The 144,179-nt window shown below is 45.6% G+C and overlaps 5 protein-coding genes across 5 annotated transcripts; 2 read left to right on the top strand and 3 right to left on the bottom strand.

Moving 5' to 3' along the window:
• Positions 1–13,900: 13,900 nt before the first annotated feature.
• Positions 13,901–25,349, bottom strand: abhd5a (abhydrolase domain containing 5, lysophosphatidic acid acyltransferase a; the record flags this gene model as incomplete). The annotated part of the gene is made up of 8 exons (XM_080540346.1): positions 13,901–14,836; positions 15,319–15,505; positions 15,660–15,771; positions 17,311–17,465; positions 18,631–19,006; positions 19,193–19,278; positions 20,083–20,136; positions 25,318–25,349. The coding sequence occupies 8 exons, from the start codon at positions 25,347–25,349 to the stop codon at positions 14,747–14,749; spliced, it is 1,092 nt and encodes a 363-aa protein (XP_080396472.1). The 3' UTR covers positions 13,901–14,746.
• A 542-nt stretch (positions 25,350–25,891) lies between these two features.
• ano10a (anoctamin 10a) lies at positions 25,892–48,390 on the top strand. Its single transcript, XM_080540306.1, has 13 exons — positions 25,892–26,003; positions 27,025–27,183; positions 27,606–27,797; positions 28,049–28,183; positions 28,841–28,960; positions 29,095–29,664; positions 30,380–30,435; positions 30,552–30,626; positions 30,754–30,936; positions 31,417–31,608; positions 31,770–31,898; positions 41,705–41,821; positions 47,144–48,390. The coding sequence occupies exons 2-13, from the start codon at positions 27,045–27,047 to the stop codon at positions 47,183–47,185; spliced, it is 1,950 nt and encodes a 649-aa protein (XP_080396432.1). The 5' UTR covers positions 25,892–26,003; positions 27,025–27,044; the 3' UTR covers positions 47,186–48,390.
• A 5,319-nt stretch (positions 48,391–53,709) lies between these two features.
• snrka (SNF related kinase a) lies at positions 53,710–88,442 on the bottom strand (the record flags this gene model as incomplete). Its single annotated transcript, XM_080541263.1, has 5 exons — positions 53,710–55,198; positions 60,019–60,153; positions 65,430–65,642; positions 70,717–70,858; positions 87,854–88,442. The coding sequence occupies 5 exons, from the start codon at positions 88,440–88,442 to the stop codon at positions 53,710–53,712; spliced, it is 2,568 nt and encodes an 855-aa protein (XP_080397389.1).
• An 11,219-nt stretch (positions 88,443–99,661) lies between these two features.
• On the top strand, positions 99,662–101,428 carry pomgnt2 (protein O-linked mannose N-acetylglucosaminyltransferase 2 (beta 1,4-); the record flags this gene model as incomplete). The annotated part of the gene is made up of 1 exon (XM_080540173.1): positions 99,662–101,428. The coding sequence occupies one exon, from the start codon at positions 99,662–99,664 to the stop codon at positions 101,426–101,428; it is 1,767 nt and encodes a 588-aa protein (XP_080396299.1).
• A 9,067-nt stretch (positions 101,429–110,495) lies between these two features.
• Positions 110,496–121,110, bottom strand: gask1a (golgi associated kinase 1A; the record flags this gene model as incomplete). Its single annotated transcript, XM_080541065.1, has 6 exons — positions 110,496–110,700; positions 111,082–111,185; positions 111,482–111,604; positions 116,098–116,943; positions 117,277–117,444; positions 121,063–121,110. 6 exons carry the CDS (start codon positions 121,108–121,110, stop codon positions 110,496–110,498), a joined length of 1,494 nt encoding a protein of 497 aa, XP_080397191.1.
• Positions 121,111–144,179: the final 23,069 nt, after the last annotated feature.

Genomic DNA, 144,179 nt, shown 5'->3' with positions numbered 1-144,179 from the left:
AGAGACACAATACATGGCTCTTTGCCGGTCCTAAGTGGACCGAGCTTGCCTCTGTGTAGATGATTCGTCGCCATTTCGTGACAGCGAGCCGGCCAGCGCCGTTATTGGGGTGAAATTATGAGGCTATTGATTGCAGAAAAACAGTGGAGTTTTACTGGAAGCAGCCGAGCAAAACAGCAGCCCTCAAGATGCCTCCCACTTCATTAGCTTAGTGCGTTAGCTAGCCTCCCAGGTTCCCATCCCCCTCTCTCCTCTCCTCTCATCTCTCTCCGCTCTTCTCTTGGAGTAGTTTTTTATTTCCATCTTTATTCCCTACCGCTCTAATAAAATCTTTCTTTCTCTTGTCTTTTTCTGAAAAACCATTATGATTCACTTGGGCCTCGGGATATCGGTCTGCGCTCTCTCCATCTCTCTCTGTCTCTGTCTCTCTCTCACACACACATGCACAAACACACACACACACACACCCTCAGACATTACACCATTTAGTGCAGGTAATTACAGAAAATTCTAAATCCTCTCCACTCTAAGAAAGGTTCAATTATTTTCTCGATATGTATGGATATATATTCGAAACACAGGTAAATCCGGTCAGAGAGATTCCATTTTACAACTGAAGAATTAGAAAACATCTGACAACTGTAATAATCACCCGTGGTTTGGAACATATTAAAATGCTGCATATGCGCTGCTTTCCTCTATCAAGGAGTACTTAGGGCGCCGAGGGACCGTCGGATATTTTCCCTGAGTGTTCCATGTTCAAACTCAATTGTCTGCATCCACACAGAATTGCGTAACGTGCAACGAAAACAAAATAGGCAGCCGACATAATTACTCCATTAACCCTAATGTGTCTAAATCATCTGGGTATGAATTTCCCCCATGTTCAACTGCTCGGGCTGCATTACTCCGTTTCCCTGACACGTCCAGAACTGCGTCTCCTTCTGATATTGTATCCCACCGTTTCCTTTCCTCACTGTAGTAATGTACCCATTTCCCCTCTGAGCTTGGGTGCGGCTCCTGAGAGCGTGGGCCTCCCACTCAGAAGAGAAGCAGCCCCATCCTCTCTCCTCTCCTCTCCTCTCCTCTCCTCTCCTCTCCTCTCCTCTCCCCTCCCCTCCTCTCCACTCACTCCTCTCCCCTCCTCTCCTCTCCTCTCCCCTCTCCTCACCTCTCCCCTCCACCTCTCCTCTCCTCACCTCTCCTATCCTCTCCCCTCCCCTCCTCTCCCCTCCTCTCCTCTCCTCTCCCCTCCTTTCCTCTCCTCTCCCCTCCACTCCTCCTCTCCCCTCCACTCCTCTCCTCATCTCTCCTCTCCCCTCCACTCCTCTCCTCTCCACTCCTCTCCTCTCAACCTCCTCTCCTCTCCTCTCCTCTCCCCTCCCCTTCTCTCATCTCCTCTCCTCACCTCCACCCCTCCTCTCCTCACCTCTTCCCTCCCCTTCTCTCCTCACCTCCTCTCCTTACCTCCTCTCCTCACCTCCTCTTCCCTCCTCTCCCCTCCTCTCCTCTCCCTCTCCATCTCCTCTCATCTCCTCACCTCCACTCCTCTCCTCTCCTCTCCCCTCCTCTCCTCACCTCTCCCCTCCTCTCCTCTCCTCTCCTCTCCCCTCCACTCCACTCCTCTCCTCTCCCCTCCTCTCCTCTCCTCTCCTCTCCCCTCCACTCCACTCCACTCCTCTCCCCTCCCCTCCCCTCCCCTCCTCTCCTCTCCCCTCCTCTCCCTCATTACTCCTGTGTCTTCCTGAAAATGCACTTTTAAGCACCTTAATTGCATTTGGGAGATAACCCTGTGGGTTAGTGACAGGAAGCTTGCCCACATAGAAGCGGCCGGGGCCGGCAGGGCTCTTTGCTTTAAATCAATGGCCCATCCAGGGCTAATGCAGCTCCGGGCAGCTCCTCAGGAAGCATTAGGCCTATTAGTGCAGGGCTGGCAGGAACACACACTCGGATATTTATGGGTGGTAGCGGGGTAGCGGCAGGCAGGCAAGCAGGCAGCGCAGTGCCGGTGGTGGTGGTGGTGGTGGCGGGCGAGCGCAGCATGCGTTCCCTGCCAGCCCCCTGTGAGATAGAGACTGGAGCCAAGAGGCCTGCTCAGCAGTCCAGACAGCCCCCTCCCCTCCTGTGTGGTCAGCACTCACCACAGGGGGGAGGGGGGGCTAAGGGGTGGGCTAGGCGACGTTAAAAACGGCAGGCTGAGCACTGTCCGTCCTGCTATCACCTCGCAATTAACTCACAGCTGACGGGGGATGTTGTGTGTGTGTGTGTGTGTGCGAGAGAGAGAGAGAGAGAGAGAGAGAGAGAGAGAGAGAGAGAGAGAGCGCACGTGCGCCGAGTTAAAGGCAGGGTCAGACTGTGCATCTGCAGCACGTCTGAGCTAACACTGCTCTACATCCTCATATTGATATGAGCAGACTTGCCTCCGGTTTCCGTGGGGGTGATTCATCTCTGACTTGCGTCTGAGTCCCTTAGTTCAACGCTGCTTGATCTGCCGAAGGTTACGACACAGACAATGGAAGAGAACTATCAATAACGCCTAAAGGCCCCCCCCGAAAAAAGAGACAGGGATGCTTAAGGCAAACTGATGTCTACAGATATTTTTGGGAGTGAGTAAAAATAAAATAAAAAGAAATGCCTCTTTTTATCTGGTATGAGCTCTGGGTTTCAATTCAAAGGCAGCCCAATTGCACCTTTTTTGTGTTTCCCCCTCCGCAGATCTCGTGGCCTGTTTTGTCAGGCTGTCAAGCACCATCAGCTCTCGTCAAGGGAGGCTTTCCTTGTCACTATGACGACGGCAGCGCTGGCGCTGTTATACCTTACCTGAGCGGGTTCCAGAGAGAGAGTCAGCAGGTGCACTGAGCTCTGTCACCGCCGAGACCTGCTGTGTTGTAAAAGTGTCAATATCACCCTGCCGTCACATGACCAAAGTGTTCCCTTTTAGAAACCCTCTCAGAGACAGATCTCAAGCTACTGGGATGGCACCACGCAGACACACACACACACACCTCCTAGATCATGATGTTTTATGGATTTTTTTTTGCTTTTTCTGCTTTTCTTTTGTTTGACGCTCCACGTCTATCCATTCCAGTCGCAGGGGTATTTTTAGTCGTACATTTCCATGCAAGCTTCCGGAGAACCTGGCACAACGAGCTCTGCATGGCGGATTGATTTCACTCTCTCTCTCTCTCCCTCTCCCTCCCTCCCTCCCTGTGGCCTGTCACTCGAGCTGAGGCCTGCTGTGAGTCGTGATCCGTGTGGGAAGTGCACGGAGTCTCCTATGGTGGGAAGGCTGAGGCTGAGGTCTCATCGTGCAGGGATGGAAACAGTATTTTTCCACTGATAGAATGCCTCTCCGTGACTCCCTACGGTTAACAGTAGCGTTCCTTTTCAACAGGAGGCTCTGCTCTGCTCTATTTTCTACAACAGCCTTTTTTTAGCTCCTCTTCCCACCAAAGACACAGGCTCCTGGTCCCGACAGTCTCACTACGGCGTGATCGCCGTTCATCAATGCTATCGCAACGGAATTGCAAACGCTTTACTATCATCGGACAGCGCTAACTGCATCGGTCGATGTGGGCTATTGTTCGACGCCTACCTTAGATGAATGAATGAATGAATGAATGAATGGTCTTTATTGTCATTGCTATAGTACAGGTACCAAACAACGAAATTTAGGAGGGGTGGCTCCCCTGGTGCTAGGAAAGAGAAAAAAAACTAACTAAAAAAGACAAGAAGGGAAGGAGCTGGTTTACATAAATAAAGGCTATGTACACTATCCACTATACCAGGGGTGCTCACACTTTTTGGAACCAAGATCTACTTTTCAAGTAGCCAGTCTGCCAAGATCTACCAGTCTAGTTTCAACATCGCAAACGTACATGCACGTACTACAAACACACACACACACACACACACACACACACACACACACATTTGCCAGTCTGCATAGGGAGCCATAGCACAAACCCTCCCTCTCTCTCCCCCTCTCTCTCCCTCTCTCTCTTACACACACACACACACACACACACACACACACACACACACACACACACACACACACACACACACACACACACTCACTTTCTCTCACTCACACACTGACAGCCAGTCTGCAGTACCATAGCCAACTACTGATCCAACAAACAGAAAAGTAAACCAGATACAAAACAGGTAGTTCCCTAGTTTGAAAGGAGGAAATAAATGCATTTCTCTACCTTAGTGGGAGACCTGGCACTGGGAGGAGGCAGCTAGTTTCTAATAGTCAGGGCTGTAGGAGCTGGTTGCAAGGTGTCATCAGCCACTGTGGATCTGTCATCGAAAAGGCAATCTGCAGCCTCGAGAAACTTTTTTCACAATTTCGCCGTCTTTGAATGACTTCTTGTGTTTAACAAGAACGTGACTGACGAGATAAGAAGCTATCGTTGCAGCCGTACGTTTTCGCTCTTTTGCCACATTTCCCTTCTTCGAAATAGCCATCGTAGATTTGCTGATCAGACAGACGCATTTCCAATATCACATCGTGTAAAAAAGTCCTCCTCCCATTCTGGATGGAAGTTATACGTTATTGGTTTCTTACTTGGTCCAGCTTCCCCACTCATTTGTATAGCCTTTATTTAGTATTATATAGTAAATAGTAGAAATTGGAAGGCTAACTAGGTAATTAGTCTCGCCGGTATTTTGTAGTTGGTGCTGTTGACTGCGCATGCGTGGTGAACCGTGTGTTAGGTGTAGGTGAAAAGATCAGATCTCAGACTGGCTTACCTGTACGTCAATCAAGTGGCAAAAGCCATAGTGAGGATGGATGATAGGCGAACTTTTTTTTTCGTTTTCGTTTTTTATTTATTATTATTTTTTTGTTCAATGCCATGCGATCTACCCATACTACCTTTGCGATCGGTATTGGGCACCCCTGCACTATACTATACTGTACAGATAGACAACTAGGGTTGTCATATTGCACATAGTGTTATTGCACATTCATTTAAAGTTGAAACCTGGCTAAATGACACTATCCTGGACTCCGCGATTAGCCTGGAAGGGAGAACCCTTCACCGAGCAGATCGGACTTTGCTTAGCGGAAAGACCCGCGGAGGTGGGCTCATTATATCTACGAAGGATAGCTGGTGCTTAAACACGAAAACTGTAAGTATCCACTGTTCCCCAAACCTGGAATACTTGACTGTTAAATGCCGACCCACTTACCTCCCGAGGGAATTCAATGCAGTGTATAATTATTACAAGCGTTTACATTGCACCAAATGCAGATGGTAGCTTAGCATTGGCGCGGCTATATGACGTCATCAGTGGTCAACAGAGCGCGGACCCACAGGCAGTCCACATTATAGCCGGAGATTTTAATCATGCCGACCTGAAGGCAGTACTACCCAAGATGTATAATATAGCTACTGTCTAACATGACCATTTTTATGGAGGGTGTATCATGCCGTATTTAAATACAATACAAACATCGGAATGCAATACACACATCGGAATGGAATACACGTGTAACACCAAATACAATGCAAAAATACGGAATGTTTGTGCCAAAATAAAAGCAATGTGTATTACATTTGAGCGCAGCGTATTCCATTCTAGCATGTGTATTGTATTTGGTCACGAGTGTATTCCATTCTGCATGTGTATTACATTTGAGCGCAGCGTATTCCATTCGGTCATGAGTGTATTCCATTCTAGTGTCGGATACTAATTTGCATTGTATTTGCAAGTGCCATAATACCTACATCGGAATGGAATACAATGCAAATTACACCGGATATCGAAAAGCAATGCAAATGAGTATCCGCCCATATGCAAATTAGTATCCGCCCATAGGTTCTGCCCTTTCCGGCCATAGGATTCGCGATGCCAACGATGACGACAGTTTCTGTAATAGCTTATTAATAAAGATTCGAAAAATTATGCTGACCATCGTATTATCTTAGTTTAATGTCATTTCAATGAATCATATAACTTTTATTTACAACAAGCACAACACAAAAATCGCTATAATGCACCGTCTTTGTCCGCGAATAACACCGGCTGTGGAGGTGGTACACACTTTGCTAACTTCACCATCTGTCTACGGTCATTTTGAGCCCTTAACCACCGCGCTGACACCCCGAGAAGTTATGCTTTTAACCGTAAACTCGATGAACCGGGAGTTGTCCAGTTGACAGCAGGGGAAGAGAATAATTCTACCCCGGAATTCCATTCAAATGCCCGCGTCAGTCAGCCTTTTCCGTAGAAATACATCGCTCCGTTATATATCTAACGTTACATGTTTTAAGGCTGATCTGTGCATGATAGTGCTGCATTATGTTGATCTATTTATATCGATCTATAAACGCGGAGATTGGAGCCCCAGACAGCGCTGCACTCGTATCTATCTTGAATGCCGATGCTGTGGTACTGTGCTGAATGAACCATTCGCTGACTGTCTTAATAAATCAAGTACAGAGATTCCAACCCGTGTTGAACATTCTATTTCCTTGTCAAATCGTGTATGCTGTCATTGCTGTGCACCATGAGATGACAACGCATTTAAGATCACAATCCTCAATAGATTGATTCCATCGTTTTACCGACAAGAAGATTCTACAATCTATCAGCCTTTCCGTAGAAATACATCGCTCCCTGTATAACGATATATATCTAACGTTACATGTTTTAATAGTAAGGGCATTTTACCAGATATTTGACCAATCTGCGAAGTAAATCGTTACCAATAAATTTCTTCACCAATGTGTTTCTAAAGGTGTGTAATAACATGTCCTAAAAGGTTGAAATTCAACTCCTGTGGGAAACCTCATAAAAAACTGCTCAAAGTTGGGGTACCGATAACCGATTTTCGAAAATTCGAAAATGCTTAAATTGGACTTGAGTAACTTTTGAGGGGTCAAACTAGGCATTTTTCATGATTCTGAGTTGATTGCAAGCATTTATTTGTCACCAAGAGCACTTCCTGGTGCAACCCCCAAACCCCCCCCACCCCCATTGGTGGTTGGCATTCAAAGTGAGGAAGTTTGGAGGTAACAGGTAACATTAGACAACATTAGACAGCACCAGCAGAGAGGCACTATCATGGGCATGGACACTTAGTCATAGGCCTCACTACATGTGGAACAATAGAACCAGGCTGCTTGAGCTACTCACACAGCCCAGCAGAGAGGCACTATCATGGGCATGGACACTTAGTCATAGGCCTCACTACATGTGGAACAATAGAACCAGGCTGCTTCAGCTACTCACTCAGCCCAGCAGAGAGACACTCTGCTGGGCAGTAACTTACCTGTTATGGAGGCCTAAAAAAAGGGAGATGAAAGTGAAGCTGAATAGCTTCACTCTCACCTCCCATTGTGGAAGAGATGTACCAACATGAGATGTACCAAGGACTACCAGAGGTGTTCAGCTAGACACACAGCCCAGAGACAACACACCTTCCATCGGTGCTGTGACTAGGCCTGTGGCCCTATGCTGGAGGTCACATGAGCTCCAGGGCCTAACTGCTACTATGTCAGTCCGATTAGGAGTGCTCTCACTGGGCCTAGCTGTCTACCATTCACCCCTCCTCTGGAGCTCTGACCTCCAGGGCCTAACTGCTACTCTGTCAGTCCGATTAGGAGTGCTCTCACTGGGCCTAGCTGTCTACCAGTCACCCCTCTTCTGGAGCTCTGACCTCCAGGTACTATGTGATACACTGCCAGTCCGATTAGGAGAGCCCTCACTGGGCCTAGCTGTCTACCAGTCACCCCTCTTCTGGAGCTATGACCTCCATGATAGTGCCTCTCTGCTGGGCTGTGTGAGTAGCTCAAGCAGCCTGGTTCTATTGTTCCACATGTAGTGAGGCCTATGACTAAGTGTCCATGCCCATGATAGTGCCTCTCTGCTGGGCTGTGTGAGTAGCTCAAGCAGCCTGGTTCTATTGTTCCACATGTAGTGAGGCCTATGACTAAGTGTCCATGCCCATGATAGTGCCTCTCTGCTGGGCTGTGTGAGTAGCTGAAGCAGCCTGGTTCTATTGTTCCACATGTAGTGAGGCCTATGACTAAGTGTCCATGCCCATGATAGTGCCTCTCTGCTGGTGCTGTCTAATGTTGTCTAATGTTACCTGTTACCTCCAAACTTCCTCACTTTGAATGCCAACCACCAATGGGGGTGGGGGGGGTTTGGGGGTTGCACCAGGAAGTGCTCTTGGTGACAAATAAATGCTTGCAATCAACTCAGAATCATGAAAAATGCCTAGTTTGACCCCTTAAAAGTTACTCAAGTCCAATTTAAGCATTTTCGAATTTTCGAAAATCGGTTATCGGTACCCCAACTTTGAGCAGTTTTTTATGAGGTTTCCCACAGGAGTTGAATTTCAACCTTTTAGGACATGTTATTACACACCTTTAGAAACACATTGGTGAAGAAATTTATTGGTAACGATTTACTTCGCAGATTGGTCAAATATCTGGTAAAATGCCCTTACTATTAAAACATGTAACGTTAGATATATATCGTTATACAGGGAGCGATGTATTTCTACGGAAAGGCTGATAGATTGTAGAATCTTCTTGTCGGTAAAACGATGGAATCAATCTATTGAGGATTGTGATCTTAAATGCGTTGTCATCTCATGGTGCACAGCAATGACAGCATACACGATTTGACAAGGAAATAGAATGTTCAACACGGGTTGGAATCTCTGTACTTGATTTATTAAGACAGTCAGCGAATGGTTCATTCAGCACAGTACCACAGCATCGGCATTCAAGATAGATACGAGTGCAGCGCTGTCTGGGGCTCCAATCTCCGCGTTTATAGATCGATATAAATAGATCAACATAATGCAGCACTATCATGCACAGATCAGCCTTAAAACATGTAACGTTAGATATATAACGGAGCGATGTATTTCTACGGAAAAGGCTGACTGACGCGGGCATTTGAATGGAATTCCGGGGTAGAATTATTCTCTTCCCCTGCTGTCAACTGGACAACTCCCGGTTCATCGAGTTTACGGTTAAAAGCATAACTTCTCGGGGTGTCAGCGCGGTGGTTAAGGGCTCAAAATGACCGTAGACAGCAAAGTGTGTACCACCTCCACAGCCGGTGTTATTCGCGGACAAAGACGGTGCATTATAGCGATTTTTGTGTTGTGCTTGTTGTAAATAAAAGTTATATGATTCATTGAAATGACATTAAACTAAGATAATACGATGGTCAGCATAATTTTTCGAATCTTTATTAATAAGCTATTACAGAAACTGTCGTCATCGTTGGCATCGCGAATCCTATGGCCGGAAAGGGCAGAACCTATGGGCGGATACTAATTTGCATATGGGCGGATACTCATTTGCATTGCTTTTCGATATCCGGTGTAATTTGCATTGTATTCCATTCCGATGTAGGTATTATGGCACTTGCAAATACAATGCAAATTAGTATCCGACACTAGAATGGAATACACTCATGACCGAATGGAATACGCTGCGCTCAAATGTAATACACATGCAGAATGGAATACACTCGTGACCAAATACAATACACATGCTAGAATGGAATACGCTGCGCTCAAATGTAATACACATTGCTTTTATTTTGGCACAAACATTCCGTATTTTTGCATTGTATTTGGTGTTACACGTGTATTCCATTCCGATGTGTGTATTGCATTCCGATGTTTGTATTGTATTTAAATACGGCATGATACACCCTCCATACATTTTGCTCTCAACACACTATCTCAAAGTCAATGAGGAGGAGGAGCCATCTCCTTTAGCATGAAACGGATTGAAATCTTTCCGATTTCGCTTGAACCCGGAGTGCTAAATTTCACTCAACTTGTGGCCCTGAGTCATTTTTATTTTATTTTATTTTTTAACGTTTTTTAAAGTTGAAAGCAGCCTGACAGAAAGTCAAAGCTTAAGACACACGGACGGTGGGTGTGTGGCCGGTGAACTGATTCATTAATCAGGCTGACAGCTCTGTCTGAACTAGGCCGTCCCGCAGCAGCGGAGGAATGACAATGAGAGAGAAGACGTTGCTCAGTTGAGCAGTGATGTTCCCTTGACGTCTCCCATCACTTTCCTCCTCCTGACCATAAACTCCACTGGCTGCAACGTACCCTCCCCTCCCTCCTCCCCTGGCTCTCGCATCCTCCCTCTCATGAACCCCAGCTTGTTCAGCTCTATTCACTCCTCTTCTCTGTCTGTCTGTCTGTGTGTCTCTGTGTCTCTCTCTCTCTTTCCCTCAAGATACATTTAGCTGGGGCGCTTAGGTGGCGTAGCGGGTTAAGCGTCGACCATGTAACCGCAGGGTACCCAGTTCGAATCCGGCCGGGGACATATCCTGCATGTCATCCCTCCTCTCTCTCTCACCCATCCTTCCTGCCTAATTCTCCACTGTATCTATCAATACAAATGAAAAATATGAGTGGGACTGCCCCACTCAGAAAAAGAAAAAAAAAGATACATTTAGCTAATTCACTGTCCTCATGTGCTCTTCCATTATCTACAGTAAGAGACTTGGAAGTAGGAAACTAGATTCGAGATGCCAGTGAAGCACACACACAGACGTTTTCTATGCCTTAATCATAGATTTGCCCTTTTTTCAAGGCTATCGCTCTCCTTGGTTCTTCAATGAAACCTCACAAGCACAATCGGAAGACTGCCGTAGGAGTTGAACTGAACCCGAGAGAGGAGCCCTGAAAAAAGCAAACCTTCTATCTAGGTACTTCTCTGTTTGTAACGGCAGTGTTGACATCATGGTAAATGACAGATATAGGACAGTGACAATGAGCTCCTAGTGTTGTTGAGGTCATGGCTACTCCCTGGACGACACAATATAAGACTGTATTTCCCAGGAGTCGAGAGTCTTCTCAACAGTGGAACGCGATGTTTAGCGACGATGTACTCAGCCGCCTTTTATTCTTATTCAAAGGGCCAGATAAGATCCTCAGCCTCTCTGGGAGCCTTGAGTCTTGAATGCCTTGTGAGTCAAATGAACGTGTTCGGCTCCAAACTGTTATCGTTGTGGCTTTTATTGGCTCTGACCTCTCCCGACCTATGATGAGTGCTGCGGCGTGATCACCATTTTGAACAAGAGAATCAGAGAGGAATGTTTTAAGACGTCGCGTGTCGAGCATTCCTCATTCAGACATTTTTTCTCTTCGCTATTCTCTTTGGTGTGAGTGTGTGTGAGCTCTACAAGGGGGGTGATAGGAAGCTTTGAGAGGCATGAAGGTGAATGTTGTCACATTCCTGTAATACTATATGTCATCCTGACACTGACATTGCACTCATATTGCTGTCAGTCCATATTGAATGTGAGTACATACTGTGAGTACATACTGTTTGGCTAAAAGGCCACCCGAAGCTCCTCCGTAAATGGACGCTTTCTTATCGATTGAAAAACTAGTTAGTCAAATATTTATCCCTTAATAATGCAGGTAATACGGCTAATAGTGCAGATTTGGTAGTCAGGTAATGCCTTCTCTACCGTCTAGACATACTCTAAGCCTGGTTGTAGTCAGAGAGGGTCTTGCCTAAGGGTAGGACTCATGGCACGGTGGGTGAGATATGGAGGTGGAAAACCCTGCTGCAGAGCCTTCGTGTACACTCCCTGTCAGCCTTAGGAGACCTGTCTGAGAACGGAGAGGAAGAACAAGCAGGCAGGCAGAGAGAGAGAGAGAGAGAGAGAGAGAATAAGCAGTGTGAGAGAGAGATAGGGCGAATGAGAGAGAATGAAGCAGTGAAAGAGAGAGAGAATAAAGCATCGAAAGAGAGAGAGACTGAGAGAGAGAGAGAGAGAGAGAGAGAGAGAGAGAGAAGCAGCGAAAGAGAGCGAGCGAACGAGAGATAGCGAGGTGGGGGGGGGGGGGTGGAGAGAGGCAGAATTTAATAAATTAGATCTAATATAGGCGCCGCGCTGGTTTCCTAGCAACCCGGCAGAGCCCTGTCTGGCCTGGCGGCTCTGGGAGGGTCCTCCTCTGGCCTGGTGTCAGGAGGACGAGCACGCTCCACCCTGCTGCAGCCAGGGGATACCTTCCCCTCTCTAGAAGGATCAGATACCCACAAAGCCTCCACAACACAACGTTGCACATTTTCACATCGATTCCGCGTACCGATATAGGATGAATAATACAACAATAGGATGTCATTGAGTTTTTCAATATCACGGGTTTACATCGTAAGCCGTGGAAACGTCCGGATCTGTGGTAAATCGGTGAAGTTTTTGCGCCCACGTCCTAACGTAGCGATCGTCTCTCTCAGAGCAGTCTCTCTCTCTCTCTCTGCGTTTGTCCCACCGCGATGGAGGAGTTAAAAGCGAATATATGCTGTATATGGTAACCACATAGGCCTATGGGCATTTCAATGGCAATGAAATACAATTCCTCCATTCCACTTTTCCTGCACTGTGGTTTCATGAAGTGGTCATGGGGGGGGGGGGGTCACGGTGGTGTAACGTTGACCTTGGTGATTAACTGCATTTGAGTACGCCAGCCAGTACTCCACCTCCAAATCTGAGCGTGAGTGCTCTCTAGTGGATATGAGTTGAAACTACAAGAGCTATCCTGAGCTATCCTATACCATTATTCATACTTGCCGAGAGATGACAGTTCTGAAATGTCAAGGGGGGGCTTGGAACTATACTGACAAATGTTTCACCTTTGCTATACATACAAGAACAACAAACAACTAAACTAACAACTGATGCACATCATTTTGCTCACTGTTGTACTAACACCCATATATGACACATTCACATACAACTTGAATGATCAATAGTGTACTATAGGCTGCCTGTGCTCCACCACCTGAACTTCCACATTCCTCACAGGCAGGCTCATCTCTACTCAAAGGATATTTCAAATTAGTTGAGATCAGCTGCTCATTATTATGATAATAATAATCATAATCATAATCATGACAATAAACCTACAGCAAACTGAATGGACACCATGTTAATGTTAATGTTAATGTTAATGTTATTTATAATGCGCCCCCCATCCAACTTTTACATCGGCCCGGGGCGCAGGGACCATACATGTCAAAAGCATGGCGAAGAGATGGAAAAATGTCTTACAGAAAACAGATGGTGCCCCACCAAATAAAGCAACCGAAATCATAATATGAAACATCTTTATTATTTACATATCTTTTACAAATAGTTTTAGGGAGAGAAGACTGTTTTGCTTTTAAAACTCAGTGGTCGGTGATATACAATAAAGGGTCACAAAGGCAGCCATGTTTGCCAGTTAATCAAATCTTATCCTCGGGGTTCAGCATATAGGAGATTTAGAAAGTGCACGAGTTGAACTGGCTATGTGGGGGGGAAATGTCTATAATGCTAAGCAACCCAGCTAAACAGTAAACACAGAGGTAATGCAACATACTCTGACAAGAAATTAGCCCACAAGTAGACAGCTATGCTAATACTGCTGTTTTCTGAATGCAGATATTTAGTCTCTCAAAATGGTCTGAATAGTGGCCTTGAAGAATTACAAGAATATTGTTAAGAGTGAATAGCTTGGCAATAAATAGTAACATATGCTTCACTGACCCAGCCTAATGGAAAACACAGAGCTACTGTACGGCAGAACAGTTTCCACAATGGCAGCTGAAGAGAATGACAGACATCTTGAACAATTCAGCTCTGAAAGATGCTTTCATATCTAAAACATTTCCTCCATCTCCCTGCAAATGGTATTTTTATGAACTCGATCATTTCAACACTATCGTAGATAACAGTAGCCAATAGAACCACACGAGCCTACGGTACATGACTCCAAAACACTGGAATGAGAACAAAAGGAACATCTTGAGGTTTAGTTATAACTGCAGTCCAATAGTGAAACAACCAATGAAAAGGCACCAATGGGAATATACAGTGTGTGTGTGGGGGGGGGGGGGGGGGGGGGAACAGGACTAAAAAAAGCCACAGCATCAAGCTTCGCCCCAGGTCAGCCACCTGGTTATTGAAATTACACACAGGACTGTGTGAATATCATGGCACACAAGTACCGGTACTCAAGAAAGCAAACTGTGTTTAGATCAATATTGTGCAATAGAGGATGTATAATTGCTTCTTTGTGCTGACACATGGTCATATAACAATAATTATGTGGCAACAAAATAGAGGTCTGAAATGTATTTGGATGAATAATAATGAAACTGTATACTGCACATAATCATATACAGTATAATGTTCTTGGTACCAATACAATCTGTATTGCTTGAGGTCATATCATTATTGACTTGAAGTATAGTTCCCCCCCCCCCCGAAATATATATATTTAAATGGACTCAGATATAAATACAGAACAATTCATTGTGCTTTATTTAAAGCTGGCACCCACATAATACCCTCTGAACAATGGCCATCATTCAGGAGCAAGTAAAATATAATAATATAATTATTATAAATATAATCAATCCATAAAGATAAAATATTCTCTTTTATCGGCAGTTGCAGATATGTTTACAACAGAGCGTTACTAAAGCTCTCCAGTTTAATCATCGCTAATCTTCCAATGTTTAACATTGGGTCCTGAGTTGGTAGGCTCATACTGTGATGGTATGGTACTACTTTGGACTCAAAATGAGGTTGATAGTGTGTTTTCAAATGAAGGCACCATTGTGGTCAATGCCCAATGTCTTGTCCTCTGTGTTCCTATGGATGTGCTCCTGAAGAGGAACAATTTATGGGCATGACAGACATAAAGTGACGCTCGCTGCAGGTAAGAGAGACCCTGTGAACCCCCTCAGCCCACCTGGTGACATGCCTGAAGCACTCTGTGGTTGAAGTCCTCAGGCTGGTCAGCATACACATAGTGGCCTGCCCCTCGGATGGTCTGGGGAACAGGGGTGGAGGGGTTGGGGATGAGGGGATGGAGGGGTTGGGGATGGGGGATGGGAGTGCAAAGATGGGGAGGAATATGAGATTACAGTAATAATATTACTGTTTCCTGCTGGGACCATATACACTGAAATGTATGCACTCATTGCAATGTAAGCATAATGCCATTTAGCTGACGCTTTTATCCAAAGCGACTTACATGCAGTGAGTGGTGCATACATTTGAGTGGTCCCAGCAGGAATCAATCGCCATGCTCTACCAACTGAGCCACAGAGGACCACTCTCAGCAGATCAGTGGTCTGAGAACAGGGGGGTTGGGGGGGGGGTAAAGATTCTCAACACTGTCAAGGATTTATCTTATCAAGAGTAGTTTTCACTAAACACACCCAACACGTTATTCCAAGAACTAGCATTAGTAGAAAACCAAACAAAACACAGAAAGCGTCTTGAGCGAAATGTTGAGCAGAGAGAACTTACGATGATCTCCACATGTGAGTTTGGCCTCATTTCTCTGATTGCATTGCCAGAGTTCCAGTCGATGCTGGAGCGTGACCCATATATCACAGTAATGGGGATGTCAGGGTGAATCAGGCCAATTCTCTGCAGCATGGGCCTCCTGGCCCACCCATATGAAACGGTCATGTTTTTGAAGGCTGTCTCCCCGCTACAACACAAAAATACATTATCACCAGAGTGTATAAGTATTCTAAGTACATAACAGAGTATGAAAAAAATCCAATATTCACAAAATAATTCTCAAGAAGCAGCTTCTTGGAACTCGAAGGTCCCGTGGATAGAAAGGGGGAGGGGAGAGTCACCTGGGGGTCTGGACGTTCAGGTGGTAGACGTAATCTGACACAGTGTTGTCATTGAACAACGAGGAGAATTTCTTCTTGAAGTCCGGTCTGAGGGTCTGCACGAGGGTGGGACCTGGAGGCAGGAAGGAAGGTTGGAGGTTTGAGGGCTTTGCGATGTAACGGGGGAACACGCCGTGCAGACAGGACCTCAAGCAGTGCAGGGTTGAGGCCAGTTCGGTTCAATTGTGGATGTGCATAAATCTGCTGTTGCTACAGTTGGAAATCATTGAGCGAAACGACCACAGCCAGCATTAGTTCTTGTTGTTCTCCATTTCTCCCTTTATCGTTTCAGCCTAAGTAGCCTACGGTATGGAAACATTTTTTGATTAGATTAGATTCAACTTTATTGTCTTTGCAGAGTACAAGTACCAGACAACGAAATGCAGTTTAGCATCTAACCAGAAGTGCAAATAGTGATATAAAACATGATATAAAAACATGATAGGTACAGTATGACAAGTATGGTAGAGGTATATACAGTTATGTGCTATGTACTGTTAAGGTAGCTATGTACAGTTAAGGTAGCTATGTACTGTTAAGGTAGATATGTACAGTTAAGGTAGCTATGTACAGTTAAGGTAGCTATGTACTGTTAAGGTAGCTATGTACTGTTAAGGTAGATATGTACAGTTAAGGTAGCTATGTACGGTTAAGGTAGCTATGTACAGTTACGGTAGATATGTACAGTTAAGGTAGCTATGTACTGTTAAGGTAGCTATGTACAGTTAAGGTAGCTATGTACAGTTATGGTAGCTATGTACAGTTAAGGTAGCTTTGTACAGTTAAGGTAGCTTTGTACAGTTAAGGTAGCTATGTACAGTTAAGGTAGCTTTGTACAGTTAAGGTAGCTTTGTACAGTTAAGGTAGCTATGTACAGTTAAGGTAGCTTTGTACAGTTAAGGTAGCTATGTACAGTTAAGGTAGCTTTGTACAGTTAAGGTAGCTATGTACAGTAAGGTATGTACAGATGTATAAATAGAGGCTATATCAAAAAGAGGTATGTGGAATGTGCAAAAATAGCATTTGTAAACAGCAGTAGTGCCAAGGGTAATTGAATATTCACATTGATCTATTTTTTGCTCCTTCACGTTTTTCCAAAAGTAAAAAAAACACACACACACACACACACACACACACAAAACACACTGACAAAATGACTGCACTGCATTGTGGGTACCTGAGTGGAGGACTAATGACAGCAATGGTAAGTGATGAATGTCATGCCATCTTTATGCACACACACTATTAGTGTCAAATCGGACATGGAACATTTCTCCAAAGGACTACTATTCTATTCCTGACATGAATTTGGACAGAATTGAGCACCACTATGAAGCAGTGCAGTGATACAGTCAGACTGGGCTGCTGTGGCTCAGAGCCGGTGTCTAATGATTGCAAGGTCTGCAGCTCGGCGGTTCGAACCCCGACTGGCCACGTGTCGAGGCGTCCTTGAGCGAGGCACTGAACCCCTAAATTGCCCCAGGGTCGCCGTCTAAGGCCGACCCCTTGCCCTAGAGCCTAAAATACCAAATCCCAACAATTGATTGCATGGCAATAAAACAATGATGATGAGTATTCTATTGTGACAGGCAGCATGCCTTAGCAGCCTTACCCAGTGGTCCGACCAGCCGCAGCCCAGCCAGGGGGTTTAAGAGGCTCAGCACGGCCCCCAGGGCCTGGATCCACACTGGGTCGGTCCTGTCCTGGGGGGCTGGGTCTGGGAGCTCAGGTAAACCCCACGGCTCCACCAGCACCAAGTGCTTCACCCTACAGCACAGACAGAGAGAAGAGACCATGTAACTGAATGAACATCTAAAAGCCAAGCTAAAAGCTAAAAGGCTTGGCCACTTACTGAAATTCAATTAGGTGTAACTCATTGGAGCAGGACGCATAGAGTCTATCCGGAGAGGAGCCAAGACATTAAGACATACAGTACCAGTCAAAAGTTTGGACACACCTTCTCATTTAATGGTTTTCTTTATTTAAAAAATAAATATTTTCTACATTGTAGATTCATACTGGAGACATCGAAACATATGAAAGAACACATATGGAATTATGCAGTAAACAGAAAAGTGTTAAACGAACCAGAATGTGTTTTATATATTATATTCTTCAAAGTAGCCACCATTAGCTTTGATGACAGCTTTGCACACTCTTGGCATTCTCTCAATCAGCTTGGTGTGTGTGTGTGTGTGTGTGTGTGTGTGTGTGTGTGTGTGTGTGTGTGTGTGTGTGTGTGTGTGTGTGTGTGTGTGTGTGTGTGTGTCAGTGGAAAAGGAAGGTGGCTACTTTGAAGAATCCAAAATATAAAACATATTCTGGTTTGTTTAGCACTTTTTTTTAGTTTACTACATAATTCCATGTGTTCTTTCAGTAGTTTTGATGTCTTCAGCATTAATCTACAATGTATTAAATAATATACAAATAAAGAAAACCATTGAATGAGATTCGGTGCTTCCGAACTTTTGACTGGTACTGTAGGACATAAAAGACCCCCAGATCAAGAACATTGTGTTTGGAATTCAGAGCCGTTTGGGACACCCAGATAACAAGGACCACGGACTGGAAGTGGCTGTTGACTTCTGGAGGACTTCTGATCTAAGAGCGTGATAGGGGCTATAAGGGAATTGTTTTATTAAATGGCCGAGAGGAGCTAGGATTCTGGTGAAATCTTAGTTTAGCAACACGGTGAGAGAGGATGTTGAGATACTGTCGAGCACAGCGGTGGGGGACTTTTAAGGACATTGTTCTTATCAGAGGTTAGCGCCTGCATGCATAATCCTGTGAAGTCTTAGGTGTATTACTGTATACAGTCCAGTCAGCATTGAAAGGTGAACAGCAACAAAAAGCAGTTAACCTAAAAACAAAACATATCTTTGGAAACCCTGCGAGTGCGCGAAACACAAGCAGGAAACCGAAGAACACTTGCCTCGTCGGGTATTTCAGCGAATACGCGGCGGCTAGATAACCTCCGAGGTTATGGCCCAGCAGGATCATGTCCTCCAGGCCTATCTGGACCCTCCACTGTTCTATGGACTCTACGAACTGGGCCTCGGCCTCGCTGGCGTCGGCGCTGAGGCTGGGTCGGCTGCTCTGGCCGAAGCCCAGCAGGTCGAAGGCGTAGACGGGTCTCTGCTGGGCCAGGGCATCCAGGTTCAAGGCCCACAGACCCACGCCGCCACCGAAGCCATGCAGCAGCACCATGGGCGTTTTATCCTCCGCCGCGCTCCCCTTTAAAACCAGCGTCCAGAGCATGTTCCCACTGGATATGTGGACGTACTGCTTGGCGAGCTTGCTTGTTACACCTGCGGCAAGAGGGTTGAAAACGTGAGATAGCTTAATATGTAATGTGATCTATCGGCCTAATTCGTCCGAGTTCTAAAAATGTTTTAGCGTACGCACAGAGAACTAATCCATCTATGCTAGCTGCTTTCTGGTTATGGCTAGAAAGAGGCTATTGCTCACAGTAAAGGAGACTAAGGACACCCTACATTGCAGCATCTTGTCCTCTGCATTCTGCAGGTGTTTGGAGGAGGTGGGGCACCAAGAGGGTAGCCAGCTGGTTATCCACCAGGACCTACAGACAAAACAGCTCTCGTCAAACAAATGCAGGGATTGTATGCAGTACAGAAACATGTCAGTAACAAAACAAAACAAAAAAAACAGGCACAAAATGTTTCAGGGGACATTTTTGTGTAGAAGAGTAGCCAATACTTTTTTGTTTAACTAGGCCTAGGCTAAATGGAGCAGCTTCACAGAAGAATCATTCCTAAAATGAAGTTGGCCTTAATTTAAAAAACGGCCTACTAATTAAAAACACAGAAACAACCGAGCACCCAGGACAAGTTGATGAGTCTCATAAAAAGGCTCCAGAGGACTGGAAGTTTATTTATTTATTTATTGTTATAGCACTGTTAGCCTACCATCTTAGGACATGGTGCCTCTGTGACTCCATTTCAGGAACTTTTTTTTATAAATATGTTTTTAGGGCATTTCTGCTTTATTGGGATAGAGACAGTAGGGATTGGCAGGAAGGATAGATGAGAGAGGAGGGATGACATGCAGGACAGGTCGACGGCAGGAATCACTAATCTGCGATTACATGGCTGACGCCTTAGTGTGCTACACCCCCCCCCCCCCCCCCCCCCCCCCACCCCAGGAACTTCTTTTTAATCTCGGCCTGGTTGCCAAACGTTGTGATCAAGTTGCTTAAGACAACATAAGGGTGAAGAAAAAAACAACTTCTCTTTAAGGGAAGAATGTTAAGTGTTGCTTCATGCACTGAGACCAAGCAGCTGAGTGTTAAACATTGAGCAGATTAGCAAGAGCAGCATAAGCATGGGAAATGATAGTTAGCTGGACAATCAAGCTGGTAGGTTACCTCAAAGTTGTATCCAGGAATATACCAAGAAACGGCAGTATTCTCTGAGCCAGTCTGAATTCAAAAACAGATTAAAAACAAAACAACAACAATAAAAAGAAGAGAAAACGGGTTGAAAAAGGAACATTTAGGGAATAAATGCAGTAGCCTATCATGCTTGTTGTGAAATGAGACAAGGCAGAATTATTTGTGTTAATGCCATGTTTTAATTTGAAAAGCAATTATAGTAGTGTTTGGATTAATATTTATATTTCAAAGCACACATTTCATGGGTTTCGTCAACATTTGGACAGTCTGGCAAAGTGAAATGTACTGCTAAGACGTCAAGTGAAAGGACTTTGATACAATGATGCAATGTACATCTTGTATGAATGCTGGACCTGTTCGCCTATCAGCTTCAGGATGATGACATTACAGCCTCCCAGATGAGTCATGAGGTAAACCAGATAGTCTCAACATGGCTTGCTTACATACAGTGTCATATGTCAGATAATTCAACAATCAAGAAACATGTGGATCATTCCATGTCAAATCAACGGACAAAATAAGTAGTATTCCTGCGTCATTATTTTGTAGATAGTAGTTTCATCCCAGAGAAATAAGATAACCGTACCCAGAATGGCCCTTTTCATTTTGTGGGATTCATATAATATTCAATAGCTAGAATTCAAAGCCATAGTCAGATTTGGACCAAATCCTAACCTACTTGATAATGATTAAGATATGAGGAATCCAAAACAATGATAAAACGTAACCCATGAATCCTCCAAACCCCTCCTTTAGAAGAATGTATAGGCCAGTATGGAATATCAGTTATCTATGGTTGATAAGGTAATATGAAGCTGCGGTTTGGAATTTTGTTTCTTAATACTATGTAATGTACTTCTGATTAATCTGGTCATCTGGAGCTTGCCCTATCCAAAGGTATTAAGTCATTTTAGTTGTGTTTAATGTGCCATTATAGAGTGCGATAGTACCACATTACGTCCACTAGATGGCACTGTCTATGCCGTTAGGCGAATAAACTCTGAAGTTGTTTTATTGTTCTGAGTGTTAATTCACAACTTTACCTTCAAATGACAACGATGAATGATTTATCCATCAGTGAAGAATTAAAGTGAGAACAGTTTATTTATGCTACTATTCAGGGAGTGATCCTAAAAAAAAAGGGACACCACACCATATGAATGAATGTCATTGATATAGTGCAGGTACCAAACAACGACATTTGGGAGGGGGGGCTCCCCTGGTGCTAGGAAAGGAAAAAAACTAAAAAACAAGAAGGGAAAGGAGCTGGTTTACATAAATAAAGGCTATGTACACTATCCACTATACTATACTATACAAATAAAACACTGTGCTGTACTCTATGCTATGCTATACCTATTCTAACATTTCCTATTCTCTGCAACCTTATGTACCCTAGGGTTGTCATATTGCACATAGTGTTATAACTTATTGCACATTCATTTAAAGTGTCACAGTTTACAGGCTTGAAATGTACACATTTGTGCCTCAGCACTACACCTGATTTCAATCCAGCAGCTGCCATCAATCCGTCCAGACTGTCCAGATATGTCAGTAGGCTCTTTAATGGTGATAAATCTTCTATGAAAATATGTCCTATTTGTAGATGTGTGCAACATGTAGGCGTATTCAATTCTCAATGGAACATGCGCTCCATATTTGTGTGATTTGCTGGCTTTGAGTTCTCCACTCTTCTCAACAACAATGAAGTCTCCATTTATTGGAGAATGAGATGAGAATATTGACGCAGTGCTATCTGTCAATCTATCTATCTATGACCTACTATCTGTCAAACCTTCTATCTTTCCAACCTTAGCCCTCTTCACACGGGACTAGTATTACCTGGGGACCACTAGTCATTTGTAATAATTGCGGAGGTCGTCTGTGATCTTAATCCCGTGCCAATCTGCCATGTCCTGTGGCCGTGGTGCAGTAGGTAGAGCCGGTGTCTAATGATCGCAAGGTTGGCAGATCAGCGGTTCGAACCCCGGCTGGCCACATGTCGAGGTGTCCTTGGGCAAGACACTGAACCCCAAATTGCTCCCAATGAGCGGGCCGGCGCCTTGCATGGTAGCTTGCCGCCATTGGTGTGTGCATGTATGTGTGAACGAGAGGTTGTTATAAAGTGCTTTGGAATAAGGCGCTATATAAGTCAGTCCATTTACCATTTAATTTGAAAGTAAAGAATTCCACTGCAAATTAGGCTAATATTAGTTTCGTGCGAATCGCCATCTCTGTGATTTGCGGTCGTTTAGCTTTGATGAGAGCGTTGCACACTCTTGGCATTCTCTCGAATCAGTCTGGTGTGTGTCAGTAGAAAAGGAAACTGTGAACACCGCCCAGCATTCTCTTCTCTAGAATACGTGGGAGAAAACCACTAAAAAAGCAAGAAGAATCTAAAATATAAAACATTCTGGTTTGTTTAACACTTTTTGGTTTACTACATAATTCCATATGTGTTCTTTCATAGTTTTGTCTTCAGTATTAATCTACAATGTAGAAAAGAAAAGAAAAACCATTGAATGAGAAGCTGTGTCCAAATGTTTTGACTGGTACTGTATTTATTACCCAGACCATCTTTAAAACTTGTTCTACTACCAAAATAAGCCTTTGTAAGCCTTTGTAAGCCTGCAATGTTTCTGGAACTTATTTTTCTAGTTATCCTCGCTCCTCATGAGGCAGAGAAATTAGAAAATATCTTCCTAACACTTTTAGGGATTTTGGTTACAGAAGCAAACCACTTTCTAAAAACGAAAATCTACATGTTGATATTAGTTGGCCGGGGCCTATACATGAACATTCATGCAGTGTGAGGTTTTTCTAAACACCTTTAGAGACTTTTTCTGATAGATGCTTTCTTAGAGATAGTTATATGTTTGACCACAAGTCAAAGCCTTTTGGCTGAGCGCTAGATGGCTGAGAAATGCATTTCTAACTAGATTTCCCCCAAAATATTACTCTTAGTTTTCATCTGATACCCAGATTGATATGCTTTTGTTTTGATATTAACTTCACATTTTGCTTCTCATGTGGGTCCTTTTAAAAGGAACGATAGAAACCATTACAGAATCGTCTGAGATGGTGGGTGTCATGGCTTATTGATTTGACATGGAGTGACCCAAGCAAGTGGCACGTTAATCATTGTTAACATGATGCTCGTGCAGTGTCAACTGAAAAGTTATTGTAGCGCAGGTGACTGAAAAGTCATATGAACAGATTGGGAGACTTGTCATGTATAGAATAATTGAAATACAATGACCCCGACCACTGACTCTGAAAATGATTCATCGGGTGTTTGTCTCCTTTGCCGCACATGAGGTTTGCCAAACGTGCCTTGCAATACATAAACTTTAAGAGGAGCATACTAAAAAAGCCCTTCGCTTTTCTCTGTTTAATTACTTTCCAATGCAACATTTGGCAAGCTTGATGCCTGTCAGAGGTCAACCACCCGATGAACCATCAGACTGAGTGAAATAAGTCTCCCATCTGGAACAAGGCTCCGGTCTATCAAGACCAAAACCATGCGCTACCTGTCCTGAACAGTTTGTTCCCCATGGCCTCACAAACAAGCCCCCCCCCCCCTCCTGTCACACACACACACACACACACACACACACACACACACACACACACACACACACACAGTCACACACACACACATACAACTGACAATGTAATCTATATGGGTCAATCCTGTTAACCGGTGCCTTTTGGACCTGGTAACGTTTTGAAAAAAATAGTATAGATTTTAAATGTTTTTAACATTGAATCAGAAAAGGGATATGTTTAACTGTCTGGAAAACATATTGGCCAAGCTTAAGTTAAACATTAAACATTTTAAAATAAAGTAGCAATGTTTAGTATTTGGTTGCATATACTTTATAGAAAAGAGCCAAAAGAAGAAATGCTTCACTATACCAAATATTATGCACTCTATATTAAATTGTATAAACCAATGTTTGAAATTTTAAAATGTAATAAATTTTCTTGATAAAGTTGCCTAACAGGGTGGAACTTTAAGGTTGTGACAAACAAGTTGACATTATAGCTAAAACCTGGAAAAAAAGATAAAACTAACAGTCCATATGTTGGCTCCTTCCAAATGAAATGATGTAATTTCCTGAACATTATGTGATGGGAAGTGTAGGCTATTTTCTTAAAGGAGAAAAACTACAAACTAACAGGGTGGAAAATTATTTCGGGGGGGACACAGTAAATAAATAAAAAATATTATTCTCTTTTTTATTTTCTATGAAAAATATGTATGATTAGAAAGATTTGAACTTGGTCTATAAAATAATGAGCAAATAATTGTATCATTTTATTATTTAATGATTCATATTTATTGTAAAAGTTGATAATTTGTGCTGGGGACATGGTAAAACAAACATGTGTACCAAATGCAAAGTGGTTAAAATACCAAATAATATCTTTAAGACCCTTGTTTTGTCATTTGGATGATAAGGACGACCTAAACCTATAATTGAAGCCTTTTAGAATAATCATATTAAACATTTTACATGAAATATGAAGTAGGATTTCCGGGGGAGACTGATCGATTGACCCATATTACTAGTTTTAAATTACTTACTTTAATTTACAGCCTACATAATTATTGTCCTACTGCCCCTTTCTGCCATTGTCTTTTAAACCATTTTGCTTATATAGTGTTGTTTATTACATTGTTGTTGTTCTTTTTATTATATTGTTGTTTGTATCTTTATGTCTTATGCACCAACCACACCAAGTGTATTTCCTGTATATGCCAATACCAAGTCTCACGCAATCGCCGTGAGACTCACGCATTTCAACCAGTTCTCACGCTCTCACGCCGCATCTCTATTTCTCAAACTTTTGGTGAAACTTGGCAGCCCTGCACTTGGCAATACAAATAATTCAGATTTTCTGATTCTGATTCTGATCAGGACTTCTATTACAAGCGGTGTCTTGGTGCGGTCATGTTTATTCCGATACAAGACAACTCCGTGACTCTGCCTGTCAATAAGACTGGAGGATGCTTTGAGGGCTGTTGTTACACTTGAGTGTGTTATTGACGGAAAGCCATCAAGCACGAGCAAACCAACAACATCATGTCAGCTCATCAATGCTAGGTAGGATAAGGACGTATTGCATTATCGTGATCAACTTTTTTAAAGGGTACAGGACAGGAACTCATTTGGCTTATAAAGTAACAATGTCACGACTCACCCTGTCTCAGTGGTCACTGCCTGCTCAGCCATTCTCCTTCACACTCAGTCACATGAATCACGTCACGTGACGTCACTCCCGAGCGCCACCGACGGTGAACGTCAACACATTGCGGAAGTCAAACTACACTCCAACACTCCCCAAATGGGCTCGGGTAAATACAACGAATTATTCTTTTACAGCATGTTATGCAATTAATATCATATGGGCGTCAACGCGAGATTGCCGTTGTCTTTCTGACTACCTGTCCTGCACACTGTACAACCTCCCCAGCAGAGAACGTATTGCCCCAGGGGGTAACTGATACTAGTTCTGATTTCACTTATTGCCAATGTAGTGTTGTTATTTTAGGGTATGAAAAGGTTAATAAAATGCAACGCTTTCTACGTGTGAACTTGCTATGCCCTTATGTTGAGAAATGTCATGCATTTCAGAAAGTCTTGTAAGCCAATTATCCCATTACACAGGACTGGACATTTGTGGGTGTGAGAACTGTCTGCTGCGTCGGTGACGTGGAGAGAGTCTAGAACTACCGTATTCTACTGTCTGCTGCGCCTGCGAGAGTCTAGAACTACCGTATTCTACTGCTGATCAAGACTCCAAACATTTATTGTCACTCGGTACCAGTGTCAGGCTAACACTAACCTTGAGAGATCGAAACCTATCCTGCCAGAGAGGTAGACGTGGTGAGTATAGTCTCTAAAATGTATTTTACTTGATTTGAGTTTGTACAGTAGCCAGTCAGGAGTTCACTTGTAAGCCCCGCCCTCTGATAGCTTCAGATGTCAAATCAAGGACCCCAATTGAAATAAGCCAGTGGCTTTCTTGGGTTTTTATCCTGTTAGTTGACCTTGTATGTAATATGTACTGTCATGTACCTACTTCTGCAAATCTTCTAATAAAGTTTTCAATCAATCAATCAATGTGACTGACAGACGGTCTGTCCTGTCCTGGTGGGCCTACACTGTGAACCTCAAGCCAACAGCTGATCGGATTTATTTTTACCACACACTAGCAATCTGTAGGGCCAAGACATGAGTTGCTTGTAAGCGTACATACTTTTGTCCACAACTTCTTACTCTGTTGTATGTCACTTAGTTCATGTGGTAGCCTATTTTAAAATCGAACCCAGTATGAGCATTCTATACACTATGCACTTATATTTTCCAAATTGGATATTAATATTTAAAACTGTATTAAATTATATATTTATAACGTATTACATTTATATCATTTTTTTACATGACAAAAAAGGAGACGCAATTTTTCGTTCTTCTAGCAATGTAACTGTCAATGGTTCCTGTTCATATATTATGATATTATCATATATTATATATTTATCTCCTAAATTTCGTTGTTTGGTACCTGTACTGTAGCAATGACAATAAAGTCCATTCATTCATCCATATTACTTTTTCTTACGATGACTGATGGATAGATTATTCACTTAGGTGAATATGGTTCTAAATAATTTGATTATCTAGAGCAAAATTTGAATGGGCAGCAAATTGGGTTTTATGGAGTAAAATAGATCCATAACGGTGAGGCATACAACAGAAATAAAACCACGACTTGTCTTCTAGTTCCCCTGGGATCCTGAACTTTAAAGCTGACCAACAAATAAGATTCTTCTCTTTTACTGTTGTTTGGTCTCTGTAGGAGGAATAATGTTTAATTCATTGGTACCATATCTCTTCCCTCTCTAAGCTGCACAGGGAGAGAGGAAAATGCAAAAAGGCTTGTCAGTCTCTGACAGTGATGGCTCAACATTTGCCCCTCTGGTGGTCATCGAGTTGGTTTCGGACACCAAAGAGGAAGCCATCGCATGGTTACTAAGCAGGATCAGAGACACGCAGCAGAATGGAGGTACAGTAGCGTACACAATAGTACAGGCAGCTTCTTAGTGTTGGGAACAGAGTCAAGGTGCAGCCACTATCCATTTGTTTCAAGTTCCAAGTTGTATTGTTATTTGTTCCGTCACATTACACAAGTGTGAGAGAGTAACATTTTTAGGCTTCGGTTCCTGACATTGCAGCACAAGACAATACGGCAATAGGCATAATTCAAGATAAAAAAGTGACAATAGTGCAGGATGTAAGTGACAAATAAGACAGGATACAATTAGTAGTATCCAGACAATTAGCAGACAATAAGGCAGTAGGCATAGTTCAAGATAAAAAGTAACAATAGTGTCCACTGTCCACTGATGATAGTGTTGCTTTGTGTTTCCACCCAGTATGTTGATGTACTCCTATCTGACCTCGAACCTGTTGCCTTTGTGTTGGAAGGGGCTGGGTTTTTGGTGGACCAGAACACTCCAGGTGGTCAGGAGAAGGAGAACCCTAACGTGTTCATCGTAGGAGCCTCTTGGGAGAGGCTGCTGAGCGGAGCTGAGGATGTGGGCCTGTTCAAGGAGTTCAACGACGGGTCAATGCGAGGTTTCACGTGTGCCAACAAGCACAACTTCAAAGACTTCCAGGGTAATTATCACAGTAGTGATGATAAGTTCACAGTAGTACAGTACGTGTGAATGTAGGCACACTTAACATTGCTCTGGTTACGGCCAGGGTTCAGCTGATCTGCTTATAAGGTATACAGTACTATTTGAAATATATTTGATAGTGTAAAAAAATATATACTAATGTGCAGAACTGTCTTTTTTGTTGTTCCTGTGTTGTAACGCTGTCCTCTGACTGTCGTCTGTGTGCTCCTCGGCTGTCCGTGCACGTAGGTGACGGGGATGGCTTTCTTAGCATGGCAGAGTGTCAATACATCATAAAACACGAGCTTGACACACTGAGAGCCAAAGATGAGAGCCATGTGCCCGGATATCCTAAAATGAAACTGTATCCAGGAAAGTCAATCAGTAAGTAGCCAATGGGACTCATGATCTCAGCCACTCTGCACTACAGGGTACACCACCACTATCTCCTTTAAACATGCACAGTCATGCTGGACTGTATGTTTGCATATGCATTCGCACTGTCTCCTCATCAGTGTGTGCAATAAGAGCAATAAATATGCAAATGTAGGGGATTATTCAAATATGAGATAACGGCCCAAAGTACTTTCTGAGTTGATAGGACGCTATACAATATCTTTGTTAGCTTGTCAAAATTGTATAGGATTGTACTGTATGCAATGGTTTAGCAATAATGTATTCAGTAAACGGCAGATGAAGTGATAGCGTTTTTTCCATTGCAATGCATTTAAACAATACCACATTATATATCAGCGGGTCCCGGCCATTGTCTGTAAGTTATTGTATTCGAAAATGAAGCTTTTTGTATTGTCAGAGGAAAGTTGACTGTTAAAACTTGACGGAAAGACAACACTGCTGTTTTCATTGCTCTCAAGTAGCCAATGTTCTCAGACGTTTTTAGCACCCACGACCAAAAACAGACAATCTATAAATCACTAGCTCATGTTGCTTTATCTTGGCCAAATAGAGACATTATCATATTATAAGATAGGGGGCGAGGAGACTGAAAAATGAGAATTGTTTATTTTCGTTCCGTCTCAGTACGCAGAATGCAATCCAAGGGGATTCTTCTTCAAGTTTTCCCTCTCCACGAAAAGGAAGAACTCAAGAAGCTTTCCTTTTCTTGGTATAAAAAGGTCAAGTTGTCCTTCCAGCCTCTTGGTAAGCAGCATGAACTATACTTTGACATGTCTATCCCTAACATCATCTATATAAGAAGAGAAACAACCGTTCAAAGCACCCTTGAGACACCATTTAATCCTCCTTAATTCCCTCGCACCCCTGTGTTGGTCTAGATGACATCAGGCACTACTTTGGCGAAGGCCTGGCGCTCTACTTTGGCTTCTTGGAGTACTTCACCTTCGCCCTGGTCCCCATGGCCCTCGTAGGGATCCCCTACTACCTGTTTGACTGGGAGGACTACGACAAGTACACTGTGTTCGCCGGGTTCAACCTGGTGTGGTGCACGGTCATCCTGGAGGTGTGGAAGCGCAGCAGTGCCACGCTGGCCTACGGCTGGGGCACGCTGAGCAGGAAGAAGGCCTTCGAGGAGCCGCGGCCGGGCTTCCACGGCGTGCTGGGCTTCAACCCCGTCACGGGCAGAGAGGAGCCCCTCTACCCCAACGCCAAGCGGCAGCTCCGGATCTACCTGGTGTCGGTGCCCTTCGTGCTGCTCTGCCTGTACCTGTCCCTGTACATCATGATGATCTACTTCGCCTTCGAGGGCCTGGCGCTGATCACCCACGACCAGGAGCCCAGCTTCTGGACGGGCCTGCTGGTGTTCGTCCCCAGCATCATCTATGCCGTGGTCATAGAGGTCATGAACCTGCTGTACCGCTACGCCGCCGAGTTCCTCACAGAGTGGGGTGAGTGCTGTTCCCTGGTGGCGGTGGGGGGGGGGGGGGGGTGCTGGTGGGTGTGTGTGCTGTTCCCTGGGGGGGGGGGGGGGGGGGTGCTGGTGGGTGGGTGTGCTGTTCCCTGGGGGGGGTGCTGGTGGGTGGGTGTGCTGTTCCCTGGGGCGGGCAGGCGGGGGTGTGTGTGTGTGTGTGTGCTGTTCCCTGGGCCGGGCGGGTGTGTGTGTGTGTGTGTGTGTGTGTGTGTGTGTGCTGTTCCCTGGGCCGGGCGGGTGTGTGTGTGTGTGTGTGTGTGTGTGTGCTGTTCCCTGGGCCGGGCGGGTGTGTGTGTGTGTGTGTGTGTGTGTGTGTGTGTGCTGTTCCCTGGGCCGGGCGGGTGTGTGTGTGTGTGTGTGTGTGTGTGTGTGTGTGCTGTTCTCTGGGGCGAGCTGACGGGTGTGTGTGTGTGTGCTGTTCCCTGTGCCGGGAGGGCGGGTGTGTGTGTACTGTTCCCTGGGTGTGTGTGTGCTGTTCCCTGGGGCGGGCGTGTGTGTGTGTGTGTGTGTGTGTGTGTGTGTGTGTATGTGTGTGTGTGTGTGTGTGTGTGTGTGCGCTGTTCCCTGGGTGTGTGTGTGTGCGTAGGCCGGATGACTGGAGTTTGTCTTGCTGACTGGATTGATTGTAGTTGATTCACGTGACGAGGCCGTTACATATTGCCGCAAGTGAGACGTTTCTTTTTTTGCTTTAGAAAATCACAGACTTGAATCAACATATCAAAATCACCTGGTCCTGAAAGTATTGGTGGTGAGTCTGAAATCAAGTCGGTTCACGTTTTCCCCCATTATAAATTCAAGCGATGTAAAATGCCAGCAGTCCTTCTGGTAATTCTTTTTCTGGCATCTCTTCTTCTTTCCTCCTAGTTCAACTTCTTCAACTGCTTCGCCTCTCTGTTCTACATTGCCTTCGTGATGCAGGACATGGCTCTTCTGAGGCAGGTGGGTCAACACAGGCCCGTGTGCTGCTGGGAGCAGGCCATCCATCATCCCAGACAGGGACGAGCTGAAGGCACTTGTTCTTGTAATATCACCACCGACGCTTTTCTACTTGTTGTTGTTGTTTCAGAGTCTGGCCACCCTGTTGATCACCTCCCAGATCCTGAACCAAATCATGGAGGCCTTCCTCCCCTACTGGCTTCAGAGGAGACGCAACAAGAAGATGCATAAGAGGTTGAGGACGACCATGGGGGACAAGGAGCTTCCTCTCACCCAGCAGATCAAGCTGGAGGCTGATATGAGCACCTACCTGGTGAGCTGGAAGGCTCGGTACTTCTCACAATGGAGGACTTGGACCATGAAACGGTCTAAAGCTGTTTTTCGAAGGTGGTTTATTCAACCAGCAGAATAAGGGCGTTTAGAATTCACCCATGGGAAAGCAATGTAAAGCTACCGTGATGTGAATATATTAGGGCTGTCAGTCGTTCAAAAGAATGTGTTTCTCATTGGTCGATCGGGAGGGGGGTGGATTAAGTACATGTGGCTGTTGTTTCTGTGCATTTAGCGAATTCAACAACATCATGTATGTAACAGTAACCTTTCTACATCTTTTAACATCAAAGGAACACAATGGAAATAAGCCTCTTGTGCTTTCTTGTGTTATCCTTGACGTTTCTTTCTTCTCTTTTATACATGTATGCTTTTTAGCCTCCTTTGGAGCTGATAACTGTATACCCCGTTTTAAAAATAGTCAAATAAATGTTCATTCTACTGTCCCTCATGTGTCTGCTAGGGGACGTTTGACGACTACCTGGAGCTGTTCCTGCTGTTCGGGTACGTCAGCCTGTTCTCCTGCGTCTACCCCCTGGCAGCCGTGCTGGTGGTCCTCAACAACGTCACCGAGGTCTACTCTGACGCCTTCAAGATGTGCCACGTGTTCAAACGGCCGTTCTTAGACCCCGCGGCCAATATAGGAGTGTGGCAGGTAAGGACGCCAGGGATCCAGCTCTCTGATATATATCCTCTTACGCCGTTTAGACGAGTGTAGATCGTCTTTGTTTAGAGATCAGTTGTGTCAAGTAACTAATAATTCACTGTGTTTCAGTTTGTTTAATTTCAAGCAAAAAAAAACTTTGTTTTGCCCAGCTTGCCTTTGAGACCATGAGTATCATCGCCGTGGTGACCAACTGTGCCTTGATTGGCATGTCTCCTCAAGTGAAGGCGTATTTCCCCGAGTCGGAGGCTCAGCTCATCCTGTGGGTGGTGGCTGTTGAGGTAAATACCTTCCTCTCCACTGTTCACTTTCAATCACAACAACATATCCATATACTTCATGTAATATCTCACACACACACACACACACGCACACATATCTATATCTATTTATATCTATCTGTATCTACAGTATATGTACAGTATATCTATATCTATATATCTATCTCTCTCTCTCTCTCTCTCTATACGTATATACTGTATATATATATATAAACCCCTCAAAAAAAGTTCTGAAACGTTATTGTGTTTGATTATTCCTCCCCTTTAATAATACCAATTGATATTGTATTTTATATTGTTGGAAAGCCTGATTAGTCACCTTTACAATGAGGTACAACTTGTAAGGATCATGCATTCGTGGAATGAGCAACACAGCTAAACGTGTGGGTAGCGGCCCAAAAGTATTTGCCAAAATCCCCTATATTCTTCTGTTGGTATTCACTCTCGTTTTGAGTTGCTTGGTGGATTGGATGATTGCACTCTCCCACAGTAATAAGGAAAAAACAACACATATTGGCCATTTTTACACTTAATTAATTTTACACTGTCAGGGACCTCAGTAGCGTGTGGAAGATCCATACGCAGTCACAACAGCTTGGCACCTCCTCATGCAGGTCACCAGCCTGGTCACACACTGCTGTGGGACGGCATCCCATTTCTCAACTAGGATTTGCTGCAAGTCAGCCAACATGGTTGCGTTGGTCACTCTGGCACGTACAGCACCCAAGCTGATCTCACAAGTGTTCAATTGGGTTGAGGTCTGGACTCACGGCAGGCCATTCCACCCTCTCCGCTCCCAAATTCTGGAGGTGCTCTGTGATGATCCTGGCTCTGTGGGGGCGAGCGTTGTCCTCCTGGAGGATGGAGTTAGGTCCCAGATTCTGGAGATATGGGATCGCCACTGGCCCCAGAATATCATTCCTGTCAATTAGGTGCCATTCAGGTGCCAGTCACCTGTGACTGACATACACCTGCCAGCACTTGAAGCTCAAAACACGAGTGAATACCAACAGAAGAATATTGCAGGGGATTTTGGCAATTTTTGGGCCGCTACCCACACATTTAGCTGTGTTACTCATTCCACGATGCATGATCCTTACAAGTTGTACCTCGTTGTAAAGGTGACTAATCAGGCTTTCCAACGATATAAAATACAATACCAATTGGTATTATTAAAGGGGAGGAAGAATCGACTGAAATAACGTTTCCAAACTTTTTTTGAGGAGTTTATATATATATATATATATATAACATATTGCAATCATTTTGTTTTTGGTGTTGAGGTTACCTCGTCCTCACATTTAGGTGTAAGTTAACCAAGCTGCTCAGCAGATGGCGCCAGAGAGTCATAATGAGATCCCTGTAGACGTGCTAAGGAGTGTGTGATGCCAGTGTGTTAACGGCTCTGGCTGTGAGTCTCTCCTCTCGTCTCCTCCACTGTGTGGTTGTGCAGCAGAGACAGTGTAGAGAACAGGAGGGTCCAGCCTGCCTGTCAGGGGAGGTCTGTGTGGATGAACCAGAGTGTCTCCACTCCAGAATAAGCCCTTGTCCCTGTCTGTCAGCCATCAGCATTGGGAGCGCGTCTCACAACGGTCTCAGCATGCACCTTTTGTCTGGCCTTGAGAGAAATTCTCTAAATAACACTGAGAGAAGAAAGAAAAAAGGGAGGGGGGGGGAGGCGGGGGATTAAAGAAAGAGGAGAGGGGGTGTATTCAATAAAATATGTCTTTGAGTAAGTCTTTTATTTTTCCGCTGCGGTAACAGGGGTCCTTAGAGGACATTCTGTTGTGCATCTCTAGTTCCCTACACGCATACGTACCATATAGCTTTTACTGAGCTGAAACTAGGTCATATTTATTTGGTGCACGTTTGATTGAATACCTTTTTTTTGGGGGTACAGGCCGAACAGAGCTTGTTCCAAAATACTCTTTATTTAGGACCCAACAGTAGGCAGTTGGTCACAGGTTATTGATGGGGATTTAAGCAGCCTACATTGCACTGTGCACCATCAGGGATTTGACCTCATCACCTTGTGAGAGTCAGTTGCAGCTCCGATACTCGTGGGCTCGGTTAGGTGTTGTAATTCCGTGGCCTCTCATTTGAGCGGGTCAACGGTAGAGTTTCTGCACTGCTGAGCAGAGGAGAGCAGCACTGACCACTGACCTCTCTCTTTCTCTCTCTCTCACTCACTCACTCACTCACTCACTCACTCACTCTCTGTCTCACTCTCTGTCTGTCTGTCTGTCTGTCTCTCACTCTCACTCTCACTCTCACTCTCTGTCTGCCTGTTACCAACCTCACGGCGTATAACAGGTTACATCACACGACCTCAGTTACCCCTCTGGACTCTGGATTGTGTGTGCGTGTGTGCGTGTGAAAGACAGTCAAATAAATATAGCCAGGGAAAGAGGGAGAGGGAGGTAGACGAGAGAGATAAAGGGATAAAGAAAGAGAAACAGAGAACCAAAAAAAAGAGGTGGAGAAGGGAACAGGGAGGGGTTAGGAGACGAACCTGCCTCGCTGGCTGATTGTATACCCGAGCACGTTCCACACCGCCGACCATCCAGCCCCATTTCCTGTTAGTGCTCTCGGTGTGTCTGCCAGACTGCTCAGCATGCAGGAGCCTCGACACACACACACACACACACGGGCGCGCTCGACACGTCGTTCTCGCAAGACGACATCTGACACGATCACCACGGGACATCTGGGATGTAAAACGGTTGAGGAATAGTCATAAGACGCCGTGATCGCATGTGATAATCGGAGACGAAGGGCCGTGAATATAGATTTCTGGGGGGAAAAAATCGGCACATCGCACATTCACGTCACCCAGTATGTTACACGCGGCCTGTCACGCTCCTGATAAACTGCTTCCTGGAGTTCGAAAAAAAAACAGATGGCGACAGACACACTTGTACGGAACACAGCCGGCTTTAGAAAGCAAACAGGATATGGCCGTTAGAGCCTTCGATGGAGCTGGCGAATACAGAGAGGAATGGCAGAAGGAGGAGCACCACAGCTTCAAAACAACAACTTGGTTTCTCCTCAGAGGCCCAGACATCCGTGGCTGTTATGATATTAATATTATAAACTCCTGTGATGGTAGGACGCCCCTGGCAGAATGGGGTCAGGGACTCAACAAGTCTGTGAAACAAGTCCCCCCCCCCATACTGTTAATGGTAAACGGACTGACTTACATAGCGCCTTATTCCAAAGCGCTTTACAACGGCCTCTCATCGGCAAGCTACCATGCAAGGCACCGGCCCGCTCATCGGGAGCAATTTGGGGCTCAGTGTCTTCTTGACACCTCGCCACGTGGCCAGCTGGGGCTCGAACCGCCGATGTGCCGACCTTGCGATCATTAGACGCCGGCTCTACCTCCTGCGCCACAGCCGCCCGTAACTGTGATTTTTTCGTTTATTCAAAGTGCTCCTCAAAATGTTGTTTTCAACATTCGTATACCTGCATTTCAACATTATAGTGTTTGAAAAATACAACCCACATCCGGTTTTATTTTGTGCTACTTTACTACGAACTTTGACCGTAGAGCTGGTTTTTGTTTTTTTACGGTGTCAACGTTGCCTTTCTGACTGACGTAAACGCCTCCTACTGTTTGTTTTGTTATTATCTTACAGAACTTGTGTGGATATACGTATATACACATACGTGTGTACACCCTCCCCAACCACATCAGACAGGCCAACACCCTCCCAACATTTAAACAGGCCCTCAAAACCCACCTCTTCAAGCTTGCCTTCACCAGTTAACCCTCTCCCCCTCCCCTTCCCATGTGTCCCCAGCACTACCTTAATTAGACCCCTATACTTTCTTTCTCTATTTATTTCTTGTTTCTTTTTATTATTACTACTCGATCTTTTCAGTTTGTAAAGCATCTTTGAGTGTCTAGAAAAGCGCTATATAAGTCTAATGTATTATTATTATTATTATTATTATTATTATTATTATTATTATTATTATTATTATTATTATATACTGTAGCCATGGGTGCTGCTTGTGCCCTCTTGCCCTCTGTGTCTCCTGCTGGCTGTTGGTCCTGTGGGGCTGAGACACAGCGGAGACACAGCTCCTCCTTCAGCCTATGATACCTTCTGTAATTACTGGACATGGCATGGCATGCCTCGCAGCGCCGTAACCAGGCAACAAGGTAGCCACAGAGACAGAACGGGAGTCGTGGGGGGATCAGGAGTAATTGAAACACTTGATGGCAGTCAGTCACTAACCCCCCCCCCCCAGCCTCTCGTAGCACCAGATCCCAGTCAAAAGCTGCCCACCAGATATGAGACAGCACTCACCAACTCAACCGACAGTGATTACAACTCAAAAGTATTGGAATTGAACAAGGATATATATACTCCGTGCAAAAAAAAAGAGGAGAAATTATGATGATTGAAATGATGATTGATTTATTTCGTGTTTTCTAGTCTATTCACACACTCACCGAGAGCTTCGTAGGAGTCAGAAACTTTCAGAGTTTTTTTTTTTTACGCGAAACGGAAAAAAATGCTCAGACTTCCACGTCGACAGTCTCTGTTTTTGTCACTTTCTCTGACTGTTATTTTCAGACGCAGAATCAGACAGCAATCCCATTACGGCGGTTTTCAGATAATCAGATTAGAATCCGGCAGACTTTTTCCTTGCCCGAGGCAGTGACAGTGTTGGCTCTTTGTGTACCAGTCTAAATCCCTTCGCCCTACTCCTTTTAGTGGAGGATCATGGTACAGGTTTTTGTGTATGACAACAAGCACTCTCAAGTCACTCTCAAGGTTTTTTACATCTCTGCTGGAATGAAGCCTTTCAGTATAGGCTGCTAGGATGTGTCTCTCTTGATCTCTGTCTTGAACTGTTACAGAGGAGACTGTCAACCCTATTTTTCCCTGTTTGTCGACTACACGCTCAGTTCTCGTTGAGGTGATGGTGATGATGATGATGAAGGTAGATACACCCAGAGATAAAGTGACAGCTTTCAGACACAGTTTTTGTCCTGTCATTCAGACGACACGCTATTAACCTGGAGGATGCGTGAAGGATGCTAGGAGGAGGAGTGAGTCAGCGCCGGTTTTTATCTGCTTGATTTATTCCGAGCACAGATTGACACAAAGGAGACTAGAAGGGGAGATGTGATTTACGGTTTGTACGGTATGAATACAAAGTTGAGTTTTGATGCATTTTTTCTCTCCATTTTTCCAGCCTTCTCTGCAGGGTTAAGAGGGTTCCTAGTCATTGTTGTGTTCCATTACCAGGAAGTGTTCGCTACTACAACTACAACAGTCTATTTTTCCCCCAAATGTACTGTACGTGGAGGCCAGAACAGGCTCTGAATGCGTCTGTCTCATTGGCCGTCTCCGTGGGTCTGTGTTATTTAAAAGCCCGCTCCTCTATTGATGTGACGATAACCCTGCCTGATAGAACACAGCTGGCTTTATTTGTTTTGCTCATAACAACTCTCTGTCTCCCGGTTCCTGTTTGGCCCTCAAGGCCAATTAGCCCATTGTCCTTTCTAAACCACTATGATGTAGTCTTTCCAGAGCCTTTTTTTTTTTTTTTACAGAACAAATGAATGTCTGCTTGCCTCGCCGCGGTTTCACTCCTGCTTTTATTTATCTGTCCGATCCTGTGCTAGCTTCATCTATGCATTGGCTCAAGGCACAATAGTCAGCCCACTGTGTTTTATTACTCTGTGAAGCCGAGGACCCCTGCTGCCTGGCAGGTCAATGCCAAGCCTTTGTAGTCCTGTTGGCTAGTCTGCTGCTGTACTTCCAGCACCAGTCTGGTGCCACTGAAGCTAGCGTAGCCTGAACGGGTCCCGAAGGTCCTGAAAGCCTCCCTCTCCTCCTCCTCTCTCTGCTTCAGCTTGTCATAAACCCAAAAGCCCCATTTCTCACCCCCGAATGTGAGTCTCACACCACCCGTCACCACCATCAGCGCTGTCAGTTAAGTCTCACACTCCTTGGTGACGCCAAGGTAGCTTATTTATCTGGTCTTTTGATGAATGAGTCTTGAGAAACAGTACAATACGTGCGACTAGGCAGCTGCCTGAAGAGATCGATACATCTCATTCTCATCTTCGAGATGTGCCGCCTCCTGAATTAAAGGCTGTACTCTCATGATCTGATAATCTCTCTTTATTATACTTTCTAATAAGGGGTACGGCTGGTCCTTATCTGTTCCCAGCCTTGTCACAGTACAAGGTTATATACTGTATGTGTCATTCTCACTACTGCGTTGGACAAAAATATAAACTACACTGAACAAAAATATGAACACTTGCTCCAATTTTTCATTACGGTAGTTGAAATCAAAGACCTAAGACCTTTTCTACGTTCACAAAAGGCCTGTTTCTCTCAAATTGTGTTCACACATTTGTTTAAATCTGTGTTAGTGAGCACTTCTCCTTTGCCGAGATAATCCGTCCACCTGACCGGTGTGGCATATCCAGATGCTGATTAGACAGCATGATTATTGCACAGATGTTCCTTAGGCTGGTCACAATAAAAGGCCACTCTAAAATGTGCAGTTTTATCACACAGCATAATGCTCCAGATGTTTTGAGGGAGCATGCAATTGGCAGGAATGTCCACCAGAGCTGTTTCCTGCGAATTTAATGTTCATTTCTCTATCATAAGCCGTCTTCAAAGGCGTTTCAGAGAATTGGAATTGGAATTGGAAACGACTTTGGAGACGGCTTATGGTAGAGCAATTATTATTATAATTCACAGGCAACAGCTCTGATGGACATTACTGGAGTCAGCATGCCAATTTCACGCTCCCTCAAAACTTGAAACTTCGTCAGGTTACTTGACATCTGTGGCATTGTGCTGTGTGATAAAACTGCACCTTTTGTGTACATAGAAAAAGTCTTAGGTCTTTAATTTTAACTCGTGAAAGATTTGAGCAAAAACAAAAGTGTTGCGTTTATATTTTTGTTCAGTGAATTAGCTGTTTATAGATAACCATATTTGATCAACTTGTGAATTTATTAATGGCACACAACACAAATGGATGGGTTCCAGGCTGGAGTTTGAATTGGAAATGTGTAGCTTTACAGATCAAATGATAGGAAATTACTCCCGATCAATTGGGATCGAGGTGGATTGAAATGCTAATTTACAATTAACAATGTAGTGCAGTTTTGGCAACCGGCACAGTACGTGAGGTGAATACCAGGCAAGGACGACTGTGGCACGAATGTCGTGGGATCGTCATGCTTGTAAACGCTGTACCTTTTGAAATACCACGCCGTAAACCTGAATGTGAGTTCTGAGTTTGGCCTTGAGTTGAAGAAGGGAACAATGTACCCCTTTGAACAATAAAAACAGCAACATTCCATTCAGTGTATTCTCAAACGCGGGCCAACGTTGTGTCTCCTGAACACAGAGAAAATCAAACTAATTTTCAGATAGCATTAGCAATCAGCTAAATGGCGTTTTTTTATTGTTGCTTTTCAATCAATGTGACAACCTCAGTGCCAAAGCCAGGACTCTCCCTCTCTCTCCTTTTAACACTCTCTACTTTCTAAAGCCTTGCTCACATTTACCAGTTAATGCTGACTGAAGATTGCTCTCAGTCTGTGTCTCTATAGCCAGATCTCCCTTATCCTCTATTCAAATGTGTGCCTGTGGGCGTGCTGCAGTTGTTATTGTCAGAAAACCGCAGAGTTGGTAAAGTACTCACGTACTGTAGCACAGTCTCAGAGGCTGACTGTCCAGAGTGCTCCGTGTAGCCCAGAGAGGTTGGGGTGAACCAGTTTCTGGTGGTGACAAAATGCTAAGCGCCATTAGCGATGCGACAACCGGCACAGCTAACACACCTGGCTACTAACACACCTGGTTACTATGAATGAATGAATGAATGAATGAATGAATGGTCTTTATTGTCATTGCTATAGTACAGGTACCAAACAACGAAATTTAGGAGGGGTGGCTCCCCTGGTGTTAGGAAAGAAAAAAAAAAAAAAAGAAAAAACAAGAAGGGAAGGAGCTGGTTTACATAAATAAAGGCTATGTACACTATCCACTATACTATACTGTACAGATAGACGACTAGGGTTGTCATATTGCACATAGTGTTATTGCACATTCATTTAAAGTGTCGCAGTTTGCAGGCTTGAAATGTACATATTTGTGCCTCAGCACTACACCTGATTTTTTCAGTCCAGCAGCTGCCATCAATCCGTCCAGACTGTCCAGGGCCCAGAACCTAGGTCTTTGCTGTGTTCAGGGCCTGGATGGCCATGGGGTAGAAGCTGTTCTTCAGTCTGTTTGTCTGTTACTAATACACCTGGTTACTAACACACCTGGTTACTAACACACCTGGCTACTAACACACCTGGTTACTAACACACCTGGTTACTAACACACCTGGTTACTAACACACCTGGTTACTAACACACCTGGTTACTAACACACCTGGTTACTAACACACCTGGCTACTAACACACCTGGCTACTAACACACCTGGCTACCATTATTGGGGTGTAAGTATTAGCCCATCTCCTGTTTTCCCTGCCACTTGAAAGAGCCAAAGGGCCACGCACCACTCCATCCTTTGAAGCCTTTGTGGACTAGCCTTAATTATCTACAGTAACTAAGACACACATACAGTATATCATAGAAGAAATGCTATTCCGAAGCCTGTAATCTATGCCTTTTGATCTACATTCAGTCAACTGCATTTTTCATGCATAACATGTATGAAGCCTTTTACTCAGATGAAAAGAGCTTCTAAATCAAACGGATATTGGCAGTGGTGGCACATACTGATGAAGTGCGTTGCAGAGGCTGCTGGCATTCCTCCAGCACCAGACATCTGCAGTACATTACCTTTAATTCAAGATGATGATGTTTGTTTTGGGAAATATTAGACAGTTAAATGTGGATTTTTGGCACGGTCTTCTCTGTGTGTGTGAGTGTGTTCAACATGGAATTAGTATGGGTTTGTGGGTGCCAGTGTGTCAGAGAGCTGGTTGTTGCTACCTATCTCTCCTCTCCTCTCCTCTCCTCTCCTCTCCTCTCCTCTCCTCTCCTCTCCTCTCCTCTCCTCTCCTCTCCTCTCCTCTCCACTCCTCTCCTCTCCTCTCCTCCCCTCCCCTCTCCTCTCCTCCCCTCCCCTCCCCTCCCCTTCCCTCCCCTCTCCTCTCCTCCCCTCCCCTCTCCTCTCCTTTCCTCTCCTCCCCTCCCCTCCCCTCCCCTCTCCTCTCCTCCCCTCCCCTCCCCTCTCCTCTCCTCACCTCACTTCACCTTACCCCACCTGGGGGTTGTGGAGATGGCAGGTGTACATTCCGAGCCTCGTCCAGCCCCACAGCCTTCTGCACTCCTGTCTCTCCCAATCACCATGACACAGTCATGTGTCCTCCGTGTTCTAGCACAGCTCTCTCTCTCTCTCTCTGTACTATTCATACTCAGAAGAGCTGCTATTTCACTTTCATGTGAACTCGTGGCTGTGTTTTGATGTTAATCACAATCACCTCTGTTCGGTCGGGTGAGAGGACAGGCAAGCAGATCTTTCTATGTTCCTGTGTGTCTCAGTTCAACCATGCTTCATTAAGGTGTGGCTGATGATGACAAGGCTCTTGTCCAGTTCACATTTCATGTTTTTTTTTAATCAAACATACTGCGATAACAAGAGGGTGAGTGTAAACTAGGGCCTACCTTTACCGTATACGTCAGAATTCACTCACTTCACTAATATCGTCGCAGGGGTTCATTTGTGTTATGAGAGATAGAAACCCCAGTGCACTATGGGAAGTCTCACACTTCCTGTTGACTGTGTTATTGTCGTTGCAGCACCTGCTCCTGGCCTCCAAGTTCATCCTGGCGTTCGTGATACCGGACGTCCCCAAACACATCCAGATCAAACTGTCCAAGCTGGAGTTTGAGTCCCTGGAAGCTCTGAAGAAAAAGGTACGTCTGAGACTCTGAGTCTCACATCCCCTCCGGTGTGTTTGCGACTGGCCTATTGAATAACAGGCCTACCCTCGAGACACCCACAACAGCGATCGACTTGATGGAGAGCCACGGTAATGGCTGGGTAACCTTGGGTTTAATTAGCATTAGCTGCACTGCTGGCTGGTTCATGTTGTGTATGAAACAGTCATCAGGATTACCGCCCGGGCACGATGGCCCTAATGATCCGTGGAGACGTTTTGTTCACAACGCCGGTTGGTTCCGGAGCACGCACACAAAGAACCGAGCGTGTGCGTGCGCGTGTGTGTTTTTTTGCGTGTGGCCGAGTGTGTGTGTGTGCCTTCGCATATTGTGTTGTGTTAATGAGGCTCTGCTTATTTTGGCAGATGTTTATCACCTTGCATGCAGCTCAGAAGTAGGTCACTCACACATGCGCACAAGCACACACGCTCACACACACGCTCACACACACACACACACACACACACACACGCTCACACGCACACACGCTCACACACACACACATACACACGCACACGCACACACACACACAAACATAAATACGCTCACACACGCACACAAACACACACATGCACACGCACACACACGCACACACACACACACACACACAAACACACACACACACACACACACACACACACACAAACAGTGTGCTTTGGAATATAGCCTGAAACCATACTATGTATGCAGCACAAAAGGCTTTTTCAAAGGTTGAAGAAGAAGGATGCAAACACGCGTCTATAATGGCTTAATGTTCTGTGTTCAGGCCCTCAGTGTCCCCCAGACCACTCTGGTAAGATAAATGATGGGTCTTACGTTAATAGTATTGATATGAGTGTGTTGAGCATTAGCTCGCTTGGCTCTGTAGCCCTTGACCTGATTGAGGCTGGCGGCTGAGTGCTGGTGTAATTAGCGTGCCTATCATTTCTCTCAGCAGAAGGGCGCGGTGGTGAAATACTTCACATTGATTGGTATTTCTTTTTTATTTCTTTTTCTTTTTGTTATTTCTTTTTTTATTGGTGAAAAGCACACACAAACAATGTATATAACACAGGGTTTACATTCACAATTTTTCCACATTATCTTTACTTTGACTTAACTTTTATTTATTTGTATAGCACTTATTAAGACAGCAGTCACAAAGTGCTTCACAGTACATTTGGTAGAATATTGCATAACACAGCAAATAAACAGCCAGTGTAATTCATAAAAATGTAAACAAGCACTTCACACAAGCAATAAAACGAATGATAAAATGATAAAATTAACGAATGATAAAATGATCAAATCAATACAAATATCAGAAGTAAAAAGAGAAAACAACTTATTAAAATGTTATTTTTCAATCCAACCCTACAGCAACAACAACAACAACAAAACATTGATTGGTATTTCTGATGCTTTTTTTGGTTGATTGTTCAACTCTGGCAAACTTGTAACAGGATTGATTTGTTTGGTTTGTGCAGAGCAAGGCCCGTGGTCGGTAAGTTGCTTTGGCTCTGACCTCTTTTTCCAGTTTGGGAGTTTGGCTGGTATGTCTTGCGAGCTTCAAATATAATACCTAACGACGCCTCGTATTTTTCTTCCGAATATACGTTATCTTGTTAATGCTGCCTTACCTAATGTAATGTCCAAATAACGCTTGGGTTTGTTTGAGTACTTTGCTAACGCCTTGTGAAACTGTGTCTTGGCCATTCGTCTATTGACCTCTTAATACCACAACACAGTTACCTGGACTTGTTTGCAAAATGAATCTTGCTCTAATTCTCCATCATACATCTTAACCCATTTAAAACCATCGTGTGGCCCTCTTGGTTCATTAAAAATAAAGACAAGCTGACATGACCTTTGCTTCGTGAGGTTAAATATAATTGAGAAATGAATAATAATTTAATAATAATTTTGCCATTTAGCAGACGCTTTTATCCAAAGCGACTTACAATTACGAATTACAGGGACATTCCCCCTGGAGTAACTGAGGGCTAAGTGCCTTACCCAAGGGCACACTAGTAGTGGTGTGGCTTCAGGCGGGATTTGAACTCACAACCTTCCGATCACAAGTCCAACTCACTATCCACTAGAATCCCCCCCCCCTCCACCGTGACTCTTTCTCAGTATTAGTGAACGGTTTCACCCAGAAGACTGACAGCAGTTGACGTACCTTTCAGTCAACCCAGAGGTGCTGTCAAACAGGCACCTCATGATGCAAGGGGAGCCTGTAAAGAGAGCTGCTTTTTTCCACTGGAGTGTGGGGTCAGGTATGAGGGGGAGAGGGGGGGCACCATCTTGCTATGCCACTCAAGCCAGCCCTGCATCTGACCAAATCAATTCCAGCCAGCCAGAGCAGGAGCAGGAGCAGGAGCAGGGGACAGCCCCTTCCACACAGCTGAAGAGAGCAGGTGCCTGGTCGCTGGAAGTCCCCTATCAGCAGTGCTGTCTGGCTGGCCACCAGGCTGCCACCACCTCTCCGAGAGGTGACACACACACACACACACACACACACACACACACACACACGCACACACACACACTCTCCAGAACGGCCTGCCCTGTAGATCTACATCATGCACTTCTTAAACCAGAGCCCCCCCCCTCTGTCCAGGCCAGAAGGCCTCACTAGTTACAGTACGTGCATGGTGTCCATGGTGCGAGGGTAGAAGAACACGCACTGAACACCTGTGTACAAAGTGATCTCCTAATCTCGCTGTCTCGCGTTTTAAAACCGTTAGTCTTTCTTTGTAAAGAGGTAATCTGACAGCTGCATCTGAACGATGCTCAAGGTGCTCGTTAGAACAGCATAGATCCATTTGGTACGGATGTTCTATTTGCAGAGCGTCCCTCTCTCTCTCCGCTCACAGCTGCGTTTGAGGAGCCTGGCCTTTATTTAGCTTGGGACAACAAGAGCCCGCCGCTACAAAGAGCATCAGGGCCTGACAGCAAACAGGCTTGTTTGACATGTTTCCCTACCAGATAGCACGGCGGGGGGGGAAGGTGTGATGTCTCAGATACAAGCTTTTGCTGAGCTAGGTGTCTAGACCGATGAGTTCCTTATCCCGACCGTCTTCAATCGCCAGAGAAAATGTGATGTGGCACAGGCCTCTATCTGAGCACAGGCTTCTATCTGAGCTTCCAACTGCGGACCGCTTCTGGTTTTAATGCGTGACAGGGAATTAGGCCGATATTTTAGTCAGCCCTGGACGACGCGCCACTTGTCACAAGGAGGGTGACGGAGGGTGAGTCGCCCGAGTCGTCTTCCACAACGCCCCGAGTGACTTCTCTGACCTCCTCTGACCCCAGAGACGACTGGGCCACACCGAGACACAGAGACTCCAGCCCGGATAAAGAGGCTGTTGAAAATGCGACGAGTGAGATTTAGTTTGTCAAAGAAGTGCACCCTCCTATGTCCTGTCAGAGGGAGTATAGTATAGTATAGTATAGTATAGTATAGTATAGTATAGTGTATACTTATTATACGTGCCCCATTGCCAGTGTTGAGGCGAAGTCTTGGAAAGGAAAAACACATCGTCCGGTTCTGTGGGAGCGTGAGTTTGCAGGGTTTTGTGGGAGGGTGAGTTCGCAGGGTTTTGTGGGAGGGTGAGTTTGCAGGGTTTTGTGTGGAAGAGCAGCGTCAGCAGGACTCAGGACACGGACCTGACAGGGACAAATGGAGCCTCTCTGGCAGCCCCGGGAAGTCCAGGCTCCGAAGCACAGAGAAAGAGAGGATGTGGGGGGTAGTTAAGATAGAATCGATGTATTTCTACAGTGGCTGGTCGTTGAGAGGTAGTGAACTGGGCTCGGAGGAGTGGCTGGCTATACCAGTATAATAGGCAACGACCTCAGAGTTGGGTTAACTCTGTGAGAAGCCTCTCTGCTGGCGATGACATAAGCTTTTAAAACCCTCGGCTTCAGCCGCCTCTCTCTCTCGTGATCGATGCTTAACATGTCCAGGCAATTAGCTCAACATGCATACTGTGCCTCCTGGAAAACCAGTGCATTCGTTCCAATTAAGCTCTCACTACAGGGAGTGACGTTGTTGTAGTTGCTATGTACCGTCCAGTGTGTAAGACATGTGTTACTGTGGGTGTCCATTGTCTCTCTGGCCCTGCCCCCTGCCCCCCCCCCCCCTCTCTCTCCTGTTCTCATTCAGATAAGTAGTAGGCATCATTTATAACCATCGGTGTGAAAGCTCCCTCCAGAGATGTGTAGTCTATTGCCCTTGGCAGGAAGTCAGCAATTGAACAGGTCTATCCGAACAAAAAGGAATTCGACTTTTCACGCCCTTGTTATGAAGCGTATGAAGGATCCTCGCCGGTCGTTTCAGTGTTTTGTCCTCTTCGTACTGTAACTATAGAGATTGTAACAACAGATTATCCGGGGCCGGACAACCTCTTGAGAGTCAAGAGCAAGAACAAACACTGAATAAATCCAGAACTGCCATATTGTGAAATTTCCTCTCCAGAAGAAATAGACAGCTTTTTTTTATTCCAGCGGTCGACTGGGCGTAAGAGGAGAATCGGTCGTTGTCAATTCCTGTGACGGAACCGTACGCATTTAACCCCTGCCCCCCCCCCCCCCCCCCCAACCCCCCCGTGGAGTCGACTATGAATAAAAAGACCCCCGTCAGCAAAACTCCCCCATTGATCCGTCTTTTGGATTGAAACGTTAATTGCACCTAACACATTTGAATCAGCACGCTGCTCTTGATGTTGCTGGAGGCTGTGGAATTAATTGATTAAATGTAACTCAGCCTAGATTAGAGTCTGGGGGGATGAAGGACTGTGATGTGGAAAAGTCTTATCTTTTAAAATAACTCAATCTGGGTGGAACATCTCCATGTCTCTTGTTAAGGGCTCCAGATCCTTTGTAATTTGAATATGTACTGTAATGCTGTTTTGAAGCTCTCGTTTCCTTTCCTTGTGAGACTTAATGTCATTTCGAGAGAGAGAGAGAGAGAGAGAGAGAGAGAGAGAGAGAGAGAGAGAGAGAGAGAGAGAGAGAGAGAGAGAGAGAGAGAGAGGGCTCTGAATATTTTCTTTTCATCTAACAGTGTACAGTCATTTACTATACTTAAGCTTCCTGCACATCTTTAAGGAGCTTATTCACTTCAATAATGATATTAATTAATAATAATCAACAATAATAATGTTCTCTCTCTGGTCAAATTCAGCCTCCTCCAACACTAAAAGGGGGATGTTATCAATCTCTATGACATGACTACAGGTACTGTATATTCTATGGCCTTCCTCATTGGAGACATTTTGGAGATATTCATCACACGTCGTTCTGTTTCTGTTTCAGAAAATGCTGGAGGCCGCGGGTGTCCCTAAAGCTGATCAGTGAGGACGAGAGGCGAGGACGATCTCACCCCAGACTCTAAAAAAACAAAAAAACAAGTATGAGCTCCAGATGGTTGTAGGACTGTTTACACACCACCACCATATGTCTGCAGAATATCAAATAAGTGTTTTGTTTTATTATAAATGGTTGTTAAAACCTAGTTTTACATAATAGCTTTGGCCTTGTTGATTAGGAATTACAGTCAATTGTTTTGCTGTTTTTTTGCGTGAGAGTGTACTTCACAACCTGCAGAATACCTTATAGCATTATGTCATCAAGTTGAGAACATAATGAAGACTGTATGATCCTCTCTGAACTGCTGCTGTAAATGCCTAGCTACGAACCAAACGCATGTTCTAATTGGTATAGAATGTATGACGAAGCATTACTGTCGAGGGTAGAGCACACTGTGCAACTACTAATAACTCTTTATATGTGCATGGGTGACACTGTTGAATTGGTGAATTGGGCAAGATAATTGCTGAGGATTCAGTGCGAGACAGTAAGGGTACCCACCCAGTATTCTAACAACTGCAAGCTCTTAACGATACATCGATACGTTTTCAAAAAATAATGTCTGATTTTTTCTCCATAGTATTTTCTTTTTCTATCTGCAACTAAAGTCACTTTTGGGTGGGGTTACGGAGATGGCTATCTGAATATGATGAGCTTAATATATAATATAATATGATATGCTTTTCAAATCGGGGGGGGTTTAAGCACAGGTGAATGTCTCAGGAACCCGTCTGGAAGAATGATGCACTCCTCTAAGCGTTAAATAAGTTGGTGAAACACTTGAAGTATTTGCGTGGCATGACACTTACCAGAGTATGGCCTAGCCCAGTGATACGAGGGGTATGATAACCCAACATAATCCTCTGCTACTATCAAACTGTTTATTTGTTTGTCAATCAAGAACTTGAGTGGCACATACAGTATGCTTGAGTGGAATTTATTATTATTATTATTATTATATATTATTATTATATATTATATACATGATACACCTATAGACCTTGCACTCTTAAAACACCCCATAGTGGGGGCAGTGCCTTGCTATCAATAACGTTGTTTTATATCCGATTACCACTGACTTCTGCCTGGCTGCCAAAACGCCTGTTATACACAATTGCTTGCAAGATCACCAAGTATATCCAAGTGGTTCAGAACAGCTTTGTTGAAACCGAGAGGACACGTCATCATCCCTTCCCGTCAAATAAACCTTTACAAGGTGTTAAGCTGACTCGTGTCACTGTATTATTGTGTCTTTTGGTCTTAAGTGTTCTGACCTCTGTATTACCAATGTGTTATCACTGTACCCTTCTCTCTGTCCTCTTTGTTGTTTCTGACCATTTATTTGACATGGGAGATGATGGAGAACATTAGCTCTTAATACTATTTGTCCAGGGGCCTCATTTATAGAAAGTACTCAGATCACATTTTGATCTTACCCCTGTCGTACGTAGAAAACCACGTCCACGTAGGGATTTATACAATTTCAACTTGATTCAATTTGACCGTGGAAACGATCGTAGCTCTACGTCATGTATTCACCTTGCGTACGCACATTACCTACTGGTTATGCGGAGTTATTACAGGCATGTGAGCCGCACTGCCTATACTGTAATTCATGCAAGTGGCTCGTAATAAAATTAACGATGTTGTTATCAGCCGAGAAAATTAGTTTAATTCAAGATTTAAAGGGAACTGATGTTTATTATTGTATTTCAGTCTTTCTTTATATCCCTCCGGAGCTGTCTATCTCCCCTTCAACATGCCTAGTGCGTTCCACAACGGACCTTGCCCGGCCACGCGCTAAATTATACTGGATTTTCTCCGGTGTCTGGGAGTTCGCAAAGGGAGTTCGCAGACATGTTTTCAATGTCACCTGGTAAGAATAAGACCATTATATTATTACAGTATAAGCAGCACTCGAGTTGGGGGGGGGGGGGGGGGGGTGGCATCCCCCCTGAAATAAAAACAGTCAAAATCGTTCCCCTTCTAAAACGGCCATCCCCTCTTTCCATACTTTATGTCATTTTATCAATGAACGTGGTGTTACTGCTATTTCAAGGTGCGAGGGGGCACGCACACATGCAATGACATTTTTACCAAGTTACTGACACTGAAGTCACTGACGCTGAGGGGATGCTAAAATTGTCCTCATATGATAAAATCCACCACCTCCCCTGATTTTCTTTTACAACTCGAGTAGCCTACTGAGTATAAGCATTTGCCTGGTTAGTTGTCATGATCAAACGTTACAAATGCAACTTACCGAGAAGCCACCCTTCTCTGCCCTCTCCCGCTTCCAGACGAACGCCTACCCTATATTATAGCACTTGTCTTAATTCAGGCGCTAATTGAGCCGCTATCACAGGGCGTTAATACAAACCTCATTCACCTGCGTTCATTTTACCTGCGTTGGTATTTATAGAAGGAAGCACGTACGCAATTTTAAACCATCGCAGCCCGTTTTATAAATAATGCTTACGTTCGTTTAGAAAAATGTGCTTAGGCTACGTGAAAGTCAAAGATGACGTTCAAGTACTTTTTTTTATAAATGAGGCCCCAGATATCCAAACACAGGCACTTCTACCATATTGTGTGATTTTGATATTCAGGTTTTTTCTATATAGTAGGGTAGTAGTGTAACACCTCAGTAGTGTAAAAGCAGGGTTCGAGTTATAAGCTGAGCTTTGTGGGGGTCTCCAAAATAACAGTGCGAAATGTTCTCATGCACACGCACGAATCATGCCCACACAGCGATGGGACTTACAAGTTTTAATTAGCCATAGGCTACTCATTTCACCACATCAACACCACCACATGAAACAACAGCTATAAGCGATAGTTACGGGTATCTCGGCCAATCATTTTGTTGTTTTTGCTATACAGTCCATTCACTTTCCCTGTTAGCACGACACATTGTCCACATCTCCATTTCCAGTGACATCGCACCTGACATCAATAATCATGTATGCTCGTCCATGAATTGTGCTTTCATCTAATGTTATGCTACTACGGGAATCAAGTGATTTGACATTAGAAATGAATTTGTTTAATCTCTTGTGCAATGTGCTCTACAATCTGGGCACATGAATGATCGAATCGGTGAGCAGGGGCCAACTGTCGCGCCATTCATCTCATTAAGTTTCATAATTGGATTCAGTTTTGTATAAGGCATCCTTTCTTTAGCGACAGTATAGGCTGCCCTGAACGAACTAGCTGTCTCCTTATACATACTGGAGGTGAGTTCTGCTACTTTCTTCGGAAGCACTTGCTTTTGTTTGAGCTCTGCTATTTCAACAGTTTCAACATTGGGTGTCATAACAGGTGCAGCTGAATTCAAGTTTGGTTTCTTGGTTGAAAACCCGAAACCTTCCAGGCTTGTCGACTCGGTCGGCAGCAGTGGCCTTTTTGGGGGCGGCATGATAGCTAGCTACTGAATGTTTTCTTCTCAATAATCATGTTTTCACGTTCGCAAGCTCTCAACGATCATATTCTGCTGTTGCACAATATTCTACTGCGCCCCATAGTGTCTTGGTGGTAAAGTGCAGGCAGTCAAAGGCATACTGTCATTCACAGGAGATTAATGGTGGTGCGCGTACTTCTTTTGGAAAACGTGTTTATTTTAGAATATTTATCATATAAATAAATATAAATAATACTCATTACATTGACATTTTTTATCAAATAATGGTTGTGGTAATGTATTATTAGCGACCCCCACAGATGTATGATTTTACTGCTTTCATGGGAGCTCAGACCTTCCTTATGGGAGCTCAGCTCCCATTGGCTCCCACATAACTCGAACCCTGTGTAAAAGCTACAAAGGACAATCAATTTGAATCAATCAAAAAATTGTTAAATATAATTTATGTAGACTCCAATTTAACCAAACAATTATGTAGTTATGTAAGAAACAAGTTCAATCGAGATCTACTATAATTTATGGAAATGACATATTCTAATCCCCAGACAGGAAATGTGTTGTCTCAGTAACGCATGTGTTATGTCATAGAGTGAAAAAAAATCACGAGAGACAAGTTTATAAGACAGCATTTTCCACAACATTTTATTTTGGATATTACCATAGCTATATGTAACTTTTGACAACAGGTATCAACTACAGAATAATACATTTAATAATTCTGCCATTTCCACTTTTTTTTTTTTTTTGCCAGTACATGGTTTTGGTCCAGTAACATATTCTGTGGGTAGTTCTCCTCCTTGATGTCCTTGGATCAATAATGTCAAACATATAACACATGCACATGTCATTCACCTGGTTACATCTGGGTAAGACAACGGTCAGAGACTGACATTATGAATAGAACCATGTATTCTCACATGACACCCATGACTATAAGGCTATATTACAGCTATGCACCAAAGGGTTCACTGGGCTGTTCTAAATATAGAGCACCATATTTACATTTCTATGTACAGACATTTGTTAAGAAGAAAAACAAAAAATAAATCAAGATATCTTTCTCCTTTTTTCAGTCCGATGTGCCGTTCTAAGGCTGCACAGGTTTGAAATATAAAACAAAAACATGTTTATTTACAGATAGCTGCAACATATAGCTTATTGCCAATGCCCTTAAAATATATCCCCACACCCTAGTTGTGTCTGTTTCTAGGCCAGGTCCGTTAAAGCTTGCAGAGATGAGCCTCTCCTGAAAGATATCCACCTGTGTGTACCACTGATCCTGAATGTCAGACCTCCCTCTACACTTCACCCTGCAGTGTCCGATAAGGTGACCCAGGACAGACAGACAGACAGACGGACGGACGCAACATGCACGCACACACACACACGTTCTTCCCCAATGAGAGACTCAAGGGTCTGCATCAACACATCTTTAATACAGCAGATCTTTCAAAAGTCCAAAAATAAACTTTTTTTTAAAACATATATACATACTCAACAAATATCCTTTAAAAGCCAGCCTGCCTGAAGACTAGTTTAGAACGGTAACAAACAAACAAACAAACATTAAAACAAGCGAGAGACTTGGGTGCAGACCAGTCCGCTGAGAACCAGAGACTAAATGCACGTTCTGTACATTTCCCTTCGATTCGTTCTAGGGATCTCGGATGCATTTCTGCATGCCTTCATGGGCCCAAAATCTCTGTATGACGTGTTTCACCACCAGCACATGACTGACATCTGAACATGACCACATCTACCCTATATGAACACATGTGGAACCTAAACACTAGTCCAGGATAATCACAAGCAAACACACGGGACACCGGTCTACATGATGGGTTTTACATTCAGTTTGACATCGACTCGTGTGTGTGTGTGTGTGTGTGTGTGTGTGTGATTTGAATGATTGACGCGTACCCAGTTTGCTAACAGGCCTACATTATCAGAGGAACGTTGTCTTTGTCAACGACTTGCCCTTTATGTTGAATACAGTGTCTTAACGATTGTTGCTCCATAGAGTTCCTCTAGTCATATTTAACCTGAATAGATGAGTTGACGCTGCCTGGGAGGAGGAGTGCGTTCGGAGTGAAGACTTTGATGGATCGCCTTATGTTCCCTGACTGACTCGCAGCTAACGAGAGCCAGCCTGTTGTTTTGGAGTAGCACTTGTTTTGGGGGTTTGGCACCAAAATAATTGCTGTTTACCTGCAAATCAATTCAGTGAGAGCTGTAGGACCATTAAAAAAAAGAAGAAGAAAAAAATAAACTATCTTTAATTCCATAAACTTTAAAAACAAAAACAAACAAAAACAGATTGTCTGTGTGCAGCATCGACTAAAAGCACTTTTCAGACAGTAGTCTTACCGTCACTGTAAAATGAGGTCACTCAAACAAATGTAAAAATCTCTCATTAGATGTGCACGCCACCACCACCACCACCACCGAGGGTTTCAGTTGGTCGTTGGCTTTAAGACTGCGTGGAGGATGGAGATAACCTCCCTTCCTCCCAGCTTATCTATGGTCACTCGTATTGCTGCCGTTTCCTTCTTTACTCCTCCAAGCGGCCCCCGTACATTCTACTGCTAGTGGGTAGCAATACTAGGGCTTGATTTTAGAAGACCGTTAGCCTAATATAAGTGCTTGCCCTTTTAGCGACCGTGTGCTACTACCCACCGTTTCAACGGGCGGTCTTTATTTCTTCCAAATGTTGTCCAGTTCAAATCAAACTCTCCACATTTGTCAATATCGACCCACCTCGCCTCAGAATTGGGCTAAGCGCTACTCATTCCAGGGGAGCGAAAAAAGGCTAAAGTGTTATTTGCGACGACAACAAGAAAAAAAAAAAGTTAAAATGTTTTGAAACAAAATAAACCCCTAGCAGCATGCGCACCTCATGTGTCATAGGTCCTAGTGAAGAAACTCTAAAAACAAAAACAACTCGTGAGAATACTTAAGACAACAGTAGAAGGCAGGTTGGATGGTGAGATCTTCTGAGGTCAGACATATGCTACAGCAGTGACTGTGGGACAGGGGAGGGAGGGGGAGGGTAGGAGGGAGAGGGTAGGAGGGAGGGAGGGCGGGTGTGTCGTCATATGACCTGACAGCAGCTAGCCTGAGAGGAGGTACACAGGAGCCCTTCTCTGGGGCTGCGCTGGATGTTCACAGAGATGGTCTTTTCACACAGAGGTAGCTGCAGCACGCTGTTCTTCAGGTTCAGGGTGGTCTCCTTGGCCAGGGCCAGTTCGCTGAGAGTGATGGCCGCCTTCTGGTCCGTGTACGCCTCCCCTGGGCCGCTCAGGGCCGTGTACGCCCCCCTCGGGCCGCTCAGGGCCGTGCTGGGCAGGGCCAGGGTGTCCAGGCTGCCGTTGGAGCCGATGCACATCTTCCAGGAGGACTTCTCCTGCACCTTGACGCTGCCCGCCAGGCTCTGAGGGTCTATGATGAACTTGCCCACCCTGTCCCCCAAGCCTGGGCCCCCTCCCCCACCTCCTCCTCCTCCCCTCTGCTGGAACTGGGAGCTGAGGCAGAGGCTCATGAGCTTCAGGCTCTCCACCAGCTCCCCGGCGCTGCGGGCCCGGCCCCGCGACGACCCTGTGGACGAGCGGTTGCTGCTGCTGCCGTTGGAGCAGCTGGAGGGGCTGCCCTGTCCTTTACCCCCCCCTCCTCCACCACCTCCTCCTCCTCCCCCACCTCCTCCCCCACCTCCTCCTCCTCCACCCCCTCCCCCACCCCCTCCTCCTCCTCCAGGAGGGCTGCTGCCCCTGTCCGGCCCTCCGCTGCCCCCCTGCTCTCCGGGGGGTTTACTCTGCCCCCCTCCCCCTCCCCCTCCGTTGCCCCCAGAGCTCCCGGGGGGCCCCTCGCTGCTGTCCCGGCGGTTCCAGCTGTAGGTGAAGCCCGTGTCCTTGTCCAGGCGCCGGCGGAGGCTCTCCGAGTCGTCGTCGCTCGTCTCCGAGCTGGAGCAGGACGAGCCGCGCCCCTGGCTCTTGCGCCGGTGGTAGCGCTTCTGCGCCGTCCCCGGCGACCCCCCCACCGCCGTCCCGTCCCCCGCCGCCACGCTGTTCATCTTCAGCCGGCTGAGCTTGGGCGGCAGGCCCTCGTCCATGTCGAAGTCGTCGTCCGACTCGCCTTCCTCCTCGAAGATCTGGTTCAGCACCGGGGCGCTCTTGCGCGACGTCAGCCGGTTGGTGATGGAGGGGGGCTGCTTGCGCCGCAGCACCACCTGGGCGGGCAGGAGGGGCGACGGGTCCCGCTCCTCTTCCTCCTCCTCGTCCTCCTCCACCCGGAAGAGGCAGGTGCACTGCTTGGCCGAGGAGGAGGAGCCCGATGAGGAGGGGGTCGAGGCGCTGGCTTTGAGGGGGGCCGAGGCCGTCCCCTGTCTGGAGGAGGCGGTGGTCCCGGAAGCCTCGCTGCTTTCCTCCCGGCGGCCCAAGTGGTCCAGCATGCCCTTGTTGCGGTGGCCGTTCAGCAGGTTCTCTGCGCTGCGGGCGGGGGACTGGGAGCCGGCGTGGGAGATGGAGGAGGCGGCCAGGCTGTCCTCCATGTCCTGGTGCATGTCCATCCTGGTGGGCCAGGACTGCCTGGGGAGGGAGGGACACAGACTGGGTTGACAATAGGGAGGCACCCAATTGAAAATTCCGAATTTAAGAAAACATTTGGTCGAATACCGAAAGCGGACCGGCAGGTTTTCATTAATTTTTGTACCAATACATAAATTAAATAAACGTTCCTTTTTATTCATGCTTTTCAACGAAAAGAAAACTATACACCACGATCCTCTGTGTTTAAATACCAAACTATACACCATGATCCTCTGTGTTTAAATACCAAAAGACTAAAATACCCTATGAAAGAGAGGGGAAAAAAACTAAAACCGGTGGTTGGCAAAGCTGATTAAGATTATGTCGGTAGTACCCACGAAAAGAAGATTTAGAATGTCAGTCATCATTGTGGTTGACAGAAATATAATTAAAATTAGCATTGTGGATGGTGTAGTCTGACAGCAGGGAGCTTGGCAGCGGATGAGAGCACAGGGAACTGGTGGACCAATTTGTACTAATTTTCCCGGCACAGAGGTTTTCTATACAGCCAGTGAGGAGAATGGAACAGCTCAGGTGATCTGTGGGTACAAGTCTAGCAGGTTTATACAGCACAGGTGATCTGTGGGTACAAGTCTAGCAGGTTAATTTGTGATATTGAACTGCTGAGCGTGAACACAAAAGCACGGTCGGCAACATTGTTCTCCTGAAGGTCCCTGTTGAGGAGACACAGACAGACACACAGACAGACACACAGACAGGCAGGCAGGCAGACAGGCAGGCAGGCAGGCAGACAGACAGACAGACAGGCAGACAGGCAGGCAGACAGGCAGGCAGACAGGCAGACAGACAGACAGCGCCGGGTCTCTCTGGAGTCACAGCGGCAGTAATAACACAATTAATCCCAGGGGAGTCGTCCTGTTTGTTTAAACCCCCCCCCCGACACACACACACACTAGGGATGGACGGTTTTTCGGTTAAACCGAAAACCGGGGTTTATAAAAATAGAAACGGTTTTTTATCAAAACCGTCTGAAACCGGATTTTTTTTTTTTTTTTTTTTTTTCCCTATGTTGTTCAAAGAATAAAACTGGAACATGTCACATGTTTGTCGTGTGTGAAAATAACAATGATACAGTCTGAATCTGCCGCGCAATGAGTGAGAGGTTTGGTCAGTTGTGAAGAATAACTGAGGATTAATATCTAATTGGGATTATATTTAAGGGTAACGAATCACTCTATGGGAAAGATAGTTGCCTTCAGTTATTGGTAGATAGGAAAGGTTTTTTACAATTAGTCGCTTACATTTAATAAGATAATTTTCGCTGCTCTCTGTAAAGCGCATTGGGTCACTTTTGTGAGAAATGCGCTATAGAAATAACATGTGATTGGATTTGATATCAATCAATCAATCAAACTTTATTTATGTTCTATAGCACAAATCATGCATTGAATGTAACTCCAAGTGCAGTATTTACTAAACCACAATATAATAAAACAAGAGCTATACGGATCAAGAGTGTTTGTGCACAGCACCACTGTGTGTGAAGGCGCTACTGAAAGTGATGACAGAACGCATGTCTCAGGAGATACGCGGTCACTTAGTGACGCAAAGGTAGTTCTGTATTTATCTCTATCTGTATTAGTACATTTATTTTGAAAGCTCTATTTTGACAGCTCTACCATGGGCACTTTTATTTTGATGGGGCATTCTTTGTTGATTGACTTACGACAGTTCAGGACGAGTCAGTCTCGCGGCATGTGGTTTTTATGAAGAGCTTTAAGTATGTTCACTGCATAATTCTAAGTCTAATATTTCAGTGATTATTGAGCAGTATTCAAATATTTCAATACATTGAGCAGCAGCTGAAACTTTGTCTAAGAACCAAGATATTGAGAAAGCAGTTCATTCAATGAAGACGCTGTTCCAAGAGATGATCTTCCGTGCAGGCGTGCACCCTGGATCAGCGGAGCTGGTGTGTTAAGTGTTCATGTGTTTTCATGTATGGTGTAGCTTACAAAAGTCTGCCTTTCCACTTATATTTGTGAAACTAAGTAGCCTAAATGTGTTGCGACTGTGCTTACGGTGTTTTAATGGTGTTCGACATGAGTGTATTGTAGCAGTAGGGCTCAATTATTTGAAATTGTCGCTTTTTTTTCTTTCTTTTTTTTCAGTTTTTCGGTCGTTTTTCGGTTAACCGGAAAACTGCGGTTTTAGTCTTTGACGGTTTTTCGGTTTCAATAATTGGAAACCGTCCATCCCTAACACACACACACAGTCACACACAATCACACACACACACAGTCACACACACACACACACACACACACACAGTCACACACAATCACACACACACACAGTCACACACACACACACACAGTCACACACACACACACAGTCACACACGGCGTCTGCCTAAGGCCCCTTTTTGTGCCGCTCTGATCCAATTTAATTCAAGCCAGGCTTTCAAAGGCTTAAGCACATTAGAATATCTCTGCCTCGCACCCCCCCAGCGACACCGCCAACCCCCCCCCCCCTCCAGCTGGGCCCAGCGACACCGCCACCAGGCTCTGTTCCATTCACACAGCCTCAAACGACCCCCCCCCCCCCCGCACACAATCTACCTGATAACACTCTGGCTAAGGGCCGGAGCAGAGAGTGGCGAGAGAGAGAGAGAGAGAGAGGGGGGGGGGGGGGAGGAGGGAAGAGGAGTCTGGATGAACGTCCCACCCTCCGTGGGACTTTGGTTCACTGTTGACTGACAGATATTTCGGCCCGCTAAAACCACCAGGGCTGTCTTGGAGCTCAACGCGGGGGGCATGTGCCCCTCTAGTCAAGGTCACTGTGCAGGGCACAGAGAGCCTCCGCAGACGTGCAGGAAAGAGAGGCAAGTGGACGGGGTGCGCACACACACGCGCACGCACGCATGGACGCAGACGCACACACGCATTCACGCACACACACACACGCACGCACACACACGCACTCACGCACTCACACACCATTTCTTCTGTGACATCACTAATTATTTCTTTTTTTTTATTTTACTTTAACCTAAGTAAATACAGTCAGTTGCTCAGTGACCACACAACACAAGGGTGAAGAAAAGAAAAAAGCAGCCCTGAAAGTCATGCTACACTACACAGTGGATCTCAGTGCATCTGGCTCCCAGCTATTCGTGACTTTAGGAGCCAAGACCCCGAGAGCTCAACCTGGACCGCCTCTACCAGACCACCTGTTACAGGTTTTACCCATGATGTTTTACCCATGATGTATATATATATAAAAAAAATAAAAGAACCTTTCTTCTTCTAGCACGACGACTGCCAATGGCCTGAACTAGATTACTCTTCCTGCTATGACAGGCGGATAGATTATTCACTTACTTAGTCAAATGTATTGATTTGTAAGTCACTTTGGAATAAGGCGTCTAAAGGCTAAATGCCAAAAATGTTAATGTAAAAATAGGTTAGAGTGAGCTGTCGGCAGTGTTGCCAACTTGGCGACTTTGTCTCTATATCTGGCGACTTTCCAGACTCCCGTGGCGACTTAATGGCTAAGCCACGCCCCAAAATAGAAATTGCCCAATCATATCACAGCAAAAGTCACTACAGGCAAATCTCGGACAAACAACTCGCTAATTAATATCTGATGGTGAAAAGCTTCTAGACAAAATATTCTTGTCATCTTTAAAAAACTGGTCAATTACTTCCTGTGGTAAATCAGAAATCAGAAATTTGCCAACACCTGCCATTGTAAGTCATTGAATGTCATTCAGTCACGTCGGTCAGTCAGTCACCGTCAGTGAAGCGTTGTTTGTTTGTCTGAGTTTTCAAAGGGGGCGTAGCTTAGCGATAGGGCCATCAGTCAAAAGCGACCAGCGACAAATCTAGGTACTTTTTCTGGTCATTTGGGGAATTACTGTAAAGCATCTAACATATCCCGTGTTCGGCGATTCACGTTACAACTGAGCTCACGAGAGACGAGTAGGCCTACAGTCTCCCCGGAGAGAGCCTGGTGACGCAAGGTTAGCCTACAGCGAGGTTAGCCTACAGCGAGGTTAGCCTACAGCGAGGTTTGCCATCACCCCCTCTCTCCCTCAACAAACGCAGCGGACAGATCCCATTGTGACGCTCTGAGCAAGAGCTGCCTGCAAATGAATCGCGGGTGCGCAGCTAACGTCCAATCACAACAATGATTTTGTACAGTTCAGTATAATATTTGTAGATGTTTTTGTTTGAATAATATTCACTCTGTCTTTTAGTTTCACACTCAAAAATCCCTCAAACGGTTCACTCTGTCTCAGTCAGTCAATTGCCCCCTCTCAGTCAGCTTACCTAGCTGTCATAGCTTAGCTCATTAACCATAATGGCTCAACTTATAGTTAGTTTGTAAACCTGCTTAGACTTTTTTTTATTCATTAAGCCTTTCAGAATTGCATATTATGCAAATTAGTTGATTACTTCATATAGCTACTTCTAGCTACTTTTGAGAGAGCCAACAGCTACTTCCATTACAGAGGAGTTGGCAACACTGGCTGTCGGGGGGTGGAGGGGGGAGGGGGGGGAGCTAGACCAGGGGCAGGCTGGGATGGAGCTAGACCAGGGGCAGGCTGGGATGGAGCTAGACCAGGGGCAGGCTGGGATGGAGCTAGACCAGGGACGTGGGGTTCCTCTTAAGGCCAGGCGGAGTGAGGACGCAGAGGACCCCCACCCCCACCCCACCCCCACCCACACACACACACACACACAATACAAACCTACGTTTATTGATCACATGCACAGGACTGTTGTAAATGTGTGTGTCTGTGTGCGCGTGCGTGGGTGTGCGCGTGCATGCGTGTGTGTGCTTGTGTGAGTTACCTGAACTGGGCCTTGATGTTGCTGGGGCTGGAGGAGCGGGTCTGCACCTCCTTCTGCTGCTTCTCCCTCAGGATCCTCTCAGCCAGCAGGAAGTAGGTGGCCGTGATGTGGTTGTACTTGTTAGTCTCCAGAGCTCTGGACAACAGGGAGGAGGAGGGGTCTGGTTAGAAGACTGTGTGAGCTAGGGCAAGGGGGGGGCTGGGCTAGGGCAAGAGAGGGAGGTGGGGGGGGGGCTGGACTAGGGCAAGAGAGGGAGGTGGGGGGGGGCTGGGCTAGGGCAAGAGAGGGAGGTGGGGGGGGGGCTGGGCTAGGGCAAGAGAGGGAGGTGGGGGGGGTTGGACTAGGGCAAGAGAGGGAGGTGGGGGGGGTTGGACTAGGGCAAGAGAGGGAGGTGGGGGGGGGCTGGGCTAGGGCAAGAGAGGGAGGTGGGGGGACTGGGCTAGGGCAAGAGAGGGAGGTGGGGGGGCTGGGCTAGGGCAAGAGAGGGAGGGGGGGGTTGGGCTAGGGCAAGAGAGGGGGGGGGGCTGGGCTAGGGCAAGAGAGGGAGGAGGGGAGGGGGGGCTGGGCTACACCAACCAATAACAGAGACCAGATAACAGGCTGTGTACCCCCCCCCCCCCCCCCCAGTGGCCCGCCTCCGTGAGAGCGACAGACAGTACCCCCTCCCCCCTCCGCCCCCCTGCAGCCTCTGGGATCACACGACACGGACACATGTTCATCAACAAACTAATGAACTCCTCAGCTAAGTGCTGCTGAAGGGTGTCTGTGTGTGTGTGTGTGTGTGTGTGTGTGTGTCTCTGGCGGAAAACAATAATCTCTTGAATGACTGAGGAGTTGGAACGAGCCCGCCGGCGTCCTCTCAGACTCCCAATCACGCAGCTGCTTCCCTCCTCCTCCTTATCGGTAAAAGCTCCAAACAGCATTTTAATAACGGGTCCCCGGTTGTTCCTGCGGGGGGAACCTCTGATCGCTTTTGGAAAATGCGGCGGCGGCGCTTTCGAGCGGAAAGAGAGAGAGAGAGAGCCTGGGTTCACGCATTTTTCAAATCGCACGTGTGATTCATGTTTCGACGCGGGAGGCTAACGACGAGTGCACCGCTTAACACGCCTTTTCTCATCTCCTGAGCTCTCTCAGATGTTTCAGAGGGTTCCAATGTTCACTGGGCGGGCGAACGAACACACACACACGTACGCACGCACACGCACACACCTCAGGAAGGGATCTGATTGTTTTGTCTGAGCACAGGGGAGGAAGAGGAAGGCAGGCGGACTGACATGATGTTGAACGCCAACCACCGGTGTGTGGTTCTCCCTGGTGCAGCTCTCAGAGGCCCTCACTGTCTGTCTCTGGACGAGCCTGTTACTGTCTGTCTGTCTCTGGACGAGCCTGTTACTGTCTGTCTGTCTCTGGACTAGCCTGTTCTTACTGTCTGTCTCTGTGCTAGCCTGTTCTTCATAGGGACGAGGCTATAGTGGAAATGGAGGATTAGCAGAGTGACACCCAGAAACAGGTTTGATGGGTTGTAGAAGGTCACAGAGCCCCCGATACTAAACGAGAATGACTGGCGTTGGCAACCGCTGAAGGTCATGTCTCTGACTCATGTCTGTGGATCTTTTTCAAACACATTTTAAGGATATGTTTATGTTAAAACACGTATCCCAGCCAATAGATGGAATTGGCTCGTCTTCAAATTAACCTGCCACTTGCAGATGACGCACAGCAACAGCGAGAAGGTGGAAGCCAAGTACTACATCTACCTCCGTTCACTACAAGCGATTACTCCTCTTAATCCTACAACAGCATGTTGTGGAAAACACAATAAAAGTAACAAGGGTACAATAACCAATTGTTAACCACCAGAGCATCATGTCATCCTCAGACTGCAGTCTTGAACGCAGTGGTGTGCCGTCAGGGCCAGCAAGGCCTTCTCTGCTGGCCTAAACATCATCAGAATATACATTTTATTTTAATATATATTTTCCACAAATATGTATTAATGATTCCCCATAGTCTATTCTCTTCATTTCATAGCTTTCCTCTTGGTTGCGCTGCTTCCAGTCTCCGATTGAGATTTGGAGGGCTGGCCTTTATGTTAGAGCTTTTATCCAATCAAAATGTGTTGCTAGGGGGCTCAAAAATCTGCCCGCCTTCACATTAAACGGTGCTGCGGATTCGACCTGTAACTTAACATTGGAACGAGAAAACCTGTGGCGTACCTAGTAAACCTACGTAGATGCGAGCAAAAGCAACAACGGCGCCTGCTGTAAGGCTCAATGATGTCAGCACCCAGCACGTCTTTTGATTGGATACGCACTATTGCTACGCACTATTGATACGCACTATTGATATTCACTATTGAGATGCGGAACTATGCCGGTAGATGTGAAACTTTTGAAAGTGCGCAGGGAAACGGAGCCTCACAACGAAAGCTTTCGTTGACTGATCGATAATACTGATCGATTGTGTCCTGTTTTTGGGTAAACAATAACTTTCATTTAGGGGACACAATGAAAGCGCCAAGTCCACAAACAGAGGAAACTACGTTGAGCTTCTTTCTTTTCTGGCTGAAAACAACCCAGATTTACATTACCACCTGTCCACAAACAAAGTGTTTACTGGGACGTCAGGCAAAATACAAAACGACCTGATTTTTGCTATTGCTGAAGTGATGGAAGAAGAGATCAAAATGGAGATTAAAAAGGCACCCTTTGTCGCTATTATGGTGGACGAGACGACAGACGTGGGTAATGTAGCGATCTTAAAGATGTTAGTTTAACACTCTTCATTGTAAATGCGGATTTATTGATTAAAAATGCTTCGGAAATATTAATATAACTCTGTTGTACTTGTCTGACTATGTTAAGGTGATGCAACGCCCGGTTATACTGTGTTTCTGTCTAGTTTCTAGAGCCATGGCGTCATAACGATGGTATTAAGAGGTAGAATAATTCAGGTAGGAATGTGTCGGACATCACTGAAGGCCTAGGTGTGAAATGCACCGCCCGCCACTGCTTGAACGGTATTTGCTCTTCAGGTAGGTGAGGGAGGAGAATCCACTTTCACAAAAATAAGTTGTTGCAAAAGGCAAGAGGCTCATCGAGAACTGGGTGAGAGGCTGTGACTCGTACACATTCTTGTGTGTACTGTCTGTGGTTAGGTCGATCAGCTGATCTTCCTCAGCGGCTGTCAGGTTTGAGCCATCGGATGCATTGTCTTTGAATGATAACCGTATCCATGTCTTGTGCTTTCTCCAAGACTCAGTCTCAGAAAAGTACTTCTCAAATTGACTTTCGAGTGCCTCCAAGTGATCAACAATTGCGCATTTCACGTCAGGCGAGGGCACCGCGGAATCCGCGGAAATGCATTGAAATGCGCAGCCAGCTCCGCGCGGTAGCAGAATCTCGTGGATAGCTGTGCGTAATTCAAAGACGCGCGCCAATACTGATCCACGGGAAAGCCATCTGACCTCGGAATGGTAAAGGAGCGCGTTATAGCGGCGCATAGAGAAGCAAAGAGGCGGGTTTGTTATTATCAAACTAACTAAATTAGTAACGTTATGCTAGTTATTAATTAACGTTAATTTCGCAATGAAGACCGAACTGCAGCGTTTTAGCCAACACCTAGCTTGCTAGACAGGTGTTGTTGTTTTTCTTCAGCTGACGTTATGTGAGACTCTAGAATCATGGGCATCATTTATTTTGTAAATAGTTTTTGTCAAAAGTTGCTTATTATTCCCTATTAATGCTCGTACTTTACTCAATATCATTTTTGTTATATTTTTTAATTCTCACTGATTCTTTTGGTGAAAAATGTCAATTATCATGACAAAAATTGGCGGACCCCCTGCAGTACCTCTGCGGACCCCCTAGGGGTCGCGGACCCCCGGTTGAAGACCACTGGTCTAGAGGTTAGAGAGGCCGGGCTAGCAATCTGAAGGTCGCTGGTTCGATCCCCACCTCAGGAGGGAGCTGCATGTGAGCTGGTCTACTGGAGGGTCGCTGGCATCATAATCTAAGTTGCCTACCACTGCCGTTGTGCCCTTGAGCAAGGCACCTAACCCCTAATTGCTCCAGGGACGCTGACTATGGCTGACTCTGTGTGCCTAGAGCAAAAAATACAATTTGTTGTACTCTTGTGCGATGCCAAAAAGGTTGAATCTCATCTAAAAATAGAACAGATGTGATGTGTGTAACCCTGTGGGTGTCTACAGGGGGAGGGGGGAGGGCAGTGTGTAACCCTGTGGGTGTCTACAGGGGGAGGGGGGAGGGGAGTGTGTAACCCTGTGGGTGTCTACAGGGGGGAGGGTAGTGTGTAAGCCTGTGGGTGTCTACAGGGGGAGGGGAGTGTGTAAGCCTGTGGGTGTCTACAGGGGGAGGGTAGTGTGTAAGCCTGTGGGTGTCTACAGGGGGAGGGGAGTGTGTCTGTGGGTGTCTACAGGGGGAGGGCAGTGTGTAACCCTGTGGGTGTCTACAGGGGGAGGGGGGAGGGCAGTGTGTAACCCTGTGGGTGTCTACAGGGGGAGGGGGGAGGGGAGTGTGTAACCCTGTGGGTGTCTACAGGGGGAGGGGGGAGGGGAGTGTGTAACCCTGTGGGTGTCTACAGGGGGGAGGGGAGTGTGTAACCCTGTGGGTGTCTACAGGGGGGAGGGGAGTGTGTAACCCTGTGGGTGTCTACAGGGGGAGGGCAGTGTGTAACCCTGTGGGTGTCTACAGGGGGAGGGGAGTGTGTAACCCTGTGGGTGTCTACAGGGGGAGGGGGGAGGGCAGTGTGTAACCCTGTGGGTGTCTACAGGGGGAGGGGGGAGGGGAGTGTGTAACCCTGTGGGTGTCTACAGGGGGAGGGGGGAGGGGAGTGTGTAACCCTGTGGGTGTCTACAGGGGGAGGGGGGAGGGGAGTGTGTAACCCTGTGGGTGTCTACAGGGGGAGGGTAGTGTGTAACCCTGTGGGTGTCTACAGGGGGAGGGGAGTGTGTAACCCTGTGGGTGTCTACAGGGGGAGGGGGGAGGGCAGTGTGTAACCCTGTGGGTGTCTACAGGGGGAGGGGGAGGGGAGTGTGTAACCCTGTGGGTGTCTACAGGGGGGAGGGGAGTGTGTAACCCTGTGGGTGTCTACAGGGGGAGGGGAGTGTGTAACCCTGTGGGTGTCTACAGGGGGAGGGGAGTGTGTAACCCTGTGGGTGTCTACAGGGGGAGGGGGAGGGGAGTGTGTAACCCTGTGGGTGTCTACAGGGGGGAGGGCAGTGTGTAACCCTGTGGGTGTCTACAGGGGGAGGGGGGAGGGTAACCCTGTGGGTGTCTACAGGGGGGAGGGTAGTGTGTAACCCTGTGGGTGTCTACAGGGGGAGGGGGAGGGGAGTGTGTAACCCTGTGGGTGTCTACAGGGGGAGGGGGGAGGGGGGTTGGTTGTCTTACTCTACGATGGCCTCCCGGTCTGCGATGTCCCCCAGCACCATGCGCTGGATGATGCCGTTGTGCTCCTCGTCAGACAGGCTCTTGTGGGACACCAGGGGGGTGTTGTACTTGGTGGCTGGGGAGGGGTCCACCCCCTGCAGCCAGGCGTGACCCTCGATCTCCTCCAGGGACGCACGGCCCTTAGGGTCCCTCTGCAGCATCACGTCTATTAGACTGGGGAGGGAGGGGGGGGGGGGGGGGGGAGGGGAGGAGAGAGAGAGAGGAAGAGAGGTGGGGAGAGAGGGGAAGGAAGAGAGAGAGAGAGGAAGAGAGGGGGGAAGAGAGAGAGGAAGTAAGGGGGGGGAGAGAAAGGGAGGGGGGGAGGAGAGAAAGGGAGGGGGAGGAAGAGAGAGAGGAAGAGAGATAGGAAGAGAAGAGAGAGAGAGGGGAGGGAGGGAGAGAGAGAGAGAGACGTGTTAGACTCCCGCTGCTACTGTAATGGACCACAGCAGCAGCAGCAGCAGCACCCTGCAGCCAGGTTGCCATTCAGGGGCCTCTGTGGCTCTGGGCCAGCGTCCTGCTCTGGGCCCGCTACTCACTCTGAGCTCCTGTCAATCCCTACACATGCCCGTCGATCAAATATTCAAACTCATCGACAGCACTCCTCCATCTCGGTCCCCGTGCCTCTGGAACACATCGCTAAGGGAAGGAGGGGAGGGGGGGGGGGGGGGGGGCTACTGCAGATTCTAGATGGAGAGACGAGAGGTCACGAGAGGAGGTTTTCATAGTGACAGTTAGAAGAAGCGTAGTGTCAAAAAAACACAAAAAAACTGCATCAGCTTAGAAGAGACGGAGACGGTTGGTGAATTTGGCCACCACTGAGCAGCTTACATTTGGAAAAAAAACAGAGATCGCAATTTATGCTTTAATACGATTACAGACTACACACGGATCTGTAGAGACCGCAATTAATACTCCGAAACTCATCTGTATTAACAGTCTGGAGTGGAAATAGCTCGTCCTTTTAGTTAGCGTATAAAAGGACGAGACAGGCCCCGAGATGTAATCCTGATATTAGAGTTAATGTTTGTTTAGGACCGTGTCCGTCCCTGGTACTGGATGCAACCGGGCCGGAAAAAAAAGGGGGGGAGCGGGGGGATTGATCGAATGACACATCGCATCAGCGGCGCACCATTTGACAATGAGTAACCACAGTAACCACAACATCCCCCTCTCTTCCTCAGACCGTGAAAGCTAAAAAAAGGGAAGGTTATAAACGGAACAAAAAATGGACTGCACTTTTATAGCGCCTTATTCCAAAGCGCTTTAACGACGGCCTCTCGTTCGCCGGTTCACACACCGAGCGGCCCCGCTCGTTGGGAGCGATTTAGGGTTCAGCGTTGACATGTGGCCCGCCCGGGGTTCGAACCGCCGATCTTGCTGACCTTTGCGCCAGCTCTACCTCCTACGCCACCGCCCGCCCGTGGGTTATGACGAGGGGCTACGCGGCTGAAGAGTGTGGCTGGGTATTTAAGCCACAGCCTTGGTGGAGAACCAGAGTGTTGGTGTGCTCCTGTGAGCCCCCCTCCTCCAGGCCAGTCAGGGGCTGTCAGTCAGAGAGGGGATTTGTCAGCACGGGGCTCCCTGAGGACCCGGAGCAGCGCGCCTATCTAAAGGACTGGCAGCCCCCTGATAAGAATTCTCCCCCGGTTTTTAATAACCGCCCGTCGGCTTCCAATCCCTCTCTCTCTCTCTGGGCTCTGGTTTGGACGCCGTGACTAACCCGCATGTGTGCACGGACAAGAGCGCGCACACACGCACACGCACAGACACAGACACAGACACAGACACAGACACAGACACAGACACAGACACAGACACAGACACAGACCACACACGCACGTGAAATGAGTCTGCTTCTGACCATAAAAGTCCCTAAGGAAGGAAGGGTATGAGGAGAACAGACGACGTCCAGAGTTAAATCAAATGAATCAGTTATTGGATTTGTTCACAAACAATACAGTATCCCTGGCCCTTCCAGGGGGAACGGGCCTTGTCTAAACAGAACATAAACAGAACCAAATAAGCTGAATACTTCTGTCCGACCTAGTGCTGTCCCAAACGACTATTTTTCTAACGATTAATCTAGCGATTATTTTATCGGTTATTCGATTAGTCTGGCGACTAATTTATCGATAAGTCTAACGATAGTTTTTGTACTGTAAAAAAAAAAAAAATGTCTAGTCCCATCTCCCACCAACCCTCCTCTCCCTCCTCTCCTCTTCTCCTCCTCCTCCTCCTTCACTGGGTCAGGCAGGGCTCAGTCCATCTCCCACCAACCCTCCTCTTCTCCTCCTCTCCTCCTCCTCCTCCTCCTCCTTCACTGGGTCAGGCAGGGCTCAGTCCATCTCCCATCAACCCTCCTCTTCTCCTCCTCTCCTCCTCTCCCTCCTTCACTGGGTCAGGCGGGGCTCAGTCCCATCTCTCCTTTTTCCAGAGCTAAAGGAAAAAGCCCATTCATTCTCCTAATAAGCTCTCTGGTAAGGTAGGCAGCCGGGGGGCATGTGACACACTGGACATGAGCATAGCTCAACGTGCTGGCGGGGGGGTATGGACGTTTAGCGATCGTTCAGAGGACAGTTATATGGACGGCACTAGAAGGTTGAGGCTGGCCCGGGCGAGATACGTGTATGTGTCAGTGAGCACAGACGTATACACTCCTCGGGTAAACCTAATTTATTTCGAGGCTGTTGTCGCGAGTCTGCGCCGTTTCAAAGACACACGCGTTGGAACGCTCACTCTGAGGTACGTTTCCCAAATGTTAACAGTTTGTCTGCAGCGACAGGCTACTGTACCATGATGCTACATAATAATATATAAGCTCTCATTAGGAATAGGCAACATATCACTCAAGCCACTCGTACAACATATCACTCCACTGGTGACAGAAGCTTCCCACCTCTCTCATCGTTCTCCCCGAGCACATCGAGGGAAGAGAGAGGAAGGTACACTGTGGTTTCCAGATTAACCTTGTAACGATAGCAGATGTCCACAGAAACAAACACTGAACTCCATTTTGGCCTGGTGAGACTGAGGGAGTGTTTCTATTTCCTTTCTTTTTTTTTTTTGCTTAATTTAATTTGACTTGAAGATTGAATCAAGACAGACACTGGAACAATCAGGGAAGGGCGCTCCTATAAACACTGGGTACGGGGGGGGGGCGGAGGGGGGAGAACTGGATGTTCAAGGAGCTGCAATAACACCATCAGTCAAGTCCTGACAAAAGAGTCTGCTGTGGAGGACGAGTGTTTAAGAGACTGAGGTCTGGGAGGCTGTCTGACAGACGGACACAACCAAACCGAGGGACTGACGGACTAAAGGTTCGCTTCGTTTTTTTTAGCACCGTCATCATGAGCAAGATGAACCCATACCTAGACGAGCTTACATCAAAATGTGCAATATACTGTAGGACATTGATTAGATTAGATTCAGCTTTATTGCCATTGCAGAGTACCAAGTACCAGAAAAGGAAAATGAAATGCAGTTCTATGTGAGACTTGCTATGTGAAACTTGAACTACGGGGAAGATATATAGAGGCTCATTACAAATGTATGATTGCAAAGTGCCTGAGGTGATTTGTCAAACTGAACAAATTGCTGCATAGGAAATTGTGCTACTGTGTGTTTTAACTTGTCGTCACGTTGCTAGAAAGAGACACCGCTAAATGAGCGAATGGGACTTGGAAGACAGAGGGGTTTCCCTGTTACAAGATAACGCTGGGCATTATGTTACATGCTCGCTAGCATAAAGCATTCATATTGGTTGATAATGACATCATGTTAAATCGCGCTCTAGGTAAAGTGTGAAGGGCATGTTCTGCTCAGGACTGAAGCCTGAAGAAAGGAGAGGCAACACACCAGACAACCAAAGATAGGCATGATCGGCAGCACGCATGAAAATAACACACCGTCCTAGAAAATGTTCAAAAGTAAATAGGCTTAGGACCTCTGAGCAAGACAGGCTGTGCAAGTTGGCACACGGTTTAATGATGAAAGGGTGGCTCATCCATCGTCTTTGTATAAAGCCATACCCCTGTTTATGATAGTAGAGTAGTCTACAGTAAATAGATTTTTTTACAAAGGCATTGGCCTAGAACTATATGCGCTGTCTGGAAGTGTTCAGTGATAGAATCCAGCAAATGATTGACTCTGATTCTGTCAAACCTGTTCAATCACAGTCAGGGCTGGAGCTGTAGCCTGTTCAAATCAATAGTGGACCAAACTTTGAAAACAAAACTTTTCTAAATGTTTCGGTAAAACATTGGACAGTTAGGATGACAAACTGAAAGGCTTGTTAGTTACCAACAAGGGAGAAGAAGGCTTCTCTCCCGCCTCTCTGGTACTGTGAGGGAGAAGCGTGTGATCTCAACGGACATAAACCTCCCAGATACACACTATCAGCCTTTAACCAGGAGACGGGACGCAAAACCAGCGTTATCCTGATATAACAGCCATTAGCTCTTTACCATTGACATTTTAGGCCTGCATAGTTATTTATTTTATTTCATCACCCGGCCTCATTTAGCCTATAATCACTCTTAGCAGACGGCTAATTCGTTGGAATGGCGAGAAATAGTAGCCTGCACATTTTCAGACAGTCTGATGTCAAGTGGAGGGGAAAAAAAAGAACAAAAAACTATGCGAGTCGCTGCAGCAGCGTGACAGCTGATCCTAGTCCGACTCAAACACGGCCTGGGTTCATATCCCTTCCCCCCTGCCTGAACAACTCAACAGCAGCTACAATTCAATCTCTGGAGATTAGCATCAACCCGGGGTAACACAGCGCTTCAGGAACACTGAGGGAAAGAGGCCGATGGGGCCTAGTGATCAGGACCGCCCTGACCCGGGGAGCTCAGGGAAGAGGCCTTGAGATGAGTGGAGACCCGGTGTCGGCTGGCCCGCACACAGATCTGTTCTCGCGACCCTTTCTAGACGGGCTTGGTGTTGACTGGAGTCCAGACGTTCACACTTTCACATGGAGGGAGGGAGAGGAGGGAGTGGTGGGCGGGGGGGGGTGAGGTCGGGGGTCAGGGCCGGGGGGCATGGCTCCTGTTCAGACGTCTGCAGCTTGTCCGTGACGCAAAAAGGAAGCGGGACTCTGACACTGGGCCTCGACCATGCTGGGGTCTTGTAGCTGGCCACGCCTCCGCTGCACCACAACGCCGTTACGTTTACTACCACCTCTCTAACGTGTCAACGGCACCAAATATGAGGGTGTATGTGTGTGTGTGTGTGTGCTAAGACTCACTCTTTGCAGGCGTTGGACACGTGGGCGGGGACTGTGTATTTGCAGTCCATGATCATGGTGAGGGTCTCGCTGTCGTTGGCCTCTTGGAAGGGGGGCTGTCCACACACCAGCATGAAGAGGATCACGCCCAGACTCCAGATATCTGCAGAGAGAGAGAGAGAGAGAGAGAGAGAGAGAGAGAGAGAGAGAGAGAGAGAGAGAGGAAAGAAAGAGGAGTGGGGAAAGATAGGGAGAGAGAAAAAGAAAGCAAGAAAGAGTGGAGTGGGGAAAGATAGGGAGAGAGAGAAAGAGGGAGAGATGTAAATGGTTTGGCTAAGACCTGGGTAGAACCTCTCCAGTGCCTCAGAGCTATTTGATATCCAGTTCTGTAACATGTGCTGGGGATAAGCACTCAGAGTGCCTTCAGGGGAAATTGTGTGTGTGTGTGTGTGTGTATGTGTGTGTGTGTGTGTGTGAGATTGAGTGAGTGCCCTGGAGGGCCAAACTGTCACCATGCAGTGGAACTGAACTGTGCGCTGCTCCAAACAGCCCCAACAAAGCCTCCCCTTCTCCACCGCAGCAGGAACAAAACCAACACACCATCCATCACCACGCCGAGTGTGAGGAATGACCACGAGCTCTGCTGGGCGGTAAACATAGGCCTCAATAATACGCCTGTCACTGGAATAATGCAGTGCTGCTGTGATCTGGCCTGACAACAGTGGCTGCTGCGGTTTGAAAACACACAATGAATTAGTATGTAGAGCGTGTTTTTCATCTATAATCCAACGCTCGTTTAAGAATTACTCACAGACCGATACTGGTGGAAAAAGCACTTAGAACTAAACGGAGAAAAAAAAAAGTAGACTGCAGGAGAATTACATCTACCAAGGCTCTGAAGTAATTACAATAATTAGGATTTTTTTTTTTAAAGTAATTTTTAAGCCTATGCCCCTGGAGGGTCAGTGTAAAAGCCCCCTCATTGCACAGCTCAAATTAAAACTATAAAAAAACACTTAAAAATTAGTCGTTAAACAATCGGGTCGCGTGGCCTTGGTTAGAGGGGGAGTGGACCTCCGGTGTCCGGCTGGTGGAGTGTTCTACGGTCCTGGAGACGGAGCCAGAGGTCCGGCAGCTGTCAGGGAGGGTGTTGACTGTCTTAGGCCGGGCCACAGCTGAGGGGTCAGAGATGCAGCTGCCGGGAGACGGATCGGCGCTGGCTCCTGCACTGCGGTGCTGACCTGGGAAGACCTGGGAGGACGTGGGAGGCTCTGGGAGGACGTGGGAGGACGTGGGAGGCTCTGGGAGGACGTGGGAGGACCTGGGAGGACGTGGGAGGCTCTGGGAGGACGTGGGAGGACGTGGGAGGACGTGGGAGGACGTGGGAGGATGTGGGAGGCTCTGGGAGGACGTGGGAGGCTCTGGGAGGACGTGGGAGGCTCTGGGAGGACCTGGGAGGACGTGGGAGGCTCTGGGAGGACGTGGGAGGACCTGGGAGGACCTGGGAGGACGTGGGAGGCTCTGGAAGGACCTGGGAGGACGTGGGAGGCTCTGGGAGGACGTGGGAGGCTCTGGGAGGACGTGGGAGGCTCTGGGAGGACCTGGGAGGACGTGGGAGGACGTGGGAGGCTCTGGGAGGACGTGGGAGGACGTGACCCGGCCGGGGATCTCAGGGCGGACACTCTGAGTGGACACTCTCAGTGGACACTCCACTGAGCTGGTTAAGAATTTGCTCACCTGACCCCCCCCAACCGACAGTGAGGTGACACTATTTTCGGTTTTGCTCCGTGGGTAGACTGTGTCGAATGCAACTTTCTCTAATGATAACTAGTTGACAGGGTTGGGGGGCGACCATTCAGAGCGGAGTTCGGTTGTCAAAATCTCTTATCTGGCGAGCATTTTTGGGGTGCGCTGTGAACCCCGATCCGGTCCCGGGTTAAAACTGAACTGTGGCAGATGTTTTCTCCACCTCTTCCGGCTTCGTGTTGACAGATTGAAGGTTTAGTTTACCAGGAACCCCTGTACCCCTGGCTCCAGGGCGGCGTCCGACAGCTCCGGTCCCGTCTCCCCGTGCCATGGCGGGGAGGGAGGAGGGCTGCAGGGGCAGACTCCCTGCGCCGCGAAAATATGAACGCGCGTTAAGAAGGAAGGTCAAAGCCGGCATGCCGTCGATGAGCGCTCGGTGTTCCAATTACTCGCGTCGCTGTGTCGACAAATCGAAAATCAAATGCTGCCTTTGGGTCTCACGCCGGGAGGATAAGCTCGAGGCGGCTGCTGGGCCTTATCAGAGAGCGGTGTTTACACTGGGAGGAGGAGGAGACATGGAGGGAAGGGGGGGGGGGGGGGGGACTGACCTTTTTAAGGCTTTTTTGTGAATGTGAAGAAAGTGGAGAGGTAATCCCCTCTGATGGTGAGTTTTGAATGACTGCAGCAGAGGAGCAGAGGGGCTCTCCTGGGAAGAGAGAGTGCAGCGTGCTGCAGGCCTGGCTGGCCTGTCCTGGCCTGGCCCTGTGTGTCAAGTGTCCCTCCAGGTTTCCCAGGAATCTTGCGCAATCGCTCTCCCTGCCAATCCCCGGTAGCGTTCCCGCTTAAAAAAAAAAAAAAAAAGACCCACCAAACCAGTCCGCTCGACTCGTTGAAGTGCAGAACTGGGATTTTTTATCAGACGATTCTGTCATCCTGCATAGGAATTCGCCACCCCTCCGTGTGTTGTGAAGCGACAATATCTATCTGAAGCTAAATACGGTGAGCTCCATTTATTCACACGCTGGAAACAAAACAACCCTGCCCTTTCTGGGCGGCCTTAATACCCCTACAATGTTTACAACTGTGTGTGTGTGTGCGTGCGTGCGTGCCAATCTTGAGATGGAAGCGTAGCACTAATAACCATCGAGGCGGTGTGCCGTTCTCTTCCCTGTGAAACCATGTCATTATGACGTGCGCTTCGTTTGCTACCGCCGAGGGAACGCGACGTTCCCGAGCCTGGCTTTAACATAACGCCAATCACACGTGCGGTGAACAGTTTTCCCATCATCAAAAGGAAATATTTCCGTGCTGCGGCTGACCCAGTTCAGCCAGCCCAGTACAGAAATAGGCCTCTATATCACCAACTCCCACAGCGCAAAACATCAGGGCCAAGATCAAACCTTCCATAGAATTGTTGACACAGGGCGTTGGTTCCCAAACTGTGTCTGCACAGTTGCACGGTACCTGCGAGGGGGTAGGTAGCCTAGCCTACTGCAGAATCCTGAGGCATTCCGGTGAGCAGAACACTTCTGAGGACCGTATCTGACCGTGAAACAACAAGGCAGGGCCGATGTTTACTGTAGAGCTACTGCAATGTGGGTACAATTGAACTGAGTCAGGCTAGTTTAAAAACACACGCACACCCACGCACACCCAAGCCTTATAAGTCTCACATGTTTAATGTCAGCGAACACATGCTCGCAAGGTGTCTGACTGGAATAACACTTCAGTGTCGGCGTACCCTTGGAGACGGAGGGCCGTGTCTGAGAGGGATGTGTGGATGACAGCTCTTAAAGACGTCCCAGGTCTCTTCACTGACACACTTTAAGTCAGCTGCAGCCTGCCGCGATACCTCTACTTATTGTGTTGAGTGCAGTCGATCCTCGGGCTGTCTCGAGACTCACCCTTCACACACGGCCGTGTCTGAGGGGGATGACGAATTCTGTCGAGGCTTAGCCTCTGATTTCAGACTGTCGGAAACTACCGCCAGTAAGCCATCTCAACTCGGCGTGAGTTGTGTCAAGGGTAACTTCATAGGTGTGTAAGTTAGTCAGTGTTGACATTATGTTTGAGACTCTATAGGGCAAGGTACTATACAGTGCTGTTGACGTGTTCTTTAAACACAGAGGGAGAGGGAGAGAGAGAGAGAGAGAAAGAGGGAGAGAGAGAGAGAGGGGGAGAGAGAGAGAGAGAGAGAGTAGGGTACAGTGCCATCGTGTTTTGAAAGCTCACTTTGCCACAGATGAACAACATGCTCTGCAGTGCCCTTCGTTTATCCTCGTGAGCAGAGTGCATGAAGCGCAACACACGAGAAGTGACGTCCTTTGAAAACGTTGAGATGAAAATTAGTGAGACGCTAGTTGCTCCATGAACCTCCCCCCTCCCCCTCCACCTCCCCCCACATCTCTCGACTGCGCAACGATCCCGGCGGGCATCCCCCCCCCCAACACATGCGTGCATGCATGATGACTGGGAATGTCAGAACATGTTAGAGGCTGGGCGATTTGAAGGACTAGTATGATCACATCTTCAAGAGTCAAATTCAGCCCCGTGGTGGTGTAGCGGTCTACGCACTGGCCACTAGTGCATGCTGCCCACCGGGGCCGGGGTTCGTATGAACCCCGGCTCGCCAGATCCAGATATGGCCGAGGCACACGGGAAGCGGCATATTGGGCGGCCGCTTCCGAGGGCGGTATAGGAGTATTTCTGGACAAGGATCCGTCGCGCAACACCGCCCCCTGGGTGCCGGAATAACGGTGCTGGGCTCGAGGAGCCAGTCAGCTAGTCTGCCTGGCGGCCTCTTCTGGACCTCCGGCCACGGGGTCGTGCGGCGGATCCTATGCAATAGGCAGGGGATAATTGGATGCTAGGTTGGGTTCAATTGGCTACCAAATTGGGTGAAAAAGGGATAAGATCTGGAAAAATAAAAATAAAAAAAATAAAAGAGTCAAATTCAAGCAAGGGAACCAACCTGACTTTAGTTTTTAGACCCTCGGAAACCTTGTGTCTTCACTCGTTTTAAGGATGGATGCAAACACTTGCGCGCGCGCACGCACACACACACACAGCGATTAAACAGTTTGGAAGTATGACGATCTTTCCCGTTGACTTGAGCCTTTCTAAAGAGACACGGTCGACACCCTAAAGCCCAGTCTCAAAAGAAGAACCGTAAAGGCGGTGGTAGCCTATAGCTTAGAGAGGCCGGGCTAGCAACCGGAACGTCGCTGGTTCGATCCCCGCCTCAGTCAGGAGGGAGCTGCATGTGAGCTGGCGACTGGAGGGTTGCTGGCATCATATCTAAGGTGCCTCCGCTGCCGTTGTGCCCTTGAGCAAGGCACTTAAGCCCTGATTGCCCCAGGGGCGCTGACTATGGCTGACCCTGTGCCTAGAAAAATAATTTCATTTCGCCAAAAAGGTTGAATGTGATCTAACCAAGGTTTTGTGTTCAGTGGCTCTAGAGCGTCATCCTGGCTCCATGTCAACACAGCAGTCTGGGATGAGTGACAAGCGTTCAAAAGGACAAAACAAGGCACGGAAACAGCGGCGGAGATTTTTTTGTGTTGATTCCGTGCAAATAATAATTGGTGCATTGAGGCGCGTGTTTTCTCCTCCTGCGAGTGACGTGAAGAGTAACAGATGTTGAGGAAGCGAGGCAAAAAGCACAGTGCGGTCCCGATTAATGCAGACAGCCTCGTGTCACTGATCAGGCAGAAGAGAGAGAGAGAGAGAGAGAGAGAGAGAGAGAGAGAGAGAGAGAGAGAGAGAGAGAGAGAGAGAGAGAGAGAGAGAGAGAGAAGGGAGGCTTATGCATCAGTAGGGCTCAATCACTGTACAAATTGAAGTGTTGTAGGGTTGGCCGGTTAACCATCCCCAAATTAAACCGCGGTATATGGTATTAACGTAGGATTAAAGATCACATTATAGGGCTTTGAGGGACCCGCCAATTTCAAATGATGAATGTAGTCGCTGCTATGTTGTTTCCCGCCACAAGGCGGCTGACTGCAGTGCACACAATGTTCATTTTATGTTTATTTTTATGTGAAGCACTCTGCAGTGCATGTAGGCTAATTCCTTTGTTGTACAGCATGTTGAGCTTCATTTCTTGTATGAAAGGGGCTATACAAATCAATTGTATTATTATTATCAATATTATTAACGACAGCAGCTTTGAACTCGATAACATGTTCATACTCGCAGTGGTTAAAGGGTGATTTCTCTGCCCCGCGGTGGTGTAGCGGTCTACGCACTGGCCACTAGTGCATGCTGCCCACCGGGGCCGGGGTTCGTATCCCGGCTCGCCAGATCCAGATATGGCCGAGGCACACGGGAAGCGGCATATTGGCCGGCCGCTTCCGAGGGCGGTATAGGAGTATTTCTGGACTAGGATCCGTCGCGCAACACCGCCCCCTGGGCGCCGGAATAACGGTACTGAGCTCGAGGAGCCAGTCAGCCTAGTCTGCCTGGCGGCCTCTTCTGGGACTGCCGGCCACGGGGTCGTGCGGCGGATCCTATGCAATAGGCAGGGGATAATTGGATGCTAAGTTGGGTTAAATTGGCTACCAAATTGGGTGAAAAAGGGATAAAATCTGAAAAACTAATTTTTTTTTTTAAAAAAGGGTGATTTCTACAGACAAACGTAAATTTGAAGTATCACTTTGTGTCACCGTCATGCAAATTTGATACACAGCCGTGTCAAGATTTGCTGGCTCTGCCATGTTATTCAATCAGAACCCCAAATGCTTTCAAATTACAGCAGCAGTTGCTTTTTTTTCTTGCTTTTTTTTGGGACCAACTCTCTTGCGCTCGCCATCTGTTTTTCTATTTCTCCCTTCTGAGGAGAAGCTGTCACGCAACACGCGATTATGATCACTTCTAAATAGTTTAGTTAATTTTTGACAGGTTATTTATTTGACAAATTACATTGTTTACAAAAGGTTCTGTCAACGTGTGCAACCCTAAAGTGTTGAACATGGATGTGAGCAGAGCGGAGTCACCTCAAACACTGGACCTCTCACCAGGTACCTCAAACACTGGACCTCTCACCAGGTACCTCAAACCTCCGCCCTGCCGTTGTTGTGGCATACAGACAACATTATGGTGAGCACTCTCCATCAAGTCTAAGCATCAGCCACAGAACACTACAACGAGCTACTGAAAAGTTGAAGCTGAGCATCACATTGCGTTGTGAGACACAAATGGGTCTGTTAAATAAGGACCGCTACCGCAGCAGTTTCTAAGCTGTCAACGAAGCCCATAAACTAAAGCCCATCTAGTTGTGGACAGCAGGGTCAAGCCTAGGAGGTGACAGCCACATACGGCACTGCCCCCCCCCCCCCCCCCCCTCCCAGTGGGCTACTAGGCTGTTTGAACTGAAGTCTGCGGATACCAATCACCCTGTAAATCAGGACATCACAGGAGTACTCGTGGAACGTAGATAGTAAAAACGGAAAGGGTAGAGGGCTGGTGAAACAGGACACTGTGGCAGAGACAGAGAGCTTGGCTCCCGTGCCCCTTCTGGTTGGGTTAATCAAGGTCTCAGTGTGCAAACAGCTGATAAGGGACGGATGATGGGATAGGTAGCTGACTTGCCGTGGACAGAAGGTTTCAATTCCACTTGTATCGAGTTCAGTTGTAAGCCAATGACGGATTTCAAAATAGATCTTAAATTACAATTCAAGACCTTCAGAGATTAGAACACTGTGTCTCCAACTAGAAGGAATAGATGTGATACAGTAGACACAGTAGACACCTGCGTCCCCCTCTCCCCATTTCCGAGGCTGATGTCGTGGGTCGTCATGTGGTGAGATGGGCTCGGGTTCTGCCCTCCGACCTCTGACCCCCGGGTGTAAACTCCTGCTGTGATTAACAGGGACAGGTTTCAGCTTAGGTCAACACAGCCAGCGAGGTCAGGACATTCCCTTTCAGAAGAGCCTGAGGGGTATGTGAGGGGGGGGGGGGGGGGGGGGGTGCTGTGCTGGCAGGGGGGACTGCGCTGGCCACCGCACATTCAGGCTAAAGAAAAAAATAATCTGAACAAAGCATCGTATGAGATTAATAGAACAGTCTAAAGTGGTAGGGTGACAGGAGAAGGAGCCGTCGTGGTTCCTCTAGGGTCGGCCCTCCCTGCCTGTCTGTCCAGTCCAGGCGGGGCGGGAGGCTGAGAGGCAGGGACCTCTGAGGACGGGCGGACCAACGCCCCCCCCCCCCCCCCCCCCAACACCTGGCGCAGACACGCACGCAGCCGTCACCATAGCGACGCCTGCCTGTCCTGGATTAATCTCCTCCTCTCCGCCAGACCCCCTCTGGCAACCTGCACTGTGTCTGCTCACATGGGAGAATCAGGAAGACACCACTCTAAACATAGCCCCCCCCCTTTCTCCCTTTGCTCTCTCTCTCTCTCTCTCTCTCTCTCTCTCCCCCCCAATCTGCTTCAGTGGGACGGTGCCAAACAGCAGAAAGAAAACAATGTGCAGGAAGGAAAAGGGAAGTGGGGGGAAACTAAGGATCCCAAACACCCCCCACCTTCCTACCTACCTTCCTACCCCCCCCCCCCCTCCTCCTCCTCCTCCTCCCACCTCCTCCTCCTCCTCCTCTATTGTATACGCTCCAATGCCAGGCAGTCCTCCGTGCCAGGACTCACACTACCATGCACTCAGCATATGTTAATATGTGCCACCACAGTGGTGGATTAATTAGTGATTTGGGGATTTGTCACTTGGCAACTTTCTCTTCGGCGCTCGACACTTCGCTAACCGCCATGACAACGACGGCCCGTGGAGGGGCTGGCTGGGCGCTACGCGTTGCTCACTTCTCACACGCTCAAACCAGCCGTTTCTACACAGACAAACACTCCTGGTGGACATGCCGAGATGCTGTGTGCTGCTGACCCCAACAAACACACCTAGGTCTAGGGATGCTCCGATCTGGATTTTTGGGGCCGATACCGATCACCGATTTTTTTCCTCAAGATCAACCGATACCGATACCGATTTTTTAAAAAATACATAACTGTAGGCCTACTGACTGGATAGCCTACATATTTTTTGCTTTTTAGACAAAAGTTTTGATCCATTAGGCACCAAGTAAACGCAGACCCATTTTTATGGCATAGTAAAAGTCTGGCCTATCACCCAGTTAGGGCCTGAAGCCCAAGTCAGTCGATATGGCTGTATAAAAGACATCATAAACGTGGCCTTCATGGTTTACATACTGTTACGTCCTCCTATGTTTTCTGTTCAGTTATCTGTCTTCCCCAGGAAAAAATAAAATAAAAAAAAAAATCGGTTTTTGCGATCGGCCATTTTTGCCGATCACCGATCGAGTCATTTGGAGTGAAATCGGCCGATTTAAATCGGTGGCCGATAAATCGGAGCATCCCTACCTAGGTCTGTTTACCCAAGTAGACAACAAGCCACCCTTATCCTGGGGGGTATTCCATCAACGTCGCTTAAGGACAATCCAGGATCATTTGGATCTTTTCCTTTAGCGACGTTGATGGAATACCCCCCTGGACTGAGACATATTGATAACATTTACGTGACTATTCCTTGGAGTGCAAAATAACAGCATCCGCTGTACAACACACGCTGTCTCAGGAGGGCCTCCAAGATCTCCAGGGACCCGACCCACCCTGGGCACGTACACTTTGTCAAGCTGCCCTCGAACAGGAGGTACAGGACCCCGGCCGCTAAGACAAACAGACTGAAGGACTGCTTCTACCACAGGGCCGTCAAGGCCCTGAACACAGAAAAGGCCTAAGTTCTGGGCCCAGGACAGTCCGGACGGATTGTATGGCAGCTAGTGCTGAGGCACAAACATGTACATTTTCAAGCCTGCAAACTGTGACACTTTAAAATAATGTGAAAAAATACTCTTGTGCAATATGACAACCCTAGTTGACTATCTGTGCAGTATAGTACAGTGGATTGTGTACATAGCCTTTATTGATGTAAACCAGCTCCTTACCTTCTTGTGATTTTATGCTTTTATGCTTTTTCTAAAATGTGTTGTTTTTTTCCCCTTTCCTAACACCAGGGGAGCCACCCCTCCTAAATTTCGTTGTTTGGTACCTGTACTGTAGCAATGACAAATAAAGTCCATTCCATTCCATTCCATCCACACACTCAAACACTGTGCAAAAAAAACTCAGTTTATTGCGAGATTTCGGTCATAGACCTTCTTCAGGCATAAAGCAGACAAGTGAATGCAGTGGTGTAAAGGGTTCAAACAACATCACTTGATTTAACCAATGCACAAGACCTGTGTCAAAAATGTCACCTAGTGGCTAGGCATCAAGGGAATTGTAGTCTTAGATTTAGTGGACTACAAAAACATACACAAGTGTTCATGAGACAGGAAACACCAAAATCAAATATTCACAATATATATACACACACATAGCAGAACAAAAAACTATAGAGCTATATATGCTACAAACATGCAGACATCAGGCAGTAGCCATCATATAGCATAGAACATATAAATCTAAAGTAATTTATTCATAGCACGACACTCATGTCGAAATCCTCATTTAGACCTAAGGGTTGTAGACTTTCTCGGGTATGGATAAAAAAAATCTCTCTCTGGCATAACCTCCTGTCAACATCAGCCCCTCTCTGAAGGGTAATCTGCTCTATGCCCTGGAACCTAAGGGAGGAAATGGGATGGGAGTGGTTATTAAAATGACAGGCTATGGGGTAGTTCACATCTTTGTTCACATCGTCTTATTGAACTTGTGTTCACTGATTCTTTGTTTGAGGGGACGGATGGTTTTACCAATATAGATTTTATCACATGGGCATTTTTTTAAGTACACAACGTTTTTTGTGTTACATATGATTATTCCCTTGCTGGGATTTTTTTCCCTGTTTTAGGATGTCTAAAATCATTGGTTTTACAAGTATTGTGGCACTGGGCACAGTTGCCACAAGGGTAGTTTCCCTGTTTAAGGGGAGCCAGAAGGGTCTGTTTAGGGTTAGGCAATATGTTGGGTCGAACCAATTTCTTCCACAGGTTAGGTCCTCTTTTATAAACAAAAAGAGGTGGATCCGTAAAATGTTGGGTGAGGGCTGGATCCGTAATCAAGATATGCCAATATTTCAGGATAGTGTTCTTAACAATATGAGCCTGAGCGATTCGACCGACGTTCATCTAAAGGGCAAACGCGGGATTCACTAGCGGAAAAATCCATTGAGGCAGCCGCTGGAAAGTGCTGTGCCTCGTTTTTAAAAGTACCAGTCATTTTTCACAGGTCACTGAAAGGAATAATTACAGTTAATCTGCTTCCCTCCAATCATCCCTGTGCAATCACAGTGTGAAAAATGATTAATTTAGCCAGCTGCGTTCTCTCTCCGCTCTCTCAGCCTTCTTATTCACTCAATAAGACGACGTGGACGGCCATTTCTCGTTTCACACTTCCAACGCTACTCTGAAATGTGCTGAGTAAAGTGCTACAAAACCATTCTCTGACTGAAATATATGTATGGAATTATGAAAAAGGCTGTTATAATCAATACTCTCCATCATCTACCATGACAGGGAGCCTGTGTAGCCTACCGCTCAGAGTTACTGATAACGGGTCAGTGAGTTGGAGGAGGTTGGACAGCAGGGCTCAGAAGCAGAGGCTGAACTTTGGAAAGTTCCCACATATTTATTAATAGCAGCTGTGTGACATCCACAGCGGTGGCAGTGGTGTGAACCTGAGCTGTGGCGGGAGCAGGGCTGTGGATGGGAGCAGGGCTGTCCAACGCATTGGGGGGAGAAGTTGGGAACATTCACAGAGACAAGAACACATAGACGACGTGGACCATTGACACCACACGCACTCGCACTCACTCAGAGCTACGCTCCGGGGCCCAGCTCTGGCAGCATTGATCTGACTGCTAGAGCTATGGTCAGGGCTGCACGATTATGGCTAAAATGATAAATCACAATTATTAACCCATGAATAACTTGTTTGTAACATCCACCAGAGCAAGAATGTTTTTCTTCTTCCATGAAGAAGCCGTGATCAATTAATTAATTGTGGAGGCCGATATCGACATGGTGATTAACATATGACTAATTGTGCGGCCCTATCTGCGGTACGAGGTGGCTGTCCGGTCAGTCCATAGACTGGGGGACAGGACTACCAGCCAACTGAGAGACAGACTACCAGCCAACTGAGAGACAGACTACCAGCCAACTGAGAGACAGACTACCAGCCAACTGAGAGACAGACTACCAGCCAACTGAGAGACAGACTACCAGCCAACTGAGAGACAGACTACCAGCCAACTGAGAGACAGACTACCAGCCAACTGAGAGACAGACTACCAGCCAACTGAGAGACAGACTACCAGCCAACTGAGAGACAGACTACCAGCCAACTGAGAGACAGACTACCAGCCAACTGAGAGACAGACTACCAGCCAACTGAGGGACAGACTACCAGCCAACTGAGGGACAGACTACCAGCCAACAGAGAGACAGACTACCAGCCAACTGAGAGACAGACTACCAGCCAACTGAGAGACAGACTACCAGCCAACTGAGAGACAGACTACCAGCCAACTGAGAGACAGACTACCAGCCAACTAAAGGACAGACTACCAGCCAACTAAAGGACAGACTACCAGCCCACTGAGAGACAGACTACCAGCCAACTAAGGGACAGACTACCAGCCCACCTGGCCACGCAGAGGGAAAGGTTCACTCTCAAGGTCTGAGGAGGTGAGATGTCCTGAGAAACCTGAGACGGACCAGTCAAGAGACCCTGCAGAGGGAACGGAGCCATTCATGGGGTCAACTCTGAGAAGGTGCGATGGGAAGACACACACACACACACACACACACACACACACACAATACTGAAAATAGCCCTCAGAGGAAGGAGGTCACTTGTTACTGTATGTGCATCTGGCAGAGGGGAGCTCAGTTTCAGAAGCCAGTGGAGTGTGTGTCTGGTGAACAGCCCTCCTACAGAAGCCAGTGGGAGTGTGTGTACGGTGAGTGTGTGTACGGTGAGTGTGTGTGTACAGTGAGTGTGTGTGTACAGTGACTGTGTGTGTACGGTGAGTGTGTGTACGGTGAGTGTGTGTGTGTGTGTATGGTGAGTGTGTACGGTGAGTGTGTGTACGGTGAGTGTGTGTACAGTGAACAGCCCTCCCACGCTGCTCGCTCCAGAGGCGTACAGTCCAACCCCCAGCTGACCAGACCAGACCTGCCAGTTCCTGAGATCATTAGCCAAACTTGCATTAGTGGCATTAGAACAGGCTGAAAACACTCAGTGAGTGTGTGCGTGTGTGTGGAGGGGGAGGGGCCATGAACATTCCGATCATCACTCACACGCTACACGTGTCCCCCCCCTCCGCTAGAGATTTATCTGCCCCTCCCTACTGACTCCTCATTGACTTTCAGTTGGATAACATTAAATCATCATCAGTCCTTTGCTTCGTGGCCTTGAAGCTCATAGAGAATCTGTCCGGTTTAATATATGCAGGGTTGAACCTCTTCAATTATCAGATTAAACAAGTTGCATCCACTTCACCGTCTGCATATTGATAGCGTAGTCCTTACACAACTCTGTTCATAGACCGGCATACCAGGAGAAGCTCGCCATGAGTTCACATTAGCAGAAGCGAGCAACATTGTTCATATCGTTGTGTTGCCCCTAAACCTATAGCTGTCATTTCTCCAGTAACAATATTTTAGGAATATCATGCTGTTTCACAGTATATTATTAACTGCACAATAAATCACACCTGAGTAGAACAGGACTGTTCCTTGTAACAACAGCGATCGCAGCGTTACTGTCAAATCAAATCAAGTGCTTTCTCTGTCATGCTCTTTTTCGAGGACAGATTGCTTTCCGAGAAAAGGAAAAACCTATTTGTCTAACTGTGATTTGAGTGAGGCAGGTGTCAGCGCTCAGGTAGAGAACGTGTCCGTCAGTCGCAGCTGGCTTGGTGTTGCGTGCGTCACATTTCAGACTGGGCCCTTTGACACGTCCGACACGGCTTCTACCACCGCACCTTGTTCTGTCATTAAAGGATTCCTCAAGTAACGATCCAACGTGGCACAACTACTAATAATAAGGGCAGAGGACAGCAGGTAGGCGGCAGGCTGGCCGTGTGTGTGTGTGTGTGTGTGTGTGTGTGTGTATGTGTGTGTGTCATTCACATTCCAGGAAACATGTTCATACCCAACATACTCCCACATCTACCAAATATAATTTTCCCCCCAATGACGGTTGCTCATTCACTAACAGGAGACAATCCACGGTTCATGTAGCTCCTGCCACCCTGCTTAAGATTTATGTTTAACCCAGTACAACGTGTTCAAAGTACTGTCACCTAGACATGGCAAAGGAGACAGCCAGTAGTACACAGGGTTTTTTCCTGGCTCAAAATAAGGCTTAGGTGGTAAATGTGGATATGAAGCATGCACCAAAGCACCAAATTAAAATGACATGCAGGTTTTCCCAAGGATCAATCCTTAGTCCCCTCCTATTCAATCTGTACATGCTTCCATTGGGACGCATCATAAAAAATAACAAAATTGCCTACCACAACTATGCGGATGACACTCAAATCTACATAGCCCTCTCACCGAATGACTATAGTCCCATCGACAAACTCTGTAATTGCAATTAAACGCCCGGATGACACAAACCTTCCTCCAATTAAACCAGGACAAACAGAAATAATTGTATTCGGTGCACCTGACAAAAGATAGAAAGTCAGAGCAAAACTTGATTCTCTCTCTTCAAACAAAAAAACAGGTCAGAAATCTTGGTGTAATTCTAGACTCCGATCTAAACTTCAACAGCCACATAAACTCGATAACTAAATCAGCCTACTATCACCTGAAAAACATAAGAATGAGAGGTTTGGTCCAAACAAGACCACTCATCCATGCATTTGTTTTGAGTAGACTTAATTATTGTAATGATCTACTAACAGGTCTATCTAAAGGGGCTGTTCATAAGCTGCAGCTCATCTAAAACGCCACTGCTAGGGTCCTAACTAAAATGTTTGAACACATTACAGTTTGAACACATTACACCAATCCTGAGATCCCTACAATGGCTACCAGTCTCTCAGAGAATTTAAGTACCATACTCCTAATTGCATACAAATCACATTTTGGTCTTGGACCAAAATACACATCAGATCTCTTCCCACCATATATTCCCGCAAGGCCCCTAAGGTCAGCTGAGACTAATAAGCTCATCATTCCAAGAGTGAAAACAAAACACAGTGCAGCAGCTTTCAGTCACACTGCCGCATGCTCCTGGAACAAACTCCCTCAAGAAATCAAACAGGCCCAAACCCTAAAAATATTTAAATCTAAGCTAAAAACCTTCATGTTTTGCAGCAGTTATGATTAAACACAAACACTTCTATCAATGTCTTTTATCCATTAACTATTGTCTGATTGAATGTTTTATCTACTTAGCCTACTTCTTATATTCGCTTTTATTCACTGTAATTTTTATTTTCTTACTATGCTCCTCTTGCTGTATTTTTAATAATGTATGTAAAGCACTTTGAATTGCTGCTGTTGTATGACATGTGCTACACAAATAAACTTGCCTTGCCTTCGGGGCAAATAAGCTGGAAAGCTAACATTACCTATATCCCATAAGGGGCTACGGGGGGCTAAGGGGCTACCTACAAATGAATCTTCCACGGGTATTGCGTATAACGTAACAATAGTCTAGCAGCACCTGCTGGTGGGATGATCGAATTGCAGCAGTAAATGCATGGACAATTTTTAAAAACATTTTGACATGGATGCGCGATTTCTCCTAGAACGCTTGGACGGGCTGCCTAAGCCTTTTCAATGCAGGAAAAACCCCGTGACAGCTCCTGAAGCTACAGGGAGAGCGGTCGCACAGGCAGACACGCATCCACTGTCAAGCTGCAAAATCTACCTGTTTATCTATCTGTTTACCTTTTGACCCCAAACATCTCTACCGCCTGGACCAACCTGGCTCCAAACACTCTGTCTGCACGTCCACCACTAGACACACGGCCTGTGGAAAGGCTCTCTCCCAGGAGATCTGTCTAATGGTCGTCAAGACGAGAGTCACCGAAATAGTACATGAGCCATGAGACTGCGGGCCAGAGGTGAGCTTTGCTTGGTCACAGTTATCTTCTGGAGTACTCATCCCACCAAGCAACACTGTGCTGGCAGTGGTTCAATATTTGTTCAGCGAGAGAGGATTTTTTTTTTTCATTAGTGGGGGTGAGATGGCCTGTGACACAGTCCTGGACCAAAATGTGAGATGAAAATATTGATTTGTGGGGCTTAGCCGGATACCATTTAAAATCGTGAGAGGCTTCCACAGGCTATCATGTAGAAATGTATTATAATCAAACTGACAATGTCAATAGTGAAATGTTTACTCTGGGCCCCCGCACTCGAGGTCTAGTAGAAACAAAGGATGGATTAACTGTTCCATCATGGCCAGCGACTGTAACCGGGCTGCAATTAGCAGCAGCCTCCTCTCTGGAGGCCTTCCTCTGATACAGACTGAACACAATTACACCTCAGCCCCAGACCCAAAATGCCCTGTCATTCTCTACTACGCAACGATAGTTGACAAAACGTGTGTGTGTGTGTGTGTTTGTGTTTGTGTGTGTGCGCTGTGGTGGTGTTTGAAGAGAGTGACCACAATTTCTTCATTGCACAGTTACACCCTTAAAGTGAGAGAGAAGTGTGACCAAATTGGGGAAGCAATATAGCTAAACATGTTCTTATCGAAAGCATTCAATCTCATGAGTGCATTTTGGGCTACACATTTTTGTCTAAACATTAAACATTTGGCTGAAACATGAATGGTTATTTCAGATTCTCCTTTAGGACAATATAATGTGAAGAACCAGGATGTTTAAAAGAATACAAGTAATAATCATAATCAATCTTCCTGCACTTCATAGTTCAATACCGGATTTTGTCACAGACGATTATAATATACACTTCAGTCAACCCACACAGAAAATCAATGAGGTAGTTAATTAAGTGCAATAAAACACCGTGGACAACACCACTAGTAGAACTGACCTAGCACACAGCATGTGGTTGTGAACAATACTGATCGGCTTGTGCTAACATGCTTCCCAAGCTACAACACATAGGCTAATATTGCTGCTCTGAATGTCAAGTTCAAAACCAGCTGAAACCTGCATATGTGGCTAATCACTCCTCAGTAAGGCGTAATGTCAAAGACCATTAACAAGGCTCTGAAATTCTAAGATCACAAGTCAGTGCTGAGCATGACCATGTGACTTCATGAAAAAAAAAAAAAAACAGCCCATCCTGCGAAATACAATCAACGAACATGCCTATATGATGGTCTATAACAGCACAAAGCTTTGGACCTGATGTTTAAATCCAGTATTTGAGAATAGACCGATGCGCTGCTTACCCACTGCCGGAGCGTCGTACTCGTCCCCCAGCAGGATCTCTGGGGCTGAGTAGGCCAGCGAGCCGCAGCTGGTGGTCAGCTTCTTGCCTGGCTGGAACTTGTTGCTGAAGCCAAAGTCGGTGAGCTTCACCAGGCCTTGCTTCTCAAAGAACACCACGTTCTCTGGCTTCAGGTCGCGGTGCACCACGTGGAGCCGGTGGCAGTAGGAGATGGCGTGGACGATCTGGGCAAAGTACTTCTTGGCCAGCTCCTCGGAGAGGCCGTCCTCGTGCTTCATGATGTAGTCGAACATGTCCCCGCCGTCGCCCAGCTCCAGGATCAGGTAGAGCTTGGTCTGCGTGTCGATGACCTCGTAGAGGCGAACAATGTTGGGGTGCTGCACCAGCTTCATACAGCGCACCTCCTGAAACAGGTGGCCGGTGGCGACCGTATCCAGCTTGGTCTTGTCGATGACCTTGACCGCCACCTTCTCCCCCGTGAAGACGTGGCGTGCCAGTTTGACCACGGCGAAGTGGCCCCGGCCCAGGGTCTTGTCCAGGTCGTAGAGCCCAGCGATCTTGCCATCGTACCCTCGCTTGAAGCCGGCCATGGCTGAGAGAGACGGGACGCCCCTGGGGTTGGTTAGGGGTTCACAGAGTCTTGTGGGTCCAGCTTACTTCAGCACATTGGAGATGGATGTAGTACCCATGGTGCCAGCTTCCTGAGAGCCATAAAGAGGGAATAAGTCGGAATAAGTCAGAATATCAACAAACAACAACAACAACAACAACAACAACAACAACAACAACTGCATTTTAGGACATATCGAAAGTCAAAATGGCATTACCATGCAACTCCAAAAGTCTGGACACAAAACAGGGGAAGCTTCAAAATTCATATTTTTGTCAAGAAAGGAAATACTGACTGCAGCTTTGACAGCCACAATACTAAAAGAGAAAAAGTTCTCAGCTTGGAACATCCTCCTGGATTTGTATCGATTTCCTGTTGTTCGAGAAAAGCAAAACCCATGGGTCTTTTCTCGCTGTGAAATACAACTAGCTATAGGCCTCCTACTTCGACTACTTCTACTATAACATTCAGCAACTAGAAACGTATTAGCAGCACATAGGGGAGCTGACTTCATTCCAAAGTTAACCTCTTACCAGTTCTACTATAGCAAGCAGGCCTAAATAATGCATCCAGTACCTACATGCGTTCCACACAAATCTTAGTGGGGGGGACGAGGTCACAGACATCCCCCACATTCAAAAGCCTATTATTTCATTCACAAGTGTGTTTTAATGCAGCAAAAACAACAAAGACACACTGTAATTGATGTGGGCTGAATGAAGTGAAGTTTAATAAAGTTGAGTTGATGGGCTTCAATAATTCAAAAACAAAAGCCATGCTGGAAACAGCCAATGCCTGATTAAAGCCCCACCCCCAGCATCACCAGAGTACCTAGGGAGAACACAGTCTAGTCTAGCCGAATAATGTTGTTGTTGCACCCTGATAGTTGACTGGATAACGTAAACATGTGACTCATTTCTATGGTCACCTAGCCAGTCTCAAATAAGCCTACACCGGTGTGTTGCACCTGGTTGGGTCGGAGTCAAACAGACACCCAGAGAAGCTTAACTACATGATGCACTAGAGATCAGTTAGCTGTGCTTCGACAAAAACACAAAGTACATAACAATGAACTAATTAAATAAAAATGATTGCTGCTGGCTTGGCTAACCAAACTGGACTAACGTTAATAATACTAGTATAAAAATACTAAAATTGTTCGCTGCATTTTCGACAGAGAGAATGCTCCGGGCCTGGCAGGAGAGACGCCTGGCTGGCAGCGTTAGCTTAGCTTAGCTAGCAGCAACTTTCTGCTGTGTGGTTGACTGTGTTCAGCTAGCTAGCTACCTAACCCCTCAGTGCTTTAAAGTGAACGTCAGCTCTCTAATGAACACAATACAGTATGTATGTTTCCATTCATCAAGTCACTAGCTGTGGCTGAGAGCAGAGACGGTGGTAGCCTAGCTCCCTCCACAAGCTAGCTGACGGACTCACCGCTCTCTCCTGTCAACATGCAGCCTTGGTCCGGGGTAGGTAGGCTGGGTGAAAGACAACGGTCTTCGCTCCGGAACCGTAAACGTGTCTCAATGGCGTTAGATAATGGATGAGATATCCTTCGTTGCGACTACCAACGGTGTTCACACCGTGCTTATATTACCGGTACACCCATGCCTCATCCGTGGAACAAGGCAGCATCGCACCGTACTGCTGCAGCCCTCATCGTTCTCCTCCTCCCTCCCAGAGGCAGGCATCATCATCATCATCATCATCATCAGCCGCATTCATTTCTGGGCTGCGTTCGTAAACTCCCTCTGAGAGTGCCGGAGCGCACACTGGGTTCCACGTCATAGAGCGGACCGAGTGATTTGATTGGATGAGAGGCGTTCCGTGAGTGCTGATCAGATTTCCAGGGGGGGTCTACGAACGCACACTCTGACGTCAAAGAAACGTAGCCGAGAATAAAAAAATGCTGGGAAAAAAAAAACATGACTGAAATAATCTAGTAAACTAGTAGCCTATGTTGTGCTATTATATTCGTGGTGATATAATAAGCCTACATTGTCAAATGGATACTCAGTTGAAGGCACAACTGAAACCATCCTATACGGATCCCCATCTAAACTCAGAAAGGCTGAAAATTTTAAAATAAAAGTGGGTAACATTAATATCACAAGAAAAGAGGATATTACATACCTGGGCTCCATCTTAGAGGCAAATCTTTCCGGAGATAAAATGGCAGCAAAAGTAATCAAAAAAGTTAACCATAGAACTAGATTCTTGTACAGGATATCCTCACTTGTCAGTAAAAACACACTGAGGACCCTATCAGGAGCTCTCATTCAATGTCACTTCGACTATGCCGTAACATCATGGTACTATAGAACCACAAAGGCCCATAAAACAAGACTCCAGACAGCCCAAAATAAACTGGTTAGGCTTCTGCTAGGTCTCAACCCTAGGACACATCTAACCGCTGCTCATTTTTTGAGCCTTGATTGGCTACGAGTAGTTGACAGAGTGCAGCAGCTTGCACTGGGCCTGGTCTTCAAGATACGCTACACCACAAAGACACCCAAGTACCTGTCAACATACTTCCAAAAAGTGAACAACGTCCACACATACAACACCAGAGGAAGCTCCACGAACCACGTTCAACCGCGTTGCACCACAAACAAGGGGTTAAACTCGTTTGCAAACTATGCAGTAAAAATGTGGAACGCCCTTCCTATAATCTTAAAGGAGTGCAAAACACTGCCCACCTTCAAAACCACTCTCAAAAAACATTTACAGGAGGCTGCAATCCGTAACTGGACCCTCTAAATCAAAAATCAGATTAAAAGACCCGAACTACCCACTGTACATACTTTGTGTTTTGTCCCCCGCCCCCACCTGTGGTGTATGTCCCCACCTGTCCTACCCGCTGTACATACCTGATGTTTTGTTGTATTGTTCTTCCCATGATGGATGTGTGTTTATCTTGTAGATAGTAATAGTTATTTGTCTGTATTATCTTGTAGATAGTACTAGCTTTTTTGTCTGTCTTACATGTAACGATGAATTGAGAATCAAGGACCCCAATTGAAATAAGCCAGTGGCTTTCTTGGGTTTTTATCCTGTTAGTTGACCTTGTATGTAATATGTACTTTCATGTACCTACTTCTGCAAATCTTCTAATAAAGTTTCAATCAATCAAAAAAAAAAGTTCACCCATGTTGTGAAGTGTGTTTATCACACTGTGTCCCTGCTTGTATGTAGGATATTCTGGCAATTTTTATGAGGATTATGAAACATGCACATGTGTAAAAACAGAAGGGACCGGGGTACAGCTGATCCATCGACCATTGTCTCGTCAGTTTGTGCTGCACGCATCAGAACTACATGGAAGGCTGGCCCTGGGTGGAACACATCAGAACTACATGGAAGGCTGTCCCTCACATCAGAACTACATGGAAGGCTGGCCCTGGGGTGCACACATCAGAACTACATGGAAGGCTGGCCCTCACATCAGAACTACATGGAAGGCTGGCCCTGGGGTGCACACATCAGAACTACATGGAAGGCTGGCCCTCACATCAGAACTACATGGAAGGCAGGCCCTCACATCAGAACTACATGGAAGGTTGGCCCTCACATCAGAACTACATGGAAGGCAGGCCCTCACATCAGAACTACATGGAAGGTTGGCCCTCACATCAGAACTACATGGAAGGCTCAAGGCTGGCCCTGGGTGGAACACATCAGAACTACATGGAAGGCTGGCCCTCACATCAGAACTACATGGAAGGCTGGCCCTGGGTGGAACACATCAGAACTACATGGAAGTCTGGCCCTCACATCAGAACTACATGGAAGGCTGGCCCTGGGTGGAACAAATAGGTCTAGTCTGACGTCTAGTGGCTGATACGAATATCTTATATTTGTATAACATCCTATGTTTGCTATGAATGAGAGTGCCGTGAAAATGATCATATTCATTGAGGCTCAGGCAATCCGTTAACATTCTTAAGAATAAAATACAATAGCAAACATATTTTCAGTATGAAAGACGAAGTGGTGTTTAGATCAGCACAACGTGGGACATGTGGTATTGACTGGTTGCATTTCCTTATGAGAACTCTGGAGGGTAGTATTGCATCCTACTGACATTGCGAAGTTTCCAATCTCACCAATTACTCTAAATTTCTCAATTCTGAGTTCCCAAAGTGTCTCACAATAATAAACTATAAAGTGGATGGGTGGTCCCTTTAGTACACTGACATCAGTATTTTGGTATCAGGAAAAAAGTGGATTTCGGGCATCTTGGGACCGTGCGACGCCAGCAAGACAATAGTCCATGTGCAGAAACTGCACTGTAAGTATGTGTATGATGAATGTAATAATACCGTGTCTAATAATGTTCTCCAGTGAATTCATCTTTGGTCAATTTGTCTAGAGAGATTGCGCATAATTCATGGAAAAGTACAGTAGACTTATCATCCCCCTTTTAATAGGCTACATACTGGATGCAAGCAGTGCTGAAATGCCTTGGAACCATGAGGAAAGAGGAGGGTAGAGCTTGTCTAAATGGGGACACCAAAAAGAGGGAAATATATTCTTAATATGTCAATTATATATGTAAATTGTAGCCTTATATACAATTTACATATATAATTGACATATATTAAGAATATATTTCCCTCTTTTTATATTATATATTATTATATTATATAATATTATATATTATATAATAATAAAGAATATAAAGAATATATTTCCCTCTAGGATTTGATTTTGATGTCCTTTGGGGCTTAGTTTAAAATGATATATATATAATTTTAAACTAAGCCCCCCAAAAAATCAAATCCTTCAAACAGATTTACACAGGCTGTAATTGTGCTTTAATTTAATTGTTGCACCCATACAGTTGATAATGAAAGAACCTCATAAAACCTACAGTCACCCGGCTGTAACATAACCCAGAGGCTAAACTGTTTGACAAAAACCTCTGACCAAACACATGAAGTGCTGATAACATCTCGCGAGGTTTAGATATGAGACTTGATTTTGCAGTGGGTGGAGACAAGGATAGCAAGTAGAATCGCTACATTGATTTCGGCATTTTGACAGGAAACACATTATCACAAAAGCACTGTCTATATATGACTTGATGAATGAATGCGGTGGTATTTTCGTGCAATAGCACCTACATACATCGGTGCATCTGGTTGTCGCAGGGCTCCGTTGGATCACATCAACCCTCAGGAAAGGTTCCTGCAGGATCCAGAGACACCGATGCTGCGATCTTGAAACATTTCAGCTGCTGTGAAGGAAGACCCCCCCATTCTCACTTCACACTTCTATCGAAGCCCCCCCCCCCCCCGGTAAGAGCAATGCAAAATGGTTATTAGGGTCCAAGTCGTATTTGCAACGTGTTATTTTGTTTGTTCTTAAACTTTTGAGTGCAAAGTTTTGAATCTAGAATATGATATCGCTTCGTTGTGGTCTAAATGCAAGTGTGCGCTAAACGCACGCTCGTAGGGACATTGACACCTCGTAGCCTTTGTAGTGATCGTGTGATGTGGTTGATGTAACAGTTTTATTTACAACAGATTCTGCCAGTTTATTAAACAAGCAGCACCTGTTGTCCTTATATGTGTTTTATTGTCTTTGTAGCCTTGTACCAAATAGGAGTTTTGGGGAATATTATTTATGTGATGTACGACGTATTGATTTGCATAAAGACAACAGATTTATTATTAAACAAGATTGGGTGTATCAAGTAAATAGTATTGCTTGGCTACCAATTATTTCTCACTAGTTTTCAGTAGGCTTAAAGCCATGTTTAGTTGTTTATCAGCAATGTCTGTGCTTGTCTGGGTGGCTTTATTTTAGACACATTAATAACCCCATGTGTGAACAACACTGACAGCATACTGTATGGCACGTGTCTATGTACAGTAGTGTGTTACATTTCTGAACATGGGTTCCTGAGGGCTGGTGGAGTTGAACATAGAGCTTCTCATCATTGTCCTGGAGAGAACTCTTACCCTCATTATCCGTGTGTAGCCAAACCCAGGGTATTTACTGTAGGATAACTCAAACCTAGTAATTAATCTCTTTTCAATAACGACCAAAGTCACTTTTAGCTGTATGATCATCCACAGGACACTACTAACTCGAGTCGAAATTCAGCATCCCAGTTTTCACATGATTGTCCCCCTTTCTGACTCGAGGATTGATTTCACATGTTGTCGATAGCCTCAAATGCAGTGCCTTTACATATGGCTGTTTGCCTCATTTCTCAACAGTTGCTTTTTGTAAAATGTGTCTCTGAAGGGTCCTATTTAACATGATGTAGCCTACGGTAGTGGAGGGTGTCTGTCAGAAATAGCCACACTGTCCTCAACCTGAATGCCTCATTTCCAAAGCCTTGGAAGTTCTGTTAGGAAGGTCATAATGAACGCTGGGCGGTCTGACAGTGTGGATGAAGTGGACATCTGCTGAGAGAAATGTGGACATGAATGTAATATAGAAAATCACACATTGAAGCATAGTGTTATTTTGACATAACTGGCATTAAGCTATTGTGTTTGTGTGAGTATCATTTTAGCATGGGCTAGCCGCTAGGGCCTCGCTGACACATTTGCTGGGTTTACTGTAGGTTGCATTACTTCTGCTTCTTACCACACATCCAATAAGGCATTTAATAAAGGAATTTCAGCTAGATATTAAGCCATGTACCTACCTTTATTGTATTAAGTAAATCAGTGTGCTATTGTTAACACCATATTCCCAAATGCACACACAAGCCTAGCCTAATGGGAAACACATTCTATACTTCTATTTCGGAATCTTTTCAACTGTCATGTGGCTGTTCTAAACTGCTGTGCTGCAGTGTTTTCTAGAGGATGTCCTTCTCCCATGTGTTCAAGTGACATTGTTCTTCTCACCCCCCCTGCAGAATGGCTGCATCATCAGCCCCCATTTTTCATGTGCCCCTGAGGTAAAAGTAACTGAAGTGAGTCCTGTTAACTACAGTATAAGGAAACTGTAAGATTTAGAAGAAGAAAAAAAAATGTGCCCATCTGTGTTGAGACAATGGCAGTGTGGCATACATGCGTGTGCTACGCCTGTCCAAGCAGAGGGGAAGACTTCATTGCTACAGATGCTAATGTCACACATTGGGCTTTAGCTCTAGCATGAGCTCCAGGTTCTCTCAGGTTCTTCAAATCCAACGGGCCACAATTGGGCCCAAAAAAACAAATTCACAATGAAGCGGCACACTTCATTAGATCCTCAGCAGGCACAGTGTCCTCTATAAGGTGGGACTCTCCAAGGTGATCCTGAGGGGACAGGACGGCACCAGGAATGCCTTTCGCTGCATTTCGAGGAGCCTTATTAAAATGCATTAGAATCTCCAGGCGGCCCGGTGCTACCTTCCCCCCCATCATTGGGGTGCTTATCATCTTCAGAGCAAACAGCAATACAAAACACCAGGGAGCCATGCCTGTGTCTGTCAGCCAAGCCGAGACGGAGAGAGACTCTCCACCCTGACTGCTGTGATGTCATCAGACACGCTTAACAATGTTCACTGTTCTGGAAACGAACATGGGAGCACAGTTTCAAGACACTACTGTTCCTTTCATTGGAATATTGTATTTGTCTGCACGTTCATATATGGAGTGAAGCATGTTCTGTGTAATATCTGTTAGGTAAAAAAAAAAAGTGTTTTTGTCTTCTCAGAGAGACAAAAGCTGTTATTAATGTAAACGCTAGAGGAGTGAAACATTTATAAGGAAATGGATGTGCATTCAAGCTGGAGATGTGTTGTCAGGCTGTTGTATACAGTGTGTGTGTGGGGGGGATCACAGCGTATGTCTTGGCTTCTAAGGGTATATTTACTTTTCTTAATGCCTGTTTTATTATTTATAAGCATTCAGTATAACACAGATTTTGGGACTATTAGGGGAAAGAGGATGTGGGTGAGTTGACTCGGAAGCTTGGTGGGTGGGAGCTCTAGGGAGACAGACTGTATACTGATGGAGTGGAGTGGTAACATTACACCAGACTGAAATAGACTTTAACTGTGAAGCATTCCCAGTTGCAGCCCAAGACCATGCATGCATATGATTATAATGGTAGCTATTGCAACCTTTTCCTAATGGTATAATTTTGCTCTATGGCAGTATTTACTCCCTCACAGAATATGTAGAACAAAAGCCCTCAATTTATTTATTTGTTTTTAGAAATTGTTGCAGTTCCTGAGTTCACATTGCTCTTGCTAGGCTGTATGGTAGTTGTGTTCCTTGTGTCTATTATTTACCTATTCAAAATATTTGATTTTATATGATTTAGAAATGCCCTTTAAGCATAATGACACTTCAAGTCTCTCTCATACTTGTGTTCATAGTACTGCAATGTGATAAAGATAATGCTCATCATATCATCTCGTCGGGGGCACAAGCCTACCCAGCAATCTCATGGAAGTGACTGGAAGAAGGTGCACGTCACTTTGAGGGGATCGTTATGACAGGTATGCAATATCCCAGAAGGAGCCTTAGAGATGGACAAGCTTTTTTCACCTGCCATTCCACTGTGATGTGCTAAAACCATGGTGGTCTTCTCTTGGACTGGTCAATGTCAAATGAATTGGTGCGCTTGTCACTCCATTATGAAATGTCCACTTATTTTCTATAATATTGTCTATATTTTGAAGTAGTATGTCATAGGCCAATAAACACAAAGCCCATGTTTTCCCTTAATTCTGTTTATCACATCATTCAGCATTTAAATAATCTAGCCTATTCTTCAAAAGCATCATGTCACCCGTGCCAGAATGACTGAGTGGCTGAGTTTCAATCGTTATTTTTTTGCCCAAAAAACAAAAAGGTTCCCTCTCACGCCAAAACCACAAGGACTCTGATATTCATAATAGTGTTAGCTGAAGACGGTGCTATGGTGTTGCCTGCTAATTCCAGAGGCAAGGCTGACATTTTGAAGCCTTTCATTACTTGGCACAGTGAAATTGCAGTGGGCATGCACGAACCCCTGTGGGCCTGTGTAACTAGAAGGATTAACACTCACCACTGGCACTGGCAGGGCTGCCCTTGTCTTGATGGTTTGGAGGGTAATGCTGCTTTAGTCTTCATAATGTGTGACATTTTGCTGCAGAATATGACATTGAGCACTCTTAGCCCATTTGTCGACATGATGAATGTGACAGTAAGTGGTGTCTCAGTGCTTTTTCGTGTGCTTATCTGATTTGGATAAACATGTACTGTGGAGGGAAAGCTTGAAGGCTTTGGGGTTGTCTGCCCGTTTAGACTCATAGCTCTACTATCTAAGTGGGACACTGTGGACCCAAGTGTGGGTGAACAGAATCAGAATAACCCTGGGGGTACAGTAACTTTTAGAGACAGTCAGCCATACTGAGACCCACAGGCCCTGCTGTGAAGGTTTCCAGACTCTCATCATGGGGTGTTAACATGGGGTGTTGTCACTCTCGTACAGGTCGGTGTGCAGAGGTGAGTAACCATCGCCGACACCTCCGCCAGGGCCTCTAATCTAATATTATAACACCGCAGGATCCCAATGTCACATTTTGGAGGGAGGAGGTGAAAGGAAAGCGGCCTCCGTTTTAATAATCCCCCCTCTTGTGCTCACGAAGGCCGTGTGACCTGTGACTTATTGTACTTATTGGTATGTCAAAATAGCCGGAGGACTTTATTCAGCCTATCTCTGTTGCCTGGTCTGGCTGCTTCCTTCAGGGCCTGGGCTTCTAGAGGAGAGGCGAGAGCTCGAGGAGGCTGTGAGGCGGCGTTAGGCTTGAGATACCGAAGCTCTTTATGAGCTCTGTCTGTGCGGTGACAGGAAGACTGTAGGGGGAAGGCTGGTCCCTCGGGATGCTAGTGGCAGAGGAGGATTCTCCGGGATTTTCTAGGAAAGATTGGCTTGCCTAGGGAAAAAGGAGGTGTGTGTGGGGGGGGGGGGGGGTGGGGGGCAGCTAGGCAAGCCAAGCCTATATTTTCATGATGGCTGGTGTTCCATAATGTCTGCAGCTCAAAGCATTACATTTTGAGATGTGGTGTCAAGCTTGGGTTCGTCCTTTACTTGGGGATTACCCTGGGATTGAAGGACACGCTTGGCTGTTGAGAGGCTGGCTCAGGGGAGAGATGAGTGTTTGGTAAAGGGCTCCCCAGGCGAGATAAGGAGAGATTTAGTCCATATGAAGATGGTTGTAGATAACCAGTGGCAGATGCCAATGACTGCATTGCTTATTTAGTGTGAGCTAGAGTCACGGGCTTGTGTGAAATTGACCATTAGAGAGCCTATCGCCTTAGTAACAACACTGAGAACACAAGATTGACGAGTGTGAGGTTATTTTAACCTATGTTTGTCCTCTATGTGCTCCTTCAAAATCCTCATTTCATGTAGCCTACATTTGTAGTAGAAAAAAACCTATACAGTATAAGGCCTATTGTTTTAATTGCAGCTGCTGTTATGGGAAATGATGTTGATTCCATCCCAGAGGCAGCCTATAAAAACCTTTGTTTTAGCAGGCTTAACCTTTAGATGAATATTTACCATGCTAGACGGCTGGTGCAGCGTGCAGTGTGATTTAGAGTCGCTCCACATGACTCACTTGTTCTCTCAATATGCAGATTTGTGTAGTTGAGAGGAACTTTTCCGCTCTCTTTCCTTCACAATGTAAATGTAATCCATCAAGACATATCCAGCAAGGGGAGTGTTTTAGGGCCTCTAGGAATGCCCTTGCTTATGCACTGAAAGGTAAACAAAAGCTACTCCAAGGCAGGGGCTTTGAAGCATGCGTTGATTAAGCTTAAAATCGTGTGTGATCTCATCAGCGCCGCAGGCGTTGCATGCTTTGTATTGTATTCTTCTGTGGTGATTAATGCCGTTATTTTGAATAGACTCTGGGAAACATTGTATCAATATGGCAAGGACAGCCTAATCTACCTACATCAGCGTGCCCTACTGATGCTCAGAGGAATTCATGAGATGAAATGGAAGTATTTTGTTTGCCGGTTGGTTCTTGTCCCAGTTATAATGCTTACTTACGGTAATAGTCTTCTGTACAGTTGCTTCTCCTGTTTTTATTTTAGTCTCCTCTCTCCTCTTCTCTCTGTGTCTCACACTCCTCTCTCCTCTTCTCTCTGTGTCTCACACTCCTCTCTCCTCTTCTCTTCTGCGTCGCAGGTGTCACTGCGGGTGGCAGAGCATGCTTCTGGGGTCGGAGGTCAGGCCGGAGGCGGAGCTGTGATGCGCGCGGCGGGCTGCAGGATGAACGTGGCCGCCGTGTTGAACGGCCTGCTGGTGTCGGTGGTGGCCGCCCTGCTGTGGAAGTACGTGAAGCTGAGCGAGCACGCCACCGTGCTGGAGGAGGAGCTGCAGCTGACGCGCCAGTCCCAGGAGCTGTCCCAGGCCCACATCGACTACCACGCCGCCCTGCTGACCCTCCAGGAGCGCGGCACCCTCATGGTCTGCACCGGCAAGATGCACACCGACCGCGTCTGCCGCTTCGACTACCTGTGCTACTCCACCGAGGCCGAGGAGTTCATCTTCTTCCATAGCAACACCTCGGTCATGCTGCCCAACCTGGGCCCTCGCCGCTTCCAGCCGGCCCTGCTCGACCTGTCCTCCGTGGAGGACCACAACACCCAGTACTTCAACTTCCTGGAGCTGCCCGTCGGCGCGCTCAAGTTCATGCCCAAGCCCGTGTTCGTGCCGGACGTCACCCTCATCCTGAACCGCTTCAACCCCGACAACCTGATGCACGTCTTCCACGACGACCTGCTGCCGATCTTCTACACCATGCGGCAGTACTCGGACCTGGACGACGAGGCCCGGCTGGTGTTCATGGAGGGCTGGGGGGAAGGCCCCCACTTCGACCTCTACCGCCTGCTCAGCAGCAAGCAGCCACTGCTGAAAGAGCAGCTGAGGAACTTTGGCAAACTCATGTGCTTCACCAAGTCCTACGTGGGCTTGTCCAAGATGACCACATGGTACCAGTACGGCTTCGTCCAGCCGCAAGGGCCCAAAGCCAACATCCTCGTTTCGGGGAACGAGATCCGCCAGTTTGCCTCTTCTCTGATGGAAAAGCTCAACGTCACAAGAGGAGAGGAGAGCGCGGAGGAGAAGGAGGAGTACATAGTGGTGTTCAGCCGTTCCATTAACAGGCTGATTCTGAACGAGGCAGAGCTCATTCTGGCCCTAGCACAGGAGTTCCAGATGAAGGCTGTGACTGTGTCTCTGGAGGAGCAGTCCTTTGCCAGTATTGTGAAGCTGCTCAGTGAGGCCTCTATGTTAGTCAGTATGCACGGAGCCCAACTGGTGTCCTCCCTCTTCCTGCCCAGGGGAGCCGCAGTGGTCGAGCTCTTCCCCTATGCAGTGAATCCAGAGCAGTACGCTCCCTACAAAACCTTGGCCTCACTCCCTGGCATGGACCTGCAGTATGTGGCCTGGAGGAACATGATAGAGGAGAACTCGGTGGCCTACCCTGAGAGGCCGTGGGAGCAGGGAGGCATCGCCCATTTGGAGAAGGACGAGCAAGAGCGCATCCTGGCCAGTAAAGAGGTACCAAGGCACCTGTGCTGCCGCAACCCAGAGTGGCTCTACCGTATCTACCAGGACACCGTAGTGGACATCCCTTCTTTACTGGAGACCCTCCGAGAGACCCTGAAAACCAGGCCCAACCTGAAGAAGGCCAAGCCTGCCAGCACGGTCCACCCAGGCCGAGTGAGAGAGCCCCAGTGCCAGACCTCGGTCCAGGCCACCGACGAGGCCAAGCTCACCGTGTCCTGGCAGATTCCCTGGAACCTGAAGTACTTGAAGGTCAGGGAGGTTAAATACGAAGTGTGGATCCAGGAGCAAGGAGAGAACACGTACATGCCTTACATTCTCCCCCACCAGAACTACACCTTCTCAGAGAACATTAAGCCCTTTACCACGTACCTTGTGTGGGTGCGATGCATCTTTAACAAAAACCTCCTTGGACCCTTTGCAGATGTATTGATGTGTAGAACCTAACTTCAGTGTGCTTGTACTGTCTCAACACGTTCATGACAACTTGTTCCAGACAATCAAACACTGGGACAGGATTATTCGCTGGAAAGGTCTGGGTGTCTCAGATTCAGGATAGCTGGTGTGATTTGGTCTGTGTCTTGGATTAGAGCCTGTGCTGCTGTGTTTGATCGCTTTGAGACAGTAAGGCCCAGCGTGCTCCCCATAGAGGGCAGAGGAGTGTGAAATGCCAACAGAATAGAAAGCTCAAACCGCCTGAACAGGCGGGGACACAGTGACACATTTAGGCTGCTGAATTTAAGGCTGTAGTATCTGTACCTTAGGAGAAAATACTGTACAACATGTCTTTTTCAAGATGTCTTCTACAACAGATTTATTTATGAGCAAAATGTTATTGCATGCATATGAATTACATGTATTTCAGTTTTTTTTTTTTTATTAGTCAAAAACCCTGAAACTATACCTGTACCTGAATCTATTGGAGTATGCAAAGTACTGTAGGGTTTCTGTGTACTACAGGTGTCATTTTGGGAGAATCTTGGTTTCATACTGGAGCATTTTGTTCTACAATAGCTGATAGATCACACCTTTGTAGCTCAGCCTGTCCTCCTGCACAAAGAAGGTGCTGCGTTGTCACACCGCCTTTTAATTGGTAGCTTATGACATCATTGTTATTGAAGGATCTTGCCAAAACCTTAAGAGAAACCAAAGTGAAAAATAAGTGAAAATAGGGTCACATCACTGTTATAGTACGTTTTCAAATATTAGTTGTGATTTGGGTCTCTTGTGCTTTATTGCCATTGACCTAGGCCATTTGGCCTGTATGTAATAGTCTTTCTCTTCTAGGTTTATCTAAGGCAGATGAAAAGATTCTATAGATTCCATGTCTCTAGCAAGATACTGTATGTTGCCAGTTTTCTAAAGATACAGACTAGAGCATGCATTATTCATCGATGATGCAGTCTTTTATGAACAGTCTTCCTTGAAATGAAGGAGTTCTTTTGTGATGTGTTTGTATGAAGGTTCTGTTCTTTTCTTCCTCTTGTGTTGCAGCCGCTAGGTTTGAGTGGTACTCCTATTTATGGTTTATAATCTGAATGCCTGAAGTGTCAACAGATAAGTACAGGTAGGCCTGGGAGGTTGATGAAGCTTCATTGTCCTACTGTAACATCTATTTTGAGTTCAAGGGTGCTATTTTAAAATGCGGTCCACTGAGGTTCAGAGATGGATCCGAATTCCTACTTGCTAATTATTGTTAGCACCTACGGTTGTGATAATTGTAATTTTGGGTAGGTTGTATGCATGCATAAACCCTGGCTATAATTAATGAATTATTGGAAAGTTTAGTAATGACTGCAATGCTCTCTGGATCAATCTGGACGAATAACTGACTCTATGGTTCATCAGTGCTGCTAACCGTCCGTGATTCGGTAAGAGCTGAGTAATGGTGTGCAATGCTGCTGCCTGCTGCATTTAATTGCGTTGTGTAAAACCAAACTAATTAAGACAAGCCGCCCTGATATCTCCATCCCTCGGGTTAAGTTTTCTTTTTTTGCAGAGAGTCTAAGCTTGTTGCTAGTTTGACAGTGTAGCATCTCCTATTTTTGAGACATGAGCTGGGAGTGACTGAGAGTGATGACTGTGTTAGCCAATCTAGCACTGTGAAGGATTGTCTCTCACCCCTTGAATGGCACTAAACACAGTTCACCATTGCCAATGTGTGGAATTTACTGTATGTGCCATTGTACATGAACTGACGTCATAGTTATTCGTTATGGTTGGCCTTCTGCTATGATTCCGATATGACATTTTTAATCATCTCAGATGATGGCAGTACAGTAGGTACTGGTTGTCTGGGAATATCCCCCATTGAACATGAGGTAAGCCTATACTGATAAAAACTGAATTCTTACTGAGATAGAATTATCATATTTCCTTTTTGATTGAGATATGAATTAACAGATGTGGTACCATTTTGTTTTAGAAATAGACTATGTTCTAAAATGCAGCTTTGTCATTGTTTGTTTTAAAGAGATTATTTATTTTTTAACCATTGTAGTTCATTGTGCTAAATGTGATGATGTTCTGTGCGTGTTAGTTTTAAGTCTATTCCCTCCAGTAAAGAAATTATATTTGAAAATACATTACATATCTTATGTTTACTACAATGAGCAGACAGAAAGAACATCATTTTGAGTAATTGTGATTGATTGAATAAAGTAACAATCTTTTTTTATCTGTTGCATTGTTTGTGTATTTTTTTTTATTGCTCAGACAATAAGCTTGGAATACTAAGCACAATACACCATTTCAGCAAATAATATTGAAATGATTACTGATTTAGTATACTGCCAGCTGTAGCCAGTGGTGTTGTGTGTTTGTGAACAAAGTTGAGCAAACTAAAAGAAAAGTACTCTAGTAAGTCTACAACTGGACCACGGTACAGTTAAATCAGCTTGTTTTGACTTTGGCACATTATGGTGACACCTGTATTTAGGTTGTCAATGAAAGCAGTTTACAAGTGACTTCACTTTCTTCTGAACTATGATGATTTGGCAAATTGCAAATGAACCTCAAGACAAAATAAGTTATCAATAATTGCAATACTAAGTCATGCAAGAGTAAATGTAAGTGTAAAAAATCTAAGTAGAATGTCCAGCCAGTGGACATAATGGTACATAAAAAGCATCTTGGAGATAGAAAGCGAATGCTCGCACTCTTGACCTGAACACATACTCTTTGCTATAAAAAGTAATTCATGACATTCTACAGTACCTCTCTCAGAGTCAGTAGCCTCTCGGTGTCCCTTAGTTCTCCTGTGCGGCCTACTCTCTCCACCGTGGGCGATTTTCTGCCAGCTTAACCAGAGAGATGAGATGTGCTTTGACAAGCCCAGATGGGCAGCACATGGGTAAGTGACAGTGCCCCTCCCTGGAGTAGAGTGGCAGGGGGACCTGGTCGGTAGAGCAGAGTGAGTGGTTGTAATATAGCAACTGAAGAAGAACCTCACATTCACGTGGTGGCTGTAAAGAACATGAGGCTGCTGAAGCGTAAACGGGTCTCATAGAGTCACCATTAAATGCCGTTAGAGCTTGTCACATTCCCCTGAAAGCAGCCAGGAGGGACATGATAAAAGATAATGAAATGGCAGATAATGTGATGCTCATTGTGAAGGAGACTAGTCTGCTCCCTGGCTGTCCATAATGTGAACCAGCCAGTGGGCCTGGTGGCAACAGCAGTAGAGATACACCTCCTGGAAAGTGATTTATTCATGCAGACTAGGTGTCAATCTAAGTCAGTCCTTATGTATTATTAGGCTGTTTATTTTCTGTAATCAACTGGTCACAAAGGACTAGCTGGATGTGATGAATTTAATTTTTTCGTTTCCTTTGTTTGCTCAAGGTCCCTTCACAGCAAACAACGCAAGCCAAGGCAGTTCATGTAATATGTATTCAGGAGTCAAAGTGGTCAGGTACTGACTTGCTCATGTATGTACAAGACTGTAGAGGCAGTATAAGTATTTTGCTTTGTATTCACATGGTGTTGCAGTGTTAAACCAGGGGCTCTTTTCCCTCCAAAAGAGAGCGGTGACTCACTAATGGGGTTTTATATTTGCAGAAATGCCCCAATGCAGAAGGGAAGCCAGCAAGGTTAATCTGCTTGTGTTTGAAGTGAGGTTTATGTCTCATTGACTATACCAAGAGGAAAGCTACTCCATGCTTTGAACTTGGAATAATTCAGCCCTTCTATGTCTTGGTGTTTTTTTTCTTTGAACATCTTTGAAAGGGTTACGGTCGCTTTTTGGACCACAATAGATTCTTGTGCTATCATATTAGTGTTACCTAACAATTCACAAGCTTATCTTGACTGAGCCTGGAGACAATAACCAGACAACAGCTCACATTTGGAGCGCTGAACATTTTGAACAGCTCACATTTTGAGTGCTGAACATTTTGAACAGCTAACATTTGGAGCTATATGTGTTTATGACCAAATCATCATTCGTCATTGCTACCTCAGATATCAACCTTGATAGCTTGCACATCACAACGGAGAAGTGACTAGAACATGATTACTCACATACTCGTTAATGCCACAGCAGAGCAGCGGAGAGACTGTGCTGTCTGTGATCCTGTGGCAATGCACCTTTCATCCGCCCACCCGAGAGGAGCCGTCAAGACTCTCTCATTATCGGCACTGCCTTGAACAAGCCTTGGGTTCATTCTCTCACTCTATACTCCTCTACCTGTGGTATAAGGACTGTTTTATTCCCTTCTCCTCTCCTTTCCTCTCCTCTCCTCTCCTCTCCTCTTCTCTCCTCTCCTCTCCTCCTCTCCTCTCCTCTCCTCTCCTCCCCTTTCCTCTCCTCTCGTCTCGTCTCCTCTCCTCTCCTGTCCTCCCCTCTACTCTCCTCTCCTCCCCTCTCCTCTCCTCTCCTCTCTTCTCTTCTCTTCTCTTCTCTTCCCTCCTTTCTCCTTCCCTATCCTTTCCTATCTTTTCCTTACCTTTACTCTCCTCTCCTTTCATTCTTTCATTTTCTCCATCTCTCAATCCTACGGTCCCGCACAGCCCCGGGAACAAGCCCAAAGACATCACCATTAATAAACATGAGGTGGTGTGGTGTACCGTTACTAAATTCCTGAATGCAAAGAGAGAGTAGGGCAAAGATTCCCTCTGGGGTCTGTTCATGTTTTCTTTGAGGGAGGAACACGGCACAGATTACTTAAACAATGCAGAGACTGGAACCTATGGTTGGAATAGAGGGCGAGGTCACAAAAATACATTCCAAAGGGCACAGAACAATGGAAATCTTTGGTCATACAAATTTGTCAAGTGTTTTAAATTGGTGAGTATATGAGTCATTCAAATGAAAATGTAGCCCCCTATCTTCCCAATGCCTTATGATGTCCAGTGCAAGACACTGTTCATGGCTCAGTGCTGTACTTGGTGATTGTGTTCAACTCCATAATGCTGATTCTCATAGCGCAGTGAAGCCACCTCCCTGTTCAGGCTAGCGTGTGGTTAATGTGGCCTAGGGAGGGGGTTAATGGGATAGCCACTCTCAAATTAATCAGCGGCAACTACAAACGAGGAGACTGCAGAGTAATAACAGCCACCTCACTGTGCTCCTCAAAAGCTCATCCAGAGAACACATGCTTTGGCAACACATTCAGACTCTGCAACATATCATCAGCGTCATGCAAAAGAGTACAGTGCAAAATATATTAAAACTTTGAGCTCTGCTGGAATAAATCTTAATTTGAACATTTTAGGAAAGTGGCTACGCCTATGATTCAGAGGCCGATCGGGCCATGACTCTTTTCATGACTGAATTTCAATGAGCTTTGCTACAAGATGCTGTGGCAGAAGTGATAGTGTGCTGTGCACAACTGACATGGTACACAGGTTTTTGGGTGCAGTCTATGTCATTTCGACACAGGAAACAGGCTCTGCCAGTGCGCTGGTTTATATCATCCAAATGTTGTTTTCAGCCTCCAAACTGGCAACGCTACCGGAATTAGTTAACACTCACCAAAAGGATAATGAGAAGCTGACGGAGAGTGTGGGTTGGAAATGTTTTGCTCTCCAGTGTGTACCGTGTCCAGATTCAGTAAAAAAAAAGTATATATAATTGGGGTCCATCAACATCTGTGGTACTTTCTACAATCATACAAAATCCCTATTTTGTATGATTACACCAACTGCATTTTTGTGGTTTACAAAGCTAGCAAACTTTTCTCAAATTTTATGACAAGCCTTTTTCCATGTCTTGAACGGTTTCTCTGGCTTCACATAGATGAAGGTGACAGCAGGCAAGGACGGCAGTTATACTTCACTCGGTCCTCAGCTGACAAAACAGCCTAACGGGTGTGTTGTTTTTGGTCTGGCTTTTTCATTTTGCGCTGCAGCATAACAGTTTTGTGAAGTGTTGGTTGGCCCGGAGGGTTTGTTCTTGTTGGGCCTGCCAGTCAACAGATGCAATTACAAAGAGAAGGAATTCTGAACTCTCTATAAGATATATAATTATCCCCTAGCTGTACTCTCTCCCTCTGTAATCATGTTTATAACAATCACTCCCTGAGTTATGATTAATTGAAATATAAGTTTCCATAAAAAGAATTAGAAAAACACATGTCAGTTACTTCTGTTCCGAAGACATTGGCAAGACATTGGCAAAGAAACACCAAAAGTTTCTCTTTGGTTAGAGGCTGTTTGTTTAGTTGTTGTACCTGTCTAGCTGTAAGGGCTTTTTATGATTTATGTTCCCCCCGCAAAAGACTATTTTTACTGCATTTGATTCCAACGTTCGCAGGGAGTTGAGAGTTGGTGAATGCATCCAAAACATTGTGACTCATGTTATCAAAAGGTTCATATATACAGTGTTTACCTTACCTACTGTACCGGCAAAGAAGAGACATGGAAAAGAGAAAAGAATAGTTGATGGTCCTACTGTATGTGGATCAGATGACAAGTGAAGTGAACTTTTTTTCAACTCTAAATGTTTCTGTGATCTGCGGCCAAATAACAGAATGGTCCAGTGGCGGAGGATGAGTCAAACTGTACTGAGGGCCTGTGGACCTTGTCTGTCTCAGATGAGTCACACTATCAGCTCCTTGGGAACGAGGTGCCAAGGACTGTTCTGGGTTTATTTATGGTGAATTAACATCTGCTATTAAAAAATAGCATTAAATGCTGAACACAGCAGTGAATGTGTAAACACACTTTTATTAGCTTGCGGATAGCAGTAGTAGCTATAGTTCAGGCAGCACTGATCTGGGGAGATTTCAGTGGGTTTAATGAGCTTTGAGCTCTTACCAGGATTTCTGGTAAGAGGTTCATCTTTAACAGAGACTGTCACATGCAGTTAGATCAAACCCACTAGCAGAAAGCTAATACTCTTATCACGGTTAATTGAAAAATGTCCGCTACTGCCTTGATAATTCCAAACTTGGAGACCTAAGTTATTTAGATCCCAATCATCTCCTCAAGCATTTCCTCTCATGTGGGAATGATATGGAATCATCATCATTTTAATGTCAAAGAGCATCCGCAATTCTTTCTGATATCTAATTTAACATTTGCTCCTTCAATGGGAGGAACTATCACTGGCTAAAGGTTGTAATATTGATTGGTGATTAATATTGATTGGGTAGTTATAGTGCTGCATCTTGCATGCAAAACATTCATAGAGCATCCTGGTTTTATCAATGTATGGTAGCTGCTATGAGTGCTCAGCTACAGTAGTTATCAAATGGTAAATGGACTGCACTTATACAGTATAGCGCCGTTATCCAAAGCGCTTTACAACGGCCTCTCATTCACCCATTCACACACACACATTCACACACCAATGGCGGCAAGCTACCATGCAAGGCACTTCGACGTGTGGCCAGCCGGGGCTCAAACCACCAATCTGCCAACCTTGTGATCATTAGACGGCGGCTCTACCTCCTGCGCCACAGCCGCCCCATCATGGGGCGGTTGATGGGAACAGAGCACCAAGGAGAACAACTCTGACTGACTGGGAAGCTATTGTTGACCTCCACCATGTCTTTTCATTGCGATGCGTATCGGTGAGGGATTGATCTGTGGTGAATAAGAGGCTCCTCCCTCTCAAGTCCTGTCACCCCCCTTCTATCAGACACAAACATTCTTCAGGGAGCTCCTTCCATGCATAATTGAACTAACAGGAGACAGGACAGGGCGAGCAGGCCATGGAAACTCCACATACCACAAGTGAAGCAAATCACCTCGCGGTTCCACTGGGGTAGACAGCCCAGAACAGCATGACAGCCTGACCATCTGCCTGGAGAACAGTGGACCGCTGCTAGGCCTGGCTAAAACATCTGTTTCAGGTTTGGACACCCAGACCTCATCTGAACATGTATCCATTCAATATGAAGGACCTAATTCTCTTATGTAACTGTGTATCGTTGGGAACAAGGGTCATTAGCTGAACTCATATAGCATTACAGCAGTTTTAAATAATAATACAATATGGGTCACGATAGACATGAAGTATTCTTAACCATCCATCCATATCATTTTAAGCACTAATGGCCATGTTTGCTGTTACACAGTAGGTCTCTTTATACAATAACAATAAGAATACGGTAATTATTGTGAAATATGGCAGCTGAGAAATGAGTTGTGGGAAGTGAAGTGAAGACCTTTGATATTCTGCCTCTTGGACTACCACCATGCTGGATGTTACTCTGGGTGTGACGCACACACCTCATTAACAATAGATTGTAGTCATTAGTATCCCACAACAATCCATCATGAAATGCAGAAAATGTCATTGATCCAAAGAATATTGGAATGATCCAACAATATGATAATATCACAACGATGCTCTGAATGTGTGTTCAAATGTGTGTTCAGCGTTTGGGCTAAATATAATTAATTCATTCGAAACTGTCTAAAGTGTGATAAAAAACTAAAATCTAATCATACCATCTGTTCTTCACACAGAACGCACCACGATCTCAAAGGAACCTTTATTGTAAGTGCCAAGAAGTATCAACTTTTTCATGTCTCCAGCAGCAAAAATAATTATATACTGATAAAATGTCAAGGGGGCACATTCTTGCCAAACATACAGAGAAAATACAGAATGTGTGATCTTTCTTTACCAAGAGGAGCACTGGATCCAGTCCAGAGTCAATTCATCGATCCCCCTCTTTAATCTCTAGATTATAGGCAAATGTTTATCTCGTAAAACAGACATTTGAATCATTCACTCAATCTGCAGAAAATCTCCTCAAAACAGGCAGTGACTTGTATTGTAACCTTAATTGGTGGGAAATCTTTTTTATTTGAGTGTATTGCATGAGACGGTGCAATTTGACTAACCTCATTTGCTTGCCTTAAGGGATTTGGCAAGATCTATGGATTCAACATTTATGGGAAACAGCATGAAATGAACTGATCCAGAGCAGACAGGCATGCGGGGGCGGGGTTTCATCCCATACACCAGGCTGTCTCTCTTTGGGCTACCCGGGACCAAGAGGAGGGTTGTTGCAAGCACCACCTGCCTGGATGGGGTCCAGTTCTGCACTGCGGGCTGGGTTCACAGGTCTCTGTTCAGTCTCAGTCTCTTGTCGTGGATGTGCTGCAGTAGGATCCTCCCTCTCTGCTCCACAGTGTGGATGAGAGGCTTCAGGCCACGCGCTCCCCCTCTGCTGTCCCAGAAGTCCTTGTCCGTGTACAGGGAGCTGAGGAGCATGCTCTCCAAACAACCTGACTGGAGAACTGACACGGCTCTCTCAGGAAACCTGCCGGGAAGATAAGACACTGCTTTCAACTAACGAAATCACTGATACCAGACAATGGAACATGATGCTATTATACCCAATTGTCTTTGCTGAGCACACTGTGATATGGCTTATTTGAGTTGATCTCGCCAGGGTTGTTCATTCTTGTTGAGCTATATTTCTGATCTAGCTCTTTCATACATAATAACAATGCGTTGATATTATTATGAAAGGAGTGATGAAATTCCACCCACTCACTTGGCAGGATATTGAAAAGCCAGATTGAAGAATCGTTGTGCCTTTTGAGCTTCACTGAGCCTCTGCACTCTACTGTTAGCTTATTGTCTAGCATGAAGTATTTGTCTAGACTAAAGCCAGAAGACAGTGAGTGTTCACACTCACTCATCAATGCCCTCTACTAAACGGAAGTTGAGGTTGTCATGGGGGTGAAGGGGTCTCCCTGCGTTGTCTATGAACACCAGTCTGGACGGCTCTGCCCTCCTTACCTATGGTAGAAAGACAGACAGACATTCATATATAATCACCAGCACACTATAATGTATACATACTACACAGCCAACTACTACTCATTAACCTCATATATCACGTTCTAATAGGGTACGATTAATTATATTAAAGTGGGTATTATATGAAGTGGTCAAGCCTGTTCTATTACAGCTGGCAAATAAAAAAGCAAACATTTAATTAAGAAATATTATTCTCCACAAAATGCTATCTGTACTCTTTTAATGATACAAAGCATCTAATATCCAAAAGATGTATTCATGGCAATGACATTTACCAGGATGTGAACCAGCACTAGATCCTTTGGATTGCTGCACTTGACATGCAGTAGGTTCTCCACACATGGTTCTGCTGGGTCTGGTGTGAAACCACAGCAGTAACGGTCCAGACGATCGTTCACCTGCACCGGAGGTGACAGGAACATGGATTAAAAGATCTATGCACCAGACTCCATAACAACTCTATGCAGTGTCGAGAATACTTCAAGAATACATTAAGAATTCATGACTCTTATGATGTATGTGTATGTGTGTGTGTGTGTGTGTGTGTGTGTGTGTGTGTGTGTGTGTGTGTGTGTGTGTGTGTGTGTGTGTGTGTGTGTGTGTGTGGGTGGGTGTGTGTGTGTGTGTGGGGGGGTGTGGGTGTGTAAGAGAGAAAAATAGAGAAAGATAGAGAGAGAGCGGGAGAGAAGTAGAGAGAGAGAGAGAGAGAGAGAGAGAGAGAGAGAGAGAGAGAGAGAGAGAGAGAGAGAGAGAGAGAGAGAGAGAGAGAGAGAGAGAGAGAGGGGACCTTCCATCACTTAGATGAGACAGACTCCTGAGGCAAGTTTGACATTGAGGTCAGAGGGGTTGATTACAGCAAGCAGCGGTTCAAGCCAGTGAAAGCTCTTCCTCCACTGCTCAGTTTGCCAATAAAATCAATGCAGTATTTGAATAGATATCCACCAAATATATACACAAAATGCAAATTGTATTATAGTTAAGCCAAACTTTTAAATACTGTATCTACCAGAATGTTTCATGTATCTACAGTATATTGTTGTGGGTACACTGACACAGTGACACTCCACTTCAGTGACTTCAATCAACACTACTGACTTGTTGCTGCTTACGCACTGTTTAAATGACAAAACTCCATTTTGACATCCATCACATTATATTTGCTCATGTAGGCCTATGTAGCCACTGTTGTAAACTATTCAACAGCATTTTCACACATAGGCCTATGTTGTAACTTAAGCATACGATATATTGAGACAATGTATACAATAACACGGTCATAACCGGTCATAACCCAAACCCTAACCAAAAAAGGCCTAGGTTTCCTCAATCACGATAAGATATCTCAGTGATTGAGGCGTACGATACCTCAAAGACAGAGACCTTCTCCTCAGAGAAATGAGATGGTACCTTCTCCTTACTCAAGCTGAGGAACAAACAAACTATGAAGAGCCACCCAGGAGCAGCTGCGTCATTTTGTCCTTGGTGTTGAACTGACAAATGGGAGACAGGGCCAACAGGAGTGTTACCATGGTGAGTTATGCCCCTGGAGTCCGTCTGGACGTCTTCTCTGTGGCACAACTCTGCCAATGCCATTTTTCTTCCCTTCTATGGCGCCTCGAGGAGTGTTCTCACATCCCTGCTACATTTCACTTGCACACTAGAAAACACTAATTTGGCTGGAGTCCAATAGTCTCCTAGAGACAGTATATTACACTGTATATTACACTACCAAGTCTGAAAAATAAGACATGCAAATGACAACCGCAACTGATCAGATTCACTATTTTTGCATCACGCACACTACTTTAAGTGATCACTTTATTGGGTATATCCCGATACTTCATGTTACTGTGTTATGTATACCTTCAACACGTTGTACACACAGCTTCTGGCGTTGAGCTCAACTTCACAACGGCGCACTTCTATGGGCAGAGATCTGTGCCACTAGAATCTGAATCTGAATTACTGACTTTGAATTTGAATTGCTCAATTAGAATATTTTTTTTTACTTTGAATCACATAATTTGAATTTGTATTCAATTCAGTTATTCAAGTTAAACAATACAAATTCAAATTATGTGATTCAAAGTCATTTTTTTAATTCAAATTGAGCAATTCAAATTCAAAGTCAGTAATTCAAATTCAAAGTCAGTAATTCAGATTCAGATTCTAGTGGCACAGATCTCAGAAAGTGTTATGGATACCTTCAACACGTTGTACACACAGCTTCTGGCGTTGAGCTCAACTTCACAACGCCGCACTTCGGTTACAGAAACACAGAGCGCAAATAAAATCCGCAAGGAGCGCTCGGTGAACAAACGCGCCGAAGTCAATGAGCCAACTAGACAACATGAATGTAATTAAAACACAATCGCAACACCATCTCGAGCTTCAGATTCAGAACAAGCCCCACTCTCAATAACATTAACACAATGGTAAGGTAAGGTACTATCCAGGGCAATGATACTTTGCGCATGGCGCATGGTATTTTGCTCTCCCCGGGCAGTATGTGTCCTTCACAACGCTTATTGGTGTTAGGTTACACATCAGCCCCATCAGAGGTGTTAAACGACCAGGTAGGAACAAGTGTTCAAGGGTCCCAGTCAGCAATTTCACTGAATCAATAGAATGCTATTAGCGGTTGGCCATGTTACAGGTATTGACTTCTGCAAGGAGAGGAGCTCATGCATTATTAAAATCCTCCACACACACACACACACACACACACACACACACACACACACACACACACACACGCACACGCACACGCACACGCACACGCGCACGCGCACGCACACGCACGCACACACACACACACACACACACACACACACACACACACACACACACACACACACAGTTATGCAGTCCATCTCACTGAAAAGCCAGTCTCTATCTTAATCAGATTTTTCTCGCGCTGATTTGGTTCGCTAGCTGGATTTTCTATTTAATGGAATGGGGAGGGTGGATGAAATGCTTAAATAGGCTCCAAAGTGTGAGCATTCAGACTGAACCCGCTTAGAGACAGGATATGAAAGAATGCAATTTGTGCCCTGATTTCTATAGGCCTTTCAGAGATGTTTTGCTTTTCCTCTTGAGACAATTCTTTTTTTCTTTTCAGTCGTTGTAAGACATTCTCTCCAAAAACAAGCTGTTCTCTGTCCCCTATTCATTAGCATGGGTATATAAAAGGGTATATTAATATTCACGGACCAGTAGAAAGGAAAGGACTTTCCTCAGGCTATAGAAGCATGATGCGGAAAGAAGCAGGTGCTATGACTTACACTCTCCTTCCTAATGTGGACACTCTATTCCTTAAGCATCCGTGATTGCCTGTCGTTGAACATCACCATGGCAACCCTGACATTGACTTCACACTGCCAGTGGCCAGGCATTGGGTCTTTGGAGGGCTGATGACTGAAACGTGTGTGTGTGTGTGTGTGTGTGTGTGTGTGTGTGTGTGTGTGTGTGGTTGGGGTGGGGGAGCACAGAGATGAACTGTAGAGGCCGTCCTCCTCCTGGCATGCAAACAGCACATGCATGCATCAATTACCGTACTCATGATGAGAAAACGCTGCCTTAGGTCAAGGTTTTTTTGTTACTCTCTTTAGAAATATTGAACATAATTATTGTTTGGCCCCTATTTGCAAAGATCCATTGTTCTCTCTATCTACGCTGTCCCCTCTATGGCTTGGTTGTAAAACATGTTGTTCAACATACTGTGCTGTAGCTCTGTAGAGAGACATGCAACTCAATTTAGAGGGGCAGTGCCAGGGCATGTCCCTCTCTTACTGTAATTACACCCCCTCAAAATGTCTCAGGTTTTTATTGTACATCAGCTCTACAGAAGATACAAGGGTACTGATCCGGTTCTTATAAGGCCATCGTTTATAATACAATTAAGATCTCCAGCTTCATTATTATCACCGACAGATCATAAACGAGCTTGACTCTAATTTAGGGACAAACATTGAGTATATCCAGAGGAGAGCTTTATTGGATTTTTAATTGAACTGCTCCGATGAATCAGGCCAGCAGGGAGATAGATAATTACTTATCAAGTTGTACATATAATAAGCCACAGGCTGCCCTACCATACCCTTACCTGGGCTCCATGAAAAAATTCATTATCTGATTATCAATTACATTTATCGCTCCAGAAGGAACGAGTCATGCTCTTTCCTTGACCAAGGACTTTTAATCAAAAAGCGGTTTAATGAGTTATTCAGATGATGAGACTGGGCTGTACAAGCAAGGCTCAAATTGGCTCATTAGCAGGGCTGCTATTGTAAGGTGAAGATTCCACCCAGTGAACATTTTAAATATAAATGCAAATGATAACTCGTGAGCTTAGAATGATAAGGTTCTATCTCCGTTTAGGGCAGTTCAGAGATATTGAGCGTCAAAGTTTTTACATTCCATTATGTTTTGTGAGATGGAACCTTTGTATTTTATGAATTACTAACAAAAAAAATGTCTACATTTTAAAAAGAACATCACACAGGCATTAATAAACACCTAATGGTTCAGATTATGTTTGTTATGTAACAAAAATGGAGATAGAACCTTATAATTCTAATGTCACAAACTGTTTCTGAGGGTTCCAGGGTTCCCTGGCCTGGCCTGACCACATGAGTCAACATCAACAGGGCAATGTGGCTGAGACCGGCTTTATTTTCACTTTAATGTTTCGCAGCCAGGCGAAACACAAATCACTCTCTCATTTCAGAGAGCCTGTTAAAAGCACGGTGACACTTTATAAATACGAAAAAAGTTTCAATCAGACTCTTTCATTAAGAGCTATTTGAGGTCATGAAACTTGAATCGATGTTCTCAATAGCCTTTAGCAAAGCTTACAAAGGATGACAGATAAGGATGCAGGTTTCCTTACCTGTAGGAGGAAGTCAAAGAGAGCCAGACGTCCCCACTCTGAATGGTGAACCCCTATACAGGGGGTTGAGTTGAGGGCCACCTCATGACCACACCGGGCCCTCAGCAAGCTCTGGTACTGGGGCCAGGAGATGGGGAAGGAGTTCTGGTCATTGTCAGCGTCAGCCAGGTGCTGAATGTCTGGGTTCCACCACACCACTGGCCTGGGCGTGCCGCTAGTGTACTTATAGGGAAGGATGGCATTCTGGAAGGTTCTCAACACTGTTGGCAAGCTCCTATTCAGACCCAGCACTCTGTCTAAGTGGAAGGCAAACACCTCAAACCAGTCGTCCGGGCGCTTGATCAGAGCACAGGAACCCTGCTGGCAATGCTCACCGTGGTCTCCAGGCGGTGCCCCAGGATGGGTGAGCCCTACCTGGAGGACCTGGCCATGGGCTGGCACCCTGGCCTTACTGTCCACCTCACCACCCGAGAGGAACTGCATCTTCTGGATATCGTCTGGACTAAGCCATGGAAGAGACCGAGCTCCTGTCCTTATTTTCTGGTCGTCACCGTCCGTAGAACCCCATTCAACCACCGTCTCACACCGGTCGGCGTCAGCCTTCCTCGTCTCCGACGCTGTCTTAGACCAGCCCTCCTCGTGTGTGTGTGCAAACGGACGGGGCCTCTTCCTCTCTGAGGATGTCGACTTCCTTTCATGTTTCCCGAGCACTCTGGAGACCTTTTCCGCAGATTGCTTTTCAGTAATGGCTTTCCCTCCTTGCCTTGTGTGCCTCTGTCCATCTGGAGAGCATTTGTGCTCAGATAGAACTTGGTTTGCTGTGACACTCTGGGCCGTAACTGGATCCTGAGGATGTGGTTGGGGAGAGAGATCTGAACCACTGCAGTTGGTTAGCAGGCTTCCATGCTTTGGTGCTGCGTTGACTGCGCCATGCTGGAGGCTATGCTTTTCTTTAGTGCCACTCAGTAGCTTCACTTGACCTTTGGAGACAATGTTCTCTGTGTGAGTTCCATCCTCTACATTGATCATTCCAGTTGTTCTCCTTCCCAGTTTGGGCGGCTCTACCATCAATAGATGCTTGGTTGACTCTTTTCCATCGCCGTGCTTCCAGGCTCCACTATGGCCGTTGGGGAGGGGGAGAAGGTAGATGTGGGCGTCAGTGGCCCTTCCCTCCCTGACCTGGTCCCTGGTTCCTCTGCTGGAGTGCAGGCCTCGTGAGGGCAGCCGGCTTGTCTCCGAGGCAGGGAAGGAGAGGGTGTTGATCATCATCACAGAGAGTGTGAAGAGGAGGAAGAAGGCCACCACCACCCTCCTTTTGCAGCGGACCGTTGACCACACTCTCAAGGCCTGGGAACCAGGAAGCAGAGGGGAAACACGGTAGTTAGGGCAAAGCAAAAATGCTGATTATATGATTATAATGGAGCAGCGCCATGAAATTGCAAAGATAATATGTCTACTGCTAGCTGTAGGAACGGCTCAGATGTCAGTGAGTGTTTACAGAAAAGAGAGCTGCAGTTTCTCCGAGGCTGTGAAATGGAAATACATGTGATTCATACTGTATCAGAACGAAGGGAGAGTAGAAAGGAATGTTCTCTGGAATTCAAATACTGGATGGTCATCAAAACCTATTTATATTTATCAATCTGAGTCAATAAATTATTATTTGCTGGATTATGCTATGTCATTTAAGTCTAAAAGTAACAAACGAAGCTCAGAGAGAGAGCGAGAGAGAGAGGGGAGGGGGAGAGAGAGAGAGGGAGTGAGAGAGAGAGGGAGAGAGAGAGGGCAGGGGAGAGAGAGATAGGGAGGGAGAGAGAGAGAGAGAGAGAGAGAGAGAGAGAGAGAGAGAGAGAGAGAGAGAGAGAGAGAGAGAGAAGAAAGAGACTTAATCCACGTGTAGCCTGGCTGCGAAACACTAAAGTGAAAATAAAGCCTGTCTCTGCCACAGCTGGGTTTTCCACAGCTTACAGAAACGTTACAGTTACCGAGCTGAGAGGAATACTGTGGCACACAGCAACATATTTCAGAATTGCCTTCTGCATGCAAGGCCATACAGAATGTGCTGTCCCAGGCTGCAATGTCCTTCTTTCACAGCGGACCTCAGTGATAAATGACTCTATGGCATTTCTACAAAACTGGTACCATTCCATATACTGCAATCTCCAGGGCTGTTGACCATGTTCTCATATAACGTTATGGATGTCTGACTTATGCATTGTCAATGAAAGGATGAGTCTATGGTTCCATTTGACATTCTTTGTGTACATTTGTGTACATCAGCAGCGAGAGTTTTAACCAAAACAAGCAGACGAGCTCATATAACTCCTATTTTAGAAACTCTATACTGGCTTCCTGTTAAGTTCAGAATAGATTTCAAGATCCTTCTGCTTGTTTATAAAGCTCTCACTGGCACAGCACCAGAATATCTGAAAGACCTTTTGCTAGCATATCAGCCCAATAGAGCTCTCAGGTCTTCTGACGCTGGCTTTCTCTGTGTACCACATGTACAAAAGAAGAGATTTGGTGAGGCTGCATTCTCCTTTTATGCACCCAAATTGTGGAATGCACTGCCAGTTTACATTAGGGATGCAACCTCAGCAAATATGTTCAAGTCAAGACTAAAAACCCATCTTTTTAATATTGCCTTTAAATGAAATAATAAAATTATGATTATATAATGATTAAAGCACTTTCAGCTGCAACGTTTGCAGGAAAAGCACTATACAAATAAAGTTATTATTATTATTATTATTATCATGATGGAAATAAATCGGATCATAATGACCATTTCCTCTCCATATGATCTATTATCTACTATTTCGATGATCATGTGGTTACAATGATAGGTGAGTAATTTGCCATTTCTCAGTGGCACAACTAATATATAACTGGTATAATAAGGTTAAAAACAGTCATGTGTCAAAAAGACCACATACAGTATAGTAGGCCTACGTCAGTGCCCGTCTGCCTGCACCTCTCTATCTCTCTGAGGGATTCTAAGTGAAGGAATGTTTCAAACCCCTGAGATCTTTTCCCCGTCACTGATAGTTTTATGGCTTTTCCAGATCCCACCTGTGAAAGGATTCCATTATGCTCATTGCAAAGAATGTCATGCCTGTAGTCCTGAGGGTCCTAGGCTCCGCAGCTTAGGTGTCCATAGATATCCCTGCCAGAGTAGGATCCATACTAGAGACTCTGCCAACCATAGGACACAAGGAATTCCTAAGGCATAGCTATACTATGCAGTACGCCCAGGGACATTCTGTGGGATTGCACAGTGCTCATTGAAGTCGTCTTCTGCCACAGGCCCACTTAAGTGACGCACTGCACCAGCCTCCAACTGGCAACGTTAGAGATCCCTTACACAGCCAGCTTTTTAAGAAAACAGTGATCATATTCATCATATTCCAATCTGTCAATTGTATTCACCTTACTGTATCCCTAAAAAAAAATATCTCTGTATCTACCTATTTGTTTTTACCACAGGCAGGTGAATGTAACCAAGCAAAAAGCATTGGTTAGAATAACCAGTAGTGTCGCCTTGTTGAGTCCACGGGTTTGTTTTCACAGTGGTTTGGCCAACCAGTTCTAATTAGCGGCCAGGCATGTAGCACCTTGTGTGTTGGTGTGGGTATGTCAATATCAGGACATGGTGTTGATACTCAGTGGCTTTAGCACTTTGCAAGAGCAAACATACACAGCAAGCCTATGACACGGGTCAAGAACAAACCACACCACAAAAAAACAAACAAGGGGAAATCAACCACTGGGAGGTCGTGACCAGGAGACAACGGTCATTCTGAGGGACAACACTGTGCTGAACATACACCTGACATTTTGGAATATAGGACCAACCTCAGACAAACAGGGTTTGGTCTGTATTTTAAAGTGTATTTGAATACTCCTCCACACAATTCCGATTAGATTGTGTGGAGGAGTGATTACCACCTCTCAACAAATAGCTTGAACATGAAGTCATTGTATGGCAGAACTATCTGAGGGTATTGTTTAATTCAATCAGATAAGGCTAATACTGTATAACCTGTTATCAGTGTTGTAGAGGAGAACGACCACTGAATTCTTGAATGCACAGAATGTGCACTACAGTAGAATACATAGTAAGTAAATAGCAAGTAATCATATGAAAGCATTATTGTGTTGTTGACTCATTCTTTGCAGTGGTGTTTACCGTATTGTTCAGCCCCGATGCTCTGAGACTAGACCTATTTAGAGCAAATTATTGAGACATTGAAGCAGAGAGGAGAGTCCTTAATGGGTATTTCTTTCATTTCTGCCTCCCCAGTTCTGTGCTCACAATTCATTTGTCTGTGTTCCGCCTCTGTCTAACTGGGTCTATGACAACAACAGGGCTGGAATCCTAATCGCCTCTTATTCGTTTCAGCAGTCCAGGTGTCTGGTGTTACCTTTTGTTCTTTTCTTTTTATATCTCTCTGCCTCTCTGCGGAAGCGAGAATAGTTACACAGCGTTAGGCTAGAACATGCAACAGATACTGTAGAGGAGGAGAGGCGTTTAGAGGCAGGGTAGGGAGGGAATGGTCTCATTATTTGTGACAATCGGACAGTTATGTTTTCATCTTTGGTTTCAGTGGACCACATAACACCAATTTAGCTCGCAGGTGTGCAAAACTGAGACACTTTGTCGGTAGATAAGTAATATTACACAGACAATTGCAATCTGCGTCAAAAGAAGACAATTTCAAAAACAGCTCTTGACACTAGGCAGTGCAATACAGTGCAGAAGTAGCCTCTGCTACGGGTTACAGTAATCATCACAAACGGTGAGACATGAATGAAGACAATCTAATTGACCTTATTATATTCTCTGCATTTACTCTTTATGACCAGTGTCCTCAACCATCCCAATCTGTAGTTCAGTGGGGAGGGCCAGTGAAAGGACAGGACAGGCTGGTTAGTAGTCTTAAGGCTGTATTCAGACACAGTTACAGCCCCAGGCATTGAAGCAGTGAGGTCCAGCTCTATTAGCGTGGTCATTGTGCATGGGGACGAAGCCTTTCCTGCTGATGCATTGTAGTTAATCACCCATTGAGAATGAAATCCTTGGCAGAATGTGAGAAGGAGCGAATTCTCCCGTCTACCATGGGAAAAAGGATGCTCTGCACACAGAATGTTCAGATAACATTGTCTGGTCTAATTCAATCTTAGCCTTCAGTCCCATGAGATAAGAGAGTCAACATCCATGTGCTAATAGGTATTATCCATTTAGGCATATTTTATTGTGTGAGTTAAATGGTGTTAAATGATGTGTGTGTGCACACAAATGTGCATGTGTCTATATGCATGTGGGGCCCGTGGGCGTGAGGAGGTGTCAACCATTGACAAAAATGCAATGATGTTATTTCCTTGTAGTATATTGTGAACATAAAATAGTTTAATAAATCATTAAATAGTCATGCTGTATGACTATTCAGCTCTTTTGGTAATTATCTTTCCTACAATAGGACATGAAGTCTCTCTGAAAATGGTGCCTTATGGTGTGAAAATCCGACAAAATCCACTATAACAACACAAAGAAAAGTAAAATATGCATATTTTGCCTAACCTAAAGTATGAGCTGCTTACTACAATATACATGTGTCTCTTCCAGACACAGTCCTGAGGCAATATTAAATGAGAAAAAATAGCAATTATCTAAATGTATAAATGCTATGCCCAAACCAAGGCAAAAGAAAGAGCGAAACAAAGGATTGAAGAAATCCACTTCTGTCAGTCTGTTGAAACTTGCTTTGTAAAACCACCTAGAACAAACTTCAAAATAAACAATAACTGCAGTGGGAGGTGGTAGGGGGGAGCAAAGCCAAGCCCATCATGTGACAGTAATTGGACATGATGGCAGGGAAATGCAGTTTGAAATCCCTCCACTGCTGTCAACATCAGCCTGTCACAGAGGGGAAGACCGAAATTGAACCAGCCAGCGCATCTCTGCTCCCTGAAAGATCACACCATTCTATGGTGCAGAACACAATACAGGGCTCTACTCGACTGAAACAGCCAGGCATTAACTCTTCGGTTTGTTGAACACACATTCATGAGAGAGAGGAAGTGGTCTTTTTTTATAAAAATGTACAAGAGAGGAAACAGTAACGTAACATGCCGGAGGGTAAAACGCCTGGAGGAAATGAAAACATCAAGGTGCTGCGCAGTGGATTAATCTGGAGTCACACTGCAATGATACCACCACGCATGCACCCACACCCACACACGCACACGCACATTCTTTCAGTGTTTTCCGTCAGGTCGCGTTGCGTGTAGCATTGCTGTCTTTGTGTCTGATACAGTGATCTTCACAATACCTGATGTTGCATATTTCACCACCACGCCCCATCCCATGGCACTAGAAACCCCATCTAGCTTTTCCTCTACCCTGAAATCATAGCTGCTCATCATCATGCTCTCCAGTAAGCAATGTTCTCCTTTCAAATTGTCTATGACCACAAAGGGCAGCTCTCACAACGGGGTAGTTATGAGGCTGTATACTGTCTGTATCCATACCTGGAAGAGACAGTGGTGAGATAAGGGTCCAACAGAGACGACAGAACTTTTATTCTCCTCTTAGCCAAGCCTCTCTAGAGTGCCAGACGAGTGGCAGACGTTTTCAGGAAACACATAGCCCACGTAGCTTTACAGTCTAATGACTTAAGGATGTGAAATCTCCAGACAGGGGTCTCTGCATGTGTGTGAGAAAGGGAGGACAAGAGGAGGAAAGCAAGAGTGTGTGTGTGTGTGTGTGTGTGTGTGTGTGTGTGTGTGTGTGTGTGCGTGTGTGTGTGTGTGTTTTGATTGATTGAAAACTTTATTAGAAGATTTGCAGAAGTAGGTACATGAAAGTACATATTACATACAAGGTCAACTAACAGGATAAAAACCCAAGAAAGCCACTGGCTTATTTCAATTGGGGTCCTTGATTGGTGTGAGTGTGTGGGTGGGTGCGTGCGTGTTTGTGTGGGTGCGTGCGTGTTTGTGTGGGTGCATACCTGTGTGTGAGTGTGTGTGTGTGTGTGTGTGTGTGTGTGTGTGTGTTCGTACATATACATGTGTCAGCGGTGCCTCTTTGTTATGGCCTCATCTGTCACTCAGTGTACTGGTGTGACAGCGTGTGTTAGGGCTTTGACAGCAGGCAATCTGTCGCAGTCACTGATTCAGCTGGGCAAAGGCTGCATGGGGAGACAGGTGGGGACAGCTCTGGATGGGTTTCAACATTCTGTTATCATCTAAGATAAGTAAGTAAAAACAGTGGGAGTCTGCAACGGCAGACGTCTCGAGGTGTGAGAGAATACACACTTGTATTGTGTAGTATGTGTGAGATACAGCCACAGTACAAGCCCAAGGGCAAAATGCTCCTTGTCCCAGGCAAACATGTACAAGCTAATCAATATACAGTAGCTCCGTAGGCTACCGTAGGGATTCTGCCAGATACGACTGAACGTCTACTTAAAAAAACAACGGCATCTGCATTGAACAGGAGATATTTAGTTCCTGACTGGTAGGTTTAGAAAAGCTTAGTTCAGTGTGTGTGTCCAGCACTCAAGTCTCAAATATTGAAGTTCATTCAAATACAGCATGGACAAGAGCAGCGTGACCTAATATGGTTTTAAATTGAATTTAATGAATGATCTGCAGCTGAACTTCCTAAGGTCAATGGAATGTTGCTGTGTGTGTGGCTAGCTGCTGATGGCATGCTATTCCATGCATGTAAATGATACAAGGTTGAAGTCCCATGGGGGACACTGCTGGTGCATTTACCCGGCTGAGTACATGTGTGATTTATTACACACACACACACACACACACACACACACACACGCACACACACTTTAAGGAGACCCAATGCTGCTCTGTCGGCCTCTGCTCTGCTGTGCAGTTTACAGGCCTCACCCGGACACAGAGATACAGTGAAATCATGTCACTCACAGGGACTGACTTGTGCGCAAATTGGGCTTTGTTATCCAGTTGTCTTAACCGAAACATTTTGAGCTTCTGACTCCAAATTGTGCTAAAAAGGGTACAGCAGTTCACACAGATTAGAAAAGTACCCAACCTTATAGGAGATGGTCCATTGAGTCTAAAATCATATATATCAATACTGTATAGTCAATACAATATAATTTAACTTTCATGATTCAACCAATCATTCAACCCTTTTACAAAAAGGAAGGAAGGCAGGATGGTATGTTCTAAACTCTAGACCTTGGATTGTAGCACTGAAAATCATTACTCCACTGCTCAGACATGTCGAGTCCATATGGCTGCAATGAGAGCAGTCTTAATAAAATCTGCTTCTAATCTTATGTGCCGTGGCAAAAGAGCAAGGTATGACATTTCAAAACAATGTAAGACGCATAGAACTCCTCCAAAGGATGACTACGAGGAAGGCAGGATTAGCTGGTATTTGCTGAGAGAGAAGTTGGATCTTTACACTTCAGTAAAACATGTATTTTCCTCCCCCACTCATCTACCTTCTGTCAAGGCATTTTCTACTCCATGTGGTTTGCTGAGATTGTAAGCAGCCTACAAACCGCCAAAGGCATTTTCCCCTGGTTGGGCTACTGTGTTTGTTTCATCCCATACACAGAACACACTCTGGGAGCCACACACACAGTCAGCAACATCTTCCAATCCTCCCCACCAACCTTTTACAACTAGCCAACTTCTCTCTAATGCTCTGTGGGACTGGGAAAAGATGCTCCAAATCAGGCCTCATAAAAGGAGCTTTTAAACCACAGCTGCTGTTACGTTAGGTTCTCTAGGTATTCCCTGCTGCTCGTGAAAACAAAAACATATATGAAAGTGTCCGATCAAATGTAAACCAACTTATCAAAAAGTGGGAAAACTGATGGAAGTGATCTACTTTTTGAATTTTTGCTCATTACTCTCAATCCAACTAGCCGCTATCCTCTTCACTCTAATTCTAGCTGCTGTCCTATCAAACTGATCGAGCTAGTATACGTAAATGCAAGCAGATGTGTAAGATTTATCTGCACATATCTTTACTGTCACAATGGAATCCAACATACAAACACCAAACAGCCAGATAAAGCAGCATATACACCATGTAGTTACATAATTAGTTTTTATAATTCTATAATGGTACTATTACATTGTAATACACATAGTTACTAACAGTAACTCATTTGTAACAGACTCAATCATGACAAGTCAATTATTGTTCTTTATATATGTACCATATCTTTACTCTTTGTAAAACATACTAATTACTAAAGTGGTTATGGTAGCGTGGCACGAGGGACAGTGAAATGTAAAAGTGCTGCTGCTAAATGTAGAGAATGTTGTTTTGTTTCCCCTGCAGTGGTGTGTGGCGCTCTACAGATTTATTGTGATGGAAGCCAACATTACATGGGTCATTCATAATGCATTGAGAGGCAACAAACATTCCACCCAGTCTGAGACAGGAACCTGGGCTTGTTTGGACTGCTCCGCTCAGAGACCCGATACTGCCTGGAATTCTACATCGGCCCTTTGCTTGAGCCTCGCACTCGCTGCTTCTTTCACTATCAAAGTTCAGGAACTGAGACGCCAGCTGAGAACACAAGCGTGGTCGCCATGGCCCAGTGTACTTCCCGTGGGTTTGGTGCTTTTTTGTGCCCCTGTCCAGCATTAAATTCCAATGGGGCCCCCTGAATCTGTTGAGGTAGACTTGAGGTTGTGTTGTCTGAGGAGATGCCTTGCTCTTGTTCACTGGACTGCTGGAGCTCTTGGTTTATTGACGAAGAAGCCAAGCAGACTGAAATGATTACTGGTCAAACACATCTGTGTCTCAACACTGATTGATTTGCCAGGAGTGAAGTAGTGTCCCATCATATAACAAAGCACACAACAACATGTCAAGCAATAAATCCTATGACAAAACACACTACACTACCACAGGCTTTAATTCATATCATTCAACATATCCAGAAAAAAAAGAAAGTAGGTTGGTTGCAGTTATTATTGGCCTCCATGCAGCAGTAGTAGTAGTTCAAAGAGCAGTTGACATACAGTATGGAACCAGTTAAGGAATGTGAGACTGTAGGGACTAGGTGGAAAACAGATTATGTCTTGAAGCAGTCTTTTGACTTCCTTTCTTAACTTATATTACGTTTGCCTTAAATAAAAATGCATACCTACTGTACATAATTTCAATCAGTTTAATACTCAACTTGAAGTTCTCATGAATTTCTCATCTGGTAGCAGATGGTTGATGTATTTCTTCTAGTAGTCAAGACTTTCCATTCATTCTAGTGATATCACTGTATCCCTTTGTGTGAATAGAGTAGATCAAAGTCGAATGAGGTCTCATTTGATCGCAGATCCGCGCGTTGTTGCAGATACTTCAGAGTATCACCGTTGGAAACAAACAATAGTGCAATTGGAAAAACAACAGCGTGTTCAGCACAGAAAAGTGTGCATGCATCCGCAGTCTGGCTGTATTCTTTAGAAAAATTCAGCACTTTCTTGTGGACGCTTGACATAAAGTTAAACTGCCCTTATCCTGCTGCGTAAAAAGTGTGAATGTTGGTTTAGAAAAAACGAGCCACACTCACCATCGTTTATCCCATTCGGGTGCATTCCACAAGGAAGCTTTACAGTTTCTTATTGTGTAAGTTTCCCGCAGATCAGACTGATTTAGATGGTATCAGGTCCGATCAAAGACTGGACAGCAATGGTCCTGAAGAGGTGTGAACACTATGATTTGTCCTATCACTTGCGCATTTGAATTTCTGTGACATTTAAATCCATACTTTGAAGATTTACTTTGCCCCTTGATAGATAAAACTATCAAGCGCAACGATATTCTCATACATAGTAGCCTCTCTAACTTCATCCGAGGAAATAAAGTTTGCTATAGCGCAAAGTAAGTAGCCTCCATCCTATGCAGCCGTCCCTCCCGAGGGACCATGCGTTTGGGAAAGTTTATTTCACAGTAAAAGTCCTCTCGTGTTGGGCTGGATGGGTATTGGGTAGTAGACCGAAGGAATGCACTGAAATAGGAGAGCAGTCGGCGCGCCTCCTAACGGGGTATACAGATGCCAAATCGTGACGTTAGAATTATAAGTTTCTATCCCCATTTTTGTCAAAATTGAGTTTTTTTACATAATCTGATCCATTAGGTGTTTATTAATGCCTGTGTGGTGTTATTTTTAAAATGTTGACATTTTTTTGTTAGTTATTCATAAAATACAAAGGTTCCATCTCACAAAACATAATGGAATGTAAAAACTTTGACGCTCGATATCTCTGAACCACCCGAAACGGAGATAGAACCTTATAATTCTAAATGGAGATAGAACCTTATCATTCTCAAGCACTGTATCAAGCTCACCAAATAATGAAGACACCTTGAAATGGCAGATGGATAGAACTAGTCTTCAGCTGATGTTTTCTTTCCCCTTGGGTCTGGTTTAAGGTGTCCTACATCCACCCTAAGATATAGTCAATATTTTTTATTTTACCCCCTTAGTTATCAAGTTACTCCAGATGTCCTATTCTATTGTGTTCATAGCTGAAGGCAGCGGAGTTCCATAGACTATAGAACTTGCTCTGTCAATTTTTGGGCTAAATGATGCTGGTCAAGACTGCCCTCTTTTGGCAGCTGTCTACACAGGCACACAGTTGAATTGTATTACAAAATTACAATAACAGTGAATCATTCTAATATAGACGAACAGACCATTGTTAAGAGAATCTAGATTTCATTGAATATTATCCAGAGAGTATATCTTATAACCAGGCAAATGTTGTTAATGTGGAATTATTAACTTTATGAATGTATGTATTCCTTTATTTGGACTTGTATCAATGTATCAATGCTATTGTGTGTATGCTACCTATGCTGCCATTTGTCATTGATTTCAGTTGTTGACTGCTACTGTATGTGGGTGTAAATAAACAAACACACAAGATAAACAGACCCTGCAAGACTTCCTGTGAGATGAGAATAAAGTGTTGACTGTTATCCAAGGTTCTCTCATGGAATGTGATGTCACAATGTTCTCCTGAAGCTGAAGATTCCATTAACCAAGGTGTTCAAGTCATTGTCAAGCGGTTCTTTGAGCAGAGCAGCTGGACAGTAAATTGGAGAGTAACCAGGAGAGTATATAGAGATATACAAGGATTGTTTTCAAACTGTCTGATATTGTATTTCATACAAGGTTCTTCAGCCTCAAGGACACAGCATGGATCCTTTTTCCAGTCGTCACTGGACTAGGATCGATAGCAGAAATGTAGGTCACATCAGAAATGTCTTATTTTTCTCTTCAGCTTTAAATGTTTGATAAACTCTGTAAACTCAACAGCATAAGCATATTCATTTAACTTTCAGCTCATTTCTGAGCTGAAGAAGGAGAACTTCAACCTGAAGCTCAGGATCTATTATGCAGAGGAAGGCAGTCAGAATGGAGAGTGCCCTGATGTCTTCTCAATGGTGAGTATATATAAATATAAGGATGTAGGAGTTGGAGCGTACAAACGAAACGGAGACTTGGTGCCAGTATAAAGCCGACCGAGACTGCATTTATTGAACTGATGACATCGCGTCCATAGCAACGTACAAACACTTCCTTAAATGTTACCTGTACGCCCATACGTCACACCCCAGTGACCGGCGTTAAAGTGCCCGCACACAATTCCCCATAACCAAACACACAGGTGAATTATGTACATCATACATCATAGTATTTGTCCGCTACAGACCTCCCCCCAGAATTCACCATAACTGAGAACAGTCACCATTGCGGGGCCCGGATCACCCGTCCAAAACGGCTCCGTAAAACCGGAGCAGGGACTGAAAGTTCAACAGTCTGCATGAGGGACAGCAGGTGTTTTTTTTTATGAAGAGCTAGTATAATATGTGATTATATTATAATCCATCAACTCTGAGGGTTTAGCATCGCCGAGGCCGGGCAGAGAGAGTAGCTGGCGGGCACGTTAAGATTCAGTTAAAGTAAAAGTCTCTAGTAAGTACGCCTTTAATGCTCCATATTTGTTGTGCTCAGGAGGCTGCTCGAGAATACTCACAACCCTGGCTGCTGTAGAGCTCCCGAGAGCAGAGACGAACATAGTAGTATTTCGTAATATCCGTGGTAATTCCTTTAAGCACGAACTGTGCCTCCGTCTGAGCAAACCACACTTTCGGCTGTTTCTCCCAGAACTCTGGCAGCTTCATAGCGACGGCGTTCATCGTAGCCGGTGCGTTATCCATAGTTGAAAAACAAAAACAATATAATCCTTGGAAAGCGTCCCAAAGCGACGTCAGGGTCACCACTGTAGGAGTTGGAGCGTACAAACGAAATGAAGACTTGGTGCCAGTATAAAGCCGTGTCGGCATTTATTGAACTGATGACATAGCGTCCATAGCAACGTACAAACACTTCCTTAAATGTTACCTGTAACCCCATACGTCACACCCCAGTGACCGGCGTTAAAGTGCCCGCACACAATTCCCCATAACCAAACACAGGTGAATTATGTACATCATACATCATAGTATTTGTCCGCTACAAGGAATTATTATTAGTAGTATACTCTTGAATGAATTGGGAGAAAGTCTGCAGTTTGCTTATGGTTGCAGATAATGTTGCTTTTCCTCTTTGAATCAGAAACAGCGAATTGAAGAACTTCTCAGCAGTCTAAATGGACAGCAGACGCTGATAACAAACCTGCAGACTCATTTGGCTGAGAAGATTCAACAGAACAAAGGCACCAAAAAGAGGCTTAATCTAAGGAAGTCCCAGGTGAAGAGCTTGAGAGCCGAAAGGAAGCTCCTTAAGGCTGAAGCTGAGGCCAGGAAGGTGTTGTGCCTCTCTCTTGAAGAGAAGTTGGCTGAGAAAGACACACCGACCACACCAGGTACCTTGTTTGCTCATCAGAAAGTGGGAAATGGCCTCGGTCCAAAACAGTGTCAGAAGAATGGCTTAATGAAAAGGTCCAATTAATTATTTAAATGGTGTTTTGATGGGCAGATAAAAGGAAGTTGGCCTTTGCAGGTGATTGCAAAACACATTTACCTGGAGAAGAAATTAACAGGTGTGTAAAACATAGACACTGTGAATAACCTTACCCATACAGACAAAAGTGACTGCGGCGGATCCAGCTCAGAGGACCAGCAATGTGCAGATGCTCCCCGTCCCCGTCCCCCTGCTCCCCTCCCTGTCGGTCCTCAGGTAGTGAGTGGACTGCTGCCTGAGCCAATGCTCAGCAGCATGACGCTCCTCTGGAGTTCTACTGATGATGAGGATGAGGTGGGAGCGTCAGTTCTCACTAGAGAAATGGATCCCAGGGTGAGGCCCAAATCCAACTTATCGTCACCTTCTTAAAATAATGGCTTAAGTCACTTTTGAGGGAAATTATGTTTTTACCTAAATATCATATATTCTATATATGGTTCAGTTTATTCTGTGTTTTGCAAAACTTGAAAATAGGACTTACCGTAATATGAAAACATGACATAAGTCATTATTTAGGCACTTATGAACTTGCCTATTGCCTATTAAGCCATTATTTTAAGAAGGTGGCGATATATTGTACTTATAAATCAATCCGCCACACAGCAAGCTGCCATTCACAGCTCACTCTTGGTTCTTTGAATCAGTTCTCTGATGCATGTCCTTACCTCTTCCCTCTCTTAAGTATGCCCTGATGGTCCCAGCACCACAGCAATGCCACGGCTTTGCCTCAGATGTCTTTGAGACGCTGCAGGCCCCAGGGGACCAGGCCAGGCAGGTGGCCAGTGGGCCTAGAGATGCACCACCTCCTCCTGCTGTTGTCCCAGAGGTCACAAGGCCACTTCAGCCAACATTTAGGCAGTTCTGTGAAGAGTTGAAGAGCTTGAGAGCAGAAAGGAAGCTCCGTAAGGCTGAAGCTGAGGCCAGGAAGGCGTTGTGCCTCTCTCTTGAAGAGAAGTTGGCTGAGAAAGACACACCGACCACACCAGGTACCTTGTTTGCTCATCAGAAAGTGGGAAATGGCCTCGGTCCAAAACAGTGTCAGAAGAATTGCTTAATGAAAAGGTCCAATTAATTATTTAAATGGTGTTTTGATGGGCAGATAAAAGGAAGTTGGCCTTTGCAGGTGATTGCAAAACACATTTACCTGGAGAAGAAATTAACAGGTGTGTAAGACATAGACACTGTGAATAACCTTACCCATACAGACAAAAGTGACTGCGGTGGATCCAGCTCAGAGGACCAGCAATGTGCAGATGCTCCCCCTCCCCCTGCTCCCCTCCCTGTCGGTCCTCAGGTAGTGAGTGGACTGCTGAGCATGGCGCTCCTCTGGAGTTCTACTGATGATGAGGATGAGGTGGGAGCGTCAGTTCTCACTAGAGAAATGGATCCCAGGGTGAGGCCCAAATCTTGCCTATTGCCTATTAAGCCATTATTTTAAGAAGGTGGCGATATATTGTACTTATAAATCAATCCGCCACACAGCAAGCTGCCATTCACAGCTCACTCTTGGTTCTTTGAATCAGTTCTCTGATGCATGTCAGGTGGCCAGTGGGCCTAGAGATGCACCACCTCCTCCTGCTGTTGTCCCAGAGGTCACAAGGCCACTTCAGCCAACCCACCGGTCTCCTCTGAAGGAGAGAGTCAGAAGGGCCAACAACCATCGGCCAAAAATGATTGGACTCTCTGATCACTCCACAGAGAACGAGGTGAGGGTTTTCTTTTCACTATCAGTCTTGTCAGACATGTGCCAGTGTTTGTGTTTGGTTGCCCCAAATCCAACTTTTCGTCACCTTCTTAAAATAATGGCTTAAGTCACTTTTGAGGAAAATTATGTTTTTACCTAAATATCATATATTCTATATATGGTTCAGTTTATTCTGTGTTTTGCAAAACTTGAAAATAGGACTTAATATGAAAATATGACCTAAGTCATTATTTAGGCACTTATGAACTTGCCTATTGCCTATTAAGCCATTATTTTAAGAAGGTGGCGATATATTGTACTTATAAATCAATCCGCCACACAGCAAGCTGCCATTCACAGCTCACTCTTGGTTCTTTGAATCAGTTCTCTGATGCATGTCCTTACCTCTTCCCTCTCTTAAGTATGCCCTGATGGTCCCAGCACCACAGCAATGCCACGGCTTTGCCTCAGATGTCTTTGAGACGCTGCAGGCCCCAGGGGACCAGGCCAGGCAGGTGGCCAGTGGGCCTAGAGATGCACCACCTCCTCCTGCTGTTGTCCCAGAGGTCACAAGGCCACTTCAGCCAACCCACCGGTCTCCTCTGAAGGAGAGAGTCAGAAGGGCCAACAACCATCGGCCAAAAATGATTGGACTCTCTGATCACTCCACAGAGAACGAGGTGAGGGTTTTCTTTTCACTATCAGTCTTGTCAGACATGTGCCAGTGTTTGTGTTTGGTTGCCCCAAATCCAACTTTTCGTCACCTTCTTAAAATAATGGCTTAAGTCACTTTTGAGGAAAATTATGTTTTTACCTAAATATCATATATTCTATATATGGTTCAGTTTATTCTGTGTTTTGCAAAACTTGAAAATAGGACTTAATATGAAAATATGACTTAAGTCATTATTTAGGCACTTATGAACTTGCCTATTGCCTATTAAGCCATTATTTTAAGAAGGTGGCGATATATTGTACTTATAAATCAATCCGCCACACAGCAAGCTGCCATTCACAGCTCACTCTTGGTTCTTTGAATCAGTTCTCTGATGCATGTCCTTACCTCTTCCCTCTCTTAAGTATGCCCTGATGGTCCCAGCACCACAGCAATGCCACGGCTTTGCCTCAGATGTCTTTGAGACGCTGCAGGCCCCAGGGGACCAGGCCAGGCAGGTGGCCAGTGGGCCTAGAGATGCACCACCTCCTCCTGCTGTTGTCCCAGAGGTCACAAGGCCACTTCAGCCAACATTTAGGCAGTTCTGTGAAGAGTTGAAGAGCTTGAGAGCAGAAAGGAAGCTCCGTAAGGCTGAAGCTGAGGCCAGGAAGGCGTTGTGCCTCTCTCTTGAAGAGAAGTTGGCTGAGAAAGACACACCGACCACACCAGGTACCTTGTTTGCTCATCAGAAAGTGGGAAATGGCCTCGGTCCAAAACAGTGTCAGAAGAATGGCTTAATGAAAAGGTCCAATTAATTATTTAAATGGTGTTTTGATGGGCAGATAAAAGGAAGTTGGCCTTTGCAGGTGATTGCAAAACACATTTACCTGGAGAAGAAATTAACAGGTGTGTAAAACATAGACACTGTGAATAACCTTACCCATACAGACAAAAGTGACTGCGGCGGATCCAGCTCAGAGGACCAGCAATGTGCAGATGCTCCCCGTCCCCGCCCTCCCTGTCGGTCCTCAGGTAGTGAGTGGACTGCTGCCTGAGCCAATGCTCAGCAGCATGACGCTCCTCTGGAGTTCTACTGATGATGAGGATGAGGTGGGAGCGTCAGTTCTCACTAGAGAAATGGATCCCAGGGTGAGGCCCAAATCCAACTTATCGTCACCTTCTTAAAATAATGGCTTAAGTCACTTTTGAGGGAAATTATGTTTTTACCTAAATATCATATATTCTATATATGGTTCAGTTTATTCTGTGTTTTGCAAAACTTGAAAATAGGACTTACCGTAATATGAAAATATGACATAAGTCATTATTTAGGCACTTATGAACTTGCCTATTGCCTATTAAGCCATTATTTTAAGAAGGTGGCGATATATTGTACTTATAAATCAATCCGCCACACAGCAAGCTGCCATTCACAGCTCACTCTTGGTTCTTTGAATCAGTTCTCTGATGCATGTCCTTACCTCTTCCCTCTCTTAAGTATGCCCTGATGGTCCCAGCACCACAGCAATGCCACGGCTTTGCCTCAGATGTCTTTGAGACGCTGCAGGCCCCAGGGGACCAGGCCAGGCAGGTGGCCAGTGGGCCTAGAGATGCACCACCTCCTCCTGCTGTTGTCCCAGAGGTCACAAGGCCACTTCAGCCAACATTTAGGCAGTTCTGTGAAGAGTTGAAGAGCTTGAGAGCAGAAAGGAAGCTCCGTAAGGCTGAAGCTGAGGCCAGGAAGGCGTTGTGCCTCTCTCTTGAAGAGAAGTTGGCTGAGAAAGACACACCGACCACACCAGGTACCTTGTTTGCTCATCAGAAAGTGGGAAATGGCCTCGGTCCAAAACAGTGTCAGAAGAATTGCTTAATGAAAAGGTCCAATTAATTATTTAAATGGTGTTTTGATGGGCAGATAAAAGGAAGTTGGCCTTTGCAGGTGATTGCAAAACACATTTACCTGGAGAAGAAATTAACAGGTGTGTAAGACATAGACACTGTGAATAACCTTACCCATACAGACAAAAGTGACTGCGGTGGATCCAGCTCAGAGGACCAGCAATGTGCAGATGCTCCCCCTCCCCCTGCTCCCCTCCCTGTCGGTCCTCAGGTAGTGAGTGGACTGCTGAGCATGGCGCTCCTCTGGAGTTCTACTGATGATGAGGATGAGGTGGGAGCGTCATTTCTCACTAGAGAAATGGATCCCAGGGTGAGGCCCAAATCTTGCCTATTGCCTATTAAGCCATTATTTTAAGAAGGTGGCGATATATTGTACTTATAAATCAATCCGCCACACAGCAAGCTGCCATTCACAGCTCACTCTTGGTTCTTTGAATCAGTTCTCTGATGCATGTCAGGTGGCCAGTGGGCCTAGAGATGCACCACCTCCTCCTGCTGTTGTCCCAGAGGTCACAAGGCCACTTCAGCCAACCCACCGGTCTCCTCTGAAGGAGAGAGTCAGAAGGGCCAACAACCATCGGCCAAAAATGATTGGACTCTCTGATCACTCCACAGAGAACGAGGTGAGGGTTTTCTTTTCACTATCAGTCTTGTCAGACATGTGCCAGTGTTTGTGTTTGGTTGCCCCAAATCCAACTTTTCGTCACCTTCTTAAAATAATGGCTTAAGTCACTTTTGAGGAAAATTATGTTTTACCTAAATATCATATATTCTATATATGGTTCAGTTTATTCTGTGTTTTGCAAAACTTGAAAATAGGACTTAATATGAAAATATGACCTAAGTCATTATTTAGGCACTTATGAACTTGCCTATTGCCTATTAAGCCATTATTTTAAGAAGGTGGCGATATATTGTACTTATAAATCAATCCGCCACACAGCAAGCTGCCATTCACAGCTCACTCTTGGTTCTTTGAATCAGTTCTCTGATGCATGTCCTTACCTCTTCCCTCTCTTAAGTATGCCCTGATGGTCCCAGCACCACAGCAATGCCACGGCTTTGCCTCAGATGTCTTTGAGACGCTGCAGGCCCCAGGGGACCAGGCCAGGCAGGTGGCCAGTGGGCCTAGAGATGCACCACCTCCTCCTGCTGTTGTCCCAGAGGTCACAAGGCCACTTCAGCCAACCCACCGGTCTCCTCTGAAGGAGAGAGTCAGAAGGGCCAACAACCATCGGCCAAAAATGATTGGACTCTCTGATCACTCCACAGAGAACGAGGTGAGGGTTTTCTTTTCACTATCAGTCTTGTCAGACATGTGCCAGTGTTTGTGTTTGGTTGCCCCAAATCCAACTTTTCGTCACCTTCTTAAAATAATGGCTTAAGTCACTTTTGAGGAAAATTATGTTTTTACCTAAATATCATATATTCTATATATGGTTCAGTTTATTCTGTGTTTTGCAAAACTTGAAAATAGGACTTAATATGAAAATATGACTTAAGTCATTATTTAGGCACTTATGAACTTGCCTATTGCCTATTAAGCCATTATTTTAAGAAGGTGGCGATATATTGTACTTATAAATCAATCCGCCACACAGCAAGCTGCCATTCACAGCTCACTCTTGGTTCTTTGAATCAGTTCTCTGATGCATGTCCTTACCTCTTCCCTCTCTTAAGTATGCCCTGATGGTCCCAGCACCACAGCAATGCCACGGCTTTGCCTCAGATGTCTTTGAGACGCTGCAGGCCCCAGGGGACCAGGCCAGGCAGGTGGCCAGTGGGCCTAGAGATGCACCACCTCCTCCTGCTGTTGTCCCAGAGGTCACAAGGCCACTTCAGCCAACATTTAGGCAGTTCTGTGAAGAGTTGAAGAGCTTGAGAGCAGAAAGGAAGCTCCGTAAGGCTGAAGCTGAGGCCAGGAAGGCGTTGTGCCTCTCTCTTGAAGAGAAGTTGGCTGAGAAAGACACACCGACCACACCAGGTACCTTGTTTGCTCATCAGAAAGTGGGAAATGGCCTCGGTCCAAAACAGTGTCAGAAGAATGGCTTAATGAAAAGGTCCAATTAATTATTTAAATGGTGTTTTGATGGGCAGATAAAAGGAAGTTGGCCTTTGCAGGTGATTGCAAAACACATTTACCTGGAGAAGAAATTAACAGGTGTGTAAGACATATAGACACTGTGAATAACCTTACCCATACAGACAAAAGTGACTGCGGCGGATCCAGCTCAGAGGACCAGCAATGTGCAGATGCTCCCCGTCCCCGTCCCCCTGCTCCCCTCCCTGTCGGTCCTCAGGTAGTGAGTGGACTGCTGCCTGAGCCAATGCTCAGCAGCATGACGCTCCTCTGGAGTTCTACTGATGATGAGGATGAGGTGGGAGCGTCAGTTCTCACTAGAGAAATGGATCCCAGGGTGAGGCCCAAATCTTGCCTATTGCCTATTAAGCCATTATTTTAAGAAGGTGGCGATATATTGTACTTATAAATCAATCCGCCACACAGCAAGCTGCCATTCACAGCTCACTCTTGGTTCTTTGAATCAGTTCTCTGATGCATGTCAGGTGGCCAGTGGGCCTAGAGATGCACCACCTCCTCCTGCTGTTGTCCCAGAGGTCACAAGGCCACTTCAGCCAACCCACCGGTCTCCTCTGAAGGAGAGAGTCAGAAGGGCCAACAACCATCGGCCAAAAATGATTGGACTCTCTGATCACTCCACAGAGAACGAGGTGAGGGTTTTCTTTTCACTATCAGTCTTGTCAGACATGTGCCAGTGTTTGTGTTTGGTTGCCCCAAATCCAACTTTTCGTCACCTTCTTAAAATAATGGCTTACGTCACTTTTGAGGAAAATTATGTTTTTACCTAAATATCATATATTCTATATATGGTTCAGTTTATTCTGTGTTTTGCAAAACTTGAAAATAGGACTTAATATGAAAATATGACCTAAGTCATTATTTAGGCACTTATGAACTTGCCTATTGCCTATTAAACCATTATTTTAAGAAGGTGGCGATATATTGTACTTATAAATCAATCCGCCACACAGCAAGCTGCCATTCACAGCTCACTCTTGGTTCTTTGAATCAGTTCTCTGATGCATGTCCTTACCTCTTCCCTCTCTTAAGTATGCCCTGATGGTCCCAGCACCACAGCAATGCCACGGCTTTGCCTCAGATGTCTTTGAGACGCTGCAGGCCCCAGGGGACCAGGCCAGGCAGGTGGCCAGTGGGCCTAGAGATGCACCACCTCCTCCTGCTGTTGTCCCAGAGGTCACAAGGCCACTTCAGCCAACATTTAGGCAGTTCTGTGAAGAGTTGAAGAGCTTGAGCGCAGAAAGGAAGCTCCGTAAGGCTGAAGCTGAGGCCAGGAAGGCGTTGTGCCTCTCTCTTGAAGAGAAGTTGGCTGAGAAAGACACACCGACCACACCAGGTACCTTGTTTGCTCATCAGAAAGTGGGAAATGGCCTCGGTCCAAAACAGTGTCAGAAGAATGGCTTAATGAAAAGGTCCAATTAATTATTTAAATGGTGTTTTGATGGGCAGATAAAAGGAAGTTGGCCTTTGCAGGTGATTGCAAAACACATTTACCTGGAGAAGAAATTAACAGGTGTGTAAGACATAGACACTGTGAATAACCTTACCCATACAGACAAAAGTGACTGCGGCGGATCCAGCTCAGAGGACCAGCAATGTGCAGATGCTCCCCCTCCCCCTGCTCCCCTCCCTGTCGGTCCTCAGGTAGTGAGTGGACTGCTGAGCATGACACTCCTCTGGAGTTCTACTGATGATGAGGATGAGGTGGGAGCGTCAGTTCTCACTAGAGAAATGGATCCCAGGGTGAGGCCCAAATCTTGCCTATTGCCTATTAAGCCATTATTTTAAGAAGGTGGCGATATATTGTACTTATAAATCAATCCGCCACACAGCAAGCTGCCATTCACAGCTCACTCTTGGTTCTTTGAATCAGTTCTCTGATGCATGTCAGGTGGCCAGTGGGCCTAGAGATGCACCACCTCCTCCTGCTGTTGTCCCAGAGGTCACAAGGCCACTTCAGCCAACCCACCGGTCTCCTCTGAAGGAGAGAGTCAGAAGGGCCAACAACCATCGGCCAAAAATGATTGGACTCTCTGATCACTCCACAGAGAACGAGGTGAGGGTTTTCTTTTCACTATCAGTCTTGTCAGACATGTGCCAGTGTTTGTGTTTGGTTGCCCCAAATCCAACTTTTCGTCACCTTCTTAAAATAATGGCTTACGTCACTTTTGAGGAAAATTATGTTTTTACCTAAATATCATATATTCTATATATGGTTCAGTTTATTCTGTGTTTTGCAAAACTTGAAAATAGGACTTAATATGAAAATATGACCTAAGTCATTATTTAGGCACTTATGAACTTGCCTATTGCCTATTAAACCATTATTTTAAGAAGGTGGCGATATATTGTACTTATAAATCAATCCGCCACACAGCAAGCTGCCATTCACAGCTCACTCTTGGTTCTTTGAATCAGTTCTCTGATGCATGTCCTTACCTCTTCCCTCTCTTAAGTATGCCCTGATGGTCCCAGCACCACAGCAATGCCACGGCTTTGCCTCAGATGTCTTTGAGACGCTGCAGGCCCCAGGGGACCAGGCCAGGCAGGTGGCCAGTGGGCCTAGAGATGCACCACCTCCTCCTGCTGTTGTCCCAGAGGTCACAAGGCCACTTCAGCCAACATTTAGGCAGTTCTGTGAAGAGTTGAAGAGCTTGAGCGCAGAAAGGAAGCTCCGTAAGGCTGAAGCTGAGGCCAGGAAGGCGTTGTGCCTCTCTCTTGAAGAGAAGTTGGCTGAGAAAGACACACCGACCACACCAGGTACCTTGTTTGCTCATCAGAAAGTGGGAAATGGCCTCGGTCCAAAACATTGTCAGAAGAATGGCTTAATGAAAAGGTCCAATTAATTATTTAAATGGTGTTTTGATGGGCAGATAAAAGGAAGTTGGCCTTTGCAGGTGATTGCAAAACACATTTACCTGGAGAAGAAATTAACAGGTGTGTAAGACATAGACACTGTGAATAACCTTACCCATACAGACAAAAGTGACTGCGGCGGATCCAGCTCAGAGGACCAGCAATGTGCAGATGCTCCCCCTCCCCCTGCTCCCCTCCCTGTCGGTCCTCAGGTAGTGAGTGGACTGCTGAGCATGACGCTCCTCTGGAGTTCTACTGATGATGAGGATGAGGTGGGAGCGTCAGTTCTCACTAGAGAAATGGATCCCAGGGTGAGGCCCAAATCTTGCCTATTGCCTATTAAGCCATTATTTTAAGAAGGTGGCGATATATTGTACTTATAAATCAATCCGCCACACAGCAAGCTGCCATTCACAGCTCACTCTTGGTTCTTTGAATCAGTTCTCTGATGCATGTCAGGTGGCCAGTGGGCCTAGAGATGCACCACCTCCTCCTGCTGTTGTCCCAGAGGTCACAAGGCCACTTCAGCCAACCCACCGGTCTCCTCTGAAGGAGAGAGTCAGAAGGGCCAACAACCATCGGCCAAAAATGATTGGACTCTCTGATCACTCCACAGAGAACGAGGTGAGGGTTTTCTTTTCACTATCAGTCTTGTCAGACATGTGCCAGTGTTTGTGTTTGGTTGCCCCAAATCCAACTTATCAATGGCTTAAGTCACTTTTGAGGAAAATTATGTTTTTACCTAAATATCATATATTCTATATATGGTTCAGTTTATTCTGTGTTTTGCAAAACTTGAAAATAGGACTTAATATGAAAATATGACTTCAGTCATTATTTAGGCACTTATGAACTTGCCTATTGCCTATTAAGCCATTATTTTAAGAAGGTGGCGATATATTGTACTTATAAATCAATCCGCCACACAGCAAGCTGCCATTCACAGCTCACTCTTGGTTCTTTGAATCAGTTCTCTGATGCATGTCCTTACCTCTTCCCTCTCTTAAGTATGCCCTGATGGTCCCAGCACCACAGCAATGCCACGGCTTTGCCTCAGATGTCTTTGAGACGCTGCAGGCCCCAGGGGACCAGGCCAGGCAGGTGGCCAGTGGGCCTAGAGATGCACCACCTCCTCCTGCTGTTGTCCCAGAGGTCACAAGGCCACTTCAGCCAACCCACCGGTCTCCTCTGAAGGAGAGAGTCAGAAGGGCCAACAACCATCGGCCAAAAATGATTGGACTCTCTGATCACTCCACAGAGAACGAGGTGAGGGTTTTCTTTTCACTATCAGTCTTGTCAGACATGTGCCAGTGTTTGTGTTTGGTTGCCCCAAATCCAACTTATCGTCACCTTCTTAAAATAATGGCTTAAGTCACTTTTGAGGAAAATTATGTTTTTACCTAAATATCATATATTCTATATATGGTTCAGTTTATTCTGTGTTTTGCAAAACTTGAAAATAGGACTTAATATGAAAATATGACTTCAGTCATTATTTAGGCACTTATGAACTTGCCTATTGCCTATTAAGCCATTATTTTAAGAAGGTGGCGATATATTGTACTTATAAATCAATCCGCCACACAGCAAGCTGCCATTCACAGCTCACTCTTGGTTCTTTGAATCAGTTCTCTGATGCATGTCCTTACCTCTTCCCTCTCTTAAGTATGCCCTGATGGTCCCAGCACCACAGCAATGCCACGGCTTTGCCTCAGATGTCTTTGAGACGCTGCAGGCCCCAGGGGACCAGGCCAGGCAGGTGGCCAGTGGGCCTAGAGATGCACCACCTCCTCCTGCTGTTGTCCCAGAGGTCACAAGGCCACTTCAGCCAACCCACCGGTCTTCTCTGAAGGAGGGAGTCAGAAGGGCCAATAACCATCGGCCAAAAATGATTGGACTCTCTGATCACTCCACAGAGAACGAGGTGAGGGTTTTCTTTTCACTATCAGTCTTGTCAGACATGTGCCAGTGTTTGTGTTTGGTTGCCCCAAATCCAACTTATCGTCACCTTCTTAAAATAATGGCTTAAGTCACTTTTGAGGAAAATTATGTTTTTACCTAAATATCATATATTCTATATATGGTTCAGTTTATTCTGTGTTTTGCAAAACTTGAAAATAGGACTTAATATGAAAATATGACTTCAGTCATTATTTAGGCACTTATGAACTTGCCTATTGCCTATTAAGCCATTATTTTAAGAAGGTGGCGATATATTGTACTTATAAATCAATCCGCCACACAGCAAGCTGCCATTCACAGCTCACTCTTGGTTCTTTGAATCAGTTCTCTGATGCATGTCCTTACCTCTTCCCTCTCTTAAGTATGCCCTGATGGTCCCAGCACCACAGCAATGCCACGGCTTTGCCTCAGCTGTCCTTGAGACACTGCAGGCCCCAGGGGACCAGGCCAGGCAGGTGGCCAGTGGGCCTAGAGATGAACCACCTCCTCCTGCTGTTGTCCCAGAGGTCACAAGGCCACTTCTGCCAACCCACCGGTCTCCTCCGAAGGAGAGAGTCAGAAGGGCCAACAACCATCGGCCAAAAATGATTGGACTCTCTGATCACTCCACAGAGAACGAGGTGAGGGTTTTCTTTTCACTATCAGTCTTGTCAGACATGTGCCAGTGTTTGTGTTTGGTTGGCCCAAATCCAACTTATCGTCACCTTCTTAAAATAATGGCTTAAGTAACTTTTGAGGAAAATTATGTTTTTACCTAAATATCATATATTCTATATATGGTTCAGTTTATTCTGTGTTTTGCAAAACTTGAAAATAGGACTTAATATGAAAATATGACTTAAGTCATTATTTAGGCACTTATGAACTTGCCTATTGCCTATTAAGCCATTATTTTAAGAAGGTGGCGATATATTGTACTTATAAATCAATCCGCCACACAGCAAGCTGCCATTCACAGCTCACTCTTGGTTCTTTGAATCCGTTCTCTGATGCATGTCCTTACCTCTTCCCCCTCTTAAGTATGCCCGGATGGTCCCAGCACCACAGCAATGCCACGGCTTTGCCTCAGCTGTCCTTGAGACGCTGAAGACCACCCTCCTGAAGACCACCCTCCTGCAGTCAACCCACTGGCCAGGCCAGAGGGAGAAGGGGCAGTCATGTCTCTACAACTACCAGCCACATTCCCCAGGTGAGTGTTGCCCCCTGGGCCTTGAACTGGAATGAAAGTGTCATCATTATGACTCTGACTTGATCTAACATCACTGTCATGTTTATACCACAGGGGGATCTGACACTGGCTTAGAGATTACTAAACAATATGAACAAACATGCATAACTAAGTACAGATTTGTTTTTAATAAAAAAACAAAAAAACAAATTGCTTCCTGTAGAGACTTTTGTGTCATTTCAAAGTCTAATCACTAATCTATTGTAATGTTTTGTCTGAAAGTATCACAGACCCGTCAGATGGAAGACCCGACAGTGATCAAAAAGCGAAGGACATAAACCAGGTGAGTTCATACGTTTTGTAGTTTCATTTTGAGGTATTTTCATCAATCTTATTATGCCAAACAACAAGTTGCAACAACAAGTTTCCAGCGCACTGTATCAGCCCTAGATGAGTTCATTGATGTACTGATGTATTGATGTATGTCATTACTTTGTCGTCTCTTAGGGTTGAGCTGTTTACTATGGCATCCCCAAACATGGAGAACAGCTGACTTTCAGAGTCACCAATAAACATTATATTTCAGAGTCCTTTTTGGTGAGCTGACTTGTAATGTTAAGAGTTAACACTAGAACAGCCATGAGGGGTCATTTGTGAGTAAAGAAACATTTTATATCTTTGCACTACAAATTTCAGGAACCTCCTTTCATGAATTTTCCTAGATATGTGCCTTCCACTAGCCAGTATCCTTACATTTTCAAAATCACATCAGGATAAGCTAATATAAAGCTATTTTGCCGTTTTTCTGTGTAGGAAGCAGGCTAATTTACAAACGGCCAACTAGTGGTCGTTGTGTGTAAATCGCAGCTTGAGCATTGTAAAGAGTAGGTATAGTAGGTAAAAAAGGCACGGCTGTTCTAGGTAAGAGGTAGGAGGACACAGAAACTACAGCTGAAGATGGTTAATGTGTAAATGATATTCTGTTTATTTGGAATACATTGACCATTCACACAACAAAATATGCAGTTAGACAAAGATTTACATACAACCATTAGATGGAAAACATGCAAACTATCAGAGGTCGATCACATTATTGTTAACGCCATCTAACAAAACATATGAGTTATGATCGCATGTCTACCATGCTGCCTTCAATCAATGTAATGATTAAGCAATGCTGCAGGAGTTTATTAGTAGTGCAAAACTGCAAAAGTGGATCACTCCAGCAGGTACCTCCCTTTCAGACCCGACTTATACTTCAATGTGTTGCTGAATCTATCGGAAATGTCTTTGGTTTATCTACAGAACCCAAGGCACAGAACAAGATCTCATGCATCATACATAGACCCTTAGTCTAAAGTGTACCCTCTCACTTCAACTCACATGCTTTAAATGGAGATCCTTCATCCTGATCATGACAATATCTGGTGATAATAACGTCGCTCATGTCTGTGTTCTGTTGCCTGTCCCCGTGTCTGTGTGGCGCCTCAAGCATGGCCTCCTTAGGGGTGTACAGGACCACACTGCCCTCTAGTGGCGATCAGTAGCAAACACGCACTAACGCGACGAGCAGGAACATGACGCTGACGATGGTCACGGCTGAGAACAAGAAGATGAGACCACCGAACACGGAGTTGGCCATGGGGAGAACGACCAGCTTGGCGTCAGCAGGAATCATGTTGGAGAGATCCAGCATGTAGCCCAGACTCCAGCCTATGGAGGTGTTGTTCACCTAGAAAGAAGGTCAAGAGGCAGTATGACGCATGGCTGGAGGTCAC

Source organism: Nansenia antarctica (assembly GCF_963989245.1).
Source record: "Nansenia antarctica genome assembly, chromosome: 10".
NCBI classification, from domain to species: Eukaryota; Metazoa; Chordata; class Actinopteri; order Argentiniformes; family Microstomatidae; genus Nansenia; species Nansenia antarctica.
The sequence above is the reverse complement of the archived record's forward strand: the minus strand, read 5'-3'. Positions and strand labels throughout refer to the sequence as shown.

What these genes read in the sequence shown, in the direction of transcription:
- ano10a (XM_080540306.1), top strand. Translation starts at nt 27,045, where the DNA reads ATGCAAAAAGGCTTGTCAGTCTCTGACAGTGATGGCTCAACATTTGCC. An exon ending in CGAGTTCCTCACAGAGTGGG is followed by an intron (nt 29,665 to 30,379) that starts GTGAGTGCTGTT and finishes TTTTTGCTTTAG; the next exon opens with AAAATCACAGACTTGAATCA. An exon ending in CTGATATGAGCACCTACCTG is followed by an intron (nt 30,937 to 31,416) that starts GTGAGCTGGAAG and finishes TGTGTCTGCTAG; the next exon opens with GGGACGTTTGACGACTACCT.